Here is a 121,820-nt window from a genome sequence, read left to right on the forward strand (position 1 = left end):
GCCTGACCCATGATAGAGGCTCAATAAATGCTAATTATTGATCTTTACTATTCTGCCTTATCTTTCCAAGTCTTCTCTACCAGGAGGATACAAATGAGGTCAAACTTACTGGGCAACTTAAATTTCATTGACTGCTTGGCCGGCTCACATCTGCAGGACCTTCAGGCATCCTTCAGTGTAAGGTCCACGCCATTTCTGGGACTCTCCGGACGTGGCTCTCAGGTGTCTAAGAACTAGCCCGCTGCCTGCCCTGCAGGTCTGCCTGTGCCCTGCCTATCACCAGAATGCCCTGCCTTCAGCTGCCATGGCCTGGGAAGCTACACCTGATGGAGACGGGGAGGTCCAACCTCTCTGCCACCCACCTGCTCTGATGTCCCGAGCAAAGCTGACAACAAGGTGTGGGGAGAGGACCAGCTCTGTGTTACCATCTGTGGGAGGGATGCTGAGCAGGGCTGCTTGTGACCTCCTGTGTTCGAAATTTACAGACAGAATTACCATTTTTAAAAAGGTGTCGACGTTGTCTTTACTCTCCCTAGGAAACAGACAAGCACCTGCATCCCAGGGGCTGGGCTGGGATGGGGATGAGTAACTACCTTTACACAGGACTTGGATTCTTCACTCTCTTCAGCAGTGAAGGCTTTGCTGTCAGGGCCAGTTTATTGCCCTCAAACCTCTTCTCTTGGGAGGTCTTCTCCCCTGCGGGTCTGTTCAGCTCCCTACAGAGTCAGCCCATAGCGGGCCCAGCCGGCGTCTCCCCCAGCAGGCTCTTCTGCCTGTGCAAACAGACTGCTGCAGGTCCACTCCTTGTCTGCTGGTCATTTAGGCTCAGACCCCGCCAACCACTGCTTCGGGCCTGTTCCATGGAGCACCCCTCCTGCATGTCCATCCTCCAGGAACTGGCCACTGTGGCTGCCCCAGGTTCTGGGACTGGGCTCTTTCTGCCCCAAAGTGACAATTCTGATAAATGAGAAGCCTGGCCTCTCAGGCGGATGGAAAGAAACCAGTATGTAGTGAGCACCCCACTAATGCCAGGCACGTGTCCAGCCACTCTCTCTCCTCACTGTCCTAGGATTCCCCTTTTGCAGCGGGGGTGACCGGAGCTTACTTGGCCCTAGGCAGTGGCCAGACCTCAAACCCAACTCCGGCTGAATCAAAAGTCCATGCTTCCCAGAGACTCGCTGTCTCTATGTCCCCTGAGGGAATCTTTGCTTGTAAATAGTCACACCTCATGGTGTGACCTCATGTCATGAGAGTTATTAGAACTCCCTCAAGAGCTAGGCTAAGTGTGACTCAGCGTAACACAGTTCTGGCCACATGTTCCTCCCACATGGCCCCTAAACTGGCCCTGGACCCAGGCTCCATCCACTGGTTACTCTGGCACCTTTCTGGGGGTCTGCAGTAACTGTCCACGGCCCTTCCTTGAGTGTGTGCTTCATCCTGAACTCCAAGGTCCTGATACCTCCTTAGTGAACCTCCAGTGTCTCCAAGGGACCTAGGTCCCCTGAAAACACTGGACCCCCTGGTGGCCTTCCTAGTGATATCTACTCTTTTATTCCTGATACTGGTAGTGTTTGCTCCCCATCACCCCTCTGTTAATTTAGCTAGAGCTTTATGCATTTTGTTGATATTTTCATTTACATTGTTTATTGTTTTTCTGGTTTCACTTTCATTGATTTTTGCTCTTATCTTTATGTATTCCTTCCTTCCTTCTGCTTACTTTTGGTTTAGTTTGTTCTTCTTTTCCAATTTTTAAAAAAAATTTTTTTAATTTATTTATTTTATTTATTTTAATTTTTGGCTGCGTTGTGTCTTTGTTGCTGAGCGCAGGCTTTCTCTAGTTGCAGTGAGTGGGGGCTACTCTTTGTTGAGGTGCACGGGCTTCTCATTGCGGTGCCTTCTTTTGTTGTAGAGCACGGGCTCTAGGCGCACGAGCTTCAGTAGTTGTGGCACATGGGCTTAGTTGCTCAGTGGCATGTGGGATTTCCTGGACCAGGGATCGAACCCACGTCCCCTGCATTGGCAGGCGGATTCTTAACCACTGTGCCACCAGGGAAGCCCTCCAACTTCTTAATGTGGAAGCTTAGACTATTGATTTGAGGCTTTATTTTCTAATATGAGCATTTGATGCTATAATTTTTTTTCTCTAAGCACTTCCAATTGTTATAACTTATATTTTCTTTGTTATTCATTTAAAAATATTTTCTTATTTCCCTCAAAACTTCCCTTACTTCTTTGACCAATGGACTATTTAGAATAGTGTTATATAGTTTACAAATGTTTGGATCTTTTCTGGCTATCTTTCTGGTTTTGATTTTTTTTCTTTAATTCTATTATGGTCATACACACTTATTACTGTCAACATACTTAGTGTGTTTTCAATTATTTTTTTTAATTTAGGGTTTATTTAATGGCCCAGAATATGGCCCATATAGGTACTTTAAAAGAATATGACTTTTGCTGTTTTGGAGTGGACTGGCATCTGTTGATAGAATTTCCTTGAGAACCAGTCAGTTTCCTATTTTTTTGTTAACTCGTTTTAGATTGTATTCTAAACAATTTGGTATTATGTTGTAGGAGTCTGGGTCCTGTTCACATCCTCTGGAGATTTTTGGAGTTTTCCTCAGAAAAATATCTGGAGAATATTGATTTTGTTTTTTTGTTTTAGCAACTAATTAACCTCCTTAGGTACAAATCACAAGTTCTGTGGAACAGTGGTCTCATCTCAGGTCAGGTCTCAAAGTGGTTGTGATGTTGCTTTGGGTCTGACTCATGCATGTCCAGCTTGGGCGCTAAGCCCAGAACTTGTGTTAGTTTGTATACAGAATTAGTGTACAATTCTGGCCTCTCCAGGGTTTCCCTCACACTCTCCAGTTCCCAGGGCCATCGGTACCGGGTTCCTCTGGCTGGAAAGATGGGCTCCTCATAGCATTTATTTGGATCACTCTGTTCTACAGTTGCATGTGACTGGCACTACATTCAGGGCAAAGCAGTGAGGTAAGAGAGAGAAAACAATAATAGAGATTTCTTCCATACTCTTTGGAACACAGAGAACCCTTTTGCCAGATCCTCTGACCAGAGAGACTGAGTTACTTTTTTTTTTTTTCCCTCGGTGCTTTAGGTGTTCATGCCACGGCCACTGCCATGAAGTTCCAGACTGGGACCACCTTTGTGTTAGAAGTAGGAGAAAAAGAAGAGGAAAAAATTGAGATGTGTTCCACATTTTTCAGGTTGCAGGGGGCCCCCTTTCTTGCTTTGGTTGAAAAAGGTAGGTTCAGAGTTCTGATGTCTGTGTCTGCTGCCCAGTTCCATAACTGGGGCCACTTTCCCGTGAGAGGAGTGAAATAAAGGAGGAGAAACAACCCAAAATACTGGTTTTTCTTCAATTTTTGACTTTCCTCTTCAGCCTCCCTCCTATTGCTTATTTTTCAGATTCCTTAAGTAGTTGTGTTTTGCTGTATTGGTTTTAGCCAAAATTAGTGAGAGAAAGAGCGTGTAGAGGGCTAACTTCACCTTGACCAGCAATAGCAGCTGCAGAAACATTAATACCTAATTATTATTGAATTCTATATATAACTTGCATCTCCCTGTCCTTCCTTCTTTGGGAAGGCTTTTAAAAATGCTGAATATGTGGGAATTGTGGAGACATGGGAATCTGACTTCTGCTTTCGCTAGGAGAGGTGCTGAGAACTTCATCAGGGGGGTGTTGTCTGTTAGTCCACATGCAGCTCCTTTGCAAATTGGTAGCTTCAACCTCCCATGAGTCATAATGATCCAGTGTCCCATCCAGTGTTCGTATGTATTTTTGTGTTTATGTTCACATTCTGGAAATATATGGTGCCTGTAATACTAGGTGTAATTGTTGGTTTGTTTGTCTGTTTCTTCCTTGAGGGTCCCTGAGGGCAGAGAATTCATCACTGCCCTCTGAGCTCCTTCCATTTTCTGGCACATGGCAGGAATGTGATCATTTTTTAAAAAATAGTATGATTTTGCCTTAAAAATAACTTTCAGATTCTTGGCATGAGTGCCAGCAATTTTCTTGTCTGTTAACCATGTCTGATAATAATAATCTGTCACATATCTCTGAGAACTATCCTGTAATCACAGGCTCTCATTCCTAAGAAAGGGTCAACAGTTCACAAACATCAGTGTCCTGGAGCTGCCGGACATGGTCACACTGAATATTCTCTACTTCAGAGACAGGTAAACTAAAGCCAAGTGTCTCTTTACTCAACCTAAAATTACTAGTCATCATGAAGAAGCTGAAATGGAGAATCTGAGTCAACCCAGACTCACAGTGGCAGTTCTGATCTCAACTGCCCTCAGCTGCCTAGCAGACAGCTCAATATACATTTATAAGCACTCATTTTTATTTTTGCATTAAAACATCACTTAAGAATAGGTTTTCAGACTTCCTCTGTGTCTCTGGCTGTATTAACAGTGAAATGCATGGTGTGCCATGCTTCACTGACATCACTGTGCTCCCCCACTGCCATATCATTTCCATCCTATTGTGGAGCAAAATCCTTAAAAATATTTCTTAGTTTTAAAAAACAAAGCATTTACATTCTGCTGGTTTATGAGTGCAAGGCAATTTTATGTTATTTTCCAAGTCTTTTACATACTTGGGGAACTTTGCCTTCGAGAGGGATCAGCAAGATGTCACATCAGCCATTCACCCATGTTCTAAAGTGATCACCTACCCTGTCCGGCTGAATGCATATCATTCATCATATCACCAGGAACAGCTCCACACCCTCAGGAGCTACGTGGAATCGCACACACAACTCATACTGTCACGAAATTGCCTCAGATGGGAACTTGATTTCCTCCAGAGCATTTTAAATTCCAGCAAATGGACACTAGTAAACAAATAAACAGGAAATGCTCAAAGGCCTGTGCCCTTGACTTTTGTTCAATGATAATCCTGTGCTTGACCCAGCAGGGAAGCCTATAGTTTGGACAGCAGAAACCTGAACTTCCCCAAGAGGAAGCAGGATCCCTCAAGTCTGCCAGTAAGCCCGGCACGGAGTCAGCTGTGGGACTCAGTGAGTGTCTGCAGCTCCCCACTGAGTCACTTCTTAATGAGGAATAGAAAGAACAGGAATCCTGCTATGGGCTGGAGCTCCTGGGTGTACAGAGTGACCCATGTGTTCCTTTCCCTCTCCACTGTTGTACCAGCCGAGACTCGTTCCCCACCCCGAGGTTCAGCCCTGCCCTGCACCCCCAAGCCTACACCCTCAGGCTTACACCAACCCTGAGAAGGTTTGGGATGAGAAGAGCTGGGTCAATTACTTGGTCAGTAATTTTTGAAGTAATTCTTGAGATGATCTTTGGAACCGCATTTCTGTAACTCCAGGGTAGATCTATCTTATTTTTCCCTTGCAAAAGTTCCAAGGCTCTTATTCTCAGCAGCTATTCCTCATCCTTCATTTCTTTCACTACCTGGTCCCAAATATAAAATGACAACTCCTGGGTCCCTTACTTTCTAGATCTCTAGTTTTGTCTCCCCATCTAAGGCAGCTTGTTTTTTGTATGATTGTATCTGTGGATCAGACAGACCTGAATCTAATTTCCAGCCTTGCTCCTCTCTAGCTAAGGGATATTAGGAAGATACTTGACATCTCTGATATCCAAGTTTCTCCCCTGTAAAACATTACTAAGTTGTTTTAAAGATTAAATAGCTGATGTATAAAGTGACACAGTGCAGAGTAGGCCTATAAATTATGGCTTATTATTATCATTATTACTATTATTATTTTTAGGAGTATATGCCTGTCCATTTCTTCCATGACTGTTGGCCTGGTTTCCAATCTTCCTCAGATTCACTTTTCTTTTTTCTTTTTATTTTATTGAAGTACAGTTGATTTACAATGCTGTGCCAATCTCTGCTGTACAGCAAAGTGACTTAGTTTCACACATATCTACATTCTTTTTAAAATATTCTTTTCCATTATGGTTTATTCCAGGTGACTGGATAGAGTTCCCTGTGCTGTACAGTAGGACCTTGTTGTTTATCCACTCTAAATGTAATAGTTTGCATCCACCAACCCCAAATTCCCAGTCCATCCCTTTCCCTCCCTCTCCCTTGACAACCACAAGTCTGATCCCTATCAGACTCACCTTTCTTAATCACACATCACTGAGGCCATAACTTAAAGAATCTGTCCTTGGCCCAGCTCTCACATTCAGATTTATTCTTTACTTTCACCTAAACTTGGTGGTCATCCATGGACTACTGGCCCTACCTGAATTACTTACCCTGCTTTTTCTCTGCCTGACCTGTCCTTTTATGTCCTGAGCCTCTAATTTATTTACACAAGAGAGAAAGATTGCACAGTATAAATTCTGCTTCCCTCAAAGGTAAATATTAATATCTTGTATTATTCAGTAAATGACTAGATGCTGATTGTTGTGCATCCATCTATTAAAACAGTGGAATAAATAAATTGATTGTTCTGTTTTTCTCTACTTAACTGATGAGCTCTTTGTGTCTGAACAGACATTCACACTATTAAAACTATGGTCAATGGTTTTGTGGATATAACCAATAATGATAAAGTTTTTAATTGTCTTTGGATTTGAGCTAGTTCACATTTACTCTCTGAGATGGAAAGGCCTTTAATGGTACTGCCACATGGAGCATCAGATCGAGATTAGGTAGAGAGGGACCTTACACTGAGTCATAAGAGCAAGACTCCTTGCCTGGGCACTAGAATCATGACTGCATTAGGAGGATGCAGTCATCAATCTATAATGCCAGAAAGGAAAGGCTCTTTAATCAACTTTATGAAGATAATAAAGGTAGAGTTAAGAATGATTGGACACACATAGAAAAACAAGTGTAAAAAGTTCATTACAGCATTAACCTGAGCAAAAGTATTTGCAACAACCCTAGGCATTATGTTCTCATTTCCCTTCCCTTTAAAGGAGAGGATAGTGCTTTTAAATATGGATCACTCAGCTCCTTCTCTTTGTCATGCTTTGTGTCATTCACGTCCCATGTAGGTCTAAGCTTGATGGCATTCTTTGTGTCAAAACTATTTTTAATGACTGTAAAACCATCAAACTTCAAATTTTAAAGAAAAGAATTTCTATCCTATACATTGCTAACAGGCCCTCCTCCTTTCTCTTCCTTTTCCTCCCTCCCTCCCTTCCCTCCTCCCTTCCTTCCTTCCCACCTCCCTGCCTCCCTCTCTCCCTCCCTTCCTCTCCCCTTTTCCTTCTCACTCTCCTTCTCCTTCTTCTTTATAAAACACACGCTGTTAAGTAGGTGTTATGGGTTGAATTACATCTTTCTGAAATTCATATGTTGGAGTCCTAACCCCCAGTACCTCAGAATGTGACTATATTTGGAGACACGGTCTTTAAAGAGGTAATTAAAGTAAAATGAGGTCATTAGGGTGGTCCCTAATCCAGTATGACTGCTCTTATGAGAATAAGAGATTAGAACACAGAAACACACAGAGGGGAGACCATGTGAAGTCAGAGGGAGAAGACGGCCACCTGTAAGCCCAGGAGAGAGGCCTCAGAAGAAAGCAACCTTGCCAACACTTTGATCTCAGACTTTTAGCCTCCAGAACGGTGAGACAATTAAGTTTCTGTTGTTTAACCCACTCGGTCTAGATATTCCCCAGGCATGGTCGTTGTGTGTCATTTCACTGCTCTATGCTCTGGTCAAGAATGTCTGTCACCTTCCTTTGTGTGGAAATGGGTCACCAAAGGGCAAATGCATAGACAATATTAAAAACCTACTATGATCTTGGATCTTTGAGGATTTAGTCCCAGGGATAAGTTAGTGAACATAAAGCTAATGTAAAGTGCAGCCAGTAAAATATCAAATATGCTGTGTGGCACAAGAAGTATTGTAGTGGTTTAGGGAAGAGTTCACATCAAGTGACAAGAAAGGCTCCAAAGTGGGAAGATTTGAGCTGGACTTTCAAACGTAGGTAGGAATTGGTAGTGGAGAGATTGGAGAAAACAAAGAGAAATTGGTGTGAACCAAAATGTGGACATGCTCAGAAGACAGGGCAAAGTCTTCTGGTTCAATTTGTTTAGGTGAGCAGTGGGAGATGAGACTGGAAATGTAGACCTAGATTGCACTGTGGAAAGGTCTTCAGTGTCAAGTAAAGACATTTGCCCTGTGAAGAGTGGGAAGCAATGGAAAGTTCTGAGTAGAAATGTAGCCTGAATATATGGCAGCCAGTATTTAGGAAGATTAATCCATTATGAGATAGAAGATGGTACAAAGGGAGGAATTGCTGGAGACAGGGGCACAAGGTAAGTTCCTCCCATTGTCCTTATACAAAATGAAAAGGAAGCTAATGAGGGTTGTGTATCTGAGTAGGAAAGGAAAGGACAAAGCAAGCTTTCCTGAAGGCATCAACAGGAGCTGGCTGCCCATAGGGCTGTAGGAGAGTGAGGTGACTGACTTTTCAAGTTTTGATTGAAAAAGTCCACATTAGCCATTATTATTTCCATTTTACTGATGGAAATATCAAGGCACAGTAGATTTGCCCACGGGTATTCAAATTATCTAAGCCAATGAAAACAAAAGTTCCTACTCATTTGTCCTCATTGGTAGGTAGCCTCTATCACATCTTCTACTGCCATGATCTCACTTTTAAAGTATTATCATTAAAATGTCCCTTCCCAAATAACTCTTGTTGTTCCTTTATTGTTGCAATCTCTGTATGCCTTCACTCATAAATCCTAATCTCTTTTACTCTCAAACCATCACATCTATTTTTTTCCATTTTATCAGAGACATATGGAAGTGGTGATGATCCCCTCAGAAAAAAATATATCAGCTGCAACTACCACAAAATAGCTTTTTAGTAAGCACCTACTTTAAAGACTCTCTGATATATATGGCGTTTAATCTCCACAGGAGCCTGTGGGATAGGCAGTATTATCCTCACTTTATAAATGATTGAATGGATGTTCATATGGATTAAATTACCTAAGGTCAAATGGCTATTAAGTGGCAGAGCCATGGCTTCAACCCAGATCTGCCTGTCCATGCTCTTCCAGCATGACCATTGCTAAGATAGAGAAGAAAGGATCAAGGAGACAATTTGCCACGGTTTTTAGGCTAGTTCTTCAAGGTTACCACTATCTGTCTCTTCTAAGTGTATCCAGGATTTTTTTCCCATTTTTAAAATTGGGTTGTTTGTCTTATTATTGAGTTGCAAGAATTCTTTGTAAGTGCTGGTTACAAGGTCTTTCACATGTATATATATTTTTAGAGTAGTTTTAGGTCCACAGCAAAATTGAGAGGAAGGTACAGAGATTTCCATATATCCCTGCACCCACACAGGCACAGCCTCCCTCATTATCAACATCCCCCACCAAAGGGGAATATTTATTACAGGTGATGAACCGACACTGACACATCATAATCACTCAAAGTCCATAGTTTACATTAGGGCTCACTCTTGGTATTGTACATTCTATGGATTTGGATAAATATATAACGACTTATATCTATTATTATAGTATTATACTGAGTATTTTCATTGCCCTAAAATCCTCTGTGCTCCATTTATCCCCACACCTTTACCCTTGGCAACTACTGAACCTTTTACTGTTTCCATAGTTTTGCCTTTTCCTGGTATCGTATTGTTGGAATCATGTAGTATGTTGCTTTTTAAGATTAGCTTCTTTTGCTTAGAGGTATACATTTAAGGTTCCTCTATGTCTTTTCATGGCTCGATAGCTCATTTCTTTCTAGGACTGAATACTGTTCCATTACCTGGATGTTTATTTATCCATTCACCTACTTAAGGTCATCTTGGTTGCTCCCAAGTTTTGGCAATTATGAATAAAACTGCTATAAACATGTACAGGGTTTTGTGCAGACATAAGTTTCCAACTCTCTTGGGTAAACACCAAGGAGTGCAATTGCTGGATCGTATGGTAAGAGTGTGTTTGTAAGAAATTGCCCAACTGCCTTCCAAAGTGACTGAAGCATTTTGCATTCCCATCAGCAATGAACGAGTCCCTGTTGCTCCATATCCTCACCAGCATTTGATGTTGTCACTGCTCTGGATTTTGGCCTCTGGGATTTGTTTTAAACATCTATGGTAAGACACACAGACTGTCATGAAAAAAGAAGTTTACTCACAGATCCCAAGAGGAGAGGGCACTCCATGCACCCACATGGAGAAGCATTAGGGCCCATCAGGAGGCAGAGGAAGGTGGGGGGAATGTACGTATGCAAGAGGCTTGCTTGTGGTTTCTGTGGGAAGAAACAGGCAAAGTAGGGTAAATAAGTCTAGGATTGGCTAGTAGACTCTGGGGCATAGGGGCTGTCCCTAGTTGTCTGGTACCTGGCCCTGTGGTGATTAGGGCAGGTGGGTAATGGCCCGGAATCTGAGATCGTATAAACAAGGACCTGCTGTATAGCACAGGGAACTCGGCTCAATATTCTGTAATAACCTAAATGGGAAAAGAATTTGAAAAAGAGTGGATACTTGTATGGATATAACTGAATCACTTTGCTGTACACCTGTGACTAACACATCATTGTTAATCAATTATACTCCAATATAAAATAAAAATTAAAAAAAAATTAAATGAAGGGAGGAAATGGAAAGGAAAATAAAACTGTATCTATTGCTAAAAAAAAAACACACCTGGAGGTATGGACTCAGGATTGGTTAGTTTGCATATGAAAGGTGTGCTTGCAGTTGTTTGAGATCTCTAGGAATTAGCTAACCCTGGGACAGAGGGCCTGACCCAGTCCCTCCTGGGTCAGCAAGTCCCCAGATATCAAAGCGTCAAAATGTAGAAAATAAAAATCATGGTTAATATACTGTCCTTACCACTGCCCCTTCTGTCACCAGCCATGTAAGAAGTGCTTACAAACTACTTAACTGAGTTAAACTGGATTGAATTCAGGGTCTATGTGTGTTATTAAAAAAAGTCACCAACATAAACTTCTTGAAGGCCTTCCTTGAAAACATATTGAATGGAAACTTCTTTACTTTTCAAATGACGGACAGCATATGCTGCTAGACAGTCTGTTTGCTAACCATTTTCACTTTTGTTTTGCAACAATAGATATTTTCATTATTTCATCTATCTCCTAAAATTTCTTGTGAAGATAGACTTCTCTAGAACTCCAGCACTTATGTACTTCCCACCTGAATCTAAGGTTTTCTGCCATTTTGACATTTTTGTGTATTTTAAACTGCTTCACTTTTCTCCTCCCCCTGAAGTAAAGGTGTCGGTAGCAATGAGTCATTCACAGATGATGGGCATTTAAGAGCCAAAAGGCCTTAGAAATGATCTGAACTAGAGTGAGTTGCCTGCAAGAGAGGCTTCTGCTGGTCAGGTAAGAGAGAAGTAGCTGCAAACAGAAAAGATATCCATCATGAAAGAGTGGATTCCATCTGAGCAATATTTTAATATGCTCAGTTATTTTTTTAATTTTAAGACCCCATTGATTTCCCTTATTTGCCCAGTTCTGGTTCTCCATGAAAACCATGCACGCAGGACCTGTTTATATATATAAATTCACTCTGAAAATATTTACCAAGTACTTATGAAAGCCAGGCACTGAGCTAGGTCTTGGGCATGCAAAGAAATGTTTTCCTATTAAGGCGTGTTTTGTACCCCTAGGGAAAACTTTCACCAGCAAAGCCCCCTGGGGACCCCGGGAAAAATAAGATGGAATCTAGATGATAAGGTCTAACCTCTTCTTTTGTGCTTAGTCTAGTTCCACTTGCCTATATGTGGTCATATGCAGAGGCCTTGCACCTAACATGTCAGATTAGAGTTCCCAGTGCGAACTGATGTGCTGAAGCGCTGAGCACTGACACACAACTCAAGACGGCAGCAGCAGGCCGTGTGCAGAGACACTGTGACCGGCACTGCGAGCTGGAGCCCCGAGCAGCGTGACTGCACCTGCCCCGCGAGAACTCCCTACCCCCCACCGCCAGACCCTATAAAGCAGCCCTGTCTGGAGAGCACGAACCTAGAACACAAGCTTGCACCTCTCTGTTCTCTAATTAAAGAATGAAGCTTTCCTTTGCTTCCGAACCAGACTCGGTCATGTTCTATTGGTGTGAGCAGCACCGGGCAGGAAGACCCTTGTTGGGCTCCAACTCGAAAGGGTTGGAAACAAAATGAAGGTTAACAGAGTGAAAGCCACCAAAATGTTGTTGATCCTGCAGTGGGAGTCTTCATCACTAGAGTGGAGGCGTAAAGGAGGAAGCAGAAATTTTATTCCTGCCTATTTTTCTGATCTGGAGAACTGAATAGGTGACTTTGTGAAAAGTCACTGTATACTTTTGCTGAACTCTCGTATTTATCTTCTTTTTTAAAAAATTTATTTATTCATTTATTTAATTTTTGGCTGCATTGGGTCTTCGCTGCTGCATGCGCGTTTTCTCTAGTTGCTGAGAGTGGGGGCCACTCTTCATTGCGGTGCACGGGCTTCTCATTGCGGTGGCTTCTCTTGTTGCGGAGCACGGGCTCTAGGCACGCGGGCTTCAGTAGTTGTGGCACACGGGCTTCAGTAGTTGTGGCTCGCGGGCTCCAGAGCGCAGGCTCAGTAGTTGTGGCACACGGGCTTAGCCGCTCCGCAGCATGTGGGATCTTCCCAGACCAGGGCTTGAACCCGCGTCCCCTGCATTGGTAGGTGGATTCCCAACCACTGCGCCACCAGGGAAGCCCTCATATTTATCTTCTAATGTCTGATGCTACCATAGACTCAGACAGTTAAAAAAATTGTTATAATGCCAAATTTCTTGCCTTAACAATAATGTTCATTTTCCTGCAGGAGGGGGTGGTTCTAGACAAAACAATGTCTCTTCATTGAGGGTCTCTTTCTACTTCTCTATGACCTTACTTCTGGCTCAGGAGGGCTGTGGACACACCCAGTATGAGAATGGATTTGTGTGCGTGTCAGAAGATTTGTAAGTATGAAATTATCTAACAAAGAATATCATTTCATGTGAGTGTGTGTGAATCCATAATTACAAACCACCTAAGATGAGAAAGTGGCATTAGCTAAGATATTGTAAAGTCGAAGTTTAAGTTTCTTTTCTCTTGGGTGGTGGTAATAGTAGGAAAATAATGCCCAGAAAAAAAATCACCTGTTGTGGTAAGTACAGCCATGGTCAATACAGTGAGCAGTGTTGAAAACCTGGGGAGGTTGAGATTGAATCCCCAGCCTAAGCAGATAATCTGAGAGATTGGTCTCACAAGCCAAGTTTTATACTATGACTGTCCACGTCATGGCTTTACCCAATTAAGTGAAAAGGAGCTTCTGGGAAGCAGTTCCAACAGGAGGCAACCCAGGCAACTACTGTCTTTCGTCTGCCTCAACCACCAACCACCTCCTACCTTTCCCTCCACATCTTCCCCTCTTCCACCATCCCTTCCCTTCTCCTCACCTTGCTTCCAGCAGCAGGAGTGAGAGGTAGGAAACAGAGCGAGAACTACTTACTAAAGAACGAAGCCACAAAACTTTGCCTCTGTTTACCTTTTTTATATCTGACTCTCTCAAGGTAAAGTCATCTACAAGAACAGGAATTTAGAAAAATATTTGCAAACTCCATCTAGAAGTAAACCGAAACAGCCACCTTTGCCATTCTCCACCCAACTAGCCTGTGACATTAGGTAAAATATGTACACAGGACATCAACTCCCTTGATGATATTCATTTCCATCTGAAAAGCAGTTATTTTTCTTTTTCAATTTGCTTTGCCTTTACTGGTGAGAAGTTAATCAGAAGCCAAACTCTGGAGGCCTGAGTTGGGTTTCTTATTTTACACCTGAAGGGAAAGCCCACTGAGTAAATTCTAAGTTATTTTAAAACTTAAAGCAACATGATACCACTACACTATAGTTACCAGCTATTTTGCAGTATAAGCCATACGGTCATATATTTAGGCTGTGTGCATGTTGTGTTTCCAGCATAATGGCTTTTCAAAATTAAAGACACAGAATTAGCCCTGACCAAAGAAACAATGCAGTAGCAAAGATTCCCCAAATTGACATAGCAAAATATTGATAACAGACTCTAGAGGGGACAGACGGTCCCTAAGGAATAAAGAAAATGTTGAGTGGAGAATAGAAACCCCACCCAAGCAGCAGTTGCTCTGTGCTGTGCTGATCTTCAATCAGTTCCTGGACTTTAGCAAGAACAAGAAAAAGAACAACAAACAGCTTAAATGGACACTTACTCTGTTTTATATGCTTTACATGTATTACCTCATTTTTTTCTTCAAAAGATATACCTTTATTATCTCCATTTTGTAGATGATAAAACTTTAAAATGTTAAATAAACTGCCCAGCTAGTAAGTGATAGAGCAGGGATTCAAACCCCATCTTAATTTAGATACTAATATTTTTGAACTTGATCCCCAGAGCTCCTAATACAGTGTTGGATACTTAAAAATAATTAAGAATATGTTGATCAATTTGGGGGATAATTTAGCTGTATAGCTATATAGTAGGTATAGTAGTATTTAGCTGTATAGTAGGGACAGCAAACAGGAAAAGTGACCTAAAGGGATCACTCACCATTCTATCTTTAAATTTTTCTGGTTATTTTCCACATTATTCCTTCATGCAATATTTACTGAGCTTTTACTATGTGCCAGGTACTGTGCTGGGTGGAAAACAGAAATAAATGACACAAATCCTATATGTAAGTAGCTCCCAACTCAATGAAAGACTCCCAAGGGTAATCAGATAAATGATCAAAAAACATGGCAGGGCTTCCCTGGTGGCGCAGTGGTTGAAGGTCCGCCTGCCGGTGCAGGGGGCACGGGTTCGTGCCCCGGTCCGGGAGGATCCCGTGTGCCGCGGAGCGGCTGGGCCCGTGAGCCATGGCCGCTGAGCCTGCGCTTCCGGAGCCTGTGCTCCGCGGCGGGAGAGGCCACAGCAGTGAGAGGCCCGCGTACCGCAAAAAAACAAAACAAAACAAAAAAAACATGGCAAGTGGGGTGTCACTAGCAGACCATGGAGGAGCTGGTCAGGACCGGCTTCCAGGAGGAGGAGGCTTCTGAGCAGAGATGTGAAGGATGAGCAAGAAGAGGAAGTGGGAGAACAGGTAAGACCCTAGTAGACTGAGAGGAGAGTGTGAGCAGGAAAAAGAGACGCTGGGGATTTCAAGCAGTTCATTGTTGCTGAAGTGAAAGTGCTGTGTTGGGAGTATCAATCGTCCTGAACAGGGAGGCAGGGACAAAATTGGACAGGACCTTCTAAGGCATCGGAGGTGGGAGTTGGGTGGAAGAAATAGCAGAGATGTGATGGCTAAGGGAGAGAAGCTAGGAATTATTCTTCTATCACTATCTGCGAGATAATCACAACTAAAAAAGTGTAGTTCGTGTCCTTGAGTTCTGTTCATTTCTCTCTGGATTTCTCCCATTTTCTATTAAAACACATGCAGACTAGCTCCTTAACATTTTTTGTACCTATGTTTCATGACAAATGTTATAATATTTCATAGCCAGCAGATGGCACTAGGCATATATAAACATTTTGTACACAGTAATTTTTTAGTGGACGTTCCCTCCTACTTATTCCAAAAGAAAATTTTTGTATAGTGCAGCAAATCATTTTGTTAAATATGGGGAATAAATATGAACTATATTTCAGCTTAAGATAGCTTTGTTTTTCAGAATATTGTAGAGAGTGTCTAATAAAGCCCAACTGTTCATTTAAGATAACTGGACTTAGAGTAATTTTGTGACCAAATTTCGGTGTTTAATTTACTAAGCTTCGATGGTTTGAATGCCTGGCTGCTATGGTTCACAAAGGACTTTTCTGCATTCTGGGAACTCTGAGGTTTGACTAGGGTCCAGGGTGTGAGAAAGACTGGGCATCTGATGAGACATGCAGTCCCCTTTCCTGCCAACAGCTACCATGATATAGCCCAAAAGGGATCACACTCAGGGCCTCAGTGAGCTTCTAAAAAGAGATTTCCTTGGTGGCACCATCTCTGAGTGGTCAGGAAAATTCATGGAAAACTAGCATGGGTGAAGGAGTGAAACTAGGTTTTCCTATAGTCAATCAGGTTTTTGTTTGTTTTGGTTTTGGGGTTTTTTGGGGTTTTTTGTATTTATAAGCCCTGCACACACAGAGAATAGCAGAATCTCTCCAGAATCCCTGACAGACTGAGACAGAGGCCTGAACTTGCTCTGCTTGTGATCTGGACTGGCAATCCACCTAGGTTAGTTCAGGTTCTCCAGGAAACACGCTGAGATAGAGTAGGGAGGGCAAGAGGCTTATTGGAAGGGGGATCAGCTGTTAGAGCAAGAGGGAGCTGGACTGGGTGGGAAAGATTTTAGGAGTGAGGCAGATCTGACACCTCTGACAGGAGGGGCAAGCAAGGAGAGCCAGGGGATCTGACCAGGTCTTGGCTTACTCAGTGAGGAGCTCCAAAGTCCAGCACTGGGCAGAGACGGCCAGGCCCTGGTACCCTGCTATGCCCAGTCACTGGCTGGGGACTGCCCAGAAGAGTGTGACCTTGGCTTGAACGCTAGTGGCAGATGCAGAAGGGGCTGCAGTTGGAGGCTGTCAGTAAACTGTACTCCTGTAGCTGGACAGTTAGTTTTTTCCCAGAAGAAGATCTGAGGGCTGGTGCACCTTCGTGGCTGCCACACTAGCCTAGTTAAAACAATCACTATTCATGTTTAGATCCCCTTTGTATTCCTTAGGTCTTTCTAAGATGAAGCTGTGGGAACAGGCTACTTCTTTTCCAGTAGTTGAGGGGCTATTTCTGTACAGATGTTAACTCCTAGATGCTTGGGTCATGATTCAACCCAGAATATTCCATGAAGGGGACTTCAGCTTCATTTGAAGAATTCTCAATATCCATATATGAATTATATACATAGCTCTTTTATGGAATTAAAAAAATAAAAGACCACTGTCTACAAGTGTTCAAAAGTTACAAATGAATTTTAATCTCAGGCAAGCATGATAAGGAAGTCAGTATTTGCAAAGGCTCCTCTAACATAAGGCAAAGTCAAATATAAGTGATTTTGTTATTTGCTCTTTTGGATTAATAATTCTTAGATCTTCCTTGTTAACATCCGCAAAGTTGACTCAATGTCTAGATTGCGTGTGTGGTGCTTTATAATGCACTTCCATGTGGAACATCTTGTTTGATGCTCACAGTTCAAGGTATTCAAGGTGAGGAAGGTATTATAACCAATTTACAGATGAAGAAACAGAGCCTAAGAGTTAACAGATTGGAGAGTAAGGCATGTACGACTTTCCACCCCAGAGGCCTAGCTTCCCTTGAGACCCTGCTCCTTGCAGGATCTGCTCCTCTCTCTCCAACTTATGGTAAATACCTCAACACCCATGTGCTCTCACTGAACCAAAATGCAGTTCCTGGATTGAGCCACCTCCCTCAATGGTCCTGTGCTGTTGCACATGCTGCCACCTCTGCCTGGAAAGACCTCCCCGACCCTGGCCCCCTTTACTTGGTTACTTCCTACTTTCCCTTTAAGATCAGAAATCTTACATGAAAGGAGTCAGTCTTTCCTTCTGTTGTACCCCAGCACTGATCACAGGGTGATTATCACCTGCTATCTGAACAGACCCTTGTACATTGTATCTATACAGTTGGCAATGTATTTTGAAAAGATCAAAGAAAGGTCTCTTAAGAACTGCATGGCATACAAAGAGTATTACCTAGCAAATATTAATACTTGGTTAGATCTCATTACAAAGAAAAGCAATGTATCCTATTGAATATTACTGAAACTCATGCTAGAAATTTTGCTTTTGAAAAAAAGGTGTCGGGCTTCCCTGGTGGCGCAGTGGTTGAGAGTCCACCTGCCGATGCAGGGGACAGTCGGGTTCGTGCCTTGGTCCTGGAGGATCCCACATGCCGCAGAGCGGCTGGGCCCGTGAGCCATGGCCGCTGAGCCTGCGCGTCCGGAGCCTGTGCTCCGCAACGGGAGAGGCCGCAACAGTGAGAAGCCCGCGTACCGCAAAAAAAAAAAAAAAAAAAAAAAGTGTCTTAATGGATATATGCTTCTATTAACTGGGTACACTTTGAATTTTTTCTAATCTTTGTAGTTAACCACAGGGGGAGAAAAGAAGGTAATTTAACACAATACAAAAGAAACGGAGACTAACTTGAGGTTCTAATCAAGGTACTACTGAAAGCTGAGTAATAAAAATCTTGACCTTTGCAAAAAATAAAAACAAATATAATTTGTATTTTTCCTATCTATTAAAGAACATGAATGCTGGATATACAGAGGCTATCAAAGACTGTGATGGGTTGCAAAAACAGAATTCTCATCACATGGAGGCTATCTTAAGGCCATGAAGAAGCTACATTACATTGCACATCTTTTTTTTTTTAAGAAATCAAATAATTATTGTGAGTTGTAACACAATTTCTATGAATGATGTCTTTCTTCAAAGTCTATGAACCATAATGTAATGTTTTTTTCACATTTTCTAGGGAAGTATAAGAGTTTCTTTATGTAAAACAAATAAGATGTAATTTTGACTAGAGAAGGACAGACAGCAGAGGGGAAAGGGTGATAAAATCTTGGGAATTGCAGAGACTGGTATTTTTTTAACATTTCTAATGATGGAGAGAAGAATCAGATTAGAGTTGTGTTTAATCTGACATATAGCAGTTTTCCAGAAGGATTTAATATCTTCTCAAGACTTCACATATTTTTAAGAATTGCTGCCTTAGCTTTACTAACACTAACATCACAAATTTTCATGCCAAAATTTATTCAGTGCTATTTGTTACTTATTTTTTAAATAGACTTTATGTTTTACAGCACTTTTTTGTTCACAGCAAAATTGAATGGAAAGTACAGAGACCTCCCATATACCACCTGCCCCCCAACACACACTACTTGCCCCATTATCAACATCTCCCACCAAAGTGGTAGATTTGTTACAATTGATGACTCTAAATTGATGCATCATTATCACCCAAAGTCCATAGTTTATACTAGGGTACACTCTTGGTGTTTTACATTTTATGGGTTTTAACAAATGTATAATAGCACATATCCACCACTACAGTATCATACAGAAGAGTTTCACTGCCCTAAAAATCCTCTATGCTCTGTCTATTCATTTCTCCCTCCTTAAGCCCTGGCAACCACTGACTTTTTAAAAAAATTATCTCCAAAATTTTGCCTTTTCCAGAATGTCATATATCAATAGTTGGACTTACCCAGTATATAGCCTTTTCAGATTGGCTTCTTTCACTTAATAATATGCATTTAAGTTTCCTCCATGTCTTTTTATAATAATCAATAGCTCAGTTATTTTCAGTGCTGAATAGTATTCCATTTCTGGATGTACCAAAGTTTATCCATTTATGTGCTGAAGGACATCTTGGTTGCTTCCATGTCTGGCAATTATGAATAAAGCTACTATAAACATCCATGTGCAGGTTTTCTGTGGACATAGGTTTTCAACTCCTCTGGGTAAATACTACAGAGTGCAATTTCTGTATCATATGGTAAGAGTATGCTTACCAAACTCTCTTCTAAAGTGGCTGTACCATTTGGCATTCCTCCTGCTAATGAATAAGAGTTTCTGTTGCTCCATATTCTTGTCAGCATTTGGTGTTGTTAGTGTTCAGGATTTTGGCCATTCTAACCTCTGTAATTTTTCATATTACTATTACTAAGCCCAGAGAATTAAACAGCTTTCAGGAATATATATAAACCAATTTCCACATGAAAGCTGATTCCCAAAACATAGCCAGAACAAGCAAACAGAGACCCAAGAAATTGTAAGTTATTAAGATAAGCTTAGTTATTTTCTGTATGCGTGAGCTATTTTCAAGGACTTAGCAATATTTGGTAGAATAGTACATCTACTTAAAGCACTAAAGAAGAGACCAAAGTGAAACGAGTTCTGAAACCAAGGATATAAGTTTGCAAATCTTCTGAATGATGAGGGCTTTGGGTACTAGAAGGTGTACAAATTGCTTGAAGCATGTTAATTCAATGTTTCCCCCAAATACTCTATCAAACAAATAAAATACATTAACACAACTTCTTTCACCACCAACCACAAAATGTAGGCAAACTTTGTTGATACTATACCTGCCAGGGAAGGAAACCGTGAGAACTGAAAAAAAGAGATTAGTGCTTTCTATGAAAGGGATGTGTTCACAGGGCTTGCTTTTTTGTTGCTGCTGTTGGGGGTACTTAAAGGAAGCACCACATGTACACACACCCACGTGTCCTACATTCTTTCCAAATTCCTATTTTACACTTTAATGCTCTGTGTAATAAACGCTTCCTCCATGTGGTAAAATGCTTTTTAAGCATTAATAAGTGAATTTTAGACCTTGACAGCCTGGTCTCCCTCCCTCACCTCTAAACTGTTCATGTTTTTATCTCCATTCTTGTTTAATTACTTGTCTATTTCCTCTATATTGCTTTGGCTTTTTATTATGCGTAAACTTATGTTTTATATAAAAAATTACTGATTCTCCACTACCAATATCACAAACCTCATCATGGGTAAGCAGTTTCAGACTCTCTGCAGATGGCTCAAATAAGTTTTGTGAATAAATTTCAAAATGATGCCAAGAATAGAGATTGTGAAACTTGTAGATTCATATCATTTATAGGAAATTATATTCAGCCATTTGACTTGATTTTTTTTTTTTTTCGGTACATGGGCCTCTCACTGTTGTGGCCTCACCTGTTGTGGAGCACAGGCTCCGGACGCGCAGGCCCAGCGGCCATGGCTCACGGGTCCAGCTGCTCCATGGCATGTGGGATCTTCCCGGACCGGGGCACGAACCCGCATCCCCTGCATCGGCAGGCGGACTCTCAACCACTGCACCACCAGGGAAGCCCTGACTTGATATTTTAGGGTCATATTCAAAGAATAAACACTCATAAATACTACAAGTTACAAATGGTATACTCATACTTCAGCAAGTAAAAAAAATGATATTGACATCAACGTACCAAGAATTTAATATTAACAGTAACTTTGTGAGGACGGTATTAGCATTCCCATTTTCTAATGGAAAGGACTTAGCAACAGACAATAAATTGGGAACCTCAGTTTATATATTCAAGGATTGGGTGACAATCAACTAACATACGATCACTTAGCAGTGATATGCTCTAATGTCTTATTATAAAGAAGTCATAAATTTTAGTTTTTTGAATTAATAACAGTAAAAGTAATGATTAAGGCTTTTCATATACCAACTTTTTAGAAGATACCATAATGTAATTTTAAAGAAGCTATACCACTCCTGAAACACCATGTATTTTCTTCTCATTACTATCCTGAATTTTCCAACTTTCCCTTAATGAATATGAACTATTTTTATAGAAAAAATTTTAAATAAGAAAAAATAAAAAATAATAACTGCTTTCTATCCAGTTTGTGCTGTTCAATAAAGGCACTGTCATATCTGCCACTTGAAGAAACTAAGTAATACATTGCACAAATGGAAGATCATCTACAATTAGAGAACTTGTTTAACTAGCAGGACCCCAGTCTGATGATGCTTGTTGAAGCACCCTAGAGCTACTGAAAGAGAATCGCGGTTTAAGAACCGCTGATGATCAAAGCCCTACTTTGAAGGATGTAAAATATATCACATTATCAAGTATATGTACATCTTAATTACAAAATGAAAACTTATGTACTTAACACCCAGTTAAGAACTGGAACAGGAGCATTAAAGCACCCAGGGCTCCTCCTGGATTGCATTCTCTCTTAGAAGTGATTGCCAGCCTAACTCTTGAATGAATTATGCCTATGCTTTTGTTTTGCTACACATATATCTCCTTATATTATTGTTGTTTTGTTTGCTTTTAGGCTATATACAAATACCATATATATTTACACATACATACACACACCACCTTTGATAACTTAGTTTTTTATTCTTAACCTTATATTTGAGATTCATTCCTATTGACGCGTGAACAGATCATTTTCATTCCTGTACAATATTCCATTGTATGGAATTACTTTGTTTTGATTTGTTCTATTGGTGGTCCTTTAGGTTGTTTTCAGCTCCCTCCACCAGGTACAAATAATGCTTCCATAAACATTCTTGTATTTGTTTTCCCTGGCATACTTGCACAGGCATTTCTTTAGGGGAAAGTTATTGGTTGCAGGGTGTGTATATTTTAAAATGTATTAGGTAATAAATTATTTTCCAAGATGGCTGTATCAATATATACTCCTACTACAGTTTAGTGACAGTTCTTGTTGCCCCGTTCTCACAAATTCATATTATTATCAGACTTGAACATTTTGTCATGTGGTATTAATTTCCATTTCCCTATTTTCTTCTAAAAGTTTTAAAGTTCTACCTTTTTCATTTAAGTCCTTGACCCATCTTAATTTGACTTTTGTGCCTGAAGTTATATTCCTACCCATTCTTTTCAGATTTTCCTTTTATGTATCATGGCTAACAGGAATTTTCAAACAGAGATTTTTCTCTTTTCCCTTATCTGTAACCCCACTCCTTTTGAGGAGACTCAACAGATTTACCAAAGAATATAAACAGAGCTCCAGAGAACATACTTTCTAATAAGAATACGGTGAGTTTTTACTGGACAATAATGGAATGTATAAAGCTCTACTAGTTCACATGAGGCCCAAAACTGTTGAAAATTTAATAATTCTGCTTTCTGTATCCTATAAAAAGCAGCCCAGATTAGATCAATAATAATGGTTTAAGAAGTTTCATACATAAGACACAATTTACAAAGTTGATGGTGTCCAACCTTGAAATTATGATTACTGAATCCTTATCTAAGCAGTGGCAGCACTGAGATTTTTAAACTTGGCATTTAATATTAAATATGACATACTGGATACAGTATAAAGTATATAGTATAAGTTATAAACTATTTTAGATATCCTGAAGCATAATGTCCAGCCTATTGAGTAGTAAGAATATATACGGCATTTTTATCAACTTTATGGAATACTTAATGACAAGAGAGACTCACCAACAGTGAGTATCTGTAACACAGATGGTCTCAGGGCTAGATTGGGCTTACATAAATGTGGATGAATATAAAGAGGCAATACATAAGAGTAAATGCAACCGTTTACAAACATGAATAAGTATCCAGTCACACAAACCATGGAATAAATGCAACTTAAAATAATAATACCATTTTGGGTGTCACAAATTAGCAAAAAATATTTTTAATAAGGCTAACCAATGCTAATGAGTGTTGTGAGATGAGCATTATCATACACTGATTTTTGGTGGTGCATACAATCCTTTTGCAGAGGTAATCTGAGGCGAACTGCATTGGAGGCTTTGCAGGTATCCACATTCTTTTATTGAAATTTAACTTTGTGGAATATACCCTACAGAAACAATTTGAAAATTAAAAAACTTAATGTACTAACATATTCATGGCAGTGTTCTATATATACATCCATGTAGTAGCAAAAATGGAAACAGCTAAACAATGGCTAAGATACAGGTATCTATGCATATATTTATATACAAAATAGGATATTATGTAGCCATTAAAAACAGTCTATATGTAACACTTCCACATTTACTATATGAAGAACAAAACATAAAACTGTTTACGTTAAAAGAGGTAAACAAGGGAAAAAACTATGCCTAAACGTTGGAAGAAAACAAAGAGATAATAAATGCCTGGTGAATATTTTCCCCTTCTTTTAAATTTCCTGTTTTTTTCAAAACTAATTTTCCATAATGAGTTTGTATTGCTTGTATAATAGAAACATATAAAATATAAGCATAGTTTTATTATTAAAATTAAAATGAAAAGTACTCAATGATTTTTGATGTAGTGTCTATTAGCAGCAGAAGAGTACAACACACATATTATTCATTGAAGCTGTACATCAGCTTCTGACAACTCGATGATGGACGGAATTGCTGAGCTTGTGCACAACTCACTTCTACCATGGTTTCAAATAAACGTGCAAAAATATGATGACAGGAAACTAAGGAAAATGCTTCCTTGCACTGAGGAAAAATCTACCCATCACTCAACCCACAGCATTTGTGCATAGTTTTTCAGATTTCAAAAGAATAAACAATAAAATGTATGCAGGTAAGAATCTAATAGCATAATTTATATAAGAGTAAGCAGTAGTGTAGTGTGCTATGCTTATTTTTTTAATTAATTAATTATTTTTTGGCTGCATTGGGTCTTCGTTGCTGCGCACGGGCTTTCTCTAGTTGTGGCAAGCAGGGGCTATTCTCTTCGTTGTGGAGCACAGGCTTTAGGCGTGTGGGCTTCAGTAGTTGTGGCATGCGGGGGCTCAGTGGTTGTGGTGCACGGGCTTATTTGCTCCGCAGCATGTGGGATCTTCCCGGACCAGGGCTTGAACCCATGTCCCCTGCATTGGCAGGAAGATTCTTAACCACTGCGCCACCAGGGAAGCCCCACAGAATTGTTTTAAAATGGCCAAAAAAGATCACTGCCAATGTAAACATGGTGAATACATCCAGGAAACTATGATTTCTACCTTCATATCGAATGATTTCAATTTTAAAATGTGTGTTTAGTAAAGAATGAGGATAGAAAACACACAAAAGAATCTCCAAGGGCTTTTTTAATTTAAAACATATATAGTACATGAAAATAACATAAATTCATATTAATACATTATATTTATATGAAACTTGTTTCAGTTAATACAGTTCATCCATTTTTGTTGTTAAATTCTACCAACTTCTTTAAAATGTTGCCTATGAAAATACCATCCAAAATGTGTCACTTTAATTTCATGAATGTTAGGTGTTAGAGCTCTTTGCCTTCTTTGCCCCACACTTACACCAAAACGAATTATTTGAAAATGCTAAAATAAAGCTTTCTTAGTGGCTTAGTGGCTTTGTATTTGTATTAAAATATTTTAAAACTATAAAAAGTTTAAAATAATTATATTGGTTTCCCTATATATAAATCCACATAAATATATTTGTATTGTATATTTTATTAACTGTTTTAAAAAATATTCTACCAACTTCTTTAAAATATTTCCTATGAAAGCATCCAAAATCTATTTCAATTTTTATGAATGTCAGGTGTTGTATCTCCTTTCTCTCTTTGCCCCATACTTATGCCAAAACAAATTATCTGAAAATGCAAATATAAATAAAATTTGGTATGCTTTCTTAGCTGTTTTGTACCTTTCTTTTTTTTTCTATTTTATTTTATTTTTTTTATTAGTTTCTGCTTTATAACAAAGTGAATCAGTCATACATATACATCTGTTCCCACATCCCTTCCCTCATGCATCTCCCTCCCTCCCACCCTCCCCATCCTACCCCTCCAGGGTCACAAAGCACCGAGCTGATCTCCCTGTGCTCTGCGGCTGCTTCCCACTATCTATCTACCTTACGTTTGGTAGTGTATATATGTCCATGCCTCTCTTTCACTTTGTCACAGCTTACCCTTCCCCCTCCCCATATCCTCAAATCTTGTATTAAGATATTTTACAAGTATAAAAGTTAAAAATTTTATTGGTTTTCTTGTATATATTATATATATGTAATCTTCTACCTATTGTAAGTGAACTAATCTACAGAATTTAGTCATTTTGTTATCTCAAATGTAGAGGTCCAAAAAATCAGGGAATTACAAAAATTTCACGACGATTAAAGCAGATGCACATTAAAATACTACAGCTATGGCATATTTAACATCCATCAATCAGAGAAAGAGAGCATTTATCTTTCCATTTGGCAACAATATCTTCAAGATAACTATTTACCACTTTTCAAAGCACTACTATCGGGTAGGTTTTATACTGGGAGAGAGGATCGATAAAACATTACTGTCCTCATCCAAAACCAAAAATAAATAAAGGACTTTAAAATACATTAATTATGAAAGATGGTGACCAGAAAAAATGACTATGTACAATGAGCTTATAGGGCTTCGAGAATGCCTTTGCTTCATTCAAGATCTAGAATCTTCAAATTTCATTTGATAAATTTAACTGGATTTTCGTTTCTGATTATGTTTAACCCCTACATTTGGCTGTGTACTGCAAAAACTTTTATTTTACTTGGATAATAAAAGAAAAAACACTGAATTCTAAAGACAGATTAATAATCTGTTAAACTCAAATTGAAAACTAATCAGTGAAAAATACTTATCTGGCTGGGTAAATAAATTTAAAGAGATTGAAAACATTACAAAATAAGCTGTTTTTAAAAATACCTAACCTGAAATGATAAAAAAGTTTTTAAAAGCTATTAAAGATCTTTCCTGAGGGCCACTAAAAGCAAAAACAACCTTAATAAACAATGGTTACAAACAAATTTCCTCACAGATGTAAAGAGGTTGTGATCAGTATGAGGATCTTAAGGAGGTGTCATTTCAGAGACTGCATTAGTCTCTTCTAAATGGTTTAAAGAGTCTGAGCTGGTACATCCTGGAACTAAGGAAAATCCGAAGCAATTTACCTAGTGGGATACCAAAAGGACTTACGTATCCTTGATTTATTCAATTTCATCGTTCTTTTACATATATTTTTCTTCTTTAGAACTTTAAGATGACACAGACCTACTTGAGAATGGACTTGAGGATATGGGGAGGGGGAAGGGTAAGCTGTGACAAAGCGAAAGAGAGGCATGGACACATGTACACTACCAAACGTAAGGTAGATAGATAGTGGGAAGCAGCCGCAGAGCACAGGGAGATCAGCTCGGTGCTTTGTGACCGCCTGGAGGGGTGGGATGGGGAGGGTGGGAGGGAGGGAGATGCATGAGGGAAGGGATGTGGGAACAGATGTATATGTATGACTGATTCACTTTGTTATAAAGCAGAAACTAATAAAAAAAAATCTAAAAAAAAAAAAACTTTAAGATGATTTACTCATTTATATGACAAGCTCAATAAGGCTGACATTCAATGGAAAACAATGAAATAATTTACCTTTTAGCAATTAGAAAAATTTAAATCACTTTTATTATCTTCTTTTTAAGGGTCCCTTATTAAAGCTTGTGAATTTTATTAATGTAAATAAACGAAAGTGATTGTTTATTATGCACCTCTTCGCACCACAGTGTAAAGGGGTAGTCTCATTCCCAGTTAACCTTTAACACTCTGTATATACTATTCTGAAACACCGCGGTGAAGTACGGCCTCTCATCCTTGAGCAAGACGCTACATAAGGGAGGGTTAGCTGAGTTGGAAGGGTCTTCCACATCCCAAATTTCAAGCATACTGCAACCAGGCCTGAAAAAACAGGCACATATATCTGTATTAAAAATGCATTCATATCTAGAAGAAATATAATTATAAAATATCTCTTAGATTTTGAGAGACTAATTTAATAAATTAAAGATTTTAAAGCATCATTTCAAAAAACGTAAGTTTAAAATTTAGAGATAATAAAATGAAAATATGCTGCATTTTCATGTTCCACTTAACCAAATAACCAATATATTACTGAATCAAATAATAAGGGCTCAATGCACATTCAGAAATATACATTTTAAAATCTACTTTCAAAGTAAAATATAAATGAATATATTTTCTAAGGGGTATTGCCATCCAAACATAAGGCCCATTTATAGCAGAATGAGACAAATTAAAGGAAAGTTAATCTAATTCCTGAATTTCATATTTCATATTTTTGAGCTTAAATTGACTTGGATTAGCATGAAAACATATATAGTCCAAAGCAGGGAAGAGAAGCTCTTCTGCCAACTTTATTCTCCTCAGTTCTTTCCCTTTTGAAAGGATTGAATGAAATAATACTTCTCACTAGGCAACAACCCAGCATGAGAGTCATTAAAGGAAAGAAGTCAGGCAAAATTGGTTTCTAATTTTTTTTTTTTTTTTTTTTTTTTTGTGGTACGTGGGCCTTTCACTGTTGTGGCCTCTCCTGTTGCGGAGCACAGGCTCCGGACACGCAGGCTCCAGACACGCAGGCTCCGGGGCCATGGCTCACGGGTCCAGTTGCTCCGCGGCATGTGGGATCTTCCCAGTCCGGGTCATGAACCCGTGTCCCCTGCATTGGCAGGCGGACTCTCAACCACTGCGCCACCAGGGAAGCCCAGGTTTCTAAGTTTTTAACAGCTATATTGAGGTATAATTTATGTACGAAAAAATTCACCCATTTTATGTGTAAAGTTTGATAAGCATGGGCAAATGTGTATAGGTGTGTGAGCACCATCATAATCATAACACAGAGTATTTCCATCACCCCAACAAGTTCCCTTGTAGCCTTTTAGAGTCAGTCCTCTCCCCCAAATATAAACCTACGCAAGCACTGATCTCCCACTGATCTCCCTTCTGCACTACAGTATTGCCTTTTTTAGAATATGCTAGATAATGCATATCTAGCATATGTTACATACATGGTTACTCACATGGTAACATTGCTATCCTTTCTCCTTCAACCTTTCCTTCATGTCTTTGTATTTACAATGCATCTCTTACAGGAAGGACATAGTTGGGTTTTGCTTTTGTATTCAGTCTGTCAATCTCTGACACTTGATTGGAGTGTTTAGTCCCCATTCACATTTGCAAGTACTGATATGGTTTGATTTAGGGTTGCCACTTTCCTTTTTTTCTTCTATTTGTTTCGTATCTTTTTTGATCATCTGTTTCTTTCTTGATTTCTTTTATGTAAAGCAAAAAGGTTTTATTATACCATTCAATTCATCTACTGGCTTATTTGGCTTTTTTTGTTTTTTGCTTTTGCATTTTTCAAGTGGTTTGCTCTAGGGATTACAACAGACATCTTCAATTTATCACAATTTACTTTACATTAAAATTACATTAAAATTGGATTATTTCCAAGGAGGTGTGCCAAGAAGGTGGAGTAGGAAGGCCCTGAGCTCACCCCCTCCCATGGGCACACTAAAATTACAACTATTTACAGAGTAACTATTGACGAGAAAGACCAGAATCTAGCAGAAAAGATCTTATACAACTAAAGATATAAAGAAAGAACCACAATGAGACAGGTAAGTGGGGCAGAGGTGTGGTATAGTCAAGACTCATCATATACCCAGGTGAGTGACCCATAGATGGGAGGATAATTACAATTGCAGAGGTTCTCCCCAAAGAGTGAAGGATCAGAGCCCCACTTTGGGCTCGGGGTCCTATATCAGGAAGATGAGCCTCCAGGATATTCAGCTTTGAAGGCAAGCAGGGTTTACTTTTGGGAAAGACAGAGGGCTGTGGGAAAGAGAATCCACTCTTAAAGAGTGTACACAAAATCTCACACACTACAGGACCCAGGGTAGAAGCAGTAATCTGAAAGGAGCCTGGGTCAGACCTTCCTGCTGATCTTGGAGAGTCACCCAGAGAGGCAGGAGGCAACTGGAGCTCACCCTGGGGACGTAGATGCTGGTAGCAGCTATTTTTGGGAGCTTGTTCTACCACGTGGACACAGGTGCTGGTAAGCGCCATCGTGGAATTCTTCCTCTAGCTTATTAGCATAGGACCTGTCCCGACCCACCATCCTGTGGGTACCAGTACTGAGAAGACTCAGGTCAAGCAGCTAGCCTGACACAGCCCCATCCACCAGCAGGCCAACATCAGCTTTGCCACACCCTGGAACGTATAGCCAGGTGCCTCATGATCTGGCCCCACCCACCACTGGCCAGTAGCCTCCACACAAGGTAGGGCCTGGCAACCAACAGGACTGGGGGCCAGCCACATCTACCTTACCATCCATAGTTCTCAGCCTGCCATAACAGAAGGGCCCACACAGCTGACACAGGGGGCAACCCTAGAGCATATAGCTCTGGTGACCAGAGGGGAGTGCACTTCTGGGACCCACAGGATGTTTCCTACAGAAGGTCACTTCACCAAGATTGGAAAGTGTAACCAAACTACCAAATACATAGAAATAATAACGACAAATTAGGCAAAATGAGGTGACAGAGAAATATGTTCCAAACAAAGGAAAAAGATAAAAACCCTGGAAGAAGAATTAAGTGCAGAAGAGATAAGCAATCCCGAATAAAAAGTTCAAGGTAATGATCACAAAGATGCTCAAAGAACTTGGGAGAAGAATGGATGAACACAGTGAGAAGTTTAACAACGAGGTAGGAAGTATAAAGAACCACCAAACAGCTGAATAATACAATAAGTGAAATGAAAAAAATACACTACAAGGAATCAACAGTAGATTAGATGATACAGAGGAATGGATCAGCGAACTGGAATACAGAGTTGTGGATGTCACTGGTGCTAAACAGAAAAAAGAAAAAAAAATTACTGAGGACAGTTTAAGAGACCTCTGAGACAACATCAAGCATACTAACATTCTCATTTTAGGGGTCCCAGGAGGAAAGAGAGAAAAAGGGGCAGAGAACATATGTGAAGACACAATAGCTGAAAATTTCCCTAACCTGTGAAAGGAAACAGACTTCCAGGTACACAGAGAGTCCCAAATAGGATTAACCCAAAAGATCCACACCAAGACACATTGTAATTAGAATGACAAAAATTAAACATAAAGAGAGATTCTTAAAAGCAACATGTTACCTACAGGTTTTGAGCTATTATGAATAAAACTGCTATGACACCCCTTCTAGAGAGATGTTTTAATTTCTCTTATTTAAGTTCTTTGGAATGGAACTGCTGAGTAATAAGGTAGATGTGTGCTTAAACTTTTTTAAGATTCCTCCAAATAGTTCTCCAAAGTGGTTGTATCATTTTCACTCCCCTTAGCAATGTAAGAGATTTACAATTATTCTGTATCCTCTCCAATGTATGGTATTTTAGTTTTAAAAATTGTATTTATCGGTCAGTCACACATTTTCTTTGGTGAATTATGTCTTTCCAAGTCTTTTGCCCATTTTCAATTGTACGGTCATTTTATTATTAATTTATAGAATTTCTTTATATGAACTATATTTATAAGTCCTTTATCAGATATATGCTTTCAAATATTTTCTTCTAGTCTGTGGCTTGCCTTATCATTTACCTAATGTCTTTTTGATGAAAATATTTCAATTTTGATATATACTATTTATTGATTTTTAAAAATCATTAGTACTCTGTGTTCTAAGAAATCTTTACAATTTTAGCTCTTACATTTAGTTCTATAATCCACGTAAAGTTAATTTTTGTGTATGGTGTAGTATGGGTCATGGTTTAATTTTTTTCTGTATATTATATCCAGTTAGATCAACAATATTGTTAAAAGATCCCTTTTTCCATTCAAGTAAAAAATAGTGTTTTAAAATTTTCTTTGTGGTTTTTTTCTTTGACCCATAAATTACCCATAAGTTTACTGCCTAATTTCCAAATATGCATGGATTTACTAGGTATCTGTTTATTATTGTTTTCTATTTTAATTCTGTATGATTTAAAACCTTTTAAACATATTGAGATCATTTTACAGCCCAGCATATGTTCTCTCTTGGTGAACATTCCACATGCCCTTTAAAAGAATGTGTACTCTGCAGCTGTTTCCTGTAGTGTTCAATAAATGTCAGTTGGGTCAGGTTATTTGATACTATTTGTTGTTCATCTCTTTTATATGCTTACTGACTTTTTTTTTTTTTTTTTTTTTTTGTTTTTGCGGTATGCGGGCCTCTCACTGTTGTGGCCTCCCCCGTTGCGGAGCACAGGCTCCGGACGCGCAGGCCCAGCGGCCATGGCTCACGGGCCCAGCCGCTCCGCGGCACATGGGACCCTCCCAGACCGGGGCACGAACCCGCATCCCCTGCATCGGCAGGCGGACTCCCAACCACTGCGCCACCAGGGAGGCCCCTTACTGACTTTTTATCTACTTTTCCTAGTAGAGAAAAAAATGTTAACTTCCAACTATGATTAAAGCCTTGTTTATTTTTTCTTTTAGTTCTACACATTTTTATTTTTTGTGCTTTGAAGCTGTTTAGAGGTATGCATATTTAAGACTGTTAGATATTTTTGATGAATTAATCCTTTTGTCATCATAAAATGTCCACCTTTATTTGTGATAATATGCTGTTTTGAAGTATGTTTTGTCTTAAGCTTTAAATTAAATTAATATGATAAGCATATACATTATGATATTTGTTTCTTCTTTTACAAGATGCCATTTCTTCCTATACATATTTATTAGATCTTAAAATTAGATACAAAAATTAGCTACTAAAATTTCCAAACTTAGCTCTTCAAAATCTGTTATAGCCAATTCTTAATTATCCATAGGAGAAATGAAAATTCTTCGTGCTAAAATTAATATAACTAAGGACTTCTTAAATCAAGGAGACTAAACAAAGGTCTCAAGATATCCATTACACATCTTAGAATTTTATGTATTATTAGAGATTCAAAATTTAGAAATGAAAAAATGTTAATTAGGAACGTTTCTTATTATGTCCTTTTGAGTTACGTGAAACTTTTCTTAAGAGTCTTATAAATCCAATGTAAATCAGCTGTAGTAGCAGAATGCTAATATCTCACTTGGTTGTAAATTCAAATCTGTATTTCAGACCTCTAATAAAAGTTATCATAGGGCTTCCCTGGTGGCGCAGTGGTTGAGAGTCCGCCTGCTGATGCAGGGGACACAGGTTCATGCCCCGGTCCGGGAGGATCCCACATGCCGCAGAGTGGCTGGGCCCGTGAGCCATGGCCGCTGGGCCTGCGCATCCGGAGCCTGTGCTCCGTGACTGGAGAGGCCACAGCGGTGAGAGGCCCGCGTACCACAAAAAAAAAAAAAAAAAAAAAAGTTATAAAAATTTGAAGATTATGGAGAAAAGCTACATTTCAGATGTTAAATTAAAATGAAAAAATTAGGATAGCAAAATATACTATACTTAAAAAAATTACATTATGCTTAAATAATAGTATAATTTTAATTTCCTACATGAAATAATTTTAAATAAAATACCAGGGCAACAATTTAATGGAATTAATTTAAAATAAAAATTTTTAAAGAATCAGGACTGCTGTAATAAAGTAAAACATTTGTTGTTTTAAAATATACCATATTATATACCACAGGGCTCATACTCACTTAGTTCGTACAACACACCACGCCTCTTCTAAAATGTAGTAATTCACATGTAACTCCACCAACTTATCTCTCACTTCTTTTGCAGATTTTCGACTATATGCAGAATAAACTATTTTTGTCCGAGCTCTTTAAATTCAAACAAGTTAAAAAATTTTAAAATAAATGATAATAGATTTGTTACCAAATTAAAACCTCAATGCTTACTGGATGGAGCATTGATTATATATGACCCCAAATAGCATGAATTATTTTGGGAATAGCAATTGCCACATGTCTACTTATATTTTGCAAGTGCTTAAACTTAGAGCAATTTGAATTTTGCAGGTACTGCTTATTAGTGTATAAACCAGTTTAGAGTCTAGAGGTAGGTAGCAGTATAATAGTTCAGAATATAAAATTTGCTTTGCATAATTCATAAAATAATCTGGAACAAATTCAGATAGGGGCTAAATATAGTGAAAATATAGATTTCAGTAGATAATTTCATTCATAGAAACTCTGAAAAGCATATGAGTTGAAGCTGAATGTAGCAAATAGAACAATTAGACAGTGGGCATCTAGGGTAGTAGTCACGTAGAGAAAGCAACTTAACGGAAGCTTGAGAGACAGGGATGCTTACCAAAATATGGTACAACAGATGGTTTAGCCCTAAATGGGGGTTTTTATAAAATCCTGAACAAATTATCAATTATGCATTAGACTTTTCTTAGGATTTCAAGCATACAGAATGCCCAATCTCCACAACCAAACATAAAACTTTAAATAATTTAAAATATTACCTCTAACAATAAGCCAAAAATACACTAAAAGGAAATGATTACCCAATTACTAGAATGATTAAAATAATTTTTAAAAGTCAGTCATTTAAGGAAAACAAAACTTTCAGACCTCAGTGGAAACCAGAGTTCCCATAATCAGCTAGCAAAAGAGCACCCCAAAGTTTCATAAAAGCATTTAATATAGCAAATTTCATGTACCTTTTCTATCTGTTCAAAAAGGCTAATCATTGGCCACAAGTAAGATGAAGAATGGTTTCTTAAACCAGGCAGAGGGGCTGTGGAATCTAGAACAGGGGTTGGCAAACTATGGCCATGAGCCAAATCTATCCCCACTCTTATTACCATTACTTAGGAGTTTCACTGGAACACACACCCACATAAACACACAGAGGCTAGTCATAAATGTGACATATTTTTCACTTTGAGAAAAACTGAGTGTTGTATTTTTCAGTTTTCAGAGGTTCATTAAGGTTACTTTAAGTCAACAGGTATGTACTGTAATTTCTGAATGGTTATTATTCTTTAACTTCTAGCACAAATATGAGGATAAGAGTGATTGTGTGTGTGTGTGTGCGTGTGTGTATAAAAATTTCCCTATTCCTATGAGTCAGTAGAAGTCGTTAGTGTGTCTGGTTGAAGTATTCTATCAGTTGCCCACCTCAAGTCTGCACCCTCATAATGTGGGTGATTCACAATGGGGTGAAGAGTGGAGAGCTTGACACTTGCCATTGTAGGCATGGAACCTGCGAAAACAGCATCTGGAAAACAAGATTATATTCCTTAACATGTTTTAAAGAAAACCAAAAGTTACCTATCTGTAATATTTGAACCCAGATTAAGAAAGATGAAGTACATTTAAATAATGATCATTGGCAGCATTCTTTTTCTTCGCTTAATATTTACTGATGGTCTACACAATAGCCAACTTTCATTAAATGTATCTTGGTGCCAGGAACTGCTAAATACTTTTCCTAGGATTATAGAATTTAATTTGCACAGCTTTGAGGTGGGTTCTATGTATTCTTATTTTGTAGATCAGGAAGCTGAGACACAGCAAAGTTAAGTGACTTGCCCAAGACTGCACAGCTAGAAGTATCAGGGCCAACCCTCTTAGCCACTTCACTACATCATACTACCATGTTCAAGCGCTATACTAAGAGACAGCACTACAAAGACACACAGGACTGGAAAGAATTGTAAGATTTGATATCTTTTTCCAATAGTTTAAAGTTCTAGGAACTGGGAGACTATTATAAAGGGCAAGTCTTATGGTACATGTTTTAAAGTGACTTTTGTGGGTTGTGAACTGTAATCTCGAGAACTTTCCAGATGAAAGCATTGTTTTCTTCCCTCAGATCACCTTTAAATATTCATAACTAAGTTTTCTTAGTTTCTGTTTGACTTTATAAAGGTATACATTTCATCAAACCATATCATTACTTGTTAGTAGTACTTTCTGGAGTAATAGCTTGTATAAATGTATTGCCTTTTGGTTATAACTAGTCTTACACTAAAATCTACTGTCTGGCTTCAGTTTTAGTTCTGTCTCTTGGGAGACAAAAAGACCAAATACTTACTTCCTGGCACTCCTGTACAATAAATGATTATATGATTAGGAAGGTTATTGTCATTTTTAATCAGCACAGTAAAATCACTAATAAGAACAAGGCATATTATTCAGATCTATTGTAAATAATTGAATCTTTACTTTCAAATATAATTAAGCATTCTAAATGTAACTTTGGAGACTTCCCTGGTGGCGCAGTGGTTAGGAGTCTGCCTGCCAATGCAGGGGACATAGGTTCGAGCCCTGGTCCGGGAAGATCCCACACGCCACAGAGCAACTAAGCCCATGCGCCATGACTGCTGAGCCTGCGCTCTAGAGCCTGTGAGCCACAGCTGCTGAGCCCACATGCCACAGCTGCTGAAGTCCACGTGCCTAGAGCCCATGGTCCGCAACAACAGAAGCCACTGCAGTGAGAAGCCCGGGCACTGCAACAAAGAGTAGCCCCTGCTCACTGCAACTAGAAAAAGCCCACGTGCAGCAACAAAGACCCAATGCAGCCCAAAATAAATAAATAAATGGATAAATTTATTAAAAAATAAGTAAATAAATAAATATAACTTTGCATGAATATCTCTTTATATGCCTTAAATTTGAAAATACATAAATAAATTGAAGTAGACGTGTATTTATTATTGTAAGATTCAATAATTAATGATGAAAAGCTCTTAGGCTACAGCAGTGGTTCTCAACCAGAAGTGATTTTGTTTCCTAGAGACACTGACAACTTCTGGAGACATTTCTGGTTAGCACACTGTGGGGGGAGAGGGGCTATTGACATCTACAGATAGAAGGAAGGAATACTGCTCAATATTCTGCCAATGCACAGGGTAGCCCCAAATATCAACAGTGCCAAGCTTGAGAAACTCTGGGTTAGAAGGACCCAAAGCTCAGGGCCAGGGTCATCCAGAAGAAACTAGGTAAGCCTGTTCAGCAAGAACTGGAAGCACTGAGAAGAAACCATCTATGAAACAGAGAGAAGGGGAAAATACTCCCCAAATGCTTCTTTCCTCTTGGGGGCAAAGTAAACATGAGCATGACAGGGAAACAATAGGATCTTTTCTATAATATATTTAAATCTCCACTTAGCTTACTGCATGTATTAGAAAAAAATTATCCTTGAACTTGACAAAGCCTCACTAATACATACATGACTTGGTAAGTGGACCACAGGCTGGATATCAGTTCCCACTTGTCCTCCCAACTAAGCACCTTTGTGCTGTGTACAAACTATACAACCTTACATGGTAGACCTGAATGTAAGCTCTAGTTCCACCTTTACTATAGAATTTAATAAACCATGTGGTAACCATGACAGAACTCATAATACAGCGATGAGAAAGATTGGTAAGATCAAAGAAGAGGCAAAAATAAGGTAGGAGTTTGTGAGAGTTATCTCAGAAGGGTAAGTTGCCAAACATAGGCTCTCTCTGCCAAGAACCCAAGACAAACACTGGAACAAAGAAAGACACAAGCAAACATGAAAAGAGCAGGTATCTTTTAAAGCTTTGGAAAAACAGCTGTAAGTGGGGAGGGGCAAGGGAGAGTAAAGGGACTAGCTACCTTGTACTATTGTACTACAGGGAAAAAGTCAGTAAAGTGTTAATTCAAAAATTCTGATTAAACTAACCTGGAAGCTCTAAGTGATGAGGCACTGTCACCTACACCCCTTGAAAGCCATAGGACAAATATCTGCATTGAAGTTCATAAGAGTTTACCTTAACGATAGCTAGTTAGTAAAATGATGACTACCAAATAAGAGATAAGAAGAAACTGGCTCAAGGAGTCACAGGATAAATTTAAATAAACCATAGTGAAGAACTTGTGCCAGAAAAAAATTATGAAATGTCAAAAATTGTCTAGGACAAGACTATAGGTTACTTACAGAAAATAATGTAGAATATATTTATCCTCTGGAAAGGTATTCAAAAGTGAAATAAATATCAATCTGCTTGAGGTGGTTTTGGATAAAGATAGCAAGAAAAGAAAATAAGCTAAAAGAATATCTTAAAGTATTTAAAAATAGCATGTATACTCATCTTTTTGAGATGCATTAGTGAAGAAAACAGAATATCCAAGATTTTAACTCTTCTGCATGTGACTGGTTTTACAGACATGGAGCAGAGAGTAGGCACTAATGAAAGTGATGGGAGAGGTATTGTTAACCTCCCCACAGTCAAAACTATCTTCTCCAGTGGCCTGTCACAGGTGTGAAAGTTCTCATTAAAGGTTTTTTTTTTTCTTTGAGGTGTCACTGTTATGGTTAAAATACAATAATCTCAGAGTTATAGCACATAACTTGTGAACAATCAATAACTCTTAAAGTCAGTTAAAATTCTTTTTGACAGGTACCTAGGAGGGGTTTAAAGATGACACAAAATCACCTTTTAAAAAGGTTTGATTTGGTGAACACTGAAATTACCATGCTCAAAATCTGTGAAGGTATGAATGCATATGTATTTTAAAATTTTATATGTATACACACATACACATATATATGAAATGATAACTGTACAATATATGCAAATGTATAATAACATATAATAATAATGTGTGTGCTAGCTATACATATAACCAAACAGCTACATACCTGGTCTGATATTGTATTTGATCCACTGTATCAGTTCTTCCTGGGGCAAATTATTAAATTCTCCTATTATGCTCCATTGATTACGGAGGTTTGCACAACCTCGTATTGACATCACTGTTAGAATGCCAAAGATAACATACTCAAAACGAACTCTCCTAAAAAGCCAGCCAAAGAGCTGAAATGAAAGAAACCAATTATTTATAATTCTTATATGAAGAGGGCTATTGGGTCAATAATAAACTACCACCTTTCTACCTAAACCAAGGTGGATTACCATTTGATACTAACAATATACAGAATATAATAATCATCACCTATTGTTTAAAAACAGCAAATATTTTGGAATTGGAGTCCAGTTAAAAATGGAGCTTTCTGGGCTTCCCTGGTGGCGCAGTGGTTGAGAGTCGGCCTGCCGATGCAGGGGACACGGGTTCGTGCCCCGGTCCGGGAAGATCCCACATGCCGCGGAGAGGCTGGGCCCGTGAGCCATGGCCGCTGAGCCTGCGCGTCCGGAGCCTGTGCTCCGCAATGGGAGAGGCCACAACAGTGAGAGGCCCGCATACCGCAAAAAAAAAGAAAAAAAAATGGAGCTTTCTTTCCTCTTAAAAGAAATAAAGAAGGAATACCTGATCTTTCTAGTACTGATTTACTACCAGGAATTAAGATTAGCAAATCACAATTCTGAAACATCCTGGAACTAAATCCATAACATCTGGCTGCCTTTTATGGACATCTTGAATAACTAGGGAAACCTCACTAGTACTGACAAGTATATTCCTCTCAGGAATATAAACATTATGATATTCTAAGGCAAGACACTTATAATCAAAACTAAATAAGGTATCTCTAGAAATAACTTGGTCCCAAAATTCTAGCTACTTTGTCTAGCTCCTTTGCATACAGTAACAGAACCCCAGAATTGACAATTTTCCCCACATATTATCCAAGCCCAACAAGACAATACTAGAGCAATTACGCTGCATCTTCTCTAGTATTACAAGAGCACTTGAGGATAGTTTTGACAGGCCAAGGATCTCTTACACTGACCTGAACTTCAAAAAACTATATTTGTGGAGAGGATACTAATAGAGGGGAAAGTCATAGAATTATCAGCTAAAATCTAGGAATAATTTTCAAAGCTACCTGAATATGCTTTTCTTACTCTATAATGAATCATGAACTAACATTTTAAATCATTTAAGATAAAAACACCAAGTGTTTTTATGTTTTGGATTACTCAGCAAAGCCATGGTAACTACACCGTAGTTGCTGTAGTGTTATAGTGTAGTTATATAAGAATGAATACCTTACCTGCTGAGAGCATATCAAGGAAGCCATAACACACATGTGAGGTGTCAAAAAGAGCTTCAGCCTCAGAATTAAAATGGCAAGGGAAGTAAATGCAAACAACTGCAATGTGTGAAAAATTAGCTATAGAAACACAAAACAAAATTACATTTTCACTTTATATATTTTTAAAATTAATATATGTAAAATAAAGTATATTAAAACTATTATTATTCACTAGGGCAAGGATCTTTTAAGTTAGTAATAAGTCTATTAATATTTATTCATTCATTCAACAAAGATTTATCAAATGCCTGCTACATGCCAGGTACTGTTCTGGGTGCTTTGGATATAGTAGTGAACAAAACAACACTGAGCAATTCCTGTCCTACGAGGCTCACATTTTAGTACATTTACTAAGGAGAGACAGAAAATAAATGGACATAGCAAATAACAAAATCTATCATACAGTCTATCAGAAAGTGGTAAGTGCAATGGAAAGGGAAGCAGAGCCAGGAAAGGAGACTGAAGTGCAGGGTGTGGTGTGAGACCACAGGCAGGAGAAGTTGCAAGTGTAATTAGGATCATCAGAGTGGGCCTCTTCAAAGAGGTGGCTTTTGAGCAAGGACCTACACCAGGTGAGAAAGGGAGTCACAGAGACATAAAAATATGGGATGCTTCACAAATTTGTGTCATTCAGTCAGCAACAAAAATCATAACACAAACTAGATTATTTTAGAAGTAGTGGAACTGTATAAATACTTGTACTAATTAGTAGGACATCCCATTTTAAGATGGGGTTCCTCTGAGCAAAGGTTTCAACCAAAACTTTTCTAACAGACATATTCATAAAATATCAACAAACTCCTCACTAAAAAAATGGACAAAGAATTAATACAACCAAAAGTAAGCACAACTAAATATTCATGTTCTAATTCACTAATATTCAAATTAAATAGTAAAGATAATATTTTCACCTACAAAATTGACAAATATTAAATTAATAGAGTGTTAGAGAGTATGCCATGAAACACACCAAAATAATTTGTATATTTCTGTAACTTAGCAATATTTATCAAGACCCTAGAAAAGAGCCAACTCCTTTGACTTAAATTTTGGTTCTAGGAATTTAACTTAAGGGAATAATCAAAACACAAAAATGCTTCTACAAAGATGATTGCTGAAGTGAATTTTTGCATTTTCACATGTATACAACCATTAAAAGATTACATACTGGAAGATTATTTAATGGCATGGAAAAGTTTTCAGAATATAAAACTCTATACTTACAGAATAATATTAATTCTGTGAAAACCATCTATGTGTGTATATACATGCACAGGGGGAAAAGGCTATAAGAGAATATACCTAAAAAGTTAACAGAAATTATTTCTGAATGGTGATTTTTCTGTATTTTTCAAATTTTAAAGACACGTGCTATTCTTATAATCAGAAATATATAATTTATATTTAAAACAGAATGGCAAAAACTGTACCTAAAGCTACCTTTTTTCCTTTTCTAAATGATATTTGAAAATGGAAAATCTGTTAATTTTTTAAATAATTCTTGAACCCAGAGTTGGTATGTGGAACATTTATTTCAAAATCAGTCCTTCATTTTTCTTTAGTCAAACTCACCTTTGGACAAAATCAGGAACACGTTTTGGAGAGAAGACAAGACATCAACACACTTCATCCTCAGATAGGTCCTTTTGTTTAGGACCACTAAATCACAGATTGGTAGGTTATGTGAGCCATCTACTTTAATCATCTATCCCAAACAGGGATCACTTCTATAAATCTATAAACTGAATATTCACTATTTCCTGAAAAGGAATATGCCATAGGAGTACCTATTACAAAGACGGATAGCTGTACATGTTAGAAAATCTTTTCTAAAACTGAACTAATGTTTTCCTGCAACTTCCACACCTCTGGAACTGCACAAAATTGGTCTAAACCCATCTGTGCATGACAGTTCTCGATTATCTAAATACTATAATTATGACTTTGCATTATTCCCACCTTCAACCTTAGAAAGCTTTCTATCTTTAGAGTAAATATTCAGAAAAATTCAATTATTAGTTGTGTGTTGTCATAATTCTGGTTGCCCTGCTCTGAATGTGGTACAGATTGTCTGTCATCTTCTTAAAATGTGGCATCTAGAAACAGACCATCATAAATAACGGATAATCAATACAAATACAATTCTGAATTCTCCCAGTATTCCTTCCTTTGGTTATTTTGAGCCACAGGATGACACTATCATTTCCTCCCCTAACTTTTGTTACTTCTACTTTAGCAACAATTTCTCACATGACCAAAATCAAATCCAAGGTAGTAATACTCCTTGACTTTCCTCTATCATCTAAAGGCTGAAGGAAGGACTCTGTTTTCATATGGAGACTTGAAAGATCCCCACCATTACCTTGTCTTCCCTGAATGACGCTTTTTGTGGCTGGATGACACAGAATAGCTAACCCAAATGGCATCACTTATGTTTGTTTTCTATTCTCACCCAAATTCTCCTAAGCATTCACTTACTCTTGGGCTACGACTTTCCATAAAGCTCTCTTGCCATAGTTATTTTATCTTCTATTCTATAAGACAGCCTTCTTTTTAACTACCAAGTGGAGGACAGAAGGTTACAGTCCAAAAGTATAGTACAAAAACCACTATTGTATGTATGCCATTGTCAATCTGGTACGTCTTGCCATATAAAAATTACTAGGAAAATTCTCACAACATTTTTTAGAGGCTGGAAGGAAGGAAGAGAAGCTCAGGAAACTGTTTACTACTCATCTTTGGAATAAGTGAGCCCAACTGGGTAAAATGTGAGGTAGCAGCTACCAAGAAGAAAGAAAGCAAGGACTAATTAAAGCCAGTCCAAATAGCGAGTTGTTCCTGTCAAAACTACCTCACAGGACAGTGTGAAGATATCTTGAGAGCATGCTAAAGAGATGCCCTTCACTGGCACAGTTAACAGGGAGCAGAATATTAGATCTGAAATTTTGATCCAGAAGGCACACTAACTGTCAAAGTGGATATTTACACAATGCTTAACTTATACTAGGCATTATTGTAAGGACCTTACATGTAACTCATATAATCCCATAGCAACCATATGAAGATAAGTACTATTATGATTGTTGCTGTTTTTGTTGTTCCCCAAAAGATGTAGAATAACTTAGCCAATATCACACGCTGAGTAAGTGGAAGAACAAAGATCTGAGTCCAGTCTAGCTTCTGAGTCATTGTCTTTAACTACTACCCTATACTTTCTCTCCAAACAATAAACTATTCAACAACATAGTTCTATTAGTCTGTGAATACAGAAGTGTGCAGATTCCCAAAATATGTCACTCAATATCAGTTTCTCAAAAGAAGTCATTCTTCCCCCAAATTCCATATCATTTCACTTCTTCAACTGAATAGCTCTATATAAGTTCAGATGCCTTCAGCTGTATGTCACAGAAAGCTCTTTGGCTGTAAGTAATAGAAAAAACTTGTTTATAATAGAAAACATAAACTAAACAGACTTCAAATATAAAGGATCTAATATAAACTAATCACATAATATAATAAACTAGGGATTAGAAAAAAGTGAAGGCTGATGCAGGACTTTCTGTCATGGACAAAATGAGATATGAGTGGGTCAAAAGAATATTCAGGAGTGAATACTCTGAATGTTCTCTCTCCCTAGCCAATCTTCTCACCAGTTCCTCATAGTATTAGGACATTCTGGGACTAAATATTGTTCCTAAATCTCTTTCCTTTCTTTTCTTTCCTGTGTATTACTAGGCACTCCTTCACTAATTTCTAAGCCCATAACATAAAAAAGTTGGCTAAAATAAACAAATCTGATGGAATAAATAAAACACAAATACATTAAATTATGAGGAAAAATCACAACAGTATCCATTAATCTAACAAACTTTAATAATCAATATCATGCCAGTAGGGGCTAATTTAGTGAGTTGAGGTTTGCAGACTATCCCTGATTCAGAGGGTTAGCACAAAGCAAGGAATTTAGAACTTACCCCCCCGGTGAAAAAATTATCCTAAGGGATCCTAACCTAATTTTGAAACAAGCTGGAATGTACAATCTTTTGCTATCATATCACATTCAGAGTGAATCAGGGTTTGTGCCTCTCACACCCTATCATCCCTAAGGTGAAAACAGTCCCATCCCAAACCAAACAGATATTTATCAAGTGTGAGTCACAAGTGGAAGTGGGATTAGGAGCCACTTCATTGCTACTGCTCAGAAATCTACAATCTCCTTCCATAAGACCTACTATTTTTAGAAATTTAAATCTCTATACATGCCTATACATCAGGAGTTTAGCATACCCTCTTTAGTTTGAAAAAATTAAAAGATTTGCCATCACTGTCCTTTTTTTGGTCAGCTTGACTTCTTACTGCCTTTCAAAAAAACATCTTCTTTACTGCCAACAGACTTAAAGTATTTGAAACTCAGATCTGACCATACCATCTCCAACTTAACAAAAAAGTCCAGAATGAAGTCGAGCTTCTTTGCATACAAAGGCATCATAGTCTGAACGCTTTCTTTTCCCATCTTCTTGCCTTTTTTATGCATCAGCAACACTGATTTGCCTGTAGCTCTGGATAAATTTATTACCTTCTGTCTTCTTTGCACATGTGCATCCTTTGACTTTGGTAAACTCTTCCTCTATAGTCATTTGAAAAGCCTTTCCCTAACTACCCCATCCCTTCCAAACACAGATTTAATCACTTCTTCTGTACTACTTTTGTATCTTCCTTTGTCATTGCACATATAATTATGTGGTCACATTTTTTCCCCTCTTCTATACCTTAAATTCCATAAAAGCAGAAACCTGGAGTATAGTAGGCACATAATAAAGACTGAACTGATAAGTATGCAGAATTAATAGAAAAAAGAAAGATGGGCAAAACAAGGACAAATGGAGAAATGAAAGACAATGAGAAGGTAGGAAACTATGTGAGAAAGAGAGGCAGAAACTTAAGGAATACTATATTTCTAAAAAGAGGTGGGTTTTAAATATTGTATGATAAAATATGAAGTATGAATGTGTACTAGTAAGTAAAGCTGGATAATGTGACATGCCTGATTTACATAGAAACAGTTCACATTAGGCGGTATCAGAGTGAATGGCCAACAGCATGGATTATGCTGCTACACTGCCTGGGTTCATAGTCCTTGGCTCTACAAAGCTAAGGCCACTTTAGCTTTGTGACCTTAGGCAAGTTATCAATACTTAACCTCTCTATGCCACAGTTTTTTTCATCTGTAAAATAAAAAAATAATAGTACTTACTGTCAATGGGTTGCTGTGAGAATAAAATTATCAAACAACTTCCGCCAAAATGCCCTGCACATAGGAAGCGGTAAGTGCTGACTACTCCTCTGAGAGCACTGGAAATGGATTGCTAGTGGTTAAATGCAAGATTTACTGCAAATTAGCTGTGAGACCTTAGGTAAACTACTTAATTTCTCTAGGTCTCTAGTCCTTGGCAGAGATCCCTTTGCTCTTTTTCCTAAACACACAGCAAGACTCCATTTCCCAGCCTCCCTGGCAGTCAGGTGTGGCCATGTGCCTGAGTTATGGCTGTGAGAAGGAAGTGATGTGCCTCTATCTTTTCCAGCCTTACAAAGCCTCCAGTGGACAATCTTCCATGTTCTTTCTCCTTTGCTGCCTTGTACACATCAAGCCTGAAAACCACATATTGAAGATGGCAGAGCCATAGATGGAAGGAGTCTGGGTCCCTCAAATACTGCTTGTTGGAGAACTACCTGCTAGTCAGGAACTCTGGTTTTAACCTTATGGGAGCAAATAATTAAATTTCTACTGATTTAAATCATTTCAATGTTAGTGTTTATCTCTGTAACATCTAATATCATTTAATTAACATAATTTTCTTATTTGCAAAGTGGGAATAATATTATGAGAATCAAAACAGTACAGTGCATGGCACATAGTAACTATTTAAAAAATATTAGTTATCATCATAAACTATTCCTATTAAGTTCAAATTCAGTTGCCCTCTCTTGTAAATTTGACCTGCCACTTAAGACTCAAAGTTCTATTACTTAGGAAATTGTATTTCTAGCCCATGATGGTCTTTCTCTTGTATGTCACAAAATAATTTAGCACCATAAGAAAGGCTATCTTGTTTTGCTCTCTGTTGAAAAATTAGACATATCTGAGGGCAGGAACATCGCTATACCATCTGTTATATCCTATAACACAGCTAAGCTTGCAACTGGTTGACCATCAGGTCTGTGTGTGGCAAAAACCCACCAGTCACAGGGCCACGGGTACCTACCCTGATGGCTTGTAGCTGATTAGCTCAGCAGGTTAGAAATTAATGTTTGTTATTGTTGAATGAATGAAGGAAGGTAATTTAATTTAATTATACTCTATGGTCATAAATCAGACTTCTGGCTGTCAAGTCCTTACTACTGTTCAAAACTGAGAGCAGATTAAAAAGTGGGAAGGATGAGCAGAAATTTACTACCAGTGCTGAAGCACTTAAGCACTGATGTTGGTGTATCAACAGCAGAGTTATACCTTTGTGAATTATCCTTGAACTAAAATATAATACACAAATCTAGTAGAGGTTAAAAAGAAAGTTTTACCTCACCATGTTCAAGGAGCTGTTTTCTGGAATAAAACAAAAATATTCTCTATTTACTGACTGTCCATTATACTATGATTACATCAAAATGAACTTCCATTTATTTGTTCTTATATTTTAAATAAATAAATATATAAATAAATAAAGCTATCAGATAATATTACTAAAAATTATGGTAATTTAAAAGGCATGATTAATAGTCATTCTATTTAAAGTATATCAAAATGCTGTTCTTTGGTTAAGATAAAATGGGTTTTACTGATTGCCGAAAACTGTATCTCTGGAGAGATAAATGAATAAAAAGAATATCTATTAAATATTCAACCATATACAGAATATATAATGCTTTATATAAGCACTGCTGTGACTTTTGAGTTGTTTTTATTTTTCACAATTACTAACATGAACATCCTTGTACTTAAAACACTGTGAGCATCTCTGAATATTTCCTTAGGATAAATTTCTAGAATAAAAGTTACTAGGTAAAGCTTATAAATATTTTTAGTTCCACAAAAGTTGTCTAACAAATTTTCTAAATATTTATGTCTAAAAATTTACTAAATTTTTATGGCATACCTACTGTGTTCCAGGCACTGTGCAGTGAGCACAGTGTGAACAAAATAGATACTGTTCTTATCCTCATAAAGTTTATGTTAGATCCAGACAAGAGACACAAGACTGCTTATTTTATTGCCCATTGTAAAGACTGAATATTTCAGTCTTTGCAGGATAAGAGGCCTTCTCATATGGATTTTGGGGTTGGAGAGAGAAGTAAGACAGTATAAATAAGAAAGTAAGAAGTATAAGGAAGTTCAGGGGCACACACAGATCCAGAGATTTTTTTAAGAAGAGTAGTGGAGGGAAGGCCTCTTAGAATAGTAGTGAAATCACCAAATTATTTTGCCAACCTTGCAAGTCCTTCCTGAGTTTATGCAGTCAAGGGTGGAGATGGGGGTGAATGGATGGGTTCCCACATGTCCTGAAATCTGCCAGTCACAACAGACTCCTATAGTGAGCTACTGCCATGTAAGGGAGAGGCCTGGTAGGTAAGTATTATAATCACCAATGACCCCACCAATAAGTATGGATACAAATAAATCTAGTAACTAATTCAGACTATCAATATACAACCAAATCATGTGACACAAATAGGATGAAAGAAAAACATCAAGATAAATGAGCAAATGAACTGAACACTCGAGAAAGAGTGTTCAGTATAAGGAATAATAGACAGTATTAAATGAAAATTCCAATTATTATCTTCACAGAAGTCTAAGAGGATTCTTCACCCATTCAATTAAAACAAGCTGCAGTAAAAAAGAGCTTTCAGAAATTATTAAAAAAACATATTTGCCTAATTTAAAACCTCAAAAGAAGGTTGAATAGCAGAATTTACACAGCTGAAATTGGTCATTTTGAAGACCCAATCATAGAATTCTCTGAGAACATAAGAAAAAAAGAAATAAAAAATATGATAAAAGCAATAATATATGTTCAAAAAAGAGGCTAAAGCAAAAAAAAAAAAAAAAAAAAAAAAAAGAGAATAACTATCCCCTGAGCTAAAGAAAGATTTGAGTGTTCAGATTAAAATGTCCATGAATAAACATATAAATAACAGGGTAGAAATCTTATTTAGGGAATAATGACTGAAAACTTGCTAACTCTGGGGAGAGATATGGACATCCAAGTACAGGAGGCTCATACGTGACCTTTCCCAAATTCACTAGATACATTATAATAAAACTGTCAAAATCAAAGACAAAAAATGAACTTTGAAAACAGCAAATCATCTCATATAAGGGAACCCCTGTAAGGCTATCAGCAGATTTCTCAACAGAAACCTTGGAGGCCAGGAGAAAGTGGGATATTCAAAGTGCTCAAATAAAAAATCTGCCATCTAAGAATACTTCACCTAGCAAAGCTGTCCTTCAGATGAAGGTGAGAAAGACTTTCCCAGACAAACAAAAGCTGAGGGAGTTCATCATCACTAGACCTGCCTTATAAGAAATGTTAAAGGGAGTCCTTCAAGCTGAAACGAAAGAATACTAATTAGTGACATGAACACACATGAAAGTATAAAACTTGCTAGTAAAAGTAACTACACAGTCAAATTCAGAATACGCTAATACTGTAGTAGTGGTGTGTAAATCACCTAACTCTAGTATAAAGACAAAAAGACCAAAGCATTTAAAAATGAATATAGCTACAATAATTTATTAATGGATACACAATATAAGAAGATCCACACTGTGACATCAAAAGCATAAAATGGGAACAAGGGAAGTAAAAAGAAGAATTTTTATATGCAATTGAAGTTAAGTTGTTATCGGCTTAAAATAGACTCAAAACTATAAGATGTATTATGTAAGCCTCATGATAACCACAAAGTAAAAACCTATAGTAGATACACAGAAGATAGAGGAATCAAAGCATACCACTACGAAAAATCATCAAGTGATAAAGGAAGATAGCATGAGAGGAAGAAAGAAACTACAAAACAGAAAGAAAACAAGATGGCAAAAATAAGTCCTCATCTATCAATAATTACTTTAAGTGTAAATTGATTAAATTCTCTAATCTAAAGATATAGAGTGGCTAAATGAATAAAAAGCAAGACCCAATTATGCTGCCTATAAGAGTCTTATTTTAGCTTTAAGGATACACATGAAGTAAAAGTGAAGGGATGACAAAAGGTATTCCACACAAATGGAAATGAAAAGAAAGCAGGGGTATATATATATATATATATATATATATATATATATATATTAATATATTATCAGGTGAAACAGACTAAGTTGAAAAATGTAACGAGACAAAGGAGAAAGTCACTATATAATGATAAAGGGGTCACTTCATCAAAAGGATATAACAGTTCTAAATCTATATGCACCCAGCATTAAGACACTTAACTATATTAAGCAAATATTAATAGATAGGAGAGGAGAAATAGACAGCAGCACAATAATTCCAGGGGACTTAAATACCTAATTTAACATTGGATAGATGTTATCTATCCAAAAAAAAATCATTAAGGAAATACTGGACTTGAACTACACTTTAGACTAACTGGACCTAAGCATATACACAGTGCATTCTATTCAACAGCATCAAGGCACACATTGTCCTCAAGCACACATGGAACATTCTCCAGGATAAATCACATGTTAGGTCACAAAACAAGTCTTAACAAATTTAAGATTGAAATCATATCAAGTATTTTTTCTGCCCACAACAGTATGAAATTAGAAATAGGAGAGCTGGAAAATTCACAAATATAACCCTGAACAATCAATGGGTTAAAGATGAAATCAAAAGGAAATCAAAAAGTATCTTGAAACAAATGAAAATGGAAACACAACATACCAAAATTTATGAGATGCAGCAAAAGCAATTCTAAAGGGAAGTTTATACCAATAAATGCCTACATTAAGAAAAAAGAAAGAGTTCAAATAAACAACTTAACTATACACCTCAAGGAACTAGAAGAAGAAGAAAAAACTAAGCCCAAAATTAGAAGGAAGAAAATAAACATCAGAGAAGAAATAACTGAAATAGAGAGAAGAAATAATAGAAAAAAATCAATGAAATTAAGAGGTTTTTTTTTTGGAAAAGATAAAATTGACAAGCCTTTAGTTGAACTGAGAAAAAAAAGACTCAAATAAAGAAAATCATAAATGCAAGAGAGGACATTACAACTAAATACAAAGAATCATAAGAAACTGTATAAACAATCATAAACCAGCATATTGGACAACATGGAAGAAATGGATACTTTCTTAGAAACATACAATCTACCAGGACTGAATTGGAAGAAATAGAAACTCTGAACAGACTTAAAACTAGTAAGGAGATTGAATTAGTAATCAAAAGTCTCCCAACAAAAAAACCCTGCAAGACCAGATGGCTTCACTGGAGAATTCTATCAAACATTTAGACAAGAATTAATGCCAATCATTCTCAAACTCTTCCAACAAATTTAAGAGAAAAGAAGACTTCCAAACTCATTTTACAAGGCTAGTATTACCTTGACACTGAAGTAAGACAAGGACAATAAAAATAAAAGAATATTGTAGGCCAATATCCCTGATGAATACAGATGCCAAAATCCTTAACAAATAGTAGAAACCAAATTCAACATCACATTAAAAGGATCATACACCATGGTCAAGTGGGATTTGTCTTTGCAATGTTAGGATGCTTCTACATATACAGATCAATAAATGTGAAACACTACATTAACAGAATGAAAGATAAAAATCATGTGCTCATTGCAATAGAGACAGGAAAAGCATTTGACAAAATCCAAAACCCCTTCATGATAAAAAAAAAAAACTCTCAACAAATTAGGTATAGACAATATAATATAGGCAATATATGACAAGCTCACAGCTAACTTCACACTCAATGGTGAAAAGCTCAAAGTTTTTCCTCTAAGATCGGGAGCAAAACAAGGATGCCCACTCTTGTCATTTATCTTCAACACAGTACTAAAAGTCCTAGCCAGGGCAATAAGGCAAGAAAAAGAAACAAAAGCCATCAAAATCAGAAAGGAAGAAATAAAATTGTCCATGTTTGCAGTACCTAGAAATAAATTTAACTGAGGAGGAGACAGACTTGTATACTGAAAACTGTAAGACACTGATGAAAGAAATTGAAGAAGATGCAATTAAATGGAGAGATACCCTATGCGTTTGGTTTGGAAAAATTAATGTTGTTAAAATGTCCATACTACCCCAAGTGATCTACAGATTCAATTCAATCCCTAACAAAGTTCCAATGACATTTGTCACACATATAGAAAGAACAATCTTAAAATTCATATGAAACCACAAAAGACCCTGAATTTTCAAAATACTCTTGAGAAAAGCAGAACAAAGCTATAGGTATTAGATTTCCTGATTTCAAACTATATTACAAAGCTATAGTAGCCAAAACAGTGTGAGACTGGCATAAAAAAGACACAAAGACCAATGGAACAAAATAGAGAACCCAGAATTAAACCAATGCATAAATTGCCAATTTATCTTTGACAAAGGCACTAAGAACATGCACAGAGAAAGGACAGCATTTTCAATAAATAGTGTTGGGAAAACTGGACAACCACATGCAAAAGAATGAAATTAACTCTTGTCTTACACAACTCACCAAGATAGAGTAGAAATGGATGAAAGGCTTAAATTTAATACTTTAGGGCTTCCCTGGTGGCGCAGTGGTTGAGAGTCCGCCTGCCAATGCAGGGGACACGGGTTCGTGTCCCGGTCCGGGAAGATCCCACATACCGCGGAGCGGCTAGGCCCGTGAGCCATGGCCGCTGAGCCTGCACGTCCGGAGCCTGTGCTCCGCAACGGGAGAGGCCACAACAGTGAGAGGCCCACGTACCACAAAAAAAAAAAAAAAAAATTAATACTTTAAACCATAAAACTACTATGAGAAGACAAAGGGGAAAGCTTCTTGACAGTGGTCTTGGTAATGACTTTTTTGGACTTGACACCAAAAGCACAGGCAACAAAAGCAAAAATAAAAAAGGGTGACACTACCAAACGTAAGGTAGATAGCTAGTGGGAAGCAGCCGCATAGCACAGGGAGATCAGCTCGGTGCTTTGTGACCGCCTGGAGGGGTGGGATAGGGAAGGCGGGAGGGAGATGCAAAAGGGAGGGGATATGGGAACATATGTATATGTATAACTGATTAAATTTGTTAAATAAAAAAAAAGAATTTCAAAGAAAAAAAAAAGGGTGACAATATCAACTTAAAAGCTTTTGCACAAAAAGGAAATAGAATGAAAAAGAAACCTATAGAATGGGGGAAAATATGTGCAAACTGTGTACCTGATAAGGGGTTAATATCTGAAGTATCTATATATAAGGAACTCATACAACTAAATGGCAAAAAAAAAATCTGATTTTAAAATGGCAAAAAACTTGAACATTTTTCCAAAGAATATACATAAATTGTCAATAAATTGTCAACAGGTACATGAAAATGTGCTCAACATCATTAATTACCAGGGAAATGCAATTCAAAACCACAATGAGATATCACCTCATGTCTATTAGAATGGCTATTATCAAAAAGAAAAGAGATAACAAATGTTGGTGAAGATGTAGAGAAAAGGGAACCTTTGTGGACTGTTGATGGGAATGTAAATTGGTATAATAACATTGTGTAAAACAGTATGTAGGTTCCTCAAAAAAATAAAATAGAACTACCATATGATCAAGCCATCCCACTGCTGGGAACGCATCCAAAGGAATAAAAATCCATATCCTGAAGAGATGTCTGCACTTTCTTGTCCATTGCAGCATTATTCATCATAGCCAAAATATGGAAACACCCTAAGTGTCTGCTGATGGATGAATGGTGTATTTCTAAAAGCATTGCTGTTGGTCCTTCTAAATCTTAGATCCACCACTTTTGGAACTCTCACCCTGTGAGAGAGTCACGGGATTCTCAAGGCACTTGTCTCCTGCTTCTTTTGACTTACAGCTTACAAAGGGAGAGATACTCCAATATCACAAAGGCATAATTGCTTCTATTAAAAATAACCATGTTTGGGGGAATGGGCTTAAAGGAGAGATGTGAGGTCAGAAACAGCCAACAAAGGGGAGCAGGAAAGAAAGGTACCTAAAATAACAGACCTAAAGTGTCGCACGGGTAGCCTTAGAAGTTGCCAGGATCCAGCTCTTTTGGTGGAGTTACTGTCATTCGTTAAGGTTATGTAATCATCTCTACTGTGCAGAAGAGAGTGGAGACTGCTAGACCAACAGAGAGGTGTGAACCATAGAGCATATGCAGAGGAAAAACCAGGGAGTTGAGAATTCTTAATAAGAAACCATAATAGAGATTGACCATGGATTCCAGGCTGTGTCAGAAAGCAAACCAGGAATTCTGATTAGATTACAGCAGTTGACATCTTGGTGCCTTGAGGCAGCTGAAGAACAAACAGATTTAGTGAGCGGGGAGAAGAGGAATGCAAGCATGTGGATACCAGGTGGGATTTCTTAAAAGGAGCAGTTTCAGGCTATGGCAAGGTCTGGGCTGTGACCACAGAAGCAGAATTGGCAGCATGCAGTTCACCCACTGTCTTCTTCAGGGAGCCTTGCAAATAAGACAGGCTTCTGTTAAGGACATTGTTTAGATTCCAAATTAAAAGTGCCTTACAGCCACCAAGTATTAGAGTGTTATTGTGAAGGGATGTGGGGAGATGGCTTCAGGTCATATGCTTGATGGTCGCCTGGCACCTTCCCCGAAGCACTTAAACCTGAATACAAAAAACTACTGACCTATATTATCTTAGGAGGTGTTCTATTTAAGAATAATTTCTACCATTATGCCATGAAGAAACTAAAATCACTCTCTCAATTCAAAATGTCATTCTGTTGCTGACATCCAATTCTTACAACCCTTGGTTATTTTTCATTCTTGGATGAAATGCCTGTCAAGATCTCCGTTGGCCTATTGCAAGATGATTTCCCATTGGCTGTTGGTTGATTTGTTTTTTCAGTCAACCAGAGGTTTGGCTGTGGGATTTAGCTGAAAACCCAGGGACTGCTTTTAAGAAGTGAAGATAAGAAGTAGGAACTGAAGTCCCAAGCACATGGCTGTGAAAGGCAGCAGAGTGAAGAGTTAAGATCACTGGCTCGGTAGTCAGATCTGGCATCAAACTCAATCTCCACCTGCCAGTTGAGTAGAAGAATCCCATTCTCAGTGTTGTCTTCTGTACTATGGGCTAATAATGTCTACTTTGCTGACTTTTTTTACAAAGATTAGACAAGATCAATTATGTAAAGCACTAAACAATTCATTAAACTGTAACATTAGCATTAAAAAAATAAAATAAAATAACCATGTTTTATTAGAGCAATCTTTTCACAGTGCACTCTTGGGAGACAAAAACCTTAACCATCACACCTTGCAACCTGGAGATTTTACCTATTGGAAGAGACACATCTAGAAGAACTCTCTTCAACCTTGCTGGAAGGGCCCCTATCAGGTACTGCTAACCAACCCTTATGCCACCAGAATCCAAGGAACAGACTCTTGGATTCATGTGACACACCTAAAGAAAGTACAGAACCCTGACTGGACTTGCACATCATCTGGTGACTTGAAAGTAGAGATTTCTCAGAATTGACGTAGATGACATCTGATGAGACAGCTTTCCCAGGATATTCAGGCCAGGACTGTTGGAAGTTTGTCATCAAACTTTTAAGGATGATATAACACTTCAGATGATCACAGATATTTAGTATCTTGATAACATATGAACTTTAGATAAAAAAGCGCCTGTGAGTTCTCCCTCCCACCCCTCCTTGTTACTTGCATGTGACCTCAATAGGTTTCCAATCTGTGCACTTTTCCTCTGATGTGAGACACTACACTCAGGAAAGGTCCTTCCTGGCACTGAGGGACAAAAAGCTGCTGAAACTAGAAAACTTGACTTTTTTTTTTTTTGCGGTATGTGGGCCTCTCACTGTTGTGGTCTCTCCCGTTGCGGAGCACAGGCTCCGGACGCGCAGGCTCAGCAGCCATGGCTCACGGGCCCAGCCACTCTGCGGCATGTGGGATCTTCCCAGACAGGGGCACGAACCCGTGTCCCCTGCATTGGCAGGCGGACTCTCAACCACTGTGCCACCAGGGAAGCCCGAAAACCTGACTCTTGATCAATGATGCTTTCAGAGAAAGGTCTTGATCAAAAGGGGGAAAGTAAAAAAAAATTAATAAATAGAAATCTCAATTAAATAGAGTTGGAGACAAGAAGGGGGAACTTTCATGCCCTGTAACAACAGCAGAGTCCAACAGGAAGAAGAAGGATTCCTCTTCTTTCCTGGCAAGGATTCAGCCAATGAAAAGCCATGGACTTTTGGTTTACTATAGCTCTCCCAACTTCGTTTTCCCCTCTATGAAAGTGTTCTCTTCTCCTTGCTGTGCAGGGACTTGCATGTGGCTCACCATGGTTGTAAACCTCAAAGTGCAATCCTCTGCTGACCACCAATAAACCCATCTTTCTTGGAGAAATATCTGGCAGTCCATTTGTTTTAGGGCAACAATGAATAAAGAAAATGTGGCACATATATGCAATGGATTATTATTCACCCATAAAAAACAAGGAAATCCTGTCATTTGCAACTACACGGATGAAGCTGGAAGGCATTACGCTATGTGAAGCAGGGCAGACAGGGAAAGACAAATATTTTATGGTATCACTCACATGTGGAATCTAAAAAAGACCAAAAAAAAAGTCAAACCAGAAATAGAGAATAGACTGGTGGTTGTCAGGGTCTGGGGACTGGGGGTAATGACATGATGTTCTTTAAAGGGTACAAACTTTTAGTTATAAGATGAAGAAATTCTGAGGAAGCAATGTACAGCATAGTGACTATAGTTAATAATACTGCATTATATACTTGACATTTGCTAAAAGCGTAACCCTTAAGTGTTCTCACACACACATAAGGTAACTCTGTGAGGTGTTAGATGTGTTAATTAACTTGGTTGTGGTGATCACTTTACAACATATATGTATATCAAATCATTGTATTATATACTTTATATATACACATATTTATTTGGCAAAAAATGGAAACTATGAAAGAGAATATGGGGAAATACTTTTATGATTTTGATGTGAAGTGTTTCTAAGCACAGAAATTAACACAGAAAACACAGCAAGTGTACAGTTGTGATTGTATACAAATTTTAAACTTCTATAAAGCAATGACCATTAATAAACTATATATTGATATCCTAGAATAAACTATGTTATATACATAATAGACAAAAGATTATTGTCTATAATATAAAAAGACACCACAAATCAATTTTCAAATGGTCAAAAAGAAACGCAAATAGCCAACAGACATATGGAAAGATGTAAAACTTCACTGGCAAAGACTTGTAAGATGAGTTACTTTTTAAAAAACTATCAGTTAGAAAATGTTAAAAGTTTAATAACAGTGGTGTTCATGGAGATGCAGAGAAATGGACACTCTCACCATTATAAGTTCTCAGTATCCATCAAATTATAAAAATTCATACCTTATGGTCTAGCAGTCCCATATCAAATATTTCAAATATTAAATATTCTAAATACTGAAATAAGTGTTCAAATGAATGTGTACAAGGATGTTAATTACTCATAGCACTGGTTGTTATGACAAAAAGATAAATATAATCTAAATGTCCACTGATGTGGGAATGGCTAATTACATGGTAGTCACTCATGATGCTGAACAATAAAACGTGGAGACTACTACAAAGTATGAGGAAGATCTAGGCAGATGCCCAAGACACGCTGGTACATAAAAGTTACAGAATAATACCATTTAAACAATACATTGGGTTTTCAGAAATGTTTTCTGGAATGATACATACAAAGCCACTTACAATCAGCACTAATTGAGGAGTACATCTAAGAGAGGGGAGCATTTCCTCTTTTCTTGATATACTATTTTTTCTGATTGTATTACTATAAGCATATAGTTGACTCCTGAACAACATGGAGGTGAAGGGTGCAGTTGAAAGTCCAAGTATAAATTATAGTTGGCCCTCCATATACTTGGTCCCTCCGTATCCTGGGATTCAACCAACCACAGATCTAGTAATAGTGTAGTATTTATTATTATTGGAAAAAAATCTGCAAATAAGTGGACCCATGCAGTTCAAATCCATGTTGTTCAACAGTCAACTGTATTATTTTTGTGATTTAAAGGCCACTCTGCCCATAGCCATCACTTTCAGGAATGTAATCACCAAGAAAGACCTCCTAACTTTGAGCTAACTATCTTCCTTCCACCAATTGGCTCCCTCAAGTCTGTCATCTTCCACATTATACTCTCTCAAATGTTTGAAGACAGCTGCCATGTACCCCTCAATCTTCTATTATCCAATTAAATATCCCAGGTATCTTCATGCATTCCTTAAGTGAACAGTTTTCAGGGCTCTAAAAACATTCTTTTTAGAATGTCAAGACATGTTCCCCCGGGCTCCATCCGACCAGAACAAAGTAGAGTGGATCTACTAACCCTTTTGATTTGGAAACAATTTCAACAACAAGATGTTACCATTTCAACCATAAGATTCTAATTAGCTCTTCTGGCTACCATACAAAACTGTTTACTGAAAATATAAGCACGGGGTACAGGGTTCATGGAAACTCTCTATTCTATCTTCAGAATTTTTCTGTAAATCTAAAACTGTCCTAAAATAAATTTTATTAAAAATAATCCATCTAATGAACTTATCTACAAATATAAAATGTAATCTGAGGTAAAATTTTCCTCAGAAGGAAGTTTTCTTCACAATTCTCATGTCCTATAGCAATGTGTGATTTGAGTTATATTTTGCTCATATTTGTTTATCCCATAATTCTAGTGACTAATAAAACCACAAAGAAATGCAATAAAACAAGCAGTTTTAACAATAATGTAGGAAAAGTTATTTCATGAATATTCAGAAAAACAACTATGCTTTCTCTGAAAGTTAAAAAAAAAAAAAAGAATTGCCAAAATAAAACTTTAGCTTACTTCTGTTTACTGACTTAAAATTGTAGTGGTATATTAAAATTAAACTAAATCAATTTAAACTTTGAGTTAATTAACAAATATAAATCCTTCAAAACAAGTCCAAATGCATAAAAGAGAGACAGCCATAAGAATAATACATTTGGTCTTTTTTTTTTAAGAAGGCATCTAAGCTTGGTTCATGTTTCCTGTTGTAATCATAATGCTTAAGTTTAATGTATATTCATTTGGAATACTGATATTACAGTAAGTTATTTAATAACTGAATATAGTATGGTTTAAAAACAACTATGAAATAATTACCTCAGATAAGTGTTTGCAGATAAGACATATAAAATATCACGAAAAGCCTGTGAATAGAATCAAATCAATGAAATTTCTAAGGAATTAAATGATGTTTAAAATGTCCTGATTAATTAACAAAAATACCCCCACTATAAAGAAGTATTTTTATTGTTAAAATGAGTCCTCAGAAACAGTTTAGTTCCAGCGCTACCTCAGGCAAATAATTTCTTGAAGTTGTAACCTCCTTTTCTATTTAAAAAAAAAAAGTATTGGAGTAAACCTTTCAGCTCTAAAATTCTAAGCTTTTTATATGTGGATGACTTCTTACCAGTGTTTAAGTTTATATTTTACTGGGTGGCAGGTGGGTTGTGGGGGATTGCTTTCCACAAAGGAGGCAGCTTCCTCCAGGTACTTTCAGAGACTTATTTTATCTTGACCTTCTAAGCGAATTAGGAATTTCTCTCTATCTACACAGTCTATATGCCTGCTTCACTCAAACTCCTGATTATTATAAAATTAGCTATGGTGTACCTGCTTCCCTGATCTACCTCAGCCTGAAGTGACTGCTACAGAAGGCTTAAGAGCACTTATCAAAATGGGACTTCCCTGGTGGTCCAGTGGTTACGACTATGCGTGGCTCAACCAAAAAAAAAAAAAAAAAAAAAAAGAAAGAAACTGTACCAGATGATGATGAGAAAGGGAGGAGTGAAGGCAAAAAATGTGGAAGCTAACTTTGGCCAAAGAGGCTTTAGCAGCAATTACACACAACTTAAGAAATTTACAGGGAACTTAAAAATTTTGCACTCTGCATGATATGTGGCTTATAACTCACAGATAAACATTGAAAAAAATATGTAATAAAATTTCGACTCTAATGTTAAATCTAAGTTTAGAATTTTTAACTTCTCTCATTGATTCAAGGGCATCTGGCACAGACAAATGTTTCAAATAATGAAAATGAGATTAACAGTCTTTTTGGCAAGCAAAAGCCTATTCAAAGGTATAGATAACCGAATATATGCATTTATAGGAGTCTAAGATTCAATAGTGTTACAGGAAATCATACTAGACATGCCTTCCTCCTTTCCTTCTCAGAAGTGATTTCACACAAGTGAAAAGTTAAATGAACATTAGAAGTAGCCCTGAGGTGGAAAATAAGCCATAATAGGACAATTAAAGACTGAGGTGTTTATGTGGATGCAGAAAGGAGTTAAGCTTTAATGGCTGCAGGGATGGGTGTGTGTGTGTGTGTGTGCGCGCACGTGCATGCATGCATGCATGTGCCTGCTACTGCACGTGCACGGTTTGAGCTGTGGTACGTTTGGGGGCTAGTATGATGTTTATGAGTCTTAGATCTTGTATCTTTATTTTTAAAATAGTTAATAGTATATCTAGTTATCATTTTTTCCTGTGCTAGATATCTCCCCACTGAACAGTTAATTCTTGCATTAGTCCCCGCCAAGTGGAGCCTTGTAAGAATAACACAAATTGCCATGATGGAATAGAGAAATAGGCTAGTGGAGAAAATATGCAACTTGAGCTAAGTAGGGCCAAAGCAATGGAAAGCAGCAAACCTGTGTGTAGTTTACCCATTTGTATCTATCCTGACTCTTTCCACGTGGTCCCTAAGGAACTGGATCAAGGGGGAAACAACAGAGATGTACAGGGAGATGCCTTTCTCACTCATAAATTATTCATCTTCTATGTTAAAACAAAGGAATGAGAAATGTGGGAACTGGAACTACATAGGGAAGATAGACAATTTGACTTTAAACTTAGAACACTGGCTTCAACAGAACCACACTTCGTATGACAGTAGAGAAATCATGTTATTGCTATCTGCTTAAAAGCATAAAATACATACTGACTTAAGGCAGGACAACTTTTAAACAATAAAAATAAAGATGGTTCAAAATTGCTAAAAACTGAGGACCCACTGTCTTTAACCTGACTTTTGGATAAACTACTCCCAGATCAAGAAAATCTTCCAGTGGTATTTTAAACATTATTTCTTCTACTGTGATAACATTTTGTTTTTTTGTGAAAACAGTGAACAGTAGAGAATGATATTTTAATGACTATACAAATTTCTCCTATTCATGTCTCAAAATGGATCCGGCTTTTTTCAATGTGCTTTATATTTGAAAGATACCAAAGTGGTCGTTGTACTTTTTTTTAGTACCTATAACAATTGCAATTATTTAATCATTTGGGAAATTATTTGCTGAATGTTCCCCCCGGCTCAGACTGTGAGTTTCAAGATAGGGCTGGGCTTGTCTTATTTATCTCAGTGTACCTACTTTGTTAACGTAGTTCTTAGAACATAGTGGGTAAATGACAAATTTCTTTCGAAAGAATAAGTAAAAATATCTTTTCTAATGTGGCTTTCAGAAAAAAACCCACATAATACTAGATAAAGAAAAATCTGAATAAAAAAAGCTTTTTAGGGAGGGAAGAGTTCATCCTAAAAGTAAGACAGAATTCTGAGCTATTAGCATTAATCTAAGTCCTTGTCTTGAACCCAAAAGCAAGTGAAAAAAATTTTAAATACCTTTTTAAAGATAAAATAAGTAATCACTATAACGATTGGAAGCAACAATGTCTCTGTGTAGCTCAGTGGCGTCTGAAATATAGCAAATTATTCAAAATAATTATTTAAATTTTACATTAAATGAATAAAAATGTATGTCAACTTGAGTGTCACAATAAGATTTTGTAAAGGTAAAAGATATCTTTGTCATTAACAGACTATATATTTATTGAGTTTCATGTTCTAATACAAGAATCAAAAATATAAAATAGTTACACAAATATATTAAATAGTTTTAATGATAAAAACTATTAAAATTAGCTATGGATATTATTTTTTCCTTTATTTTGGTTTTATCTTTCCTTTATTTATATTATATAATAGTAAGTTTAAAACGTGTGTTTACTGATCCCTGGGCCCTAGATTATCATTTCCTGGGCTGCAAATTCTATTATTTTCATTTGTGAAACTACAGAACTAACAATGAAGAAAGTTACACTAAGTAATTAAGTATGAATAATAAAATAATAGCAGCAGCTAAATAATTCTCATGAATTGTGATAGTGATTTACCATGTAACAAAATTATATATTTCTTGAAGGCAGGAATCAAGTAATTTTACTCTTCATAGTCCGACTACAAACTGCCTCACAGATAATTAGTGGTCAATAATTGTTTCTGAATAAATGTATGACTGGATAGATAAGAGAATAATAGATGATTAGTAGTATATCTTTCTTGGCAATGTCTTATTTTAAAAGTTTGTAATATTTGGGACATTAAGTGAAAAAAACCTGAATTTTTAAAAAACAAAAACAAGAATTTGGGTCTATATTTCCTGAGTGGTCTCATACCTCCAACTGACCCAGATTATTAAAAGTAATTGAACTGTAGTAACAGTAACTGACTATGGGTCATACAGTATGTTATGCACTTGCCCTGGTAGGGGCCATTGTTTACTGATTTTATACATAAGAAACCAGGTGAAGGAGGCCATATAATTAGCAAAAGTTACTGTAAAAAAATGATAGAGTAAGTAAATTGGGTGTTTCTGAATAAAACTTTTGAGTTTCAGATTAAAGGGAAAACTTAAGAGCAAGAACCCATCATACCTGTAGAGGAGAAAAAAAGAAACATTCATACCGCTTTTTCCATGAAGTCAAGTTCAGGAGCACAGGTGTAAATTAAAGTATCAAAGTTTGTGTAATTTAAGATTCTGGCTGCAATAAAGTCACTCAGGCGAATCTGGAAGAAAATAAAAACAAATTAAAATTACACAAATAATTATAGTTAATAATAATTGGTTTGATGTAATAGTAACAAAGTCTACAGAGAAGATAAATCCAAGGTACATGGATGCCTCTCCAAAAAAACAAAAAATACAGTGAACCACATTATGTGCTCAATTATGAAGAAAATTGAAAACAAACAGAAATAGCAAGAGAAATAAAAAGGAAAAAGAAGTTCAGAAAAAGCAAGCAGAGAAGGTGATAATGTAAAGAATGAGCTAAAATCAACATTTGCTGGGCACGAACCACCATGCAGTTGATCATGAGATTTTATAATCAGATCATTTATCAAGAAAAAAACAATTTCAGTTAACTTCTTTCACCACACATTGTAAATCATGAACAAATTTTCCATGCACTGTCATTTTCACAAAGCCTCACACATTGAGCACAATTTTTGGTGCTTCTTGAATTTTTCAGACATAAATTCAAGCCATTAACTATGAGAGTTATTCTTCAAGAGAATTACAACAACTATACATACTACTTTGATTTAGTTACTTGATCTCAAAGGACTTTAAAATAAACACCACCAACCAAATCCAATGTAGAACTATTTTCTACTGATTATTTATTACCTACTTTGGTGAGACAATTATTTTTACACTGCATTCTTAGAAGGCCAGATAAAGAAAAATATTTGGCATGTTAAACATTAACTCAAACTACTTTACAAGGACATAAATTATTATATATCAACTTTGATGATTATCTATGGTTTTCATTTATTCATGATTCCCCTTATCTACCAGTAACAAGGATAATTTACAGTTAACTTTATTTTTCTAATTTAGAATAGGCCTGGTAACTAATTACAATTTAACCAAGCCACTTTAGTTTCAAGTCTTTCTCACAGCTGTCACACAGAAGTCAGCTGTGTGTGTGACAAGGGGTGTGTGTGTGTGTGTGTGTGTGTGTGTGTTAGGATTTGTAAAGAGTTGGGTGGCAATGTGGAGCAAGGCAAGAAAGAAACTAACAGACCAACTTAATAAATAACTTAGGAGGCCTAAATAAATTTACCATAAAATGTATACCCCCTACAGAATAAAAATTTAAGAACAACAAATATGCCTAATAAACCACTCTGCAGATCTAACAATAAATGGCAAATAAATTCTTACATTTTAAAATTTTATTTAACATGAACATGTATGCAGGCTCAATTCTCCTGGATAGTGACAGCATTTGACATTTTAAGAGAGTAACTACTATCTATAATCCCTTGTTAAAGTTGAAGCAATTTCAGCATTAGAGTCCTAATTGGAGAGTACTACATAAGGTAAATTTCAGAGTAGATTATTGTATGATATACTCATCTATCCTCATATCCAAACAGAAAGTGCTGAAAAATCAAAAGTTAAAATCATGCATTGTTTTCTATTCCCCAAACAAACTAGTTAATAGGAACTTTTGCTTTGAAAAGGGCCATTATTTGAGGTATTAGCCTTAAAACAGACAGAAACAACATGCATGAGGGATGTGGTCCATATATTTTCTAGAAGTTGAAAAGACAGAGAATTTTTATCATTCTCTTTATACAAGAAGAACTTTAAAAATATCAAATCACATCTTAATTTTAGTCTATAATTATAAATAAAATTATATTGAGATCTTGAGCTCTATATTGCAAAGCTGAGTACAGACTGTTCATATGTTAACATTTACAATGAATTAATAACTTATTAAACAAACTATTTGTATTTTAACCAAAATATAAACAACTACTTAACATATTTTTTTCCTAGAAGGCTAAGTCACCATTCATTGATATACTTTCTTCTTAGTGGGTTGAAAAGATCTGCAGGGTATTAGTACTGACTCTGCCAATAACTAGTTTGGGACCTTGAAGAAGGCACTTAACCTCTATAAAATGAAGAGGTTTCATTTAAAAATAGATGGTTTCAAAGTCTTCATCCAACTAAATATGTATAGAAATTCTAATGTTTTAACTAGAAAGTACTTACATGGTCTGAAACACCTAAAATTTTAGATGTCAGAAATTTCAGAATGATTGTCCCACAAAACCAAGCACTTCCTTGAATTATCTAGAAAATAAACAAAATAGATAGAAGTCAGAAGACCAAAAGGCCCTTCCTCCTGGAAATTAAACCTCCTATTAATAAGTCTTAAGTGAAAGGGAAACACAAACTCAAAAAAAATTTTTTTAAATATGGTAATGAAAACTACATATTAGAAACTAAGGGATGCATGTAAAGCAATGATCAGAAGAAAATTCATGGCCTCATAAACTTTTATCAATAAAAATGAGAGTAAAGGAAATAAATGAAAAGCTGGACTCAAATATCTAGATAAAGAACAACAAAATAAACAAAAACACATAAAAGGAAATATTCAAGAGAATAGTCTATTATATTTAGACCTATGTGCATCCATTTTGTTGTCCTTTACTTCTTCTGGATGTTCTAACATTTCTTCTCTCATCATTTACTTCCTGTTTCAAGGACTTCTATTAATCATTATATAAGGGTTGCTCTGCTAGCAATAAATTCTTAGTTTTCCTTCATCTGAGAATATGTTTTACTTTCCACTTCATTCCTAAAAGACACTTTCACTGGATATATAACTTGTGGTTGACAATTCTTTCCAGCACTTGACAAATGTTGTGCCACCTCCTTCTGGCTCCCATAGTTTCAGATGAGAAGTCTGCTGTAAATTCGAATCAGTTTTGCCCTAAAGGTAATGCATTATTTCCCTCTGTCTGCTTTCAAGACTTTTTCTTTGCCTTTCATTTGTAGAAGTTGAATTATGATGTATCTTGGCATGGATTTTGTTGGCTTTATCCTACTTGGGATTAACTCAGTTTCTTGACTCTGTAGTGTTATGTCTTTTACCAAATTTGGAAAGTTCTCAGCCATTACTTCTTTTTTTTTTTAACATCTTTATTGGAGTATAATTGCTTTACAATGGTGTGTTAGTTTCTGCTTTATAACAAAGTGAATCAGTTATACATATACATATGTCCCCATATCTCTTCCCTCTTGCATCTCCCTCCCTCCCACCCTCCCTATCCCACCCCTCTAGGTGGTCACAAAGCACTGAGCTGATCTCCCTGTGCTATGTGGCTGCTTCCCACTAGCTATCTATTTTATGCCATTACTTCTTCAAATACTTCAAATACCACTCTCTTTTTCCTCTCCTGTGGAACTTCCACGATACAAATATTAAATCTTCTGTTATTGTCCCACACTTTCCTAAGCCTCTATCATTTTTTTCCAGTTACTTTTCCTCTGTTGTTTAGATTGGGTAATTTCGATTCTTCTATCTTCAAGTACACTGATTGCTTTCTTTGTTACATTCATTCTTCTATGAAGCTCATTCACTGCGTTTTTTATTTCAGTTACAGTATTTTTCAAGTTTTTTTTTTAATTCCCAAGTTATTCCTTTTTTAAAAAAATTTTCTATTTCTTTGGTGATATTTTGTTTGCTTCTAGAGTACTTATAATTGCTCAGTGAAGTATTTTTATGATGACTGCTTTAAAATTCTTGCCAAATAATCCCAACATCTTACTCATCTGAGTGTTAACATCTCTTTATTGCCTTTTCTCATTCAAGTTCAAGTTCCTTATCCTTATTACATGATAAGTGGTTTCACACATTTTTTAAAAAAAATTTAAATTTCAAAAATATTAGATTTATTCAGATACTATGTATTTTTTTCTCCCTAAAATATATGGCATATTTTCTAAAATATGATTTTGTTTGTTGCCAAAGAATAGAAATACAATTAACTTTTAAATATTAATCTTATACCTAGCCATGTTATTTTTATAATTTCTAATAATTATTTTGTTTTATATGTAATGATATAATAAATTTTGATTTTTCTTTCCATTTCTTTTCTGATCCTGTTATTTACTTTCTTGCTTTTATATGTTTGAACCTTTAATAAAATGTGAAAAAACATATTAATCTTGATCTTCATAAATGGAATACTCCAAATATCTCTCCTGCAAAACCAATGACTGCTGAAGAATTTTACTGGGTTAAGTAAACTCCCTGCTATTTCTTCTGTGCTAAGAGTTTTTATTATAAATGGGTGTTTAATTTTATGAAATTTATTTTCTGCATCTAATGAGATGATCATAAAGTATTTTTCTCCTTTAATTTGCTAGTGTGATAATTTACATTTATAAATTTTCCAGAAACATCTTTGCATTCCTGGGATGAGCCCAATTTGACAAGAATGGATTATCCCTTTTTCTTACAAAAACAGGTGTTTTTCTAAGAAAAGGTGTTATTTCACAAAATAGCTTTGCTATTTCTTTTTGATGGTCTTCCAGAAAAAAGACATAAAAAGCCAGAATGTTTTCTGTGTTGTTCAGATGACTACCATGACTAATTTCTCCTTTTTGCAAGAGATTGATGGTATTAATTATATCAGTTTTAAAACATAAATATAAGCTGAACATTCATTATATCTTAACTGTTCTCTCCTTAGATTTTTGTTTCCTTGAAATTCTTGACTTGAAAGCTTTTTATTCTTTGCAGTCTAAAATTGAAAATATTTAAGACAATAAATTTTCCTCTGAACACAATTTTGGCAGAATTCCCTAAACATCCACAGATACTGCTCTATTTATTGTCATTTTTCAGTAATTTGTAATTAAAATTTTGAGTTAAATTATTAAATAAAAATATTTAAATTTTCTGTTGATTTCTTGGTTTAATCTTTAAAAAAACAAGTTTTGCCAATTTTTCTGAAGAAAAAAAATCAAATATTAGAAGGGTCATATCATTCAATACAAGTGTATTTTCACCATAGGGGATGGGTGAATTCTTCCAGCAATAAGAAACTGGCAACTCATTCCATTTTGTTTGTTTGTATTCTGAGTCACTATCTACCCTCTTATCATTTCCAGTTTTACCGTACCAATATATAATATGTAATCACAGAGTTCTTCAATATGGTAGATTTTATTTTTTAGTAGGAGCACATTAAAGACCTAGAGAAAAAGAATGTCATCTGTCTGATATTATGAGAATTAGTCATTGCAGTGCCTACTTAATAAGGTACTTATTTTACTTTGTAACATAACATACAAATATAGAGGTAACATGGGCAATCCATTTGTACATTTGCAAAGAAGTCAAACAAAGATCAGGTAGTGGCTGAGATGAAATAAAAAGGAACTGGGAGACTGTAGGAAAAATGTTAAAAGGACGAAAATAATAAGAGTCTAAAGTTTGAAGCCAAAGGAAAGATAGATGATGGATAAGTGTAGAGAAGAGAAAAAGGGAAAGTGGGGACAGAACTACAGACTGAGTTATTTTGAAGAGAAGGTTAGTAAATCTAAATAAAGAAACTCAAAGCTAATAGAAAAAAATTAAAAGCAAGGTAGTAGGGTATAGCAGAAGGAAAAGTAAAGAAGAAAGGCCTGAGGGTAGTGCTGAAATAAATGAACTAACTTCTTCTTTTTTTTTTTTTTTTTGTGGTATGCAGGGCTCTCACTGTTGTGGCCTCTCCTGTTGCAGAGCACAGGCTCCGGACGCGCAAGCTCAGCAGCCATGGCTCATGGGCCCAGCCGCTCCGCAGCATGTGGGATCTTCCCGGACTGGGGCACGAACCCATGTCCCCTGCATCGGCAGGCGGACTCTTAACCACTGCGCCACCAGGGAAGCCCCTGAACTAACTTCTTGAAAATGACTTGTAGATATTGCTAAGGAGTGTTTCCCACCTTATGTAAGTAGCTATTTATAATATTTACTAACTATAAATCATTCATTTTTAAAGCATATTATCTGTATTCAGTTTATAGAAATAAAAAAGGATTTGAAGAAATTGTGTTAAAAATGTTGAACCTTACCCAAAAGCAGAGTTCAGATGCACCCAATCTTTGAATTTTATTTCTTCTTAGAATTATCACCTAAAATGCATATGACATAAAATAACACAATTAACTTTTTTAAAATTACATTTCAAAAATTACACATTTCAAAAATTACACAGCCACCCCCTTCCATCTTGGCTATCACCAGCCATTTTCCTTCTTAATTGTTGATTTTTCTGAACTTGGACATGGAAAATTTCCTTGGGGTGAAAGCCAAATGCTTTGTGTACCAGAAAGTTGACCCTAGAATCAAGTTAATTCCTTACTGAGTTACTTGGGACGTTTTATGCAGGGCAATTCCTCTGAGGAGATAGATAGTGTGTGAAAGGTATGTCCATGCAAGCATACATGTGGGTTATCCAGCAAAATTAGTGGTCTAAATTAACATGAAAGTCCTTCCTCTCCAAACTCCCAAATATTTTTAAATGTTTTAAAAAATATATATCTAACTGAATTTATAAGAAAGAAAAGGAACTTTCCAGGTGCCAGAGAAAAGAACGTGATTTTAAAAAAGTAAAACATTAATTAGGAGAGTTTTTAAGGAGTTGGCAGTTTTTAAGGAGGTCTGTAGAACAGGGTTACAACTATGGGCTTGTATTAAAAGGGAGGGCAGCAGAAGAAGACTTGGGACTATGAAAGGTAAGAAACTGGAATTAAGACTCATGCATACAGCTGGGGTCCTCAAAAACTATATCCTTGGTGCTATCAACTGAATGTTTACGTCCCTCCACTGATCCTGTGTTGAAACCCTAAGCTCCAATGTGACATATTTAGAGGTGGAACATTTGTGAGGTAATTAGATCATGAGGGTGGGAACCTCATAAATGGGATTAGTGCCTTGCTAAGAACAGACATGAGATGATCCCTCTCTCCATCATGGGAGGATACAATGAAGATATCTGTCTGCAAATCAAGAAGAGAGCCCTCATCAAGAACTAAATCAGCTGACACCTTGATCTCGGACTTCCCAGCATCCAGAACTGTAAGAAACAGATTTCTGTGTAAGCCACCCATTCTGGTATTTTTGTTATAGCAGCTTGAACTGACAAAGACATGCAGGACTAGGAATACTCCTCCTACTATCTCTACAAGTTGGTAAGGTATTTGTTTATTCCCAAGTTTGTGTTGGAAAAACAAAAAGTTCCAATGAGAAACAAATCTTAGGCCTGTGTATTACTAAGATTTGGAGGAGAATTTTGCATCATCTAATTGGCCCAAGATGAGCCAGGATTCCTAAAGTTCCAACAATAGGAAAATATAAATGTACCAGATTACACAGGCAAAATTGTTTGTAAATGCAAAATATAAGAAATAAACAGGACTTCCCTGGTGGCGCAGTGGTTGAGAGTGCGCCTGCCGATGCAGGGGACACAGGTTCGTGCCCCGGTCCAGGAAGATCCCACATGCTGTGGAGCAGCTGGGCCCGTGAGCCATGGCCGCTGGGCCTGCGCGTCCGGAGCCTGGGCTCCGCAACGGGAGAGGCCACAGCACTGAGAAGGCTGCATACCGCAAAAAAAAAAAAAAAAAAAAAAAAAAAAAGAAATAAACAAAATGCCCAGACTTAGGAGAATGGTTGAATTATCTATGGAATATGCAGAAGGGAATAGTTACTATGAAATTACAAGAAAGAATGAAGATCTCCGTGAACTGATATGGAGTGATATCTAGGAAAGGTTGCTAAGTGATACCCAGAATAGGTTGATAAATCAAAATGCAAAAGACTATAGTATGCTACCTTTCATGTAAGTAGGAGGGGGTATAATAAAATATACATGTAATATTTATTAGTGCAAAAAATAAAAAATAAAAAACAACTAAATGGGTAAACCAGAAAAATTGAGAAGGAAAATGTAAAATTCTCTGTTCACAGATGGCATGATCTTAGATGTAGAAAACATTAAAGATTCTACACACACACACACACACACACACACACACACACACATAAACTGTTAGAATAAACAAGTTCTGCAAAGTAGCAGGATACAAACTCAACAAAGAAACTATGTTGCATTTCTATACACTAACAATGAACTATCTAAAAAGGAAATTAAGAAAACAATCCCACTTACAATAGTCTCAAAAAGAATAAAATATTAAGAATAAACATAACCAAAGAGGTGAAAGACTTACACACTGAATACATTGCTGAAAGAAATTAAAGAAGACACAAATGAAAAGATAGTATTTGTCTTTCTCTGTCTGACTTATGTCACATAATTATGCCCTCAAGGTCTATCCATTCTGTCACAGATGGTAGGAAAGCCTTTAGCTACCATTTCCAGGGCCCTTCATTTGTTTGAGCCAGACTGAGATCTAATATTATATTCCTTTCATCTGAAGGACCTCCTTTAACATAAAGGTCATAAAGTCTTTATTTTGCCTGCATTTTTGAAAGACATGTTTGCTGGATATAGAATTATAGATAGTATTTTTAAATATTTTAAAGATGCTTCTTGACTGTTTTGTTGCTTGCACTTTTTTCTTATGAAAAATCTGCTGACATCCTTACTCTTTGTTCTTCTGTATTTAACATGTCTTAATTCTATTGCTACTCCCAAGATTTTCTCTTTATTGCTGATCTTGAACAATTTGACAATATGCTTACTCTAGCTCTATGTTTTTTGTATTTGAGATTCACTGATACTCTTCATCTCTGAGATTATAATTTTCATCAAATTTGGGAAATTACTGGTCATTATTTCTTCAAATATTTTTCTACTTCCTCCCAACTCCCCCCCCATTTAGAAATGTACTTTACTTTTCCTATATGAACTGTGAACTGTAAAGGAGGGATTGGAATATCACCATTTTGCAATCCCTACTGAATTAATGGATCTGGTACTAAGCGCTGATCATAAAAAGAGAGGCACCAGATAATATGTGCCTCCTGACTGAAGAACAATACTATATACTTGCCAAAGGAGTTAAATCTGAACACATCCAGGTTTTAGACCCAAGTATTAATATAAATACAGAAGATAAAAGAAGATGTAAAGTGGCACCATGAGAATTTGGGAGCAAAATCTAGACCACAGAACCCTTCACATGTTCAGTGACCCAGGTAAAAAAAAATATCCCGGGGAAAAAAACAGGGAGACATATTGGAAACCTATAGATAATAATAGAAACTTAAGTGATGAAACTATAAAGAAAAGCCTGGAGTGATCACCATAGTCAAGATAGTCACTACAGTTTTAGAGCAGCTCAAGGGAGTTATGATTGAGGCAGGTTACATGGAAGGCTTCTAGAATGGTTAGAAAAGTTCTGGTTTTGACTTGATGGTAGTTTAAGGGTGTTTGCAAGTAACAGTCCATTAATCAGTACTTATCAGTACTAGTCAGAACTAAGTACATAAAACATTGGTTTTATGAGGTTTTCTACATCTGTGCTATATTTTAAAATAAAAAAAATGTTTTCATAGAAAGAGGTTGATGAACACACTATTACAAGTCATCTACTTTGTAATACTGAAAAAGTTTGACAAAATGTTGAAAAGAAAGGGCCTATGTCTTTTGGGAGAGAGAAAGAAGAGAAATTACTTACTGGGAGCCAAAAAAAAAAAAAAAGGTATGGGGAGAAAAAATGTTAAAAACCTAAATCTCAAAAGATTCAATCAATGCACCATACATGGAAAAGTGCTATATTTTGGTATTTCTGTAGTAAGTTATCATTTCTGGTCATTGTGGAAAGAGAACATTCTAGGAACATTCCAGTGGAGAACATTCCAGGTTCTGGCTTACGAATATCGGAAGTGTGACTATAAGGTAATAAAACTGATTTACTGAACCACCATTCCAAATACAACTCTAAATGAGTGTTATTCCATGAAAGTAAGTCACGCAAAGAAACTACACCCTTATTATAATTATGTTGCCACTGCTCAAAACAGTTTGGAACTCCTCTTTATAAACTATCTTTAGAGATTATTTCCTTATGGGTTCAAGAAAACAGGTCTTATAACTTTGTTGTCACACTATATTTTGATCAAGATCTGTATTACCCAGCCCAATCACCCACCTTATTCACAAGACTTTGGTCATTTCCAAAAATCAAATCCACCCTTAAAATACAAAGATTTGCCACCACTGAGGACATTCAAAAGAATGTGCCATAGTCTGTGAAGGCAATTCATAGGAGTTCCAAAAACGTTTTGGGCAATGGCAGTGTCACTGCAGTAAGTATTCAGTCTACTGAAGTGACTTAGAAGGAAATAACTAATTTTTATCATAAATTATGGCATATTTTAAAAAGTAAGTCTTATTACTTTATTATTTTAAAAAAATTTACTTGGGCATTGCCTTAAAAAGGTAAACTTTGCTTATATTATTTTTCAAGGATGAGATAAACAAAAAGCATTATCTGGGAAAAATTTTTCATGTGAGCAGTAATCCAGAAAGGGCCTTATTTATTCTCCTTAACCTATATTAAATGGGTAAACTTGCTATTTGACAGGTTAAAAAAAACTTCACAAGCTTAACAAACACTTACCAATGTCATCAATAGAGATGAAGAATAATAAGAAGATAAATACATTGGATTTCCAAACATCAACACAAAACAAAGGAGAACTGAAACCTGAAAATTGAAGAAAATGAATACATTTTATAGTTATTAGATAATAGCATAATGCATACTTTGTCTACAGGGATATAGTCATTTCCAATACAAACTTTATTTGCATAAAAAAGATTAATAAATAGATCCTGACCAAGTGATAACAGAATTTCAACACACTGATAGGTTCCAAGTATTTTCAACACCATAAATACTATATAGCAGAATTTAATTTTTTCCCCCTGTTTTCAACTTGGTACAAAGAAAACAGGAAAAATCTTATTGATTCTATTAACTCAATAATGGAGGGATATAACATGAAAGACTTACTTATAACTATTAGTTTTCTAATCTGATTTTTGTTGAACTACTTGAGGATTTCCCTCACTAAGGAAGCTTTATGTTCTTACCTAAAAGATTTTTATTTTTTATTTTCTTAAGGGATATGTGTTTGGAAACTAATATAAAAAAACAATAATGCAAAAACATAAATTTCACAGAGTGTCATATTCATGCAAAGTGTTAAAAATCTCAGGTCTCAGGGAGAAAAGGCAATTACAAAAGTAGTGACAATAATAATAAAAAAAATTTTTTTTTAAGATTCAGAGAATACAAAACATCTACAGTCTAGTTGAAAGTATAGTTGTTATAATATGGCATTCAGTTATCCTTCTAAATATTATCAACATCATATGTATTAAATACTACTTGAGAGGAGGTATATAAAACAGTCAGTTCTATTTTATAAACCCTGAGATCTTATTTTAATATATGACTTATAAATATTTAAAATGTTACCAGGTGTACAGCAGAAACTAATAAAACATTGTAAAGCAATTATACTCCAATAAAGATATTCAAAAAATTGTCACCATGTTCATATAGATGATCTTCTGAAATTTTTTTGGCTCAATGTACCCCACAACATACATGGGAAATAATGAGGCTATCTGAAATAAAAATATAAAAAAAGCAGAAGTGAAAAAATGTAGAAAAGCATTTCACTATTCATAAGCAAAGTAAATATAAGAGGAGAGTTATATTTCCAATAATGATTGTCAAAGTAATGTGAACCAACCTTCTCACTGAGAACTAGAATAGCTTGAAAAAATAATAAAAGTACCTGTATGAAAGCCACAGCTTACTAATACAGCAAAAAAAAGAATTAGAAAGCTAAGACCAGAGAAAAGGTGGAAATCTACAGAGATAAGCATGACATTTTGGGTCACTTTTCTTCTTCTGCCAATTCTAACAGAAGCAGATGCCTGCCAGCTGAGAGGCAGTTGAGAGATTTCCACACACTTAGCAGTCAGGTAACCCCAAGAATGAGATCTCTGCTAAGTCCCCAAGCTTTGGTTTGGGACTTCAAAGGGTTATACTATAAGAGAGAACCAGAAATCAAAGCAGCACTCCAAAATACTGAAGCCCACCTTTGAATTATCTCATTCTCTGATTGCATGAGGGAGATTAAAGATTGTTAGTCCCTGTATTTGCCTGCTGGAAACAAATTTAATTTTCTCTGGAAGAAGTTAATATCTTAGTCTCAAATTAACTGTACTATTGTTCATGTACAATGTCTAATACCACATCAAAACTAATCAGATATAGGGGGAGATAAGACATTATCACTAAGACAACAGAAACAGATCTATGAAGAATCTCAATCTAGTTCAGGGGTCAGCAAACTTTTTATGTAAAAAGCCAGATAATAAATGTTAAGACTTGTAGGCCACGTACAGTCTCCATTGTATACTCTTCTTCTTCTACATTTTTAAAACAATACTATAAAATGTAAAAACTACTCTTAGCTCACAAACCATGCAAAAACATGTCTGGCATCATCAGACATAGACTTTATGTTTGGCATATGCACGGAAATAACAGATAAGATTGAAAATTCCAGGAGGGTACTGAAAGCCATAAAAAAAAAGAACCAAATTAAAAATATACAACTAAATATTACAATAATCAATAATAAGAAGTCAAAAATGGGTTTAAGCAGGTTGAACATAGCCAAACAAAGAAGTGATAAATTGGAAGATAGGTCAGAAGAAAGTATAAAATGACAAAGGGATGAACAACATATGAAAGAACATAAGAGATGTAGAGCATATAGTATAAAGGTCATACTTTACATCTCAGAAAGGGCTGAGGGAATTAAGTAAAATCTATACTTAAAGACATTATACCTGAGAAGTCCCCAAAATCTACAGAAAAAGAATCAAGCACTGATTCATAAAGTATTAGTAGCCCCCAGCAAGGGATAAATTAAAACAAACAAAACCCAACCACACATAGGCATGTCATAGTAAAAACTGCTTATAACCAAAGGCAAAGAGAAAACTCTTAAAAAGGGTCTGAAACTAACTGACTTTAAGACTTACTACAAAGCTGCAGTAATCAAGACAGCATGGTACTGGAGAAAAAACAGACAAATTGCTCAAAGGAATAAAATAGAGGGTCTAGAAACAGATCCACACAATTATAGGCAACTGAGCTTTGACAACGGCGCAAAATGGAGAAATGACAGTCTTTTCAACAAATAGCGCTGGAAGACTTGGACACGCACGCATTAAAAAAAATAAATCTAGACCTAGACCTTACACCTTTCAAAAAACTGACTCAAGTGTATGTTAGAGCTAAATGTAGAACACAGGCTAAAAAACTTCTAAAATATAATATAGGAGAAAATCAAGGTGATCTTATTTGAGGATGAGATTTAGCTATGACATCAAAAGCATGATCCATGAAAGAAAAAAACTGATAAACTGAACTTCCTTAAAATTAAAAACCCCAGCTCCACAAAAGACACTATTAAGAAAACTAAAGACAAACCAGGGACTGTGAGAAAATCTTTGCATAACCCACATCTGATAAAGGTTTGGTATGTAAAATGTACTAAGAACTCTTAAAACTCATAAATAAGAAAACAAATAACCCAATTTAAAAATGGTCAAAAAGGGCTTCCCTGGTGGCGCAATGGTTGAGAGTCCGCCTGCCGATGCAGGGGACATGGGTTTGTGCCCCGGTCTGGGAGGATCCCACATGCCGCGGAGCGGCTGGGCCCGTGAGCCATGGCCACTGAGCCTGCGCGTCTGGAGCTTGTGCTCCGCAACAGGAGAGGCCACAACAGTGAGAGGCCCAAGTACCGCAAAAAAAAAAAAAAAAAAAAAGGTCAAAAGATGTGAACAAATAACCTAAACAAAGAAGATCTACAGAGGGCAAATAAGCACATGTAAAGATGCTAAACCCAATACTACATTAGGAACTGTAAATTAGAACAAGGAGATACTGCTACACACTTAATAGAATGGCTGAAATCCAAAAACCTGACAAAATCGGCAATTTCTTACAAAACTAAACATAGTCTTAACATACAATCCAACAATCACACTCCTGGGTATTTACCCAATTGAGCTGAAATCTTATGCCCACTCAAAACCTTCACATGAATGTTTAGGGAATCACCAAAGACTGGAAGCAGCCATGATGTCCTTCAAGAGTTGAATGGATAAACAAACTGTGGTACATTCAGACAATGGACAATGGAATATTACTCATCAATAAAAAGAAATGAGCTATCAAGTCATGAAAAGACATGGAGGAACCTAAAATACATATGGCTAAGTGAAAGAAGTCAGTTTGAAAATGTGACACAACCTATGATTCTAACTATATGACATTTTATTTTGGTTGTACTTTATTTCATTAAAAATTGTACAGCTCTACTGTGAGTTACAGTATTAACATTTATTTTAGAGGGCTGCATTCACAATAATAATTATGACTGGGCCCAGTAATTCTTTTCTTTGGGGCTTTGAAAAGTCTCATACAATTTAACATTTACTGGTAACCAGATTATGAATTTGTTGTATAAGTAAAACAACAATGGATAATTCATTCAAGAATTCCAAAGAGATTTTTATTTCAAGAGGTGCCAGTTGAAGATGGTAATACTTTCAAGTAATAACCAATTTACCCGAATATAGTTTCCCAGAACTTTGTTTATAACTTAATTGCTTGGAGCTTAAAGTATAGTTTTCTTAGAAACGATGCTATAAATTCAAATCCATTCAATGGATACTAGAGGGCCAATGCTATCTCCACCCTAAAGAAACTTATTTGCTGGTGGTGTGGAAAAAAAGGCAAGGACACAAATATCTCTGCAAACTTCGTTTCAACACATTATCAAGTGTCTCATAAAGTAAGCTCAGGCAAGGTCATAGAATCTCAGAGTCAAAGAATGCATAAATTGTTGTAAGTATATTCTATAGATCAACTACCCAGAATTTGGGAGTTTGGTGCTAATATCTTACTCTCAAACTTCCTTTCATTTTTTTCTTCTCCCAGTGTAAATACCTTACTACCTACCTCCTCCCCCCAAATGGACGGGGAAGGCATAAAGTGGTTCCAACTAAAATTCCAGCTAATGGATAATCAGAACTTTACTGGATTTAAGAAATTTGTCCCTTTTATTAAGCTTAGAGTCTCTACCAAGGATCCCTCTGTTATTTTTTTCAGCTTTACTGAGATATACTTGACTTAAAACATTGTGTAAGTTTAAGGTGTACAACCTGTTGATTTGATACACTTATATATTACAGTATTATTACCACTGCAGTGTTAGCTAACACCTTCATCACGTCATGAAATTCTCATTTCATTTTTGTGGTGAGAACATTTAAGATCTACTTTCTTACCAATGTTCAAGTATATAAAACAATAACGTTAACTACAATTATTATGCTATGTGATAGATCGCCAGAACCTATTCATCTTCTAGTTGAAAGTTTGTACCCTTTGTCCAATATCTTCCTACTTCCCACACCCTTCAGGCCCTGGTAGCCACCATTCAACTCTCTGTTTCTATAAGTTTTTTTTTTTTAGATTCCAAACTAAATACTAATACATGATATTAATATTATATCCCATGATATAATACAGTATTTGTCTTTCTCTGTCTGACTTATGTCACTTAGCATAATGCCCTCAAGGTCCATCTATGTCCTATGGCAGGATTTCCTTTTTCTCATGGCTGAGTAATACTCCATTGTATATATATATGTAGTGCATCTTCTTTATCCATTCATCTGTTGACAGACACTTAGGTTATTTCCATACCTTGGCTATTATGAATAATGCTGCAATAAACATAGAACGGCAGATAATCTCTTCAATATTCTGTTTTCATTTCCTTTGGATATATACCCAGAAGTGGGATTACTAGATCATATGGTAGTTCAATTTTAAATTTTTTGAGGAGCCTCCATACTGTTTTCGATAGTGGCTGTACCAATTTACATTCCCACCAACAGTGTACAAGGGTTCCCTTTCCTCCACATCCTCACCAACACTTGTTATCTCTTATTTTGATGATATTAATCTCTCATCAGATATAAGACAAGTGAGATTACATCAAAGTAAAAAGCTTCTGCATAGCAAAGGAAACACCGAAAGGGTAAACAGCAACCTACGGAATGGGAGAAAATACCCCATATATCCGATAAGGGGTTATATCCAAAATATATAACGAACTCATATTACTCTAGCAAAAAAACTAATAAGGGGTTATATCCAAAATATATAATGAACTCATATTACTCTAGCAAAAAAACTAATAACAATTAAAAAATGGGCAAATTGCACAGCTATCCTAAGAAGATATACAAATGGCCAACAGATATATGAAAAAACACTCAATATCATTAATCATCAGTGAAACGCAAATCAAAACCATAATGATATATTATCTCACACCTGTTAGGATGGCTATTTTCAAAAAAACAAATGACAAGTATTAGCGAGGATGTGAAAAAAAGGGAATCCTTTCACATTGTTAATGGGAATGCAAAATTATGCAGCTGCTAAGGAAAACAGTACGGAGGTTCCTCAAAAATTAAAAATAGAAATAGCATATGATCCAGCATTTCCACTTCTAAGTATTTATCCAAAGGAATTGAAAACAGGATCTTGAAGAGATATTAGCACTCTCATGTGCACTGCAGCCCTATTGACAATATCCGAGATATGGAAATAGCCTAAATGACCATCAACGGTTGAATGGATTTTAAAATGTGTTATACACATACAACAGAATAGTATCAGCCTTAAAAGAGAAGGAAATCCTATAACATGCAACAATATGGATGAGAATATTATGCTGAGTAAATTAAGCCAGTCACAGAAGGACAAATACTGCATGGTTCCATTTATCAGAGGTATTTAGAATAGTCAAACTCACAGAAATAGATAATAGAACAGTGATTGCCAAGGGCTGAGGGGAAGAGGAAATGGGAAGTCGCTAATCAACACACATAAGATTTCAGTTATTCAAGATCAATAACTTCTAGAGATCTATTATACAACATGCGTCTATAGATAACAATACCTACACTGTACACTTAAAAATCTATTAAGAGGGTGTATCTCATGTTCAGTGTTCTTACCACACACATACACACAAATACACTTAAAAAATTTTTAAGGCTCATTACATAAAAATAAAAGGACTATATAACAACTGTGCACATAATGATGTTGCATCAAAATGTTTAAAGCAAGAATTTACACAGCTAAAAGTAGATACAGACAAATCACTGTTATAATGGAAGACTTTCTTTCATCCTCTAAGTAACTGAAAGCAAACAAAAATAGTAGAAATCTAAAAGATTAGAATAATATAATTAACAAACTTTGCTTAACATACGTAGAATCCCATATCTAACAAATATAATCAATTTTTAAAATGCAACAAAAATAGAAAATACCTGGGAACAAATCTAATGAAAGATCTGTAAGATCTCTAAAAATCTGTATTAACATTATTGATAGAAATTAAGAACTAAATAAGTAGATATATATCATGTTCTTTGATCAGAAGACACAGTATTTTAAAGATCTTAAAAGTTTTTATTTACTGCAATCACACTTATTGTCAAACTGAAAAGGAAAGAAATACAGTATGTATATAAAATTGGGGATGGGGACAAGTCTAAAATATAGGTTTTAAGAGACACTGTGAGAAAGTGTGTCCAGCTCATTTAATAAAATAACTATACAGTTGTTAAAAGGAAGTTCATAGGGCTTCCCTGGTGGCACAGTGGTTGAGAGTCCGCCTGCCGACACAGGGGACACGGGTTCGTGCCCCGGTCCAGGAAGATCCCACATGCTGAGGAGCGGCTGGGCCCGTGAGCCATGACCACTGAGCCTGTGTGTCCGGAGCCTGTGCTCCGTGACAGGAGAGGCCACAGCAGTGAGAGGCCCGCGTACCAAAAAAAAAAAAAAAAGGATCATAAATTTACTTTGTGAAGAAAATTAATCTTGACACTAACTATGAAAAATGTATCATACAGATTCTTATGTAGAAAAGCAATTAGGTAATACAATAGACTCAATTAATTATGGTTTTACAAAAGGTATAGAAGTAGTCTTTAAATGCATATTTCTTTTATTAATGCTTCACGAAAACTGAAGGCATTTTAGTAAGGAAATAAGACAACACAGCCAAGTGTGTGGCCTTCAACAGAAAAGAGTTGAAAGACCCTAGAGATGCAACAAAAATAAATTGGAAAGTGTTGGTGCTCTGAAGTAGGCCGACTTGATTTTAACTTAATCTCTGAGCCTCAGTGTCTTCATCTGTAATCGTAAATTAATAATACCCATGTGCCTGGACTCCTTGAGGATTAAATGAAATAAACTATAATACTGAAGTCTGGTATATGTTAGTCTCCCTTTCCCTCCTATCATAGACCAATACTGTTAGGATATGCAGATCTAGACCCTCCTTCTTAAAAATCACATTTACACTTCGGCTAAAAAAAAAACAAAAAAACTTCACAGGAGAAAATTGTGCTTAATAGCTGGACTGTTGCTATTTGAACTGCTGGTTGAAAAGAAAGCGCTCTCATTGAGATACAAGCAGCAGAGTCAACATTCTGTTGTGAAAACGTAGAAAACTGACTTCTATTCTTGCCTCCTTTCATCATACTTCTCAAGATAAGTAGTTCTGAGGATAGGGCAAATTCTTTTTCCATGAAACAATAAAGTTCAAATGCTTGGACCAATTTTGTTCCTGAAATCAGAAATGAGTACAGGTATTTAAAATAAATTTTAAATAAAACCGTGTATAAGGAATGAAACTATAAAACCCTTCTGTAAGCTAATTCTTGATTCCCTGTTAGTTTACACATATAGAATAAACTATATTTTAACCACTGTGGCCACAATAAACATTGTCAAACTAATAGAAAGAAATCAACCTGTAGACTGAGTTTAACAAGATGCAAGGTCAGACAAAGCTTTCAGAAAGAGAAGCTGACATTTATAGTAAGAGTAGCTGCTTCTACATCCAGAAGAAGAAACATCAACTCCCCTTGGAAAAAACCATTTTGGTGACCTTTTAGTTTTGTAGATCAAAGACTCTTCTTGAACAAAAGGTTTATTTGACTTGCCAAAAAACTGTCCTTTCTTGGCCCTTTGGTGTGTGAAATTTGATGTTCAGTAAAGACAAAGGAACTGGAAAAAAGTTTCATAAGGAGCTATGAGTCTCCTGTGGGAAAACCTTTCTGAGACTCATCAATACTTGAACATCTCCAAAAAACTAACATAATCCTAATTTGGCAAGACAGAACCCCAAGGAACTTGAAAAACAAACACATTGTGTAGATGATAGAATTCTGAACTTGTGAGCTCACTCACAAGAACTGTACACCAGAACTGCAGTCTTTTTTTAGGAGAAGCCTAGTTCTACAGACAGCATTTAGCTGACGCTGAAATTCCTTATGACTCAACTCAGCTATCTCAGCACTGCAGGAGTGCTATGAGACATTTACAAGAAAGAAAATGGTGCCACTCATAAGTAAAAGCACGGAGTCCAGGCCAATTTTAGTGTGAAGCACTTGGCATCTATGGCTGTTAGGAGTTTTCTATCTTCAAGAAGGTGAATTTGAGTTCTTGACATCAATGCTAACCAGGGGGTTTTAAGTTCACACTTGGCCTCTGGTTCATTCAGAAAGCTGCAGGACAGGAAACAGGACTTGTCAGCAGGACAGATTCAGATATTTCTCTTCAGTGGGAGCTCTCAAAGAAGTCTTCATGGTAGCCTCATCCCAGGTGACAGCTCAGGAGCAAAGAAAGAAGATGCACATCACATAAATGGAGAAGACACTCTGGCTTAGAAGATCCATAACCCATGGAAACTTCTGCAAGGGAAATGACACTTAAGAGAGTCACTTCACTTAAGGAAGCTCGAAGTCAAGGCATCCCCCTCAGGAAGAACTTAGCTCACTTACAATTTCTTCCTCTCGGATGCAATTAGGCAATCACCAAGCAACGTGCCTAGTAACGTCATGGTCACACAACAGTAGCAGGTTTCTAAGGGAAGAGAGCTAGAAGGTTAACTGAGGGTTAAATTCCATGCAGAAGGGGTAAGTTTTGCTAAACAGCAGTGTGGTGGCTTTGACTGTGTACCCAGACTTCTGAATCCTCCAGATACAAGTAGTCTCATTTCTGGCTTCAACAGTGAGGCAAAAACATCTAGTCCTGATATTTGGCTCAAATAAATGGCCGATGGGCTTATCGTTGGAAGAGAAACTCCAGGGTGGGAAGAAAATAATCTTCTTATAAGCAGGAGGAGGTCCTGGAGTCACATTAATTTAAATATTAAAAGAGATATGGCTTTATACATATCCCAAGCAAAGAATCAGTTATATAAAGAAAGAATATGAAATTGACAACCAGTTTTGTATAGATATATTGATACTATCTCTTCCGGAAATAATCTGCATCTCTATCACTTCTGATTTTATAACCTCCTTCCTGCAACTATCCCTTTTACTGTCCTTGGTCATAACAATCTCTCCTACATGAATGGGAATTGTCTAATAAAATATAAGAAAATAGAGCATATTATAAATTAAAATCCAGTTACTGAATAAGTCAGTCACAATTTCTCAGTTTCTTAAGAACGATAATGCTTTAAGGTCTTCTCACTCCAAATATTCTAGGTTTCTACAACTGTTGCTTGTAATTTTTTTCCTTTAAAATATAGCCAATCCTTGAGTCCTTCAGCCCCATTTCTCAGACAATATGTGCAAGAGACACGAACTAATCTTAACTTTAATCTGTGAAAAATATAATCAAGAATAAAAGCCTTAGAACACTCCCAGAAAAATAACATTGAATTATCTTCACGTTAGTATTAAAAAACAAAAACACAAGCAAACAAAACTTTATAATTCAGAAAACTAAAAGCTGGGAGTTACGTCAGCATCATGGCAGCATAAGGTGTCCCGCTTTTCTGCCTCCGCCTTTTAACAACTAAAATTTGGCATCCATCCATGAACAAAAGTGCCCCTGTGGAAGTTGTGGCATCCAGCACCATATGCCAAGGGTCCCGGAAGGAGTCTGGCCCACCTATGTATCTGGTAATAGGCAGACAGACCTCAGCACAAGCTGTGGAATAAGCAGGAGCCAGTGAACTAATCCCAGCTCTTCTCAGCTATAGTTGAAGAAAATCTGGATACTGCTGACTTGGGCAGACACCCACAGACAAGAGAGCCCTGTAGAATCCAGTCTTCCTGAGGAGAGGCTCAAGCACTTCATTGGAGCAAAAATATATATGAGTTTGGACGCACTAGAGAGAGTAAGAGGAACTTTGCCAACACCACCTTATCCCCAAGGTGGAACAGTGAGAGCCTGAACTAGCCAGTGGCAACCTCTCCTATGGGGGAAAGGGAGAATGATGAGTGTATGCCTGGCATCCCCAGCTATGCAGGACATTGCTGGAAAAAACAATTTCTTTCCCACAGCACTCAGAGCTCTGCAGTACGACCTCCTTGACTGGGGCAGGTAGAAGATTGAGAAAGAGGCAAATAAGAATATCAGAGGGCATTAAAAGGATGCAGTTCCTTCTGGTTGTGCTCAGGACTCTGGCAGGAAACCTGCCTACCAGCTGCTAAGAAAACCACCCAAGGATCCCTCCACTTGGCCTGCAGGCACTCTTGACACCTCCTGAGTGTTAAACTCACACCTCTCCCGACTCTGCAGCTGGCTCCTTTTTCATGTTCCTTAGTGTGGCAGTAAGAGTGAGTTCTACTAGATAAGGAGCTCATGTGAAAAAGAGGCCAGGGTCTGTGGGCCTGTCTAGAAAAGACATACAAGCTTAATAATTCTGCCACAGAGGGAGCAAGAAGCATGAAGCAGTTGTATGCATATAAGGTCAGAGAAAACCCCAGATATAAGCAGGATGAATGAAGAATATATCCCACCTGACGGCAACCTGAAATGCAAAAACTGCAACACAAAACTTCAAGGAACATGAAGAATCAAGGAAACATGACATCACCAAAAAATCTCAATAGTCCTCCAATAACCAAACTCTAACAGAATTCTACAATTTACTTGATAAAGAATTCAGAATAGCTGTTTTGTGGAAACTCGATGAGATACAAGAAAACACAGAAACACAATTCAATGAAATCAGGATAACAATACATGAACAACATGAGAAGATTAACAAAGAGATAAAAATGATTAAAAGAACAAAACAAATTCTGAAACTGAAGAATTCAATGAATGAAATGAAAACGGCAATAGAGTATCAATATCAGAATAGACCAAACAGAAGACAGAACAGTGAGTTAGATAGGAACTTTGAAATACGCTGTCAGAGGAGAACGAAGAAAAAAGAATGAAAAAGAGTGAAGAAAGTCTATGTGATTTATATGAAAATATCAAATGATCAAATAAGAGAATCACTGGAGTTCTATGAAAAGAGAGGGAGGAGGGACAGAAAGTTTATTTAAAGAAATAATAGCTGAGAACTTCCAAACCTATGAAGAGATTTGGACATGCAAGTTCACAAAGCTAATAAATCACCCCATTATTGTAATTGAAAAATACCTTCCCTAAGACACACTATAATGAAACTCAAAAATCAAAGACAGGGAGAATCCTAAAAGCAGCAAAAAAAAAAAAAAAAAAAAAAGGACTGTAACATATAAGAAATCCCCATTACTCTATCAACTACAGTAATCAAAACAGTATGGTACAGGAATAAAGACTAATATACACAGCAATGGAACAGATTGAGTGACCATAAGTAAACCCATGCATATACTATCAATTAATATTTGACAAGGAAGCCAAGAATACTTAGGGGGAAAAATAATGTCTTCAATAAATGATGTCAAGAAAACTGGATATTTACATGAAATTGGACTTCTATCTTACAACACTCACAAAAATTAACTTAAAATGGATTAAAGACTTAAATATGAGACCTGATGCCATAAAACCCCTAGAAGAAAACTTAGGGAATAAGCTCCTTGACCTTCATCTTGGCAATGATTTTTTGGATTGTAACACCAAAAGCAAAAGCAACAAAAGCAAAAATCAACAAGTGAAACTACATCAAACTATTGATAAAAAGCTTCTGCACAGCATAGGAAACAATCAACAAAATGAAAAGGCAACCTATGCAATGGGAAAAAATATTTGCAGATCATATATTAGGTGAAATATTAATATCCAAAATGTATAAAGAACTCATACAACTCAATAACGAAAAAAAAACTGATTAAAAAATGGGTAGAGGAACAACAAATATTTTTCAAAAGAATACATCCAAATGGCCAACAGGTACATGAAAAGACACCCAACATCACTAATCATCAGGGAAATAAAATCAAATCCACAGTAAGATATCCCTCCATACTTATTAGAAAGGTTATCATCAAGAAGACAAAAGAAAACAAATGTTGGTGAGGATGTGGAGGAAAGGGAACCCTTGTGCACTGTTACTGGGAATGTAAATAAATTGGTGGAGCCACTATGAAAAACACTATGGAGGTTTCTCAAAAAATTTAAAATACCACTACCATATGATCCAGCAATCCCACTTCTGGGTACATATCCCAAAGGAAATGAAGACAGAATATTGAAGAGATATCTACACATCTATGTTTACTGCAGCATTATGCACAATAGCCAAGGTATGGAAACAACCTAAGTGTCTGCCAACAGATGAATGGATAAAGAAGATGTGTTACACACACACACACACACACACACACACACACACACACACACACACACACATATATATAAATCCTGCCATTTGTGACAACACAGATGGACCTTGAAGGCATTATGCTAAGTGAGATAAGTCAGACAAAGACAAATACTTTATTATTTCACTTGTATGTGGAATCTAAAAATGCCAAACTTTTAAAAACAGAGAGTAGAATGGTGATTAACAGGGGCTTGGGGGTGGGGGAATTAGAGAGATGTTGGACAAAGTATACAAACTTGCAACTAGAAGATGAATAAGTTCTGGAGATCTAATGCATAGCATAGTTATTATAGTCAATACTGTATCATATAATTCAAAGTTGCTAAGAAACTAGATCTTAAACGTTCTCACCACAAGAATGAAATAATAATTATGTGACTTGATAGAGGTGTTAACTAACACTATGGTGTTAATCAGGGGATAATCATATTGTAATATAATAATGTATCAATACATTGTATATCTTAAACTTACAAAATGTTAATTACATCTCAAAAAAAAAGAAACAACAACTAAAAGTCTAGTATATCTTTTGAATGGATAGAAAATCATTAAGGCAATATTAAAATTACCCAAGGAGCTAAATTAATACATTTCCTTGCCAGGAAATGATGCACATTAGACATCTATTCTACTATGTTGGCATATGCAAATAATGAAAACCACAGAAATTCTGTGTTAGTTTTAAGACCAAATATAAGGAAGTAAGGCAGAGGGAATACTCTTAACATGCTTTAAACATGCAGCATCAATTAAGTTGTGGTTATAACTTCATTCTTTGTAGACAACTGGCAGCACAAGGATTCTTGGCAGAATTTCTCACTGCCAATAAAGAACATCATTACATATTATCAGTGTTTGTTAGTTAGGTGGAAAGGAGTTCTAACGAAAAATCATAGTAGGAAATTTCGTAAAATTGACCTTTTACTCTCTGCTTCCCCAGCTCAGTTTCTTGCCATTAGTTACTTAGTTGTTTGAAGAAACAGGGTATGGCCTCAATTCACTGAATAATACCATGATTAAAGCTCTGAGAAATGGTGTCCAGTAAGATTCTGCTCTTCAGACAGAACAGCTAACATTTAGCTGGATTAGAAGCAGAAATCCCCTACCATGAAGAATCGAAGTGGCCCTTACCATGTTGTGCAGCTTGGCACCTAAAATGATTCCTCAGACAAAAGGAAAATCTACAGGCAGGTTTACAGAGATCATCTCAAATACCAACAGGAAAAATTATGGATTAAAATAAGAGGAAAAAGTCTTTTGCAGGTTTAATATCTGTTTAACTAACCAACACATTAACAGAAGGTAGATTTATATGATTAAAAAAAATCACACACATATATAAACTTTATAATTATTCCATATTTTGAAAATCTATTAGGGCACAAATATAATCACATTTAAAATTTCTCCATAATGAAAAAGAATATAAAAAAGAATGTATATATGTGTATAACTGAGTCACTTTGCTGTACAGCAGAAATTAGCACAATATTGTAATCAACTATACTTCAATAAAAAAATTTTTTCCTATGGAAACAACCAAGCACATCTTGCATTCAACTTAAATTAGTTTAAAATCATCTTACCTGTGTAAAAAGTATAAACTGAGCAAATTGCCAGGGAAGCGTAAAAGCAACATTGGAAAGGCAGAGTGCAATAAAATGCTTTTCACTATTGTTCGACGTCCTTAATGGAGAGAATTGACACCAGTAAGTTTTACTATAAAAGTAGCCTATCATTAAACTGAATGACTAGGTGCAAAATGCTAAAATCTATTGATCCCCTTACCTTTGATGTTAGACAACAAAATATAGTTGACTTTTAAAAGCTCATTAAGAAGAACTTAAAATATTTGGGTTATAAAAATGCTTATAATAAAACAAAATTAGAGCTTTAAATAAAGTATTGTATCTAGTTTATCAGTAGGTATCTTAAACATATAGCACAGGGAATTTGAGTCATTATTTTGTAAATTTTTAATGGAGTATATAATCTGTAAAAACAATGAATCACTATTCTGTATACCTGAAACTAATAAAATATTGTAAATCAACTATATTTAACTAAAAATTTTTTTCTTTAACTATGCATGACATTAGAAATTTAATACTCCAGCAAGAATGTCAGAAAATAGAATCTGAACTGACCTTGCATACCTCGAGATATTTATACTACATGAGCAGCAATAACTTTCATATACCACCACTTTTATGTTTCAAAAAACAATGAAGAAAAGTATAAGTGCTGGTGAAATAAAAAGCTAACGACTATGAGAAAAACTTAAAGAGATTTTAAACAATGACTTTAAAGAAATAATTCTGGAATACAGTTAAACTAATGCATATTGAAGTTTAAACCCTCCATTCTGCAATCATGAGATTTATCAGTAACCAATACCTTTTACCACATAGATTTTAGTACCTTTTAGAATATGAAAAAAAGAAATGCACACATTTTGTGTAAATTATAAAACTGTAACTCTTCTTTTTATAAAGGTTGTATTGGATTTCCATAAATTCTTGTACTATGGTATATACATTTTCAAAAGCAAAATTTTTAATGATCATATTGTTTAATATTATCACAAAATATATTCACTAAGTATTCAGTTATATTTATAAAATAAAAATTACTTTTGGCTAAGGTATGGAGTATAACACATGCACTCAAGGATACAATTCTAAATGTTCTAATTAACATATTTAATTCCATGAAATCTGATTGGTTAGACTAATATCACTTCAAAAAATAAAAATGGAAAATAAACCACCTTTCTAGAAATTTAACTGGGAATGAGTGGGGATAAATAGGCAACTTCCTCTACCATAATCTTTGAGAGAAGATAAGGTTTAGAGCAAAGATACAGAAATTCGGATAAGGATCAGATTCCCAAATCCATATTCAATCCAAAAATAAACTTTCATGTAGGTTAACAAACCACAAGGTAGTCTGCACCTTTCTAGAGGTTAGTAGTCATGCCAGTATGCCTTTATTTACCTTCTTTAAGCTAACATATAAGGGCCTTAAATGTCTACATGGCAGTGTGCTAAGTGCTCCATGGTTAAAGAGATAAATGTGGCATGGTCTCTGTTTCCAGTGGCATTTTAATACATTAAGTGTATGTTTAGACATTTGTGTATGTATGCTTTATTAACAAATTTACAGTTTTAAGAAAGAAAGACATGTACACAAATGATCTTAATATAGGCAAAATCTGATGGGTACTAGTAAGTGAACTATGAGTTTCTCTGGGAGTTTGGAGAGGACAGTGATCACTATCTCAATAAGAGATCTCATGAACATTCTATGAACTTATCTCTATTGTAAAGTTATTTATAGTATTCTACTATTTATGTTTTTGTTGTTGTTCCCCAGACTTTTAAAATTTCTGAAATGCTTATAAAATTAATCCCAACCAAAAAATGTGTCCAGGAAAAACAGTTGAGATGAAACTTTGGTTGAGTTTCTAGAAACATCTGTAGTTCAGATATATTTGTAAACATATGAATATAGATACTCCTTATCTATCCAACCTAGCATTTCCCAAATTGACTTGTGCATAGAACACTTTTTTTTTCATGCTTCATCAAAACCACAGGATGGACAACAATGAGTCAGAGTACATAAGCATTGAGGGAAGAAAGTAATACTTTCTCAAAAACCTTTGCATCTTTACCAAATATATATGAACACATACATATTGGTTTATTAAAACATAACATAGTTATGTAAAACCTGTAGCCTAGACTCTTAAGTGGAAAGTGATTTTTTACATAGCAATTTTAGATTTTTTTTTAAACTGGACACACAATTTATTTTTGAAGTAATTTTTAAAATAGAGTCTAAATTTAGTAATTATAACAATAGGTTGAAGTAATTTTGAGAAACTTACAATTTAGCTAGTTTCATTTTATAAATAAAAATTACCTGAGAATCACAGTTAAGATGTACATCTGAAGTACAAGAAATGGATATGAAAAACTTTCCCGGAGAGGTGGTGTCCACATCACCCGAGTAGCCTGAAATCAATAAAATGCTTACCTCACTCTATGTTCCATTGCAATAAACACAATTAATTTAAAAAATCATGGGTGGGCTGCTTTTAGTAATTTTAATACTAGGCTCATTTATTTCTGGATACCTGGTATAGCTCCTCAGTTTTTGGAGTTCTCTTACAGCACATAGCCATTAGGTAGAGAGCCATTAACTAGCAAGTCCAGAAACAAGTGAAAGATAGACCAGGCCAAACATAAGGACACTCAAAGGACAAACAAGATGATAGGGTTAGGAGCAGTGAGAATTCTGGGAAAGACAAACCAGATCCACATTCCAGCTCTTCAGTGATGATCCTGGGCATCCCAGGGATTTGGGATTTATACATGCTCAGAAAAATATCTAAACAAATGTCACCTAGGGCATTCACAAACACCAAATGTTTACACGACAAATTTAATGTGTATAGACACCCATTACAAGTAATTAAGACTGTCTCTGAATTTGTGAAATATACCTTTGAAAGAGTTAACTATAAATTTCTAAAAACAACTAGAAGTATTTGGGATTCACTGATATGATGTATACAATGAAACTATTAATTAAATTTTCATGTAGACTTTAAAACTATTTCCAAAACATATGGGTGGGAATATTATAAAATTTTATATCAAGAATTCTGAAATTCTAGAAAGAATCTAAACTCTTACAACCTTGCAAGAGTCTTAAAATTTATTGCTCTTCTTCCAAGAAACCAAAATTGTAAACCTCAGAAGGTGAGTTACGGTACGTGTAAGAAGGTCAACTCACAGTGTCAGTCATCTGGCATACTCAAAGAAAAGGTCTTGTGTTTATACTAATACACTGGTGACTGACAATGTATTTGTTTGCTTAATATATTTAAGATACTTATGTATAATTTTTCTGATTCCCTTGTCTGATTTTTTAAAATTAACCAAGTATCTACCTTTCCCAATAGTAATGGATAGAGACTTCTACCCTATATAATCTGTGCCATAACATATTACATATTTTGCTTCCAAAAACTAGCAGTCAGATTCTTCCACTTTTCTTGGCCATATCCTCAGCATCTAACACAGACTCTGGCACACGTTTTGTACTTGATATTTTGTTGAATGAATCTATCATATTCTAAATAAGTTTCCATGAACTCTTTTTAGGTGGACCATGTCTTATTGGGCTGAGTTAGTAAGTTAATTTGTATTTTGAATTCGGCATTTTGTGTAATAGAAAAGGCAGCATGATGTAACAGAAAGAAGTGAGGTTTTAGAGCCAGAAAGATGTAGAAGAGGAAACCCAGCTTCATCATGGCGTGAATGTGGAATCTTGAGTACGTAACTTAACCTCTCCAAATTTCAATTTCATATCTTCTACTGTGAGGATAATAGCCACCTCCCTAAAAAGTTTGGTGGGAGTGAGATAATGTACATAAAGTGCCTGAACTCAACAAATATAGTACTTCCTTTTTCTATAAAATATATGTAACATATATACATGCTAAAACCAGGCAAGATAGCTCATATCATAAATTCTAATTATTATGTAAAAATGTGGATCAACATGATTAAAACATCAACTTACAACACAAGGTTCTTTAAAATACTGTCAAGTCCTAAGTAATATACAATTAAACACTGTTTTGATGAATAAGTTTCCTTGTTCCTATACCACCCCTTCTATTTCTACAAATTATTTTCTAGAAAACAAACCTCTCCATGGTTGAAAAAGTAGCATAATACTGTAATTAGACCTCCAAGTTGAGTCCCACTATAAAAAAAAAATGTATACAATCAAAATTCATGTAAAATATAGTGAGTTTTTCACAAAATTATCTTAGATTTTAAAATGTCATAGTACTAAACCATATAAAATAACAGTAAAAATTTCAAAAGTACCCATGTAGTTGATGTTTTACTCTTTTTTTCTTTTTTTGGCGGTATGTGGGCCTCTCACTGTTGTGGCCTCTCCCGTTGCAGAGCACAGGCTCCGGATGCGCAGGCTCAGCGGCCATGGCTCACAGGCCCAGCCGCTCCGCGGCATGTGGGATCTTCCCAGACCGGGGCACGAACCCGTGTCCCCTGCATCGGCAGGCAGACACTCAACCACTGCACCACCAGGGAAGCCCAATGTTTTACTCTTGAATGTACAAGCATACAAAGTGTACATACAAAGTAATCTGAATGTTATTAATTTATATTTAAAATATTTTCTATGTAAAATATTATATGTGAACATAAAATAATTTTTAACAAACAGGCCAGCACTTCAGAGTCTATACTGCATTTTTTGAATATTCTGAGTGGAGGCAAATTTTTGTCATTCTAAATTGGATTTCAGTGACTGAGAGATGAAGAGTCTAACAGTTTCATTTAGCGGTAACTGAACCATCTAAACCACTGCAAATATTCTTTTGTTGAGTCCCAAGAAACAACAATGTAGAATACAAAACTGAGATCAAGGATGGCTGATTATTATCAAAGATTAAAAACCACTTCTTAAAGTTGCCTTTTCTTTAAAGTATTATTCATCATTATATACACAGGTTCAGACTCGGAAGACAATAAATACTGGTTGAATGATTGAAAAAAGGAAGGAATGAGTTTAACAAAACAAGCAGAGGAAAGCCAATGGGAAGTAATTTACCTTTAACAGATTTTCACTAAGGGAAATTCAAAGGACGCACATCAGAAAAGAAGAAATTGAAAAGAGGAAGGTGTGAGAAGCAAGAACAAATGCTGCATATAGAAACTAGGAACATGTGGATAAATCTAAGGAAGATTTGACAACAAAAAATAACAGTGATGACTGCTGTGGAGGGGTACTAGAAGTACTAAATTATGGTAATAATTACAAGATGCTAGGGGCTGTTTCGAAGTAAAGTGTTCTGAAATTCCTTATACTGATCAAAAAGAAGAGGAAAGATATCAATTAATTTTAGACTTGATCAAGTTAGATATGCATGTTAACATTTTATCATTAACCACGAAAGAAGAGAAATGGAATATCTACCTTCCAAGTTAGTGCCAGTGGGGGAGGGTGGCCAAGGTAAGAAATATCCTTCTTAAAGACTGGAGCCTAATGATGTATTTGATATTCTAGAACTGTGTAACCAATTTAGAGAAGACTATCACCTTTTGGGTAGCTCTCCCAATGAAAAGTACTAACTTTTAAAATGTCTTATTAGTCTCGTGTAACATTTTCCATATTTGAAAAAAGCATAATAAATACAAACTATTTTTTAAACTAGAACAATTTAAAGCCTGTTAACATAATCTAAAAGTAATCCTTTCCCTCAAAATACTGGTGAGCTTATGTATTTTTCCTATCTGGCACACATATAGAAAAGTACATAAAAATTTCTAGATAGCTTATAGAACACTTATAAAGTGGATATTCTTATAACTACCATATATTATTGAAACAAAACTGATCACACCCTGAGACTTCACTTGCCACCCCTTAAGACAGCCACTATCCTGAGTTTTGTGATTACCAATATAACTGCTTCTATATACATATCATACTATCATTTAATCTGTGTTTAAACTTTATACAAATATAAGTATGCAGTATTTTTAAATTTTGTGCATGCCTTGATTCATTCAACATTATATTTGTAAGATTTTTCCATGTTGATGTTTGTAGCTATAGTTCATTATCATTGTTGTACAGTATTTCACTGTATTAATAAACCTACAATGTGTACACTTCTCTGCTGAAGGACATTTGTTTCTAGTTTGGAGCTACTACAAACAATGCTGCTATGTTCTTGTATATATTTTCTGGTGTACATAAAAGAGTTTCTTAGGCATATTTACTTTAAATTGGAATTGCTGAGTTATAAGGTATCTGTATCTTCAAATTACTAGATAATGCACACCGTTTTTCCAAAATTGCTGTACTAATTTATATATCCACCCACCAGGGTTAAAAGTTGCCTTTGTCAATCTAGTAGGTATGAAATGGTATCTCATTGTGGTTTAAAATAGTATTTTCCCCATAATTAATGATGGTGGTCAATTTTACATAAGTTTATTGGCAATCTGGAATTCTTCTGGGAAATGCCTATTCATAAATATTTTGTCCGATTTTCAGTTGGGTGGTCTATCTTCTTAGTCTTTGTCTATCCCCTAGAATATAAATTCCATGAGGACAGGGATTGTTTGTTTTGTTTTCCTAGCACCTAGAATAGTGCTCCCAGTCACAGTAGACATTCAATAAATATTTGTCAAATTAATGAATGTAAGTCTGGATACCACATTGCGTACATGCTTTGCAGTATCTTTTCCCAGCTTGTGGCTTATCTTTTCATTCTATTATATCTTGAGGAACTTAAATTCTTTTCATCAAATTTATCAGTTTTTTTCTTCATGGCTGGACTTTTGTACCTTGTTTAAGAAATCTTTTCTTAACCCCAAGTTACTGATGATAATCTTCTATATAACATTTTATAATTTTGTCTATCACATTTGAGTTTTTAATCCAACTAGGATTTGTTTTTCGTAAGTTCTGACTCCGCTTTGTTCCATATGATCTCCCCATTATTTCAGCACCATTTATTGAGAAGCCTACCCTTACCCACTGATCTGTAATATCCACTTTGTCATACACCAGGTGTATATCAATGCACATTTCTGCTTCTGGGTTCCACTTTATTCCAGTGATCTATTTGTCTATCCCTATGCCAATATCACATTGTCTTGTTTACATTAGCTTTATAATACAGAAATAATTAATGAAGTAAGTTCTCACATTTTCTTCAGGATTGTCTCAACTATTTTAGGTCCTGTGCATTTCTGAATAATTTTAAAATCAGCTTATCAAGGTCAACAAGTTTTATCAAGATCACAATTTTTCACTGATTCTGTGCTAGGATTTTTATGCTGAAAACTTCCAAAAACAAGGGGTATATTTATATTAATCTCTATAGAAACATAAACCTTATGAAAACTCAGTATTGTTGAAAGATTAAATCTAGATTTTTTACTTTTAATGTTGTGCAGTTCAAGAATAACATTGTAAAGAAATCTGATGATTCAGTTAAAAATGTATTCTGCTGTCAAAAACAAAATCTGACAGAAGTGTCTTAAATAATATGGATGCTTATTATATCATTCAACAAGAAAATAAAAGATAAGTGTCTGTTGGCATTGGTTCAGCAGCAGAAGGATGTTAAGGCAGACGTATATGCTATGTTTATGGCCTTTCCCTCATGATCACAAAATGACTGCAATAGCTCCAGGTATCACATCCAGGTAAAAGCAGGAAGATAACAGAAAAGGGGCAGCTGAATCTAACCTTTTGTTAGAAAGGCAAATGCTTTCCTGGTGTAACCAAGTCTGATTTCACCTTCTTTTTCAACAGAAAAGCTAGCTCATATGGCTCTCCCAACATGCAATGGAGAGTGGGAAGCAGAATACACGATGGTCATAGTTAACTTCAACCTATCACCTGAAATTGGGCACCCTGCTACCCCAAACAAAATTGTGGTATTGTTATCAAGAAAGATAGGCTATCAAATGTAAGTGTCTGCTACAAGTGATATACATTTTCTTTTACTGCTTTCTTAATTTCACATGTACAGAGATGAAAATTAGAAATATTAATACTTTGCTACTAATGCCAACCAAAGATCCCCTCTAATGTTATAATAATTTTACACATGATCTAGAGGCATTTTCATTAAAATCTTTGTTAAGGAATCTTAATTAGCTTAAAAAATATCCCCATAAGGATAAAAGAGGGGCCTTTAAGATATTGTTTTAGCGACAGCTCTAGTTTTTGGCTGCATATTTGGCTCAGCTTCTGAAAAAATAAAATCTAAAGGTTTCCTACTATTAGTCAATTAATCTTGTTATTTATCCTTTTAATTTAATCAACAAATGTCAGAAAGTCCTTATTATCCCACTGAAAGATCTTTTAATACAGTAGTCTTACCTCAAGTATGCACCATATATGAAGAACAATCCCATCATTATTCCATTTAAAATAAAAATCACACCAACATAAAAGCAAGCAGGGTCTCCTAATCCTTTAAAAAGACACAGATTATTCAGTACTTAATGAATAAATTACTATACAGTAATTGGGTATAATTATCTCAGTGCTTTGTAATCAAGAGCTAGTGAATTTGCTGAAAGCTTTGCTGCTCAGACTGCTGCTCTATTTAATAGTTACATTAGTACTTTCCCCATCCATAAGGCATTATTAGTTACATTTATACTTTTACCTATTGAAGTGCTGTTATAGTGTAATGATTAGTTGGTGCTTCATTTTATTTAGGTGATGCTGCTATTGTTCTGCATCTAGAACTGTCTGTAGAGCCATTTGATAAATTACAAGTGAAAATCCATTGCAGTAATTTTATCTTTTGCTAGGCTCTAGGATGAGTAAAATATGGCCCCTGACTTCAAGGAGCAGCTTTAGTCTGTATGGGATAAATTGATCCATTATCATGTATAGCCAGGACCTTAATACTTAATATATCCTGTGTATAAAATGATACATACACACACACATATATATATATATATATATATATATATATATATACACATTAACACACACACATAATCTACTAGGTACTTTGCAATCATCATCTCACATAATACTCAGAACAAATCTTTGAAATTACTTGGTATGAAAATACGTTTTTTAATGGTTGAGAAAACAACACAGAAAACTTAAGTAACTTGCCAAAAGTTATTTAGCTGTAACTGGTGGAGCCAGGATCTAAAGGCTGGCCTTTCTGATTTCTTCTTCTTCTCTGATCATTCCTTTTCAGTCTGTCCTAGTAACTTCTCATCCTTTTACACACACCCCTTCAATGTTGGACCACCTTAGGCTCTGTCATATACCTTCTTCTTTTCTCAGTCTGCATATTCTCCTTAAGGAAATTCTTCCACTTCCATGGTACCAATTATCATCTATATACAGATGACTCCAAGTCTACCTTCAGATGAGAACTTTCTTCTTATTCCTATAGGTATGTATATGCAGGTAGCCACTTGACATCTACACTTTGGGGTCTCTCAGGTACCTCGAATTAATAGCAATTCAAACCTGCTACTTTTTAAAATGTTTCTTACCACTTTGAATGGAGGGACTCAATTAAGCCAGAAACCCAACAGTGTTCATAAATTCATTCTCCTTCCCCTTCCCCATCAATTACCAAATCTTGTTGTTTCTCCTTCCAGCTATCTCTCAAATCCATTCATTTTTCCAGTTACCTTTCCTGCAATCACTTGCTGAGAGCAAAACAGTTTCCTACCTGGCCTCACTGAATTCACTTTTGTCCTTTACTAGTGTCTTTTCCATGTAACTGCCGAAATTGTGTTTTGAAAATAAAAATCTGTCAAAATTCTTCAATGAATACACATAAAATCCTTAACTAGTAAATGGTCCTTCATTATCGGACCCTTGCTTACACTCTAAGCATCATTTCACACCATGTTTTCTTCTCTATCTCTCTGCTCTAGGAAGTCTAATTTTCTTTCAGTTCTCCCTTGCCTCAGGACTTTGGAAAATGCTGGTTCCTATTCTTGAAACACTTCTCCTAACCTCAGCAATCTTATTTTCCTATTTGTAACATCCACCACAGTTGTAACCGCTAACATCCCTCTTATGTTGCAAACTCTATGAGGGTAAGGCCCCATGTTTACCCAGTTTATCTTGCGGTCCCAAGTGCCAACATTAACCTATCACTTAGTGGCAACTTAATAAATACCATATATGTACATATATAAGGTGATTTTTTTCCCATCCCTCAGAAAAGTTTATACCTTCTAAGCTGGTTGAGGCAGTCTCTCAATTCCTTTAGTTTGTACCAAAAAAAAAAAAAGTCTAATTGCCCTCAAATATCTTCTACCAATGCTGTTTTAGACCATGGTTATAAAGACCATCTGAGGGAATCAGTAAAAATGTAAGGGAAACATGGAAATACAAATTTAGGATATATTCTGAGAACTGAATGTTACTATACACAAGTCAACAAAAATATATTTATAAAACATAATGTTCTAGAGAATATGAAGAAATAAAGAAAAAACAACTATGTGTTATGCAAGTAGATACATGTGATTTCAAATAAGAGTTTCAAGGAACAGCATCATGCTAAGATTGTAACAGTGCTAAACTGCAAACATCTTAAATGGAAGTGACAATTACAGATCCTGGAAAACTGTTAGATGATTCGAAAAGCAGTTCTTTGACAAAGATACTGACGTAGAAGATGTATATGAAGAGTTCGATTAGAACTGTTCATGGACTGTGAGAGCACAAAAACAGCAGAATTTCTAAAGTAATCTATTATATATCTGATTTTTAAATATTTATGTATAACTAAATTTTTACATTAAATATTTATGTTAACTATTACAGGTAGAACTGTGACTATTTAATCTACATCCCCCAAATTTATATATTCAAGCCACCCCAAAGCTTTTTTTGTATCTTCTGAAATGGAGGAATGACTTATAATCAGTATGGCCTTACACTGGAGTATATTAATACTCTAAATTCCAAATTAATACTCTTATTAGCAAGTACATTGCCTTCTCGGAAAATTAAAGGGTAAATACACTTTTAGGTGAATCAGTTCTAGACTGTTTTTAAAGAAAAAAATCACAGTAGTTTATAATAATTCTTAAAGGAGTCATAACATTATGTTTATATAAACATTAATGACAATACAACAGCATTTTAGGAAGAAACATGCCTTCACAGCTTTGAACTTCACTTAGAGGTTTTACTCTGGTCACATTCCAGCAGGTCTTTGTTTCCAGCCCCCAAAAATTCATTATTCCCACAAATGTGCGATACCAGAAGGCTATAATCACCTACAAATGATAAAATCAAAAAGATAATAAAGAAAAATTCAATATCTTCTTAATCATAATTTTTCCAAAATACCATTTTATGATGGTTGCCTTTAACATGATAAACTTTGATGAATTTATTTAAATCATGTGGAAAACAGTCATTTAAAATTTTATACACACAATCAACTAAAGTTATGTATTACTGAGTAATGCACATCTACAAAATTTATGTTGTGATTGACATCTCTGTAATATACTCTTGTAATCAACTCTAACATAATTAATAGTAGCTGTAAAATCAAGCATAAAGTACATAATTATGATAATTAATAGCAAAATACAAAGATTTACAGAAGTATTTCATAACATTTCCCTTAGGTCCTTGAACTTATTTTCTTCATAGTCTAAAAACCAACTCATAGTCTATAAAACCAACTGCACATGGAATAACAGCTCCTGTGCCCATTAAAACTCTGACCAAGCAGATTTAATTAACCAGTACTTCCCAACCTGAAATCTGCTTTAAAAAGTTTAAAGACAAGCGAAAATAGCAACAAAAAAATTACAGACAAAATGCTCAGGCCTGGGAGATTTTTTAATACATACTTTTATAGATTTGGGAAAAATAATGCAAAATCATTGGGGAAAAAAGTTTAAAAAAGTAAAGGGGAGTTCAAAGGGAAACTAAAAATAACCTAGAACTAACTACTTTCACTATTTTGGTGATCATCCTTCCAGTCTCTCCCTAGGCATAAGGAACATGTAGCTAGAGTTATTCATAATGTAATATTATGTATTATAAGATGTTAATGTAATATACATCACTAAACAATGTCATAAACATCTTTTCATATATAATATTATTTACTATTTTATCACTTAATTTTATAAGATGACATTCTGCTTAAATTTATAACTTCTATTCTTGTGTATTTTTCATACATGTACAAAAAATTTCCATATTAAATGTATGTGCAAATTCTAGAATTATACTCCTTTCTGAGATGTCATTGAATATAGTAGAAAAGCATGACTTTGAAGTCAAAATAGAACAAAAAATTCTGACTCTGCAAGGTATGGTTTCTATGGTGTGAAGTAATCCTTCAACCTCTGAACCTCAGCCACCTCATCTGTAAAATGAGCTTAATATCAATAATAACCATCTTACAAGAGTGATGGGAGATTAGAGCTTATATATATAAGAACTGGCATATAGTAAGCATTAAATGCTTTTGTCTTTTCAAAATACATTGTTTCAAACTTACACTTTTAGATGAGAAATTAATCTCAACTTTAGATGAGAAATTAATCTTGTGAACACAAAGTATGGACATTTACTTCAACACTTAAGTACTATATAAGGTTGCAAGCAAATGTAAATCTGCATACTGCATCTAAGCAATATGAAAATAAGACTGGATGAGTCCTTGTTGCCTGTCATTTACATGCTTTCAAGTTTTAAAAACAAATGAACTACATTACCATGATTACTTTTTCAAAGCATCAAAGAAGATGAAAACTGCAGATTATTCAATAAATATTTTTAATAAGTAAAAAGAAAAAAATTAGCTAATGTTTTGGAGACCATACTGTTGGAAACTAGTGGAACAAGAAACAGAGATGTAACGACATAAAGTTCCAAAAATAACCAAAAACTAAAAATAATACTTACCAAACACTGGAAAAAATGGGCCTAGTCTAATAAGCTAAGTCCTTATCTTATATACACAGAGTAAGTCAACATTAACTAAAGTTGAAGATTCAACAAATAGGGTTTTTTTTCTTTTTGATTTTTCCATTTACACTAGAATTAGACAGATAATCATTAGAGGAAATATGGTCAGACTGCCTTTGAAAAGTAAGCCAGGATAAAGAGAAAGCTGCTGCAGAAAACTGCTTCTTTCATCTTAGATCTTAGGTAGGTCTACACTATACAATTGTTACTACTACAAATTACATTGAAAAGTACTTATAGAAATTTTAAAAAAAAAGAAAGAAATTTGGGAAACCCTTAAGTACTTTGAAATTAAATAACAATATTTAAGTATCCAATGGATCAAAGGAGAAATCACATGGGAAGTTAGAAGATCACTTAAAGTAAATGAAAATGAAAAAAAACTCAATATTTAAATAATGTAAATTTCCCATTCCTACAAGTACAACTAGAACTCCTGTGAATAATATAAATCAAATACAAGAAGACCCTGAAAGGTAGAGAAAAGAAGGCAAACTAGATAGGAATGTCAGGGCCCAAGGAATGACATGGTAATAGGTTCCCTGGACTTTGCCTTATTTTCTCAGGTTTGGAGTTAAAGATACTTTGATACTTGATACCGAAACCAACAAAGAAAGTACCAAAAAATTAAACCACATACTAATAACCTTTATAAAGACAGACATAACAAGTCCTAACAAAATATTAGCAAATAGATTTCAGCAATATATAAAAATAATTATATGCCATGATCAGATGGGGTTTATTCCAGGGATGCAAGACTATTTCAGTATGAAAAAATGAATGTACTCCATCATATTAATGGAACAAAGAAGATAAATTCCATGATCATATCAATTGGTGCAGAAAAAGCATTAGAAAAAATTCAATACCCATTCTGATAAGAACTTACAGAAAAAACTAGGAATAAGAGAGGAACTACCTCAATCTTATAAAGGTCATGTGCAAAAAAACTTACAGCTAACTTTATACTTAATGGTTAGAGATTGAATGCTTTCTCCCTAAGATCAAGAATGAGGCCTGGGGCTTCCCTGGTGGCGCAGTGGTTGAGAGTCCGCCTGCCGATGCAGGGGACGCGGGTTCGTGCCCCGGTTCGGGAGGATCCCACATGCTGCGGAGTGCCTGGGCCCGTGAGCCATGGCTGCTGAGCCTGTGCGTCCGGGTCCGGAGCCTGTGCTCCGCAACGGGAGAGGCCACAACGGTGAGAGGCCCGCGTACCACAAACAAACAAACAAACAAACAAACAAAAAGAATGAGGCCTGGATGTCCACATTCACCAGTCTTAATAAACATAGTACTGAAAGTTCTAGCCAGTGCAATAAGGTAAATAAGAGGAATAACAGACATACAGATTAAAAGAAAAAAATAATACTCTATTTGCATATTAAATGACTATGTAGAAAATCCCAACATACGTATAAAAAAAAATACTCCTAGAACTAATAAGTGAATTCAGCAAGATTGCAGGGTGAAAGATAAACATACCAAAATAATCAACTGTATTTCCATGTAGCAATGAACATGTGGGCATCAATATTAAAAATACAATCCCCTTTATCATCATTTAAAAAAACATGAAATACTTAGGTGTATATTTATCAAAACACATACAAGACCTGTATGCTGAAAACTACACAATGCTTTTGAAAGAAACCAAAGAATACCTAAATAAACAAGCGACATACCATGTTCATGAATTAGAAGACTCAATAGCAAAGAGGTCAATTCTCCTCAAATTTATTTACATGTTTAATGTAATTCTTATCAACGTATCGATAGAATTAGATATAGATAACATTATTGTTAAATACACATTAAAAGGCACATGAACTAGCTAAACCAATTTTGAAAAAGAATGAAGTGAGAGAAATCAGTTTACCTAATCCAAGACTTACTGTATAGGTACATTAATCAAAACCATATGGTACTGGCAGAGGGACAGACACATAACTCAATGGAAGAGAGCAGGGAACCCAGAAGTAAACCCATAGAAATATGCCTAATTTATTGTCACATAGGTGCAAAAGCAATTCAATGAAGAAAAGATAGCCCTTTCAACAAGTGGTATGGAAACTATTGGACATCTACAGGTAAAAAACAGCAACAACATAACCTTTACCCAAGTCGCAAGTCTCACATCACATAAAGAAATTAATTCAAAATGAAATGGATCACAGACAGAATTCTAATTGCTTTTAGAAAAAAACATAGGGCCTCCCTGGTGGCGCAGTGGTTGAGAGTCCGCCTGCCGATGCAGGGGATACGGGTTCGTGCCCCGGTCTGGGAGGATCCCATATACCGCGGAGCGGCTGGGCCCGTGAGCCATGGCCGCTGGGCCTGCGCGTCCGGAGCCTGTGCTCCGCAACGGGAGAGGCCACAACAGTGAGAGGCCCGCATACCGCAAAAAAAAAAAAAAAAAAAAAAAAAAAAAAAAAGAAAAAAACATAGAAAATATTTAGCATCTAGGGCTAGGCAAAGAATTCTTAGACTTGACACCAAAAGCACAATCCACAAGAAGAAAAATTGCTACACTGGACTCCATTAAAATTTAAAAATTTTCTTATGCAAAAGACTGTACTTAAGAGGATGAAAAAACAAGGTATAGACTGGGAGAAAATATTTGCAAACCACATACCTGGCAAAGAAGTAGTACCTAGAATAAATAAAGAACAACCTAAGATTCAACATTAAAAAAAAAAACCCAATTAGAAAATGAGCAAAAAACATGAAGACACATTTCACTGAAGAGGGTATACAGATAGCTAATAAACACAAAAAAGGGGCGTTCAACAACAGTAGTCATTAGGGAAATGTACATTAAAACCACAATGATAAATCACTACATTCTGATAAATCAGAATGGTTAAAATAAAAAATAGTGACAACACCAAATGCTGGAGACCCTGTGGAGAAAGTGAATCACTTATACATTCCTGGTAGAAATGTAAAATTGCATAACCACTCTGGAAAACAGTTTGGCAGTTTCTTATGGTTTGTTCCTTTTTTATTGCTGAATTGTATTCCTGGTATGAGTGTACCACAGTTTCTTTAACCATTCACATGTCAAAGGACATCTGTGTTGTTCGCAGTTTTGTGCTACAATGTATAAAGCTACAATAAACGTGTATAGGTTTTTGTGTGAACATAAATTTTAATTTCTCTGGGATAAATGTCCTGGAGTACAACTGCTGGATTATATGGTTTACATCTGTAATTTAAAAACTGGAAATAATTTAATATCCATAATAGGGAAATATACAAATAATTTTGGAATTCATAAAATGGTTAAAGAAAAATAAATATGTACATACATTTTCAAAAATTCCAAAATAAAATATTGAGGAAAAAGTTGTAGAGTGATATGTTCAGTATGAGAACACTTCTGTGAAATTACAAAAACACAAACAATCCTTGAAAAAAGAACTGGATGGATATACACATCAAATTCATGATAATGATGCTTGTGAGAATGGGAAAGGAACAAACTTAACTGGGAAGCAGAACAAAGATGACTTTAACTGTATTTATAATGCTTTATCAGAAGCAAAAACGATAAAAGAAAAGCATTTATTTATTGTAGGTGGTTGACCACACATATTTGCACATTATTCTCTAGCTTCTGCAATTTTAAACATTTTAAAATCAAAATAAGAATAATTTTTAAAAGCTATAAAATATGAAGAAAGAAATAAAAAGCAAGACTTTTTAACTAATCTGCTGGATTCTGAGATAACTCAAAAGTAGTTCTTACCATGCTGTCAAGTCAGCATTTATCTTCAGAGTTCACAAACTGAATCTACAATATTTTTTCTCCTTTTTTCCAATTTCTAGAATTTGAAGACTATCATAAAATTCATACTTTTTTTAGTATTGGGAAGTATTCATAGATTTCTAGCTATATAACTACATAAATCTTGCCTTATTAATGTATCCCCAAGGTCACTATTCTACTCATCACTGTCACTGTCCCTTCATGTGATCAGTATGCCCATCCACACGGTCTCTAAAGCCAACAGATGCAACTGACAAAGGATTAATCTCCAAAATATACAAACAGCTCATGCAGCTCAATATTAAAAAACAAACAACCCAATCAAAAAAATGGGCTGGAGGCCTAAATAGACATTTCTCCAAAGAAGACATACAGACGGCCAACAAACATATGAAAAAATGCTTAACATCACTAATTATTAGAAAATGCAAATCAAAACTACAGTAAGTTATCACCTCACACCAGTCAGAATGGCCATCATGAAAAAGTCTACAAACAACAAATGCTGGAGAGGGTGTGGAGAAAAGGGAACCCTCCTGCACTGTTGGTGGGAATGTAAATTGGTACAGCCACTATGGAGAACAGTATGGAGGTTCCTTAAAAAACTAAAAATAGAACTACCATATGACCCAGCAATCCCACTACTGGGCATATACCCTGAGAAAACCATAATTCAAAAAGAGTCATGCACCACAATGTTCACTGCAGCACTATTTACAATAGCCAGGACATGGAAGCAACCTAAGTGTCCATCGACAGATGCATGGATAAAGAAGATGTGGTACATATGTTCAATGGAATATTACTCAGCCTTAAAAAGGAATGAAATTGAGTCATCTGTAGAGACATGGATGGATCTAGAGACTGTCATACAGAGTGAAGCAAGTCAGAGAGAGAAAAACGAATATTGTATATTAATGCATATATGTGGAATCTGAAAATACTGGTATAGACAATCTTATTTACAAAGCAGAAAAAGAGACACAGATATAGAGAACAAATGTATGGAGACCAAGAGGGAAAAGGGTGGGTGGGATGAACTGGGAGGTTGGGACTGACATATATACTATCGATACTATGTATAAAATAGAAAACTAATGAGAACCTACTGTATAGCACAGGGAACTCTATTCAGTGCTATGTGGTGACCTAAATGGGAAGGAAATCCGAAAAAGAAGGGATACATGTATACATATAGTTGATTCACTTTGCTGTACAGTAGAAACTAACACAACATTGTAAAGCAACTATACTCCAATAAAAATTTTTTTAAAAGAAGCTATTGGGGCTTCCCTGGTGGCGCAGTGGTTGAGAGTCCACCTGCCGATGCAGGGGACGCGGGTTTGTGCCCCGGTCCGGGAGGGTCCTACATGCCGCAGAGCGGCTGGGCCCATGAGCCATGCCGCTGGGCCTGCATGTCCGGAGCCTGTGCTCCGCAGCGGGAGAGGCCACAGCAGTGAGAGGCCCGCGTACCGCAAAAAAAAAAAAAAAAGCTATTGTACTTATATTTGTATCTATTTTGCTTTTGCCCTGACATTACTTTTATCAAATCATTCATTTATTGCATTTTATAAAAACAAGGAGTAGGTAATTTGATGAATACTGATTAAAGAATGCTTCAATAATATCTTCCCATAACGTTTTCTCTGCTGATGTTTTGTAATATATGGTCTTTGTACATACTGCAATAGCCATGTACTGCTTTTCACCAAGACTTGCTTGGGGAAAAGAAGAGGAATTTAACAGGATATATTTTTGCTATAATTAGAAAATAATAGATTGAGGTTTAAAAAAAAAATAAAGCCAACAGACCATCACCCTCAAGAATCCTTCTTGGCTCCTTCCCATTTGGCCTATTACACTAGTCATTAATTCCATACTAAGGTTCTATTCTTTAAGTTCATGTGAGCATAATTTCTGGGGTTTTTTAATTTAGGAGAGGAAATTTTGATACACTGCTCAACTATAAGGACACATACAATCAATAAACTTTAAAATCCCCTCCTTCCTATAACATCATTGAGCTTACTATTTTTATCTGATAAAGAAGAATCCCTCTACAAATATTTGTCCCCAAATATTGCTTACCTCTGGATAAAGATGGAAGTGTTTCACTGTATTAATTACAAGGGGATATTCAGTGAGCCTGTCATTCATAATCATCCACAGACCTCCAAAAAATGAAGGCGCTTCGATAATGGTTTTGAAGTAGGAATAATAAAGTCCCTTTAAAAAAGTACAAATTGTCAATGTAAGTAAAATTTGAAAATATTTATTTTTATAACTCTTTTTAGAACAATTTACTCTGAAAAAAAGAAAAGGATAGATAATAAGACTACCTAATTTCTCCTCGCTAGTGCATTCTTGGATGCAAAAAAGGCATACATTTTCAGGTTATCACTATACTATTCTTTCATATTTTCTGTAGGCTTGAAAAAGAGTTAAAGGGATGGTTAAACATTTTAAGGAGCTTTTCTAACCACACCTTAAAATATGTAAACAATATATTTTTAATTTTACCAAGCCTGATTTTACCCCCACATTATGAGATGCCTAGAGGTTGAGATCTGATGATTCTGGCACAGAGATGACTTCATGTCCTTGTACATGTAGAACTTGGCATAGAGAAAATTACTTCTTTTTCTCCAACTCTTAGGAAATAACAGTGACTACAAGAGCATTAGATGCAACTTTGTGCTTTCATCTTACTTCCTAGTTCCATCTATTGGCTCTGCACAAGGTGAAAGCTAACTAAATGTGAACCAACTATTGTTCATGACACAAATGCTGTGTCCTAAAAAAAGGATTACTTTAGTGCATTATTCCAGCATGTGGAATAATGATTTTATTAGGTTACTAAAAGTGCTGTTTAGTTAAATTCCAAAGATTAACAAAAGCATGTTGTTTCATATTACTTCCTCATCAATTTCCTGCTTTCCTTCCTAAAAAATAAAGGCCCACATAGTTTGTAATACACGCTCCCTCAAAAAACATTAAAAGCAATTTTCAACCCCACACGCATTCCTGCTTCATACAATTATAGGTACTTTATTTTTGATAGACTAAGCAACACTAGTGACTATTAAAAGTAAAAGATCTGGGGGGCTTCCCTGGTGGTGCAGTGGTTAAGAATCTGCCTGCCAATGCAGGGGACATGGGTTCGAACCCTGGTCCGGGAAGATCCCACATGCCACGGAGCAACTAAGCCCATGTGCCACAACTACTGAGCCTGCGCTCTAGAGCCCATGAGCCACAACTACTGAAGCCTGGGCGCCTAGAGCCCATGCTCCACAACAAGAGAAGCCACCGCTATGAGAAGCCCACGTACCGCAACGAAGAGTAGCACCCGCTCGCTGCAACTAGAGAAAGTCCACACGCAGCAATGAAGACCCAACACAGCCAAAAATAAAATAAAATAATTTTTTTTTAAAGTATAAAAAAAATTAAAGATTTGTTTTAGCTGATGTCTGTAAAAGCATTTATTCATAATTTTGATTAGTAAAATAAGTTCATATAAGGATCTTTCCCTTTTCTTATGAGAGAAACAAGGCAATACTACAATGAAAAGATATTTAATATGCATGTCTATACTTAGATAAATAGAAAATATATAAATTTTTGTTAATAACAGTTATTATTTTTGGGCCAGGTACTGTGCTATGTGCTTCATTCATTTTCATCTTCCTTCATTTTTGGTAAAACCCTGTAAGGCTGGCATTATTCCCAGTTAACAGATGAGACTGAGAATCAAAGTTAACTTACTAGCCATTATGCAAGAAAGCACAGAACTGCTATCTGAATCTAGTGACCTGTCATCAAAGCCCAGACTCTGCCACAGCTATGCTCTTTATTTAATATTTTATATACTGTCTTTGGAAATAATACCTATAATAAAAATTCAAATGCTAACACACCCAATTCTTCAAAGCTTTAAGTGGCTATACGGTGAGACTTAAAAAGCAATGGCTGAGATACCTAGAGTAGGCAGATTTATAGAGACAGGAAGTAGAACAGAGGTCACCAAGCAGCTAGGTGAGGAGTGAGTGTGAGTGGGGAGTTAAGTGTTTAGCAGGTACAGTCTCTTTGGGATAATAAAGTTCTGGAGATAGATGGTGGTGATGGTTGCACAACTATATAAGTGTACTTAATGCCACAGAACTGTATACTTTAAAATAGTTGAAATGGTAAATTTTGCTAATTTTTTTAATTAAAATTTTTTATTTTAATTTAGCCACAATTAAAACCAAAAAACAAAACTAGTGGCTAAACAGTCAGGAGACCCAGTTTCAATTCTTCTCTTGGCCCCTAACTAGCTGATCTGGAAGACAGTCCTGGCCTCTCTTAATTGTAAATTTCTGCAATTCTGGCATTCTTTTTCCCATTTAACCCCCATAACAATTATGTGAAATACATATGGTAGATAGATTATCTCCATTTTATAGGTTAGGTGCCAAAAAAACAGAAAGCATTATATCAAAAGTTGTCTCTTGAAAGAAATTATCTTGAAATCAAGAGAGCTAAAAAAAAATTTAAAGAGCCAGATAAAACATGGGGTCTCCCAACTCTACCCTAAGGGAAAGCAATTTCTGATCATTTTGGTAGCCCTGTATCACTTCTTTTTTTTTATTTTATTTTATTATTATTATTATTATTTGCGGTACGCAGGCCTCACACTGTTGTGGCCTCTCCCGTTGCGGAGCACAGGCTCTGGAAGTGCAGGCTCAGTGGCCATGGCTCACGGGCCCAGCCGCTCCGCGGCATGTGGGATCTTCCCGGACTGGGGCACGAACCCGTGTCCCCTGCATCGGCAGGCGGACTCTCAACCACTGCGCCACCAGGGAAGCCCTATTTTTAGTTTTTTGAGGAATCTCCATAATGGCTGCACTGATTTACATTCCCACCAACAGTGTACAAGGGTTCCCTTTTCTCCACATCTTCAGCAACGTTTGTTATTTGTACACTTTTTGATGGCAGCCATTCTGACAAGTGTGAGGTGATATCTCATTGTGGTTTTGATTTGTACTTCTCTAATAATTAGTGATGTTGAGCATCTTTTTATGCGCCTGTTAGCCACTTGTATGTCTTCTTTGGAAAATGTCTGTTCAGGTCTTCTGTCAATTTTTTTAACTTTTTCTTTTATATTGAGTTGTGTGAGTTGTTTTTGTATTTTGGATATTAACCCCTTATTAGTCATAGCATTTGCAAATATTTTCTCCCATTCAGTAGGTTGTCTTTAAGTTTTGTGGATGGTTTCCTTTGCTTTGCAAAAGCTTTTAGGTTTAACTAGACTATTTGTTTATTTTTACTTTTATTTCTTTTGCCTTAGGAGACAGATCCAAAAAAAATATTGCTACTATTTATGTCAAAGAGTGTTCTGCCTATGTTCTCTTCTAGGAGTTTTATGGTTTCAGGTCTTACATTAGGTCTTTAATCCATTTTGAGTTTATTTTTGTTTATGGTGTGAGGACTAAAACACTTTTTTATTTAAATAATAAACCTACAGGCCAGATTTCAAAAACAAACCTATGGTTACCTAAGGGGAAAAGTGGGGTGGGGAGAGATAAGCTAGGAACCTGGGATTAACATACACACATTACTATATATAAAATAGATAACCAACAAGGACCTACTGTATAGCACAGAGAACTCTACTCATATTCTGTAATAATCTACATGGGTAAAGAATCTCAAAAATAATGAATATGTGTATACATATAACTGAATCAGTTTGCTGTACACCTGAAACTAACACAACATTGTAAATCAACTATATTCCAATAAAAATTTTTTTAAAAAACAGCAAAAATTAAAAAAATAAACCTATAGGCTATAGTTTGAGAAACAGTGCAATTCACCAAAAATTCATTTCAGTTCCTAATAAATTTCCACCTTATAGTCTCCCTATTCTTAAACTACAAATGAATTCATTAGAAGAAAGAACCTAACCATTTCAGTGCGAAAAGTCATCTCCCGTTCCAAGGATGAGAGGTGAGAAAAATGACGATCATTTTCAAAAAGCTTTATTAAATGTATCCTAGAAGAAAAATAACATGTTTCAAAAACAGCACTAAAATAACTATTATAAACAAAGTATGAAAGCCATGAAAAGACAAAGAATAAATTTTTATAATAAATATTGAGATAATTTTGTAACTTGCTAATTTGTATATTTTTAGGCATTCATAAGCTAGCATTAGCACAGAGCTGAAATTCCTTAACTCCCTGGTTCCTAATCTTAATTGTGTATCTAAAACTCCTGCAGATCTCATCACCCTTCCTCCTACTCCAGGCCTCTAAATCAGAACAGAAGCATGTTTTTGTCTGTTAGGTTTCACAAGTGTTTCCAATGTACCAGGTTTGGGAAATGCCTCTAACTGTTGAAAAGCTTTGGAATATAACTTTAAATAAAATTATTTTAGGTTAAAGCAATTTTTAAATAAGTATAATACTACATAAAGTGCCAAAGAACACAGGACTGTACTTTGAGATATTTATTAATGCAACTTAAAAAAACAGCTGTAGGTACTGAAAACAGGAGCATATGTGACAAATAAATTATAGTCAGCAATTATGCTATCCTTAATTTACATAGTAGATGCTTTCCAATGAAGTACAAAATAAATCAAAATTCCATATAGCAACGCTGTCTTTCACTCACCTTCGTTTACACATAGGACACATGCCACAGTACCAACAGCTGTAGGAAATGTTTCTCATCATTACAGCCTTAGTTCTAACATTGAAATCTCCCTGCAGAATAATGATCAGAAGAGCACTGTCCCAACAGGATGTGGGGCAGATCCCATTCTTCCCAATAGTAGAAATCCTTGAGCTCAGGTAGAAATGAAGATATGTCAGAGGAAAAATATTATTATTTTACATAGAGTTTTTACAAACATATCATTTGTGTAAAATTATATGCAGGTGTATGCATACTGAAAGGCTCATTTAATTCTGTATTACCATCACAGAGTGTTTATCTTCATTTCTACCTGATTTCCAATTGACAGGTGTTACTAAAACTTTGTCTCTAAGTTTGTGTCACTAACAACAGTCAATTACTATAAAATGAGGAAGTTTTTTTACATGAAATAAACATGAAAAGTACACTACAAAAGCTAGATATTTAAGAAACATAGTGGTGAATCCTTTGATAAAGCAAAAATATTTTAATTCATAAGTTACTATTCCCCTAATGCATCCATTTATAAAAGTTGCTTCACATGAGGTTTTAAAAAAGGTTATATATATATATATATGTAAACTGGTGCACATATAGATGTTCTATACACATAACAAGCAGTTATTGTTTTATTATATGCAAACAGCAATGGCAATTTTTAATCCAAATGTTTTCATTGATTTCAAACTGAAACTAATCTTACCAGTGCAAAATTGCCACAAAGGCAGCTGGAAAAAGAAGAAAAGAAAAAAGTCATTAAAAGCTGCTTCATTATAATATACCTTTAAAACAACTATTTAATAATTTTTAAAACAAACATTGCACTGTTGAAAGTTCCCAATCATGATTCTCCAGCTCTTTTTCCATATTCTTACCAGCCTGAGCTCATTCCTACCACTCTTCAGTATTTCTCAGATTTACTAGTTTTATGCCACGATCAGCAAACTATGGCCCATGGTCTGTTTTTGTATTGTCTGCAAGCTAAAAATATTTGTTAAATTTTTTAAGGGTTATAAAAATAAGAAAGAATAGGTAACAGAGATCGTATGTGGCCTGTGAAGCTTAAAATATTTACCACCTGGGTCTTTATAGAAAAAGTATATACTTCCTACATATGTTAACTTTCTATCTAATACATACATAATATACTCTGAACCACTTTAAAATTAAACCTATACCTCCCCTCTCAACTCAAAACAGATGCCCCTCTGATAAGGTTTCATTAACTCTTAAGATACACAGAGAATGCCTTATTCAACTATACCTGTATCCTCTTTCTTATTCTCCAATTACCCTTAAAAATGATATTTAAGGAAAAGATCAAAAATCCTACTAAGTCCATCTGGCTTTCCAAAAACCCTCAAAATATTCATGTGCCTCTCCCTCCCTTTACTCCACATTCCACACCTGATAAAATGGTAAGGTGTAATGATGCCAATATTGTAAATGCAAAGAAGTGCTTATCACAGTTCCTTTCAAAGTTGTGATAAAAAGCTGACTCCTGGGCCCCCATATCCTGTCTCTGTCAATCTCACCTCTGATAGTGACCCAACCTTATACTTTACTGAAACAAAGATCATTTAATGCGAGCACTCCCAAAGTCTCTTATATCCACTTCAACATTTCTCTACGTAGTAATTCCCTCTCTTGGAACCTTAATCCCACCCTCTCCCCTTGGTTCTTCCCTTCAGCCTCTAATTTTCCTAGGCCTTAAAACACTTCTCTTGATCTAGTAGGCCTTCCAACTACGAAATATTCTCTCCTCCACACCCCCCGCCATTATCTAATAAGATTCTTAGCCTACTTCTTTCTTCTAAGTTCCTGTAACTCTTAAATGACCAATGATCAGTTAGTTATCAACATCAATGGCCTCTTTCACTTCTGCTTTTCAATCTCTCTGTAGCATTTGACCAGATTCTTAGATTTCTTCCTCTGTTATCTTCCATCATACCAACTCTTCCATCTTCCATCATACCAACCCTTTCTGACCATTTTGTTTTTATATGCTTATCTATCTGGTTTTCCCTCTCTCACGTCTTAAAACTAAGTATAACGGGTTTTCTCAAATAGCTTTACTTTGCCCACTTTCCTCTCTTGGAAATCTCACTCAATCTTAACGTTTCAACTCACTTCCACATGGATAATTCCCAAATCGACACTCCTCATGCCTGAACAAATGTTCTCTCTCCCTCTCCTCACACTCTTTTCCTCTTCTACCTCACTACCTACCCAGTTCCTCTCAATTTGTTGCCATTAACTTTCACCTCTGTCCTCTCTTCTCCATTCCTACTATTGCTACCCTCATTAAGACCACTATTGCCTGGATTCCAGCATTCAATTATTTTTTCTGCTTCTTTTCTCAGTCCATATCCAGTCCATTTTACACAATGCTGTCAAATTATTCTCTCTGAAGCACACTTCTGATCATTTCACTCTATTTAAAAATCATTCAATGCCAACATCGTGAATGTACTGTCACAAAATTGTTCACTTTAAAAATGGTTAATTTATGTTATGTGCATTTCACCTCATTAAAAAATTATTTTCCTAAAGAAAAGAATCAATTGATGCCTCCCTACAGAACAAAGTCCAAATGCCTTAAACCTAGGCTTGAATTAGACTCTCCATGGCTGGTCCCAACCAACCTTTTGAACTTCCTACTTTCTCTTCTTTTTGTACCCTTACTCTGCTTTCATATTTTCTTACATCCCATGACTCTGATTATGCTGTTCTTTTTTTTTTTTTTTTGCGGTACGCGGACCTCTCACCGTTGTGGCCTCTCCCGTTGCGGAGCACAGGCTCCAGACGCGCAGGCTCAGCGGCCATGGCTCACGGGCCCAGCCGCTCCGCGGTGTGTGGGATCTTCCCGGACTGGGGCAAGAACTCGTGTCCCCTGCATCGGCAGGTGGACTCTCAACCACTGCGCCACCATGGAAGCCCTATGCTGTTCTATAGGCCTCTAAACTTGTTCTCTGCTTCATGTATCCAAATATTAGCCTTTGGTCACAATTCAAATCTCACCTTTTCCTAAAAGTCTTATCTGATCTCATTTCCCACTTCCCATTCTCCAGTATGTTCACTCTTTTGAACTCTCATAGCACTTAATATACTCACTCATCATTTCACCCAACATTGAGTGCCTTCAGTGTGCCAGTCATGGGTGCACCAGGGCTTGTGTTTGGGCAAAACACCTCTGTATTCAAGACCATGTTGATTCTGGATGTGGAATGTATCTGTTTCCATAATTAGACATCTGACAAAATCTAAATATGAACCCCCATCTATTATTTCTCAAGTATTTTCAACACACCCCAAATGTGGACATTCATTCTACTTTAATTAACATCAGCAGTCAACTTAGAAAAGAAATCACAGTAACTTACATTAGGAGACATTTATCTATGTTTCAATACACATCAGCAGCCAGTCTGACCAAAGACTAGGCTCAAAACTGATTTTAATGAAACAGCAATATTTAAGTTACGTCTTCAGCTACAGAAAATGAGGAATACAAATAAACATCTTTCAAGTGCTTAAATAAGAAAAAATTTAAGCATCAAAGCTCCTCAGCAAGATGAAAATAAATGGAAAACATGGGGAAATATATTGCCTAATGTGACTATTTCTGCTATTAAAGATTCTCAACTCATTAAAATAACCAAGTTTATTTTTCTTTATTCAAGGTGCAGAAAAATACAATGTCTGACCTCTCCCCCCGCCAAAAGCTACCCTATCATTTTCACAACTTGTGATAAATGGCTGCCTTAAGATGACATTTTGTTGGTGACACATGAAGTGATCACTGTTCCTGAAAACCCTTGAAAATGTTTTAAAAGAACTTAAAAAGAACTTTAAAAGAAGAGGGCTGGAAATTCTTGTCAGCGATTTTCCAGAGATTGGACTTCGCCATTATTGCTGCTAGACTTGCTTGTTAAACTGATCTGCAAGATTCACCAAAACCACTTCCAACCCGAGGCTCAGAGGGCCCGCGGGTCCCTCGGATGCGAGCCTACCGCGCGGGATTGCTGGGCCTCGAGCCGTCGGGGCTCCTGCCGAGGGCTTTCCCCGGTCGACTCTGCTCACCTATGCCGAGGGTCATCCTGCCCGTGAACTGACATCTCCGCAATAGATGCACCTTGTCGCGGAGCTGCTCCATGAAACAGCTGAGGAATTGAAAGCGGCCGAGAGGAACGGTCCTTGCGACCGCCTCCATTTGCAGGCAATTCTGCGCGTTCAGGTTTCGGGTACTCCGCAGCGAGTACTCCTGGGCGGCCCCTGGCAGGTTCCCCCCGCATGCGGGCAAAGACAGCTTCGGCTTTTTCACCTCCCCCTTCGGCTCCTCGTCCAACTCCGGCTCCCCGGCTTCGGTGGCCCGGCGCCGCGGCTGCCTACACTGCGTGGAGCGGCGAGAGTGCGACGGCTCTGAGACCGTTTCTTTGAGCTTATTCCTCGTTTGCCCGACCATTTTCTCATAGTCCCTGTTCGGATGGAGCTGCTACTCTCTCTGGCGCGGGCCCGGCCGAGTCGGGCGAGGTCCGCAGGGGTCTGGCTCGGCTCGCAGCCTCAACGACTAGTCCCCGCCGCCGTTGCGGGCCACCGGCTAGTCAAGGCGACCGCGAACCCTGGAAGGGGGGCGGTGTCAGGCCCAGGCTGCCCCGCGCTGCCGGTGCGCCGCCCACGCGTGCAGCCCCACGTGCGCAGGCCGTGCGCGCATCCTCCCACGTGCGCCTCCACGTGTCCAGCCCCAAGTAAGCGGACTCCGCGCAGAGCTCCACGCGCGTCTCCTCACGCGTATCCTCTCAAGTGCGCCGACCAGCTCACCGCCGCCCTACGCTGCTGGTGGACAAGTCTGAGGAACTTTCTTCGACTTTAGGCTTAGCTTTGTTATTTTTACCAAAAGATTGTCTGTCTCGAGGTTATTGAAGGGAAAGGAGATCTCAATTGAAAGAATAACCGTAGAAAGAGAGCGAGGGCAGAAAGTGGGCGCCTGTGATGCACCTGGCACTTATTAGGAGCGTCTCTCCTCGCCTCCTTGGAACACTTAGCATTGGGCACTCAGTCCGTCTCCTACGCCGAGGCAGTGGCCCGAGGCCGCAGGCAGCAGGTGGCAGAGCAGGCGTCAGCCCGGTGAGTCTAACCCCAGAGCCTCTGGTTGACGCGAACTCGGTGACGTCCCCTTTGAGGACAGCGCTTATTAATCCATTCTGAAGTGAAATTGTGTCCCCAGCAAGGTTGCTCAGAATTCGTCAGCAGTTGAGCGCGGAGTTGCGCTCAGCAGTCTCCCCCTTCTGAACCAGGGACCACCCAGGACCACGTGAGAGGGGAGCCCCATAGTCACTGCACAGCCACACGTGATGCCAGGACGGCTGGCAAAGATGGACAGGGGCCATTGGCATTTTTCATGTCCTCTGTTACAGGCCAGGCCGCTGGAGCCCACGACGCTTCACGTCCCATCTGTTTTATCATGGATCGAACTCCCTAAGCCCCTTCTCCCCCATCTAATCTAGGCTCACTGTGGCCAGGTTAATTTTCCGCATGCCACACCCTTCAGAAATGCTCGTGGTTCCCATTAGCCCGCAAATGAAACGTAAACTCCTTGGCTTGTTCATCGGTACCTTCAGCAAGCTGCCCCAGTCTGCCTTTTCAACTTTAGTTTCCCACCTCCGCGGACACAAATCTTCCTTTCCAGTCATTACAAGTGAGGTCCGCAGTGTGACTCCATAACTATCCGTTTACTTATACCGAAAAGCCCTCCTGTAGCTTTTTCATGCATTTCTGCCTGCCCATCTCAATTCTATCACCTTCCAAGCCCCAGCCCACGTTAATTTCCCTACTCTGAAGGTCTAAAGCAGTTACTGACAGTATTATTCATCTTGTCACTTACTTAAATTCAATAAGTGCTAATATTAATTTGTTGGTTTGTAAGATTTTCTTCAAGGAGCGTTTCTGCATTCCTGGCACTATGTTTGGTGCTTAAAATGTTTTCGCATCTAGGGAATTGCCTGGCGGTCCAGTGGTTAGGACTCCGCTGTTTCGCTGCTAAGGCCAGGGGCCCCCGCGGCCGCGGCGGGGCCAAAAAAAAAAAAAAAAGTTTTCGCAGTAAATTCACACGATAACTTTGTACGAATTAGGAAGCCGCGGATCAAGGATGTAGTGATTTACCCAACTTTAAACAGCTAATAAATCGTCCAATCCTGAGTTTACAATACAAGGTACTTATGGGTGGTTGATAAAAATATATTATTGAGTAAATATGCAAATTCAAAAAAATACCTTATTTTTTCATATGAGTATTTTAATATTGTTTTTGGAATGCAGTGATTTTGTTTCCCTTTAATAAAAAGGGAATTGTAGAATTAGGTTAAACTCATAAAATGAATTGGGTGGATTTGCACCTTTTTGTATGTATTAGAACATCTGGTTCTGGAGCCTTTTTATTTTTCTTTAGTCTTTAAGTTTCCTCCATTATTAATGGTGTATTTACATTGTCTACTACTTCTGGTATCAATTTGGGAAATTTATATTTTCCAATAGACGTTTCAAGTCAGCTGAATTATACACCCTACTTTTACCTGAAATTGATATGGCCATCTGTGCCTTTTCAAAAAATCAGTGTTTTCCCAATTAATCTGTTTATCCTTCAACTCTCTGTGATTTTAATAGATGTGTTTAAGTTATATCTTGTTGAATATTTAAAAAGGTAATCTGAGGGTCCTTGTTGATAGATTATTCATTTAAGTGATTTTATAAGTTTTATGTCTTCGTTTTTCATGAGGAGTGGGTATTTTTGTGGGAAGTAAGGAGGGGCTGCTACTGGAATGTTGGCCAGATGTCATTTTTAGTGACATTTTCTTGTAAAACTTTGAACTGAACTTTCTGATTTTGGTCTCCTTCTTTTCAATCTATTTTGCCTATTATGTTTCCCTTTTGTGAATTTGTTTGTTTCTTGGAGTTTCCAGTTGTCTTTTGTATCACTCCATGTCCTAACAGAATAAAGCCTATTCTTTCTGTTGGTCTAGCCCTTGAAAGTACAAATCTGGTCATGTTTGGCATTTAAAAAATAATTTTTATGATAATGTTCATTGTACTATTATTTATATAATTGAAAATTAGAAGTAACCTCCATGTCAAACAATGAATTACAGAACACTGATAACAGTGAAGCATTACTAAATTGACTAAAGTCGTTTTGAATGAATATTTAACAACATAGGAAAATACTCATGATATAGTGTTAAAGGTAAAATAAGCAGGATATATATGATTCAGATATATAGTAAACACATAGAATTAACTGTGTTGCATGCTCCATTCTAAATCTTTTACATAGAGGACTCATATATGCAAGATTACCAAGATTACCTTTAGCCAGTAACTTAACTGCTCTAATTTATGTCCCGATCTGAAAAATGCTGAAGTACCTAAAACATAGTAAAGCATCTAAAAGAGTATATGCTTAATTTGAAAATTATTACTATATCTTGGGGACTTCCCTGGCAGTCCAGTGGTTTAGACTCTGCGCTCCCACTGCAGGGGGCGCAGGTTCAATCCCTGGTGGGGGAACTAAGCTCCCACAGGCCACACAGTGTGGCCAAAAAATAAAATAAAATAAAATAATTACTATATCTTGCTCTAGAGTGACCATATTCAGAGTATACTGATGAGTATTATTTCCAATTAATGTTTTGCTCACCTGGATTTTTGTCATTAAGTTATATGTTAGTTCTATTATTAAACAGTAATACGAGTTGAAGTTTCATTAGTTAACTCAGAAAACTGAGAGACAAGTTGCCTAAATAATTTTGCATTCTCTCAGTAAGGAGAGGGATAGATTGTATATGTGAGGGAAAACATGGCGCTCAGTTTTATTCGCTTGAATAGAATCTGACAAGTTTTCATCTTTTATAACTTCTCTAACAGTGTTCACTTACTTTGAGCTAGTTATTTTGAACAGTTATTTAAGTCATATTTTAGCTTTATGCTTATTAATGACAGTGACTTAAATCAGTATGCCTGATACTTATTCTATGGTGAACTGACAATTGAAATAGTGCATTATAATTTGATATAATGCAATGTATTCTCGAATTATTTTTTCCTCTTTGAGATGAAGATACCTTGTGATTTAGTAAATTGTTTCTCTTACATAGAGATTTCCCAGTCATCTATTTCTAAAACTTGTCTCTGTTTTCTCTTTTAGTAAAACAATTGCTAATTTTTACCCCAAAATGCAATGAAACTGTATAACCAGCAGATGGCAATAACGACTTATAAATCAGAATTTAAAAAATTTACGGAAGTTTTTAAGTTCATTTTTAAAAAGAAAAATATTACTGTTCTTGTAATATATCAGTTAACTAAATATGAAGTGTAGGGAAATTCCAAATATAATCCAGCATAAAAATAATTACATTGCATATTTCACGTATCAAAATAATTAAGATATTCATTATGGTCAATGGTTGGTTTTCCAAATAATAATGACTTTGCTTTCATTGATTCAGAAAGTTTTTAACCAAATTTAAGTGTTTTAACTTTGTGCAAATACATAGACATAAATATAAGTGGATAGCTGAGTTACATCTATAACTAGCTTGGTTATATGAATCAGGAAAGATAGAGGTAATACAGTGGATATCATTTTGAAAATGTTAAATTTTCCACTTGTAAGTTGATAATTTAAAGTACTAATTTCACTTTAACAGATAATCTGCATACAAGATGGTGTTTTATTTGTGCTGTTTCACAGTTTCTTATACATTAAAGTACTTTTTTTCTCTTTTATGGTACAAAGAGTTGGAATTGGCATCAAAGTGTTTATGTCTAGTCTGTCATCATCAGTTAGTCCCCAAAATGGTAGCAAAATTCTTAGAATCTCATGATTATGCTAACTATAAGTGAACCCCATATCCAAGATTTTTTCTGAGCATTTTGATTTAGTAATTTTATTCATTTCAATTAAGAAGTTTTAAAAAGATGAACTGAATGGGATTCATTTTTTAATACTTTTGCAAGAATTCCTATAAATTCACAAAGATGAAAAAATTTCTGTTTATTCATGTACCTCTATTCTTGTCTCAAAAATAGAATAACCATAGATATAGGCTTCTGGGTGGCTATTTATTTTCTAATTGGTCTGTTTTATATGTTAAAAGATTCTTTCAAATTCTTCTTCAGCAAGTTGCTTCCACTAAAAGAAATGTCATTGCATATGTATATTTTATAAAACAGCTGCTTCAGTCTAAAACCATTACATATCTCAGATTGATTCATTTTTTTTTAAATAGTGCATTTGCTGCTATTGAATTACTTTATACAGCCTGTTTAAATTCTAGTTGGATGCAGGTGCTTTTTCATAGAAGAAAATGGAAAGTCACCGAGTTGCAGTGAAGCATACAGTGTGAATGTAAATGCATCTGTATATGACAGTTTGCATAAAACTGCCTTTTCATCCATGGGAGAAAAGGTATCTGTAATAAGTTGGAATTTCTAGGAGTTCTAGTCTACTTTCTGTGTCCATGAGTGTCCTATTCTCCTTTTAAAACTCTAGCTCTCTCAGCCACCCATACTGTTTAGTTCCCCAGATGTGTATCAGATGAAATGAGATCCCCTTGACCTTGAACAGCCTTATATAGGCATGTGTCATTCAGAGGAAGGAAGGTAATCCATTAATTAATTGGGAGAATTCCTTCCCCTCCCACATGGAGAGACTGCCTAATTGCATAAGATATGCACACTGATTTGAGCAGAAGGGTACTCAGTAATCATTTTTAAATGACTTAACCAATATATACACAAGCACGTACATGAATATTTATACCAGACCCCAAAAGTCAATTTTTCCATGAACCCAGTGGTGATAGTTCCATGAACAAACTCCAACATACTGAGATTTTTAAAAATTTATCACCAAAGTAACTAATACAAGAATTACTACATTCAGTATAAATAAGCAAAAGTCGTAGACTATATTAAAGAATGAACTGTAGTATATGTACGGGCAGGTTAAATACAAAATACAAAATATAGCAAAATATAGCAAAAACAGAAATGAAACATAAGGCACCTGTGTGCTATGTTTTATATCACATAATATTTTAGATTGACTTAATATTTAACTTTGATCGTGACATAGTGGTCAAGAAGTATCACAGTAGGGTATATGCAGTTTACTTCTCTAGCTCTGATTTCTTCAACTATGAAATAAAGACTTTGGACTTATTAAAGTCTTTTAAACTTATTTGATTCTAGTTAGTATTTGAACATATGTTTAGGTAGCTGGAAAAATATACCTATTAAGTCATCAGTGCCCTGTACCAAACTCCCTTCTTAACAGTGCTTCTCTTCTCTCCTCATCTGTCTCCAGCCGTGTGTTCTGATTCCACCTTTATGGTCTTACTCTCTGCAATCTACCCCACAATTTATCCCCCATCCTGTCCTTAGTTGCTGCACCTCTCACTGCCAACTCAGATGAATTAAGCCTATCTCTCTCTGCCTATTCAGGCAGCCCCAACCCGGCCTCCACCTGATTCCTGATCTCTGTTCTGGTTCCTCCCTGATTCCACTTGCTTTCCATTCTCTTAAGTACAGTGGGCTTCATTGTTCCTATTCTCTAATTATGTCTGTCCTTTAGGAGCCAAAATGGCAACTGGAGTATAAAGGGAAGGGGAAATGTCCCTAAATAAGTAATAAGTGTTTATATGAAGACCACCAGGCTCTTGCTTTGGGCCGCAGAGTCCTGCTTTCACATAAATATTGACCCATCCTTAAAAGGTAAATGTGGAAGTTTAAAATTTCCTTCTTGTTTTTGCTACAATCTGAAACTCTTCTTGAGACACACCAGTGACAATGTAAAATTCTTTAGGAGAAAAATTGTTGAGTTTTGCTTTTATGTTTCTTATTTAAGGTTGCATACCTGGATTCCGTAAAGGCAATGTAGACCTTAAATTTTTTTTCTTAAAATCTAGAAATTTTTGTTATAGGGGTTAGCACAATGTCTTAGTTATGAGTACAGACAGGATTTGAATCCTGGCTATCTCACTTACTGTAGATCTCTGAGCATTTCATTTCTCTAAACCTCAATTTTCTCATACCTCAAATGGGAATAATAATAGCTCCTACCTCATAGAGTTGTTGCAAAGATTAAGTAAGATAATGTATATAAAGTACATAGATATGTAGTAAATGTTTTACAAAAGGTAGCAATTATTATCATAGCAAGGCTCAAGATGGAGAAGGAATTATTTATATCACCTTTTTCTTTTCAGGGAGTTCAAAGAACCAGCTACAATTCCTCCTAGGGGGGAAAAAAAAACGGAGCTAAAAATAAGCCAATTTAAATTGAGAGCTTAAAACCATACAATGCTATCTAATAGGCAGTATTATCTTCTTTTCACAGATAAAAAAGAATTTTGAGGCAGGCAGAAGATTCTAGACTGCTCACTTTTAACTCACAAGTACACAAGATTTAACTCCCCTGGAAGTCCTCAAAGTTGACAAGTTGGGCCCTATAAAATGGAAATAAAATATTTTCTGGATAGCTTTTTCTATGTTTTAAAGTAACAGCTTTAGTGAGATATGATTCACGTACCATAAAATATGTTCTTTTAAAGTGTAGGATTCAGTGACTTTAGTATATTCACAATGTTGTGGAACTATCACCACTATCTAAGTCCACATTTTCACTACCCCAAAAAGAAACCCCATACTCATTAGCAGTCATTCCCATTCCTCCTTCCTTCCAGCCCCTAGCAATCTGCTTTCTGTCTCTCTGAATATGCCTCTGTTGGACATTTCGTATAAATGGAATCATACAACATGTGGTCTTTGTGTCTGGCTTCATTCACTTAGCATAGTGTTTAGAAGGCTCATCCATGTTGTAGCACTTATCAGTACTTCAG

General features: G+C 36.2%; 1 protein-coding gene across 1 annotated transcript; it reads right to left on the minus strand.

Annotated features, from left to right (window-relative positions):
• Positions 1-26,623: 26,623 nt before the first annotated feature.
• DPY19L2 (dpy-19 like 2) lies at positions 26,624-114,479 on the minus strand. The gene is made up of 22 exons (XM_082631685.1): positions 114,004-114,479; positions 110,624-110,648; positions 109,185-109,272; positions 105,327-105,464; positions 97,629-97,749; positions 94,850-94,943; positions 90,622-90,679; positions 88,826-88,917; positions 86,485-86,584; positions 72,696-72,773; positions 71,758-71,844; positions 67,243-67,302; positions 63,382-63,462; positions 61,272-61,373; positions 60,150-60,221; positions 57,617-57,663; positions 45,789-45,813; positions 39,171-39,290; positions 37,860-38,034; positions 34,364-34,463; positions 32,927-33,052; positions 26,624-27,192 (listed from the first exon to the last, which is right to left on the minus strand). The coding sequence occupies exons 1-22, from the start codon at positions 114,383-114,385 to the stop codon at positions 27,036-27,038; spliced, it is 2,328 nt and encodes a 775-aa protein (XP_082487811.1). The 5' UTR covers positions 114,386-114,479; the 3' UTR covers positions 26,624-27,035.
• Positions 114,480-121,820: the final 7,341 nt, after the last annotated feature.

The sequence above is a fragment of the Mesoplodon mirus genome (genome assembly GCF_964341445.2).
Source record: "Mesoplodon mirus genome assembly, chromosome: 9".
In the NCBI taxonomy this organism is placed as follows: domain Eukaryota; kingdom Metazoa; phylum Chordata; class Mammalia; order Artiodactyla; family Ziphiidae; genus Mesoplodon; species Mesoplodon mirus.

Coding starts and splice junctions, on each gene's coding strand:
- DPY19L2 (XM_082631685.1), bottom strand. CDS start 114,385: ATGGTCGGGCAAACGAGGAATAAGCTCAAAGAAACGGTCTCAGAGCCG. Junction 71,845..72,695: donor AGATCATCTATATGAACATG/GTGACAATTTTT, acceptor TTCAATTTTCAG/GTTTCAGTTCTCCTTTGTTT. Junction 38,035..39,170: donor CCTTGATATGCTCTCAGCAG/GTAAGGTATTCA, acceptor CTTTCATTTCAG/CTCTTTGGCTGGCTTTTTAG.